Raw genomic sequence first — 129,971 nt, 5'->3', positions numbered from 1 at the left:
TCTGAGCTCTAAGCATAAGTTCTGCCATAGTCTTGGGTGGTTCTTAAGATATGAGATACATGAATTGTCCTGAATAAGTCCTACTATGTACGCAGTTATGCATACGTTATCGTCTACTTCGTCTATTTGAACCACCTCCTTGTTGAACCTTGTGGTATAATCTCTTAATGACTCCCATCTCCCCTGTTTCACCGTCAAGAGATGTGTTGCAGGCTTGCCGTAGCGTTGTCCAACAATAAAATAGCTTACAAAGTTTGTGCTGAGCTCTTTGAAACTACCTATGCTTCCCGGTGGGAGTTTATTGAACCATGCTCGGGCACTTCCTTTGAGGGTAACTGGGAATGCCCGACACATCACTTCGTCTGGTACTGTTTGGAGATGCATCAGCGACTTGTATGTTTTCAAGTGATCTAATGGATCCGTGGAGCCATTAAAAGTCTCTAGCTGGGGCATCTTAAACTTCCTTGGAAGAGGTAGCCCCATGACTCCAGTTGTAAAAGGTGAATCCGTATTCTGCACCAATTCTTCTACCGTGGCGGGAGTTTGTGCCTTGATATGCTTCATCAGCCCTTCAATTTGATTTTGCATCTTGAGCAATGTCTCTTGCTCATGAGACGGCCTTTCTAGGGGCGGTTTGCCATACTTCCTTCGATTTTGGCTTTCCTTCTCGCTGGATTCACCTTCTTCCTTGTTGTCCTCCTCTTCATGTCGATTGTGTCATAAGTTTAGGATGTTTGGCTCTGAGATTTGCTTTCGCAAATTTGTGTTCTTCTGCATTGTTGTTTGTAACCCTTGGGTTAGTATTTTGATCTGCTCCTGCATCTAAGCGAATGCTTTCGGGATCATTTGATCACCTCCTATTTTGTTTACTGCGGCGGCCTTGGCCGCTTCTGCCGCCTTGGTGGCTTTTTCTACAGCGACAACAGCCTTGGCTGCTTTTGCTGCCTTAGCCGCTTCTGCCGCTTTAGCAGCCTTAGTTGCAGCGGAGGCCTTTGTGGCGTCGTCGACACCCAATTATGGGGGGTCTGAAGCCATCGTTGTTCTGCTTGACCGGGTTTCTAACATACAAAACTATTCACCGTAAGAGCTATTTCCCACAAATGGCGCCAACTGATGAATCAGTTTTGTCTTCAGCTCGGACCTGGTCCTACAAAACGAAGCAACAACTCGAGTCACCGGTGTGGTGGCTTGTCAACCACCCTCCGATGCCTAAGTCAGTAGAGTACTCGCTATATGGTGGGAGAATTGAGATTCTCGGTTGTGAGGTTACCTTTCATTGGAGTACTACCGTTGTATTTATAGGCATTTAGATAGGATGTTGAGTCCTTGTAGGACTGTATCTCATAGATTTTGAATTACCTTTTTAAGGAATGTGGAGTCCTGCCTTAGCTAGGAGTCCATGGTCATTCTGCCTTAGCTAGGAATCCTCACCCGTCTTTAATCATGTATATCATCAGGGCTTTTGTGCTTATCTTATCGGCACATCTCCCTTATCCCTAAGGATTCAGGCTTCTAAGTGTGGTGTCTTTATTTAGGATAAGTATATTCTATGAATACTACTTGCCTTACACTAGCTTGGGACCGGAGCTGGCCTTTAGACCTCGTGCCAGCTCCGTCAGAAGGGCAGAGCTGGCGTATTCTAACCTGGTGAAAGGCAGCGTTTCCCCAGGGGGTATGAGCAAGACTAGCTTCTACTCCCCAGGTCCGTATCTCTTGCAGTGCTGGTTTCTTCAGGTATATCCTACTTATCAGGTTGGTTTCTTCAGGTCTATTCTACGTATCAATGACATTTCCCACTTGAATTTAGACTCTACTAGAAAAGTTGGGCTCTTTTTTGTGTGATGACCATAACGTGTCAATTTCATGTATGTGTGGAGGAATCTATTGTACAAATTGATAAGGTGTCCATTAAGATGATGACAACTTTGATGGTGTCCATTAAGATGATGACAACTTTGATTATATTTTTGGCAACCAAAGCAAGCTGAAAACTCCTCTTTACTCCTCCTTTTCGGGTTAAGCAGCCATTAGTCTATCCGACAAAATTAATCAAGCTCTGTTGAAATTTCGAAATGGTTGGTCGAGGAAAAGGAAACGTAAGACATTAACACTAAATTTTTGTTTTTATCTACTCATTGATTCATGATCAATAGACGTGTGAAGAATGCCCTTGATCAAAGGCTATTGCGTCCCATGTAAACCATTGCCCGCACTTTTGGAACTTAGTGCACGCCCCTAAATATTTAAGCCGAACTTACAAGTTAGTAGTAGCTTACAATATTATTCTTTGTATTCCAAATATCACCCATGTAAATTTAATTAATTTCTATGTAGGACAAGGTGTCAAGGAGACGATTTATCATTCAGCCAAATTACCAAGTGATAAGAAAATTGACAATGGAAGAATTTCTTTGAGAAGGCAACCGACAAATTCCTGCCAAGAAAATATTAAAAGGAAAATTCTTTAATGAGCTTCTGTCAATCAAAGCACATCTTGGTGCTGCCATTAACGACAAGCTCAAAGGAGAAAAAAGGGGGACTAGAAATGTTTCGCATATTTTAGTATCTTATGAAGAAAAGAGAAATGATGTATTATTGATTGTGTATAAATTGACCATATCCCTAACATGCATTTATATAGGGTACATGACTTTGTGACTAATATTTTATAATAGTACGTTAACATCCCTGATGAAGCAGTTTTTGGTCACCTCCAGAGGAGGGGTTCCTCAACCGTCCATCTGATCCTCCAGCAGATGAAACAGCTTTCAGTGTACTCAGTTTACGACCTGCAATACAGAACAGAAAAGCTATGGGCACCGGCGTGGCTGTCGCCATCACCCCTCCGATGCCTAAGTCAGTCGATCTGCTTTTAGAAGAGAGTATGGACTAAGTATGAGTTTTGTAGTATTTGCATTGCGTACCTTTGTGATATAGAGGTGTGATCTTTATATAGGCATCTTTGAGAGGAATCCCTTGGGACCGGGACTCTTAAGTCTCATCCGTTCATGGCGGGAATAGATAGGTGTCGGAGTGTCCTCCTCATCTTAGGACTCCCCTGACCCTTACCAGGCTTGAGGAGTCCCTTCACCTTTGGACTCTGCGATTGTTATCAAGGTTAAGAGTCCTTACGATGCTGGGACCTCTTGGGCTTATCCGTACTTGACGGAAATAGGATGTAGTGTCCTCCTTACCTTGGACTTCTTTGGTCCTTATCAGTTTTAGGAGTTCTCCATGGTAGATGAATCTTTGTGGTTATCCTCTAAGACTCGCGGCCTATCTCTTCTTATGAGATAAGGTTCTGGTTGTTCTATGAGTCCCATAGACTGTATGAACTTCTGCTGTGGAGTGTTTTATAAGTCTCTGACTGCAAATTTGTCATATTTGCCGAGCTCACCTGGTGAGCTGAGCTCGGTATCTTTCTATGAGCTGTGCTCGTGAGCTAGCCTCCATCCTTGGACTGGTTTAATAGAGGCTAGCTATTATAGGCTAGATTCCATGTTCTTGGGACTCTAGCTCGAGCCCTTTGGGCTGTGCTCGTGAGCTCTTTGGTTTGAGCTGACCTTTGCCCTTGGGCTGGTCCACTGAGCTCAAGTCTTCAAACTAAGCTCCATGTCGCTAGGACCCCTACATGGCCCTTCGTGTTGAGCTAGGCATCCTGGTCTGGGCTGACCTTGGGAGGTTATTTTATACTTATCAATCCCCCTTCAAACTCAAATAAGTGTATCAACTTTAGATTGAAAAAATCAAGAGAAACCAGAAGCAAGCACAGTCAATATAGAAACCAAGAGTAGCTAAGCCAAGCCAAGAGAAACTAAGAGAAACCATGAAAGGAAAAAAAATAAGAGAAACCAAGAGATTCGCTCGGACACCGGAAACTCGACCAGACGCCACAGACTCGACCATGTGGTATGATTCCCTAGCCTTCGCAATAACTTTCATCATGGGATAATAATGCAATGTACGTTCTTGCTATTTTTTCATGGATATACGTTATAGTATGTACTGTTTATGTGTATTTAATGCGTGGAAACTTTTAGTTAGGGTGGGGCTAACTTCTTAGACTACAACACGTCAACAAAATTTCCACGAAAATGGAAGAAACCAAAAAGTTTTTTATCACACGCGGCATGGCATTGGCTGGGATGTGATATATATGTCCTCTTGCCCAGAGAAGGAACCAAAATTTTCAAAGTAGTGGGCCACGTGGAAAATATTAAGTACTCCTTAAGGAGGTCCCAAAAAAAAAAAAATTTAAATACTTGCTTTCTGCCTTTCAGTACTTTTTCTTTTGTTTTCTATGTGAAAATATTTACTTGGCTGATTTTTCTTAAGGAGAGCAATATCAAAATAAATTTTTTGACTAAAGGCTGTTGAGAGTTTAGTAAAGACGAACGCTAAGCCACAAAAACATCTTTTGGTGCTTTTTAATTTTAATTTTTATACTTTTAAGAAAAACAATTCAAAATCGATCCATGATTATTTTACTCTTTGTTTTTGTCCTTCTCTCATCGCGATGAAATATAAGAATTTGACCTTTGATCAAATGTCTATATAGTCACTACACATCAAAATAAAAAAATAAAAAAAGTAAACTAAGATAGTCAAAATTAAATCAGCCTAAATTTGAGATTTTCTAATGATCTCATCTCATTCTTCAAGACACACTTAAATCATTAGGCTACTCTTGACCGTATGTAGTTCATGAACTTAGCTAATCACATAACCAACTGAGTCAATTTGTAATTAGGTTCGATGCATGTAACTATATATAATAAGTATTTTGTAGTCCCAAAAATTCGAAATAAAAAAAAAAAGAAGAAGAAAAAACCAATATCGGACCACCCACATGCAATGTGGTTGCTTTCTAGATTAAGCCAATGGCATAGAAGATACTTCATATAAATCCTGTCACATTCCCTCCGCTTTGCCTACTAAAAAGCCCAATTAGTAGTTGAATAACCGAATGATCTTTCGGAAGTCTCTAACATCTTTCATGCGCCTATCTAATAACGTGTGCAACCCGCCTTCTTGGACCACCCACCATCTCTCTCTCTCTCTCTCTCTCTCTCTCTGAAGTCATTCCCACAACCAACCCAACCCAACCGATCAAACCCCCATAACCACTCAAAAAAACCAACACCCGTCAAACCATAATTCCGACCACCACAAGAAAATATATATATATAATTTTGTTTAGGGAAAAATGTACACGTCGGATGTGTGCTACATGCACAAAGACACGTGCAAGATAGAAGAGCCATAATTCTAGAAGAGCCATAATTCCCACAAACAAACAAACAAACAAACAAACAAAAATGTAGAATTTTGTTTAGGGAAAAATCTCAGTAAAAGAAATGAAGGCAGAATAAAAAGTAGGTAGAAGAAATTGCTTGGCAATTCTCATGGACACATGGGGGAGAGGACAATATATAAGAAGGAAGCCGTGAGGAAGAGGAGTCCATTATGATGACCTTTCCCACTTGAATTTAGATTCTTACTAGAAAACTTGGGGCCTCTTTTTTGTGTGACGACCATAACGTGTCAACTTCATGCATGTGTGGAGGAATCTATTGTACAAATTGATAAGGTGTCCATTAAGATGATGACAACTTTGATGGTGTCCATTAAGATGATGACAACTTAATTTGATTATATTTTTGGCAAACCAGTGCAAGTTGAAAACTCCTCTTTTTTGGGGGGGTGACTTGAAAACTCCTCTTTACTCCTTCTTTCGGGTTAAGTGGCCATTAGTCTATCCGACAAAATTATTCAAGCTCTGTTGAAATTTCGAAATGGTTGGTCGAGGGAAAAGGAAACGTAAGACATTAATACTAAATTTTGTTTTTATCTACTCATTGATTCATGATCAATAGACGTGTGAGGGATGCCCTTAATCAAAGGCTGTTGCGTCCCATGTAAATCATTGCCCGCACTTTTGGAGCTTAGTGCGCGCACGCCCCAAAATGCTTAAGCCGAACTTACTAGCTAGTAGCAGCTTACGATATTATTCTTTGTATTCCAAATATCACTCATGTAAACTTAATTAATTTCTATGTAGGACAGGGTGTCAAGGGAGACAATTAATCATTCAGCCAAATTACCAAATGATAAGAAAATTGACAATGGAAGAATTTCTTTGAGAAGGCGACCGACAAGTTCCAGCAAAGAAAATATTAAAAGGGAAAATTCTTTAATGAGCTTGTGTCAATCAAAGCACCTCTTGGTGCTGCCACTAACGAAAAGGCCAAAGGAGAAAAAAGGGGGACCAGAAATGTTTTGCATATTTTAGTATTTTTGTGAAGAAAAGAGAAATGATGCATTATTAATTGTGTATAAACGACCATATTCCTAACATGCATTTATATAGGGTATAGGACTTTGTGACTAATATTTCCTAATTGTATGTTAATATTCCCCTTCAAACTCAATTAGGTCTACCAACTTTAGATTCAAAAAGTCAAGAGAAACCTGAAGCAAGCCAAGCCAATATAGAAACCAAGAGTAGCTAAGCCAAGTCAAGAGAAACTAGGAGAAGACATGAAAGGGAAAAAAAAAAAAAAAAAGAGAAACCAGGAGATTCGCTCGAACGCCGGAGACTTGACCATGTGAGGTGAGGAGAGAAATGATGAGGTGAAATCCGAATGAGCAAGCCAATTACATGTTAGTACGTACGAAATACCCGGCAGACGGCAACGAAGTTCAGGCCGCCCATCGAGAGCAACGGTGGAGGATTTTAACGGATATCTCGATGGAATCCAAAAGGTGAAATTGTAATTTAGATTTAGGTTTGTTTACATCCAACTATTTGTTGGATGTTTGTTTTATTTTCTTTTTCCTTTTCTTTCGCTCCCTCGATGTATCCCTTTCGAGTTTATAAAAGTTTCATTTGCCGAGAAAAAAAAAATATATATATTTCACAGAGCATACATCTTATAGCTCTCATCATATTTTATTAGATTGTGCAACTCAACATGTGCAATCAACCCAATCAAAAGAGTCACAGACCATCATTTGTTTAATTAATTAATTTTAAAGTTGTTATTTCATCCACATGTTCGGCTGTCCGAAGGACCGAAATTGTAGCTTTATCTTTCATCTTTGTAGGGGATATTGTTTTTGTTTGGTAAAAAATTCTATTAATCTCTTAAATGTTACAAAAATTAATAGGAATAAAGAATGATAACATCAAATTCCTAGCCCGAGACCCAAAGAATCTACAACGCTAGGAGTAATTCTATGCTCATCTGATACCAAATCTCCAAGTTTGACAAGAACCAAATATGAAAAGTTTATTTGGACAAAGCCGACGTCCGTTGACCTGAAAGCCGAAATAAAGAAAATTAAGACCAAAGGGGATGTGATTCCCTGGCCTTCGCAATAACTTTCACCATGGGATAATAATGCAATGTACGTTCTTGCTATATTTTGCTGTACCGGCCCCCACATACGTTATAGTATGTACTGTTTATGTGTATTTATTGCGTGGAAACTTTTAATTAGGGTGGGGCTAACTTCTTAGACTATAACACGTCAACAAAATTGACCTCCAAAATTTCCACGAAAATGGAAGAAACCATAAAGTTTTTTATCACATGCGGCATGGCATTGGCTGGGATGTGATATATATGTCCTCTTGCCCAGAGAAGGAACCAAAATTTTCAAAGTAGTGGGCCACGTGGAAAATATTAAGTAATACTTAAGGAGGTCCGGAAAAATATTTCTTTTTAAAAATACTTGCTTTCTGCCTTTCAGTACTTTTTCTTTTGTTTTCGACGTGAAAATATTTACTTGGCTGATTTTTCTTGAGGAGAGCAATATCAAAATAAATTTTTTGACTAAAGACTATGGAGAGTTTAGGAAAGACGAACACTAAGCCACAAAAACATCTTTCGGGGCTTCTGTTTTTTTATTTTGAGAAAAACAATTCAAAATCGATCCATGATTTTTTTACTCTTTGTTTTTGTCCTTCTCTCATCGTGATGAAATTTAAGAGTATGACCTTTGATCAATTGTCTATAAAGTCACTACACATCAAAATAAATAAATAAATAAAAAGGTAAACTAAGATAGTCAAAATTAAATCATACTAAATTTGAGATTTTCTAATGATCTCATTTCATTCTTCAAGACACACACTTAAATCATTAGGCTACTCTTGACCGAACGTAGTTCATGAACTTAGCTAATCACATAACCAACTGAGTCAGCTTGTAATTAGGTTCGATACACGTAACTAAATATAATAAGTATTTTGTAGTCCCAAAAATTCAAAATAAAAAAAAAGGGAAAAATTTCACTTACCTCCCCTGAGGTTTCTGATAATTACAGACACCTCCCATCAGGTTACTGAAATTGCACTTACCTCCCCTGTCAGGGTTGGCGAGTAACAGAACCTAACAGGGGAAGCAAAAATACTTATTTGCCCATGGTATTATACTAAATAAAGAAAACCGGATAAAGAAGAAGAAAGAATAAAGAAAATGTAGAAAATAAAAGAGAAAAGTGTACAGTGTTTTAGCTACCTACCCACCACGTGTAGGGTTGTGATGTGTTTCTCCAATCCTGAGGTCTGCCCCTTCGTATTACGCGCCAAGAAGAGAGAGGTAGTTCTCAGAAAAAAGGAGAGAGACAGAATGGGTGTATCGATCAAATCCTCTTCTATCACTGAAAGAGAAATCTGAAGGAAGAAAGAGATGGCTTAGGGTTTGAAACTGATCAAATCTCCTTGTTTGTCGAGTGGTACCTACGATTTGGAAGAAACAAAGAAACAGTTGTAGTGCTGTGAAGAACGGCTTGCTCTGTAATCGTTGCTTGAAGGTAAGAATTTCTCCTTTCTGAAATCAAATCCCGTATTTATCTTTGTCAATGTGAATATTTTCAAACAAATTTTTTGGTAGTTTCAGTTAGGGTTTCCAGGTTTAAAAACCAATTTGCATTTTTTCTTTTTTGGTGCGGTTTTTTGGTTTTTTGGTCGATTTTAGGGTAGTATAAGTCAGGTTTCAAAAAAAAGTTACATATTTCCAGGTCTGCCAATTCAGTAGGGTTTCGAATACCGGTTTACATTATGATTCTGTGGTTGTAAACTAATGATGCAGTAGCCAAAGTGGATGAGTACTACCTTAAGCATTTCTACTAGTAGGTATTTTCGTAAATAACTGATCGAGGAATTTGGCTTTGGGTCCACTTGAGTTCAATCGGAAACGGTCCAACGGTCAGGACACAATGTCTTTGGCTATGTGCTGTGTGTTTTTTAGCCTTCTGGGGCCGTTTGGGCCTCCAAATAGGCTTTCGAACCGTTATTGGGCTATTTTTGTTTCACTTATAACTTTTCGTAGGAAATTCCGTTTCAACCCATTCTTTTTTCAAAATTCTTGTTTTTTCCTGTATTTTATGGGTCTGTAATAATTTTAGTATGGTTACGTTATGCTTTCTGGGGTTAGAGTTGCGTCCTATATATTCGGTTGTTTGCCTCTCGGCTGAGGCAGTAGAGACTATCGTGTTTGTGATTGTCCTTGTCGCATCGTACTTCAATTTCTTATATGCTTCCCTGCATCAACTGATGTTGAACCTTATTTTTTCCATGTTTGTTATTTTCAGATATGGATGCTCTGTATTTCGACATAACTGTGTATTTTAGAGGTAATGTTTCAAGGATAAAAAATGTGAACCCTGAGAGGTATACCTATGTTGATCTGTTGGATGATGTTGCTGAAAAGAGTTTATCTACAATCCCATGTGGGAATTGTTGTGCGATCACATTGAAAAGCAAAATTCCTGAATCTAATGAAACCATAGTTGTAAGTTGTGACCTAGATGTTCTTTATATGTTTAGGTTCAACTCTCGAACTTGTCAAATTGAATTGATTGTTGATGTGGGTGAAGATGGTGGAACACTTGAGGTAGGAGGACAGGAGGGTGTTAAGAATGATGTAAGGGCCCATGATGTAATTGATCTCAGTGATGATGTAGTTGAGGGTCTTACAAGTGAAGCTCATAATGTGCAGAGAATTGAGGGTGTTAGTGATGTTGGTAAGGGTAGTAGTGTTGGCCAGTTTAAGAGTGTTAGGAAGCGTAATGATGTCACAAGGCGAGAGCATGATGACTATCTTGCAAGTTTGGACAATGATGAGGATGGTCGTCTTAGTGATCAGTCTGAACATAGTGATGAGGATTTCATTAACGATAGTGATCGGTCTGAACATAGTGATGAGGATTATAGCTTTCCCTCTGCTAATGAGGATTCTGGCAGTAGTACTGATGGATTCTCTAGTTATGAGTCTGATAATGAGGATGAGAGAGACTCTAGTGATGGGGAAGGGAAGAAAGGAAAGATTTATGTTGATATTACCAAATTTGGGCAAGAGTTTCATGTTGATGGTGAAGATGGGAAGGTCATATTGAAGGAGAATTTGTTATTTGAGAATGTTGACAAGTTTAGAGAAGCTTTGAAGGAGTACACTATCCAAAAGGGTTGTAAAATTATTAGGGTTAAGAATGAAAAGGGTAAGGTCACATGTCATTGTGCTGCCCTTGGAGAATTCATGCATCTCCTTTACCAGATGGCACCACATACAAAATTAGGACTTATCATGGAGAGCACACTTGCATATCTTCCACAAAAATTCCTGAGGCAACTTCTAAATGGATTTGTAAGAAGATGTTGAGGTGCTTGAGAGCAAATCCAAAAATGACCTTAGAATCAATGCAAGTTGAAGTGCAACATAAGTATGGAATTGAAGCATCATTTACCCAATTGTATAGGGCAAGAAGGAAGGCATTAGCAGAGATTGAAGGAAACCATGCAAAGTCATATTCATTACTTCCAGCATATGCATATGAAGTATTGAAGAGCAACCCTGGTAGTCTTGTTAAGATTAAAGGTGAAATGTTAACTCCAACCTCAACCCCGATGTTTCAGAGGTTTTTCATAGCATTTGATGCTATGATTACTGGTTTCAAATCTGGTTGCAGGCCCTTCATTGGGCTTGATGGTTGTCACCTCAAAGGGCCATATGGAGGTATATTATTGTCTACAGCAGGATTGGATGGAAATAATGGTTTGTTCCCAATTGTTGTTGCCATTGTGGAGATAGAAGGGAGTGAAAGCTGAAAGTTTTTCATTGACCATTTGCAGACAGCCTTGGATCATGGGAGTGAAGCCAAGCCTTGGACCTTCATGTTAAACATGCAAAAGGTAATCTTTGTTCTATTGTATTCAGCTATATTCAGTTTTATTCTGCTATATTCTGCTATGTATTAGTTGGATATGTAGCATTACTTTGATACATATTTTTGTGTTTTTATTCTATGTGTAGAGTATTGAACCAGTGCTTGTAGAGTTTATGTCTCAATCTGCCAATAGGTTGTGTTGAAGACACCTTTTTGCCAACTTTAAAAAGGTGCATTCTGGATTGTTGCTTAGGAAATGTTTTGGGAGGCTGCAAAAGCTTATAACCAGATTGACTTTAATCAAGCAATGGAAAGGATAAAAGACATATCAAAAGAAGCTCATAAATGGTTGTCAGATGTCCCAACTCATAAGTGGGCTAGGCATGCATTTGATGATAGAGTCAAGAATGATCACATCACAAATAATCTCACTGAGTCATTCAATAGTTGGTTAGGTCAACTGAGACATAAACCTGCCCTTTCACTTTTAGAAGGTATTAGAACTAAGGTAATGAGTAGGATCCAGAAGAGGTATGCAAAAGGGATGACATGGACTGGGTCAGTTGGATCACATGTGAAGAAGAGGTTGGCTAAAGCACAAAATGCCTCTAGGATCTGTACCTTGTTGTATTATGGTGGTGATGTGTATGAAGTGATAGATGATGGCCACACTTTTCAACTTAACATGAGTACAAGGACATGTACTTGTAGAGAGTGGCAAGTGGCTGGAATACCCTCTAGACATGCTGTTTCAGCACTTACACATAAAAAGGTCAACATTGAAGATGGTTGTGATCCAAGTTATAAACTTGAGGCATATATGCAATGTTATGGAAGCATGATACATCCAATTAGGAATCAGATGTATTGGGAACCTGATCAATTCCACAAACTGGATCCTCCACCTCTGAGGAGGATGCCTGGAAGACCAAGAAAGAATAGAATGAGGGAAGCTGATGAGGCACCTGCTGGGGCTAGTCACATGAAAAGGTCACAGACCCTTAGATGTACCAATTGCAAAGAGTTTGGGCACAATAGGAGGACATGTCAAAGGGCTCCAGTGAAGAAAAAGAAAGGTGCAATTAGCCAGGTACTAATAATGTGTTCCACTTCCTGTAACCATGTGTTATAACCCATTATAATCATATGTAAAATCAACCTCAGGGACAAGGGGATCAAGCCACACAAGGTCAGGCATCTCAAAGTGAAATTCCATCCCAGTGTGTTACACAAACTAAATCTACAGTTATGACTTTCACAGGCTCTAATGAGGTAAAAAAATAATGAGTTTTATCCATTTTTTGCCATTCATATTTGTAACCATTGTCTTTAATTTATCACTTTAACTATTGTAGCATGCTGGAAGCAGAGGAAGAGGGAGAACAAATGGTAGGGGTAGAGGAAGGGGGAGAAATACTTCAATTACACAAAATGAAGGTGGAAGAGGTTCCAACGAGGTATTCATTGTTTTGTCATTTTTTTTCATTTCAAGTCTTAACTGTTGTAATATTTCATTAATTGTTGTGTCACTTTCTCAAATGTAAAATTTCCCATTTACTATTGCAGAATGCTGGTACTAGAGGAAGAGGTAGAACAAATGCTAGGGGCAGAGGAGGGAGAACAAATGTGGGCAGAGGAAGGGGAACAAGTGGGAGCAGTGAGTATGCTCAGTTCTGAGACTTATCTGATCTATTTATGGACTTAATTACTAAGTAGACTGCCCTTATGAACTTAATTACTAGGTAAATGGTGCTATACATGGGTCTTAGTTGCAACTCACTTTTATTTTATATTTTTGTAAAGTGAGTTGCAACTGAGATGATTCTTTTGGTATAGATGCAAATGGTGCTGGTATAGATGCAAATGGTGCTAGTATAAATGTAAATCAGTGGATGCACGTGGCCTTTTTTGGGATGCACATGGCCTTTTTTTGTATGCACATGGCATTTCTTTTGGTATAGATGGTGTTGATACAATGGGTGATATGTATTAACTGGTATGTAATGGTTATTGAACAAATATGACATTTTAATATCACTACAACACGAGAGGCTTGTAGGGAGGATTTAGTTTCCTCGCTAATAAGCTGATTTCCTCGCAAAATGTATTTGCGAGGAAATTTTTTCCTGCCCGTTTTCCTCGCAAAAAGCTTGTAGCAAAAAGAATTTGCAAGGAAAAAAATTTCCTCGCTTATTCTGACCCAACTAGCGAGGAATTTTTTCCTCGCAATAGTTTTTCCTCACTAGACTAATACAATGTTTACAGAATAGGCGAGGAAATTTTTCCTCGCTAGACTAATTTTTTCCTCGCCAAATATTAGTTTAGGCGAGGAAATTTTTCCTCGCTAAAACTCTTGAAACTAAAAATAGATAGTTCTCCAGCTCATTTGCTTCCGCACGAATTCGAACCGTGGCCTCTTGTATGGAGGCATTCACTCCATCCATCACACCAACTTCCTTTCCAATTCAAACCTTTGCCTTTTTTATATATAAACCTTTTGTACATCTTTTCACCTCTCTAAATTTGTTTCTTTAAACATTTCTCTCTAATTTTAGTCCCTTCGTAGTGTTTCTTTAAACTTGTTTTTTTAAATTATTAACATTATTCGCTTTTATTGAATTTTTTTATAATTTAATGTTTTGTTATATATCTTTAATAAATATTTATACCTTTCTAAATTTGTTTATTTTATACTTCGTTTTAATTCTCTCTAAGTTTAGTAACCTTTTGTAGTGCCTAAATTAGTTTGAGCCCTTTAAATTTCTGCAAATACGATATTTTTTTTGGTGGGTTAATCTGTTCTTACTGTGTATATGCGCCCATAACAATTTTAACTCAACTACAATATTACAATAGTAATAATTTGTTATGTTTCTTTTTAAATGGGGTAAACCTTACATATTTTGAAAATAGATTAGTGATATTTTGAAAATACATTTCGCAATTATTAAGTACTTTATCTTTTGTTTAGCTTTTCATTAATTTTTTTTGTATGAATTAATAATCAGTTATCTCTACGAAAAGCAATCCATATATCCCATGCATTCTTTTTCTAAAAAGCACATCATTCATCCACAAACTTATAATCCCTATGTCCAATCCTTTTTTTGGGTTTATAACAGTCAAAAGAACAATACGATAGAATTGATGAATGCACTCTGTTACCTAGAGTGTTCTATTCCTTGGGTATTTATATACAAATACGGTTACAAGTGATAAGCTTTGCAAAAGATATTGCAAATGATAAAATATAACCATTGAAATGGCTAACATTATTAGGACTTCTTTTCTTGATCAATTGATTTGCACTGATTGGTTGACATCCCCCCGCAAGCTGATGGTCGAGGCATGACCTTCAAATTGAAACGCAGTGTCCGATGCGGGAAGATGCAAGTCCTTTTGTGTAAAAATATCGGCAATTTGATCCCTGGTGCTAATATATTGGACGGTTAAATCACCCCGAGCAACTTAAAAATCTTTGTATTCAAACAATAAATTTTAGTAGAATTTGAACATACTGACATTGTTAACAATTAATTTCAGTTGGGGAAAAGTGAATTCATATAATTCGTGTGAAACATATTTTTTATTTCATCAATTCAATGCGATTGGCGAGGAAACTATTTTTTTCCATTTATCACTTTTTTATTTTAACAAATTTGCTAATGATATTGAACTATGTAGTTGATTATCCCTTACCATCGTGATATTAAAGATACATGAACATAATTAATAATGACTTACATATAAAAAATTTAATGAGTCCTAAAAAAGGTGACAAAATATTTTTCGCCAAAAGGTTACATTTAGCAAAGAAAACAGATTTCCTCACAAAAAGGTTACATTTGGCGAGGAAATAATACAGTAATTTCCTCGCTAAATGTAACCCTTTTGCGAGGAAATTATTATTTCCTCGCTAAATGTAACTTTTTGGTGAGGAAATTAAATTTCCTCGCTAAATGTAACTTTTTAGCGACGAAATTGAATTTCCTCGTAGATTGTGTACTTTTAGTGACGAAATCTCTTTTTCTCGCCATATTTCCTCGCAATAGGCCTTCCGTGTTGTAGTGTATTATGCTACTCGTTTTTGTAAGTGTTGTGTTTGTATGAACTGTTACATGGTCAAATACTGAATGTTCCACTTGCATTACATACCCAAGTTCTCTTGCATTAGTAGAGTGACATTACAACAAAAGGCCCCTTGCATTACAAAACATAACCAGGTTCTAGTCTAGATATTTACTTCATAACTGTTCCTACTAACATTAGGATTGCAGTTATGGCTAGAATAAAGCTTGCAAGCACCAACACCATCACCATGCTAATAGTGGCTTCAATGATCAATAGCCTTGTGTTGACCCTCCCATCTGGGATTGTTGTGTCAGTTTCTTCGGCTATATCCAGGCTTGGTAGCTGGGATGTTGGTCTTGTCTGTGAAACATTATTGATCTGGTTGATTGGGTTGCACGCCCAGAAATCACAGCCCCCATTATCTGCATTTTTGCATGCGTAGTACAACCTTCCTGGATTCTTATCAGATTCTGAGATCTTCACAACAGCCCGATCTCTGCATTTGCATGTTCTATTCCTGTACCTTAGGTAGTTTTGGGTACCAACAGTGCTTGAAGTAGACATTCTTCAATTTTAGCATGTACAAAAACCAACAAATAAGTAGTTACATGTACTTATTTTTTCATAAATTTGAATATATAAACCATACATGGTGTTATACTTGTACATACCTGGAAAAGAGGAGAGAGAAGAAGGTTGTGAGTGGTGTGCTCCTCCAACTGATGGTGGAAGAAAATGGTGACAGGCATTGGTTTTTATACAGGTAATAGGTTTTGGCCCAAATTGTGGGAAGGAAACTGACAATTGGGGGGAAACTAAAAAGTGGACCAAAGTTGAGCCAGGGGTAGATTTGTCATGAAAAAATGTCTTTATACTGACCTCATCACCTTTATTGCTTTTCCGTTACGTCCAACAAACGGATGGGCTGAATTGCAGCCGACAACTAAACCAGAGGGGAGGTAAGTGCAATTTCAGTAACCTGAGGGGAGGTATTTGTAATTGTCAAAAACCTCAGGGGAGGTAAGTGAAATTTGCCCAAAAAAAAAAAGAAGAACAAAAAACAAATATCGGACCACCCACATGCAATGTGGTTGCCTTCTAGATTAAGCCAATGGCGTAGAAGATACTTCATATAAATCCTGTCACATTCCCTCCACTTTGCCTACTAAATAGCCCAATTAGTAGTTGAATAACCGAATGATCTTTCGGAAGTCTCTAACATCTTTCATGCGCCTATCTAATAACGTGTGCAACCCGCCTTCTTGGACCACCCACCCTCTCCCTCTCTCTCCCTCTCTCTCTCTCTAAAGTCATTCACACAACCAACCAACCCAGATCAAACCCACATAACCACTCAAAAAAACCAACACCCGTCAAACCATAATTCCGACCACCACAAGAAAAAAAATATGCCAAACACCGCCCAAAAAAATTATCCGGTGAAGCTTCTTATGGTGATTTTCATAATCACCACAACTTCCATGCCTATTGAGGGCATAGTCCCTCGAAAGCTCGATGATACTACTACTGTACCCACATCACCGGACGCGGGAGGAGTCAAGTGCGGTACTTGCTCTCCTTGCAACGAACCATGTTCCCAGAACCCTCCGCCGCCTCCACCACCACCATCGCTGCCACCACCGCCGCCGCCCAAGAAGCGGCCCCCACCTTCCGCTCCGTACTGCCCTCCGCCGCCTCCCTCGGGGTTCATTTACATCACCGGTCCACCGGGCAATTTATACCCGATAGACCCGTTTTTCTCTGGTGGCAAACGGAGTTTCGCCGTGGGGGTCTTACCATTGATCGGTTGTGGATTGGTGGTGGGGCTTCTTGCTTTTTGGTGAACCGACTATGGTAAAGATTCGAAGTTGCAATGAAAAAGTAAGACCTTTTTTTTTGTGAATTCTATGCAAAGTCTGAGCTTTTCAGATACTACCAAGGACAAGAGAATTCTTGCTTTGAGGAAATTTAATCCCCTGTGATGTAACTAGGCTTTATCTTAATTGTCTAATAATGAATATTTGATAATTGGAATAGCAATAACAATCATTTTCTTTCTTTTTCTTGTGCTTTGGCAAGGGTTTTATTGACCTCAGGTTAATAAAATAATATTCTGTTCTCTTTTCTTTTGGTGATTAATAGAATTCCCTTTTTTGCTACGCCTACATTTTATGGGTTTTTTTTTTCTCGATGTTTATCTAATCAATAAAGGAAGAAACCTAGGTTCTTCTAGTCTCATCACCCAATAGTTTTTTTTTGAAAAAGCATATCGGGAGGACTAATAGTGGAACTTGGGAAAAAAAGTAATTCAATGGCTCAAGAGCCTCCAAGTGATGGTCATACATGCACGTAGTCGTTGACTCCACATGAATATTTGTTTGTCGTGATTATAGCAGATCCATGTGATGGTGCCCTAGGAGCACCCAATAATATTTCCGATAAAAGGAAAATAATCAATCTACTTGGCCAATCTCAAAAAAAAAAAAATCTACTTGGCCAACCGCTTATCTCCAATTAAGTATAATGAGCGGAATGCTGAATAAATATTGAATACGGAATGCTAGCTTTTATTATCTTATATATTGTTAAACTTGAGTCTGTTATAGTTAGAAAATATATGTAATTAAGAAGCTATATACAATTAATTCCGTATTACATATGTTTATTGAATCCATAATATATGAAAGAACTGTGCTACACACACAGCAATTTGTGCACAGATTGTGCACAGATTTCATTGTGGGGCTCACCACGGGTCCCACACAAATCATTCGAGCCGTTCATTAAATGTAAAACATTTTTTCAAGGGTTTCCGTAAAAAATAAGCTCAATCCAATACATGTAAGTGTTTCATCCAACCATCTAACTTTTCATTCAGATTTCCGGATAATGAAAAGTTATATGATTGGATCGAGCACCTATAGATATCGGATTGAGATCATTTTTTACAAGGACCCTTGAAAAAATATTTTACATTTAATGAACGGCTCGGATGATTTGTATGGAACCCGTGGTGGACTCCACAATGAAATCTGTGTATAATCTGTGCACAGATTGTATGTGTGTAGACTTTCTGTATTTTTTTTTTTTTTGAAAGGCATGTAGACTTTCTGTATATGAAAGTAACATGTCACCCACCAGATACCATTTCCACTTCCCTCTCAATTAAAAATCTGGCCGTTGGGGGACCCACTCAGTTGTTGCCATGTCCTAGGCTTAGTCACACCATGTTTATGTTGTGGAAGAGACTCATTCCTTGATAGGAGCAGTCTATTCTTCCATCTAGCTTCTACTCTCTTTTTTCCCTCTCATGATTATTGTTCACAAACAGATCGTGACATGAAACGATGACACGTGTTATCTGTTACTCCCTCCGTCCCTTTTTAATGTTTAGTATTTTATTTTGGACTGTTTCTTAATAAGTGTCAATTTTGTAAAAATTCGTGGGTAAAAGTGGGTACATTTTCCATTTTGCCCCTAAAAGTAGATTCCATTTTGAAAAGTTAGTGAGTAAAAGTGTAATGATGATGCCTCCATAGAGGGTAAGTAGGAAAAGTTGATGTGAAATGTATAATGATGATATTTTTTTAATAAGTTGGAGTTTCGAAGCGAGACACTTAAAAAGAGATGGAAAGAGTAGTATTATTAATTGTGACGTTAGGAAGTGCGAGTAACTCAGGTGCAACGTGATCGATTGTGGGTGCAAATCCTACGTTGAGGAATGTGACACCAAATATTAATAAGTTGGGAAGAAGATTGGGGAATGTGACACCAAATGTTAATAAGTTGGGAAGAAGATTGGGTAGCATAAATGATTGTAATTAACTTGGAACAAAAATTATTCTACTTGTTTGTGACTCAGATTGAGATGGCCAATGTGGGTGCGAAAATCGTTTAGGTGTGAATTTTAAGATGATTGATAAAAGAGCACAACAAGGAAGTGCCGATTAATTACTTTTGTCAATTTTGTGACGTTAAGATTAGGACTAGTCTAGATCTCGATTAAAATTTGATTTTCCAAGATTTAGTTTCACTTATCCTATAAAGTTAAAAATCATAACGCGGGCTCGGGGGTTTGTTTTGAAGAGAGGCACCGAAAGGACATAAAATTTCGTTTTGCAAAAACATGATTTTCATCCTTTCTTTTTAGTCAAATTGAAATTATGTTAGAACTTAAACACAATTATTACAAGTACATAATATGGGATGTGTAACCCTTTTAGCATCGCCCAATAACTGCGGCATGATATAAGTTGGCAAAGTAGGGTAATCAAACATAGAATACAACAAGTCTGTACATTTGTTACGTACATTCTTTCGGCACATGCGTGACTAAAAAGGGCTCCTATTAGATGTAGAAGGATCCTGCGGGGTAAACCATTAGTATTAGTTTCACAATAGCAAAAAGCCAACTACCAAACAAACATAACCTTGTTAAAATGTGAAACATGTAAACTTCCAATTATGCCGCCCCCCAAGACAAAAAGAGAAAATTGAAAAAAACAGAGTCGTCGAAGGTTCCAAAAATACTACTACTCCAGTCCAGGTCCAGGCCATGTAATGTAACAACAACCTGATTCGATGTCAGAGAAAGCGTTAATGAGTACATTTTTTTGCTGGTTTCCCCACACCCCCCCCCACCCCCTCCTTTCCCGTTTTACCCTTCCCCCCTCCTCTTTTTCTTTCCAGTTTCTTCTTCTTTTTCTTCTACTTCTTCTTCTTCTCTATTCTCCCCTCCCATTCTTTCCGGTTTTAATTCTTCTTTCTTTTTTCCTCTTTCTAATTTTCAATTCTTTTCTTTATTTGTTTCCTTTCTTGTTTTCCCCCCTTCTTTTTTTTTTGGTTAACTCAAATTCTATTTTCAATTAACCACCACAATACCATATTTAAGACCAACGCTCCGCGCCCAAGCTAACATATCTTCTATACTTTCAAAAATCTATATAAAAAAAAAAAGAATATGTATAAGTACAACATTAACCAGTCTAAATATATTTTCTCTACTTTTAAAATAGGAAATTGATAATGCCAAAACAATTTGAGTCCGTGCTTGGATTGGATCCTAATTGTGCTAACTAAATTTTTTGCTCTAAGGTCTTTCAACGAGCACCTTAAGACTCTTTATTTGGTTTCACGTCTCTTTTAGGGTGTTCATTGAAAGGCCTTGCAGCCAAAAATTTATTACGACCATTTAGGATGAAATGTTCAAAAAAATAACATCTTCACACCAGTTTAAATGGATTGAAAATTGAAACACTTATTTTTTTAATTATATTTTTTAATATATATGTAGGGAAAAAAGGAAAAAAAACAGTCAGATTAATTTTGAACTATATTTTTGAATATATAAACGGTGTAAAAGAAATAAGTGTTTCAATTTTCAATTCGTTTGAACCGGTACAAAGATGTTATTTTTCTGATCATTACATCCTAGATGGTCATTGTAAATTTTTGGCTCTAATGCCTTTCAACGAGTACCCTAAGCCTCTTTATTTAGTTTAAAGCTCTTAGGGTGCCCATTGAAAGGCATTAGAGTCAAAAATTTATTACGACCATTTAGGATGAAATGATTAGAAAAATAACATCTTTGCACTGATTCAAACGGATTTTTAATGGATTTTTTAATATATATATATATATATAGGAAAAAAAGGAAAAGAAACAGTCGGATTATTTTTAAACTATTTTTTAAATATATAAACGGTGTAAAAAAAATATGTGTTTCAATTTTCAATCCGTTTGAATCGGTTCAAAGATGTTATTTTTCTAATTATTTCATTCTAAATGGTTGTAGTAAATTTTTTGGCTCTAAGGCATTTCAATGGGCACCCTAAAAGCTCTAAACTAAATAAGGAGCCTTAGGGTGCTCGTTGAAAGGCCTTGGAGCAAAAAAATTACTATGATCATTTAGGATGAAATAATTAGAAAAATAACATCTTTGAACCGATTCAAACGGATTGAAAATTGAAACTCTTATTTTTTTACACCGTTTATATATTAAAAAAATAGTTTTTACACCGTTTATATATTAAAAAAAGTGTTTTAATTTTCAATCCGTTTAAACAGGTGCAAAGAAGTTATTTTTCTAATCATTTTATCCTATATGGTCGTAATAAATTCTTGGTTCCAAAACCTTTCAATGGACACTCTAAGAAAATCCTGAAACTAAATAATGAATCATAGAATGCTCGTTGAAATGCTTTAGAGTAAAAAATTCATTATGACCGTTTACAATAAAATGATAAAAAAATATGATCTTCGTCCCGATTAAATTGAATTGAAAATTAAAACACTTAATTCTTGAATTATATTTTTTAATATAAAAAGGGTGTATTTATAGAAATTAAATAAATAAGATAAAAGTAATTAAATAAAGAAAGAAATTAAAAACGGTAAGGAGAGAGAGAGAGAGAGAGAGAGAGAGAGAGGAGGAGGAGGAGGAGGAGGAGGAGGGGGGAGGGGGGAAGGGGGTAATCCCGGAAAAGGGACGTGGGGCCGGGGGGGTGTGGTGTCAGGGGAGGGGAATAGCAATTTGCTTTTTTCTACCAGTAGAAAGGTAAAGAGAATCAACTTGGGCAAATTTCACTGATCTCCCCTGAGGTTTCTGACACCAACAGATACCTTCCCTGAGGTTTCTGAAATTTCACTCCCCTCCCCTCCTTTGGCTGACAATGCCAAAGGACCCCCCTCCGTTAATCTGCAGCTGGAACTTGGATGGAAAAGATGATGTCATTGTACACTAACTTATAATATACCCATATTACCCTCACCCTCACTCTCCTTTGTATAAATATATCCCCTCATCAATATTTTTTCAGAGGCAATTAAAATTGAGATAAGAAACCAAATCAGAGGAAAAAAAATTTTGAGGTAAGAAACCTGTGGTAAAAAAATACAGAGGCAAAAACTTTATTTCTAAAAAAACATTTCTAACATTTCTCATCTCTCTTCATTTTTCTTCCCCCTCCTAAAACCTGTGGTGCTCGAGAAACCATGGTTTCTTCAGCTTCAACTAAATCACATGCAATAGCAGCAATACCAGGTACAAGTGCATTTACAACCTAAAAGCAGTTATCAATGTGACAGGTTCAAAGGCAAACTAAACTTCTTTGCCATCATATGCAAATTCCATACATCCAAATAGCAGTCAAAAAACATAAGTTTGAAGTTTACAGTCATCCATATTACAAAAGAGGGCTAAATCACAGCATAATCAGGGCTATACAAAAAGTTGTGTCCAACACAAGATCACAAAAGTACTAAATCTATTTTGCCCTATACAAAAAAGTGGTATCTAAATATACTACCACATTAGCCCTATAGTACCATATACAAAAAGTTAGTCTTCAATATGTTCAATCAGCTCACAAAAAAGTCTCAAACTCCATGTCATCTGCAAGGCAAAGTGTGACTGAACTGTTACGAGATGAATTGAAAATAAATACATGCAATAAGCAATTGAAATGTTTGCTACTCACTTAGAAAAGAGACCACTCTGACGGGTGGCTTTGAGTGACACATTGTGAAGGTTGTGTCTGTGATGTACCCACTTGATTTCCCTAAATTCGTTCCAATAGATATATAAGCACATGAAAACTATAACTTGCAAGTGATGAAATTAAGTACACTTGGTAAAAAAATAAAAAGTACTTCTTACTTGAGGTGTGGTACTTGTGTTTCTGCCCCTCCCTCTGCTAGTGCCCCTCCCTCTTGATCCTTTGCCTCTGTTTATGCCCCTAGTTGTACCACTACCATTACCACTGTTGAAAGTATGTGTTTCCCCCATTTCATTGCCACTTGTAGAACCTCTCCCACTGTTTCCTCTACCTTTGTTGCTTGGTCCCCCTCTACCCCTAACTGGTCCTCCTTGACAAGTCCTTTTGTTATGCCCAAACTCTTTGCACCGCATGCACTTAACAGTTTGTGACCTCTTTGATTGACTTGTCTCAGCTGGAGGTTCATCAACTGCTCTTTTTCTAACTTTCCTTGGCCTACCTGCAGATCTTCTAAGGGGTGGTGGGTCTAATGGGTCACCTGGAATTATTGTCCACATTGAATGATCAAGGATTGGGTGTATCATACTCCCATGTGCTCTTAAGTACATCTCCTTAGAGTAGTATGAGTGAACAAAGTTTTCCACGTTCTTCCTATCCTTCATTATTGCAGCCATTGCATGCTTGCATGGAATCCCAGAGATCTCCCACTGTCTACACACACATTCTATCCTCCCCAAGTCAACCAAGTGTCTGACCCCATTGTCCATCACATCATACTCTGTTCCACCACAATATTCTGCCTTACACTGCCTTGCTTCCCTCCCTACTTTGATCAACAATTTTTTTACGTTTGCTGTTATCCCATGTGTCCATGCCACCCCCTTTTGATGTCTAGTTTGGATTCTAGACATGACTTTACACCTTATACCCTCTAACATGGTGAGAATTGGCTTTCCTCTAAGATTGCCAAGCCAATTATTGAATGATTCAGCCCCATTGTTAGTGATATGATCAGACTTCACCCTATCATCAAATGCATGCCTTGCCCATGAGCTGACTGGAAGTTTGACCAGATAACCATGTGCCTCTATGTTTAACTCCTTAATTGCAGCCATTGCATCATTAAATTTCCTTTGGTTGTAGGCCCTAGCAGCTATCCAAAATTATTTTCTTAGAGCAAGGCCAGGGTATTTTGCCTTGAAATTATTAAATAAGTGTCTTGCACAATTTCTGTGTGAGACCTCAGGTAATAAATGTGCAACAACCCCATCCAGTCCCTTTTGTTGATCACTCATAATGGTCCAAGGCCTATTCTGTCCACTAGCCCTAATTATGGTTTGAATGTGTTCAAGAAAAAAACCCCAACTTTGATTATTCTCACTTTCTACCACTGCCACAGCAAGAGGAAATAGCCCATTGTTACCATCTAATGCCACAGCAGAAATTAGGACACCCCCATAAGGACCCTTAAGGTGACACCCATCCACCCCTATGAAAGGCCTACATCCATTCAAGAATCCCTTTATCATACCAGCAAATGAAACAAATAGTCTCCCAAACATGGGATTTTGGGTGGGAAAAGGCCTATTATAGTCCATTTTGATCAAACTTCCAGGGTTGGTCTTCCTAACCTCTACAGCATAGGTTGGAAGAAGCTTATATTGGCCACCATGACTACCCTCAAGCTCATCCATACACTTCCTTTTTGCCCTATAAAGTTGTATCTTAGATGACTCAATGCCAAACCTACCATTCAATTTCTCTTGCATGCCATCCAAATCAAGTTGTGGGTTCTCCTTGAAATCCTTGAGAAGTTTCTTTGCTATCCAAGTAGAATTAGCATCCTCATTATGGTTAACCCTAGTACATGTGTGCTCAAGTGTGTATGTCTTAATCTGGTAGGTTATCCCATCTGGAAGTCGGGAAGCATGAATCCTCCAAGGGCACCCCTTAACATCACAATGTGCAGTTACCCTAGCCTTCTCATTTTTGTCCCTCACTATCTTAAACCCTTTCTCCACTGTGTAGTCTCTAAGCTTGGCCCTAAAGGCATCCACATCAGCAAAAATCATTTTTTCCTCTAATACAACCTCTCCCTCACAGTCCACATAAGGTTCCTTCCCATTATAACTTGTATCAAACCCAGTCCCATGCTCTGTACCCTCATCACTCCCACTAGACATGTTGCCCTCATCATCACTTGATTGGTAGTCACTAAGTCCCTCATCATCTACCCCACTAATTTCAACCATAAGTCTACCCCCATCATCTGATTCTACCTCCCCTTCCCTATCCAAATTCCAATCATCATCCTCATCATTATAACCATATACATGGCCATCTTGGGTTGTTTCTACCACCTCCACATCTTCTCCATCCACCTCACTAGGGTGCTCTACCTGACATGGATTGGGCGATTCCACTTCTACAAATAAGTTCAATGTGCTAGGAACACCATCAAGATGAAACATATCAATGAGGGATTTGTCACTGTTAATGTCAATCCTATACCAAGGAGCAGGAAGTTTACAAAAGATCGAGATTGCTAACCCTAACCCAGTGGGATAATGAGACAATAATTTCTCACTCACATCAGCAAACAAGTCAAAATAGCAATACTTATCAGGATCAATGTTACTTAGCCTAGCAACTTTTCCCTTATGGTTGATGATGAAATGAAAATAAGCAGGAGGCATGGCTGAACCAAAAACACCAAAAAAAATGCATGGATTATTATACATTCAAACTTATTTCTATGGAATTCAAGCAAGATATGTAAAGTCTAGCAACAGTACATGAACTATTCACATGCAACCATTTGTTACAAACAGAATCATAGACATTATGAACCACATAACAGCAATCAACAATATAATGTACAAAGTATATTTTCGTTTCACCAAAAAAAAAAAAAAAACAATATAATGTACAAAGGGAAAATAGAAAAGCCCCAAATTTCTGAAACCCTCTTACGGGTGTTCGGACAAATAAGCCAAAGAGGCTTATTTTTTGTCCTTATTCAAATTTTTTTTGTATCACTTGGCTTATTGTCAATTTTTGGGGGATTATTGCATCCTCACGACAATAGGAATCTAAAAAGTAAAAAATTTTAACCGAAATCCAATTTTTTTGAATAAAGACGAAAAAAAATTGAATTTCGGTCAAAAAATTTTACTTTTTAGATTCCTCTTATCGTGAGGATGCAATAATTCCCAAAAAAATTGACAATAAGGCAAGTAATACGAAAAAATTTTGAATAAGGACAAAAAATAAGCCACTTTGGCTTATTTGTCCGAACACCCTAACTTAGTCTTTGGATTGAGTGACGCACTAAGTAAAAAAAATAGAAGCCATATTTTTTATTTTCAAGAAAAAAAAACAGTCCACACCAAGACCAGGTAAAATATCAAATAACAGAAATGAAGTTGCTATAACCATCCATCTCAAGCCCGGATTCCACCACAGCCTCTGTTTTGGCAACCCAGAACCATGTAGCATAAAAATACTATCAGTTGCTGCAATAAACTAATTAATACTAATTAATACTCCATAAATTCCATAGTGATACAGTTATACTTACAAGCCGTAGAGATCAACATCAGGCATACAAAAAGTCCCCAAAAGAGCAGCACCAAATTCCTAACAATCACAAATTTCAATTTCAAGGGAAAACACAAAAGTCCCAAATATACAAAACCCTAACTTCTCAGATTTAACAAAAACAAAGCAAAATTGCAGAAAAACCTAAAATGGTCATGGTTACATGCACTAGTTACAGAAGCCATATTTGGATTAAACCACAAATGTTCACACCCTAACTAATCGGATTAACCAAAACAAATTGCAGGACAACCAAAAAAACCCTAAAAAAAGCCCCAAATTGATTTCGCGTGATGCATTGCATTACAGGACGCATTAACAAAATATCACAACAATAAACCAAAAAAAACCATGGATTACAGCCATATCAAAGGAACAAAAAAGCCCCAAATTTTGAAACCCGAACTTACTATTCAGATTTCACTACAAAACCCGAAAAAACTGTAAAAAAGAAGAAGAAGAAGAAGAAAAATCTAATAAACTTACCTACACTATTTAGGGTTTACATGATTACCTGTATTAGCTTAAAGGATGAATCGTTCTTAGAGAGTTGGAGTCCCACGATCTTCTTCTTCAAAAACGACCCACCTTCTTCAAGTGTTGGAGAAGAATCGCGAGCATCATCTTGCTATCGTCTTCTTATTTGATCTGATCGTCGTTCCTCATCGTTTCATCTTCTTCTTCTCTTTCTCTCTCTCTGTCGATGGGTTTCTCTCTCTCGCTCTCTCTCTCTCTCTATGTCGCTGTGTTGAGAGCAGAGAGTGTATCGAATGGAGAGAAAATATCTCCAAGTGTGACTTTATATACATAAGGGCAATTTCGTCTTTTCAGGCTCATTTAACTGTCAACTTAACGCCGTCTCAATTAAATTGGCGGGAAGGGGGTCCTTTGGCATTGTCAGCCAAAGGAGGGGAGGGCAGTGAAATTTCAAATACCTCAAGGGAGGTATCTGTTGGTGTCAGAAACCTCAGGGGAGGTCAGTGAAATTTGCCCAATCAACTTCGGTTACACCAAATTCCTACCAGAAAGTCTACAGTTTTCGATCGGAAAATTCCAATCGGAATCCCGACGTCTTGCTTGGCATGCTCCGGCCATCAGACGGCTGATCCGAGCCGTCCAAAAATTCTAAAAAAAAAACCCGAGTGGGCTCTTGCAAGAATAAATGGCATCCGACGTTTGTAAGTGGCCGATCCAAGCACTCCATTTTTGGCTGATCCAAACAATTCATTTTTGGCCAATCCAAATACAAAAATAGAGTGCTTGGATCGGCTACTTACACATGTCGGATGCTATTTATTCTCGCGGGAGGGCCCACTCGGTTTTTTTTTATAGAATTTTTGGACGAATCGGATCGACCGTCCGGTGGCCGGAGCGTTCCCGACAGGACGTCGGGATTTCCCGATCGGGAAGTGTAGACTTGCTCAATTCCTACCGGGGGGTCCACATGTGCACCATTTGTGATCTGTCGAAGCATAAGTCCCTGTGCAGTACTGTCTGGTGGGTGGGGTGGGGTCATGTCATGTCATGACTCATTGAATTGAAGCTCGTTTCGTGTTTGGTAGTCCAACCATACCTATCCGGTACAACTGGCTTCTCTCCTCCTTCCTTAAAACCAAGGCCACACCCAAGATATTTTTGTGCAATTTGGTCAAATTCTTGAGTGATCAGCAAATTAACCAAAAGATACTGATGATGTAAAAATTATTTTTGTTGGTACTAAAATTTCAGCGCATAAAAGTCTTGTACACTATATATGGTACAAGCCTTTTGGGCATTAGAATTTTCACACCAATAAAAATAATTTTGGCATTATCATTTCTCTTAAACGAAATTAATATTGAAGTACTATCACAATTGCCCTAGTAATTGTGCAGTTATATATGGGTTATTTGAATTTGCGAGTTTTAAGATAAAGTAGATTATTCCATTGTATGGCAAGATTAAGAAATACTCATTAATGAAGGAACTTGGGGATAGTTGCGCTCCTAATATGGACTCTATTATTTTGAACTCAAGAGTATAATTCGAATTCTATGACCTATACAGCTCGATGAATAGAATATCTTTGTAAAAAAAATCTATAACCTATACAGCTCGATGAATAGAGCATCTTTGTAAAAAGATTTAGGTCAATGTATAGGACCAGTAAGAACTTGGAAAAGGTAACTAAAAGCAAGAAGTATGGGGGATTGGGAATCAAGAGGCTTATGGAACATAATCAAACACTACTTGCTAAGTGGTGGTGGAGATTCAACAAAGAAAAACAAGCTTTATGGGTGAAGGTATTTCCGGGCTAGTATGGGCTGAGTGAGGAGTGTCCTTTACCAAGGTTGAAACCTAGTGTCCTTTACCAAGGTTGAAACCTAATCAAAAGGCATCCGTGATATGGAAAGACATTTGTGAAGTTGGAAACCAAGCTTCTAGTCTAAATGAAGTCATTCAAGGGGGATTCAGGATACATTTATCATCAGTTAATGTGCTCAAATTCTGGAAAAAATGAATGGTTGGAGGATTTTGTTTTTAAAGAAGTTTTTCCTAGATTATACAACCTTTATACGCAGAAGAATGCTTCAGTTAGGGAAGTTTATGGAATCAGAGAAGGAATCATGTGGGATCTGCAATTTAAAAGATTATTATCAATATCAGTGAGGGAGACAGCAATTGAATTCGTTGTCGCAAAGATTACATGGAGTTGTTTTAAATTCAAGCAGGGAGGATTATCTGGATTGGGAATGGAGTTTTCTCTGTAAATTCAGCTTACTCTAAGGCCCCGTTCAGTTATCAGGAAAGTACAGGAAATGATGAGAAAATCAATTTTTCCGTAACTTTTGTAGTGTTTAGTTGGCAGGAAAGTAGAGAAAAACTCGTTTTTAAGTTTTCCTGCAAGATTTACTTTCTTGCAAAAGTGATCCGGCCAAAAGCATAGGATTTTGCATTACAAGAAAAGTTTTCTCCATTGTGGGGCCAAAATAATTGGCAAGTAAGAATAAAAGTGAATGATGCCAATACTAAAAAATACGAATTAAGTTCTTAGAAATGCACTTTGAGATTTACGTGAGCAACAACAATTTCGACTACTATGGTGCTTTCTGAGATAATTGATCTGGAAAAAGATTGGTAGTTTATTTTTTTGGAAGTATTTATTTATCTTGTCTTTAGTCTTCAATTTTGTTTTATACTAACTAATTTTCAGTGAGTTTTTGCATCGGCAACTAATCAAGCACGGTTGTTTAATATTTATTTATTTAGTTATCATCTACTTATTTTTTAAACTTCGTTTGTATGGTTGATTATCAGAGAATGTCAATTTAAATGGGGAATTTGCATAACCATTCAGAATATAGCAAATTGAATATGGAATTGCAAGTCGATTTTTTAATTTCATGTTAAGGCATTGCATTAAATAAAATACATTTTTCGTATGTGTTAATTTTTGAAATATGATAGCCTATTATTTAGCTCTCAAAGTTACTTTTATTTAAAATTAGCCATGAGAATTAAAATAAAAAAGTTTCTCATAATTGTCTTTTTCCGGCAAATGAACCACTAAACTTTAGTTTTTCTGCAAAAAAAAATTGTCAAATGAACAGTCACAGGAAAATAGATTTCTTTTTCATTTATTTCACTTTACTTAACTTTTCCTGAGAATAACTTTCTGGTACAACATTCCTGACAACTGAACGAAGCCTAAGTGGGAGGATATATCTCATGATCTGGATAGGAGAAAAGAATCTATTTGGAGGAACGTCTACCCTCCAAAGACAGAGGTTTTCTTATGGCTTGTGATGCAGGGGTCCATAGCAACAAGGTCAGTCCTAGCAAGAAGAGGGATGTTATCAACAGATGAGGGATGGAGTTATGTCCGCTATGGTTGATGGCAGAGGAAACTCCTCAGCACCTGATGCTTTTATGTAGATTTTCATGGAGGGTGTGGGAAGTAATTCTAAAGTGGTGGAACATTTCTTGGGTAAGCCCTAGTTCAATCATTGGCCTTATTGATTGGTGGTTCGATAATAATTTCTCTAACCTTAAGAAATCGATTTGGGAAGCTTGCTTTTATGCTGTGATGTGGTCTATTTCGTTGGCAATGAATGATAAGGTGTTCAACAACTCTGAGCTAGAGGTTAGAGCCGCTATTTGGATCAAAGCGAAATTCGATAGTAAGCTTTATCAAGTGGAGGACTTCAAAAGGGCTTTGGATGGAATTAATCAGAAGAATTAGATACTGAGATGTACTCATTTTAGGTGTTTTTCAGTTTCTCATCCAATCTTTTATTGGATGTCCTTTTAACTTGTATTTTAATCTTTTGTTCAATGTACCCTATCGATCTTAATAAAATCTTTTTCGTTGTGCCGAGCAAAAAATAAAAAATGGGACCAGTAAGAACATGATTGGATATATTTGAGAGTATCTTGAAAGTGTGTACCAATATCATAGTTATTGTTCTTTTCTTCGACGACAATGTTTGCATAAATTTTCACCAAATACAATTTTCAAACTGCAATAGAAGACAAATTCTTTTAAGTGTATATTTTGCAAAAATCATATTTTCTATTGCTAAAATCAATACATACTCTTTTCCCAAAGTTTACAAATCAAGTACTAATCATTATATATATTTTGGGCTATATACTATATATATATATATATAGTAACCACTTGCGACTGTGGGGCTATGCACTAGTCTCCCATTATATTTTGTTTTGGTTTAGTTAAAAATAATCGTAAGTGGTTACTATAGCACAAAAAATATCTATTCTAGATCAAATAATTGGCAGCTCGGCTCAAGTTTCAAGCCAAAAAAAGCCGGGACTTTAGGAGTCATAGCAGGGCCCAAAACATTAAATCTTGAAATATGATTCTCATATTCCTTATTAAGGTTACGGTTATGCCACTTTACGGTATTGATTAAATGCTATTTTTGATTATATGGTAATGTGGGTATTAGGCACCACGCCTAGATGGCTAAGGTGCATGTGAGGGTGAAAGTCCCCACCTCCCACACGGTCGCGGGTTCGAATACCGCTTGCGGAAAGTAGTTCGGGGAACCAGATGCTGTGTGTAAATCTCCATCCTAGCTAAAGCAATCTCAAATAAGAATATAAGATAAGTATGTAGCTGATCTCTGATTCGCAATAATTATCCAGGTCAAGAGTTTAAGCCCTGATAATACGAAATTAAAATTGATTAATTTGTTGCTTGTTAGAGACCTTGTTCAAAATAAAAAATAAAAAATTTGTCCCATTCTCTTATGAATGTCTGAGTCCGGCCAGTTATAAAACCACATTTGTACATAGAGGCTTTTTTAGCATATGCCAGCAAAAATTGGATTAAAAAAAAAAAAAACTTTCTTATTTTGCATTATCTACAGAATTAAGTGAAAAATGCAAAACAAAAAGGGAAGAAACAAATCATTGAGTGCAGGGACGGAGGCAGGAATTTTTATGCGAGGTGAGACAAACTCAGACAATATCTAAAAATTAAATTTCATTTTCTATGTTTTAAAGAAATAAAGAGCGATATTGAAACATTATCGATATCATGTGTCAATGATAGGCAGTATTACGATGGAAATGTAATAATATACCAGTATTTGTGAATAACAATACGTAGTGTACCAGGATTAAATTTATTCTATATAGTTAAATTATGAATCAAATTTTACATACTTTTCATTGAATACGTGACAATAATAAAAAGTAATATAAAACCATTATATGGTTGGGCCAGACCCTATTGGACTTGAAAGTAGTAATTTTAAGGACTATAGTTCCAAAAAAGTAATTTAAAGGGCTTTAAAGTAAAAGTAAATTAGAAAGGCTACATTCAGAAATGTCACTGTTTGAGAAGAGAGGACAAAAATGCAACTGGTCTCGGTCTGTCCAGATGAATGGACAGTGTGTGTGTCAGAGAGAGAGAGAGAGAGAGAGAGAGGTGGTTCAACAACTACTATTATCCTTTTCAATACTCAAACTAAATTTGTTATTTCAAAGAGCCCCATTTTCTTATTTAACTTTGGTTATGGTACTTATGTGTAGTATTATTTAACGGTTTGCACTTTAGAACCTTTTGGGCGGAATAATTACTTGAATTCTATTATTATTTCCAAGCCTAAAGATACAACTAAAGAACTTATATATATTAATATTCCTGGGCTTGGATTATTTTTTGTCGTACCTACTAGCTACTACATGTCAAAGTCGGTGTTTATTAAAGCATAGACATCAACAAAATATTCTTCGCACCAACACCGATATATTTAGTAAGCGTGCCCGCGCCACCAACTAATTAATTCACTTTTCCAATCTCCATTTATTTAGAAGCGATCTTACTTTGGGGTTTTACGCTCCATCTCAAGCCCACTTTGATGAACGAAACTCTTTTTTTGTCCTTTTGTCTTTGTTATACATAGAACACGCGGAGAAAAATAAATCATATTAAAAATCAAGTTGATCTGCCCAATCAACATGATTTAATTTTGAAGAAATTAATTTGTCTTGAGAAAGAACATGCATGCTGATCACATGCCCAAAGAACCAAAAATTTTAAATTTATTTAGGACAAGTTTGAATCGATTCGGTAAAGATTATATAATAATGAAATGTAGATTAAATTTTTTAAAATTTGGTGTTTTAAGTTTTGGGACCACATTCACATGCAAGTCCCACTTATTAGTCGTTCAGTACTGAATATATGTGTATCTCCAAAAACCTCCAGCTGTTCCTTTGCCTTTGCCTTTTGTTTTCTGTTTCTTCGATCTTTGCGTGTGGACTCAATTTTATGTGTGGAATGAATGAAGGAAGGAAGGAAGGAAGGGAATTATATATCACACTTCCAGACTCAGCAAACAAAACAATCATGGACCACCCTTCCTTCAACAACAAATTAATTCTTCGTTTTCCCCACCCCACCCACTTGATCTATCATGGGCCTCACAAAATTTAAGGAAAGAACCATTCAAACTAATTCAGTTAGCTAGCTAGCTAGCTAGCTAGGCACAGTTAAACAAAGCTAGCCTAGCTACACCAAATATATATATATATATATATATATATATATATATATATATATATATATATATGTTTATAAGTTATGTTAATCTTTCAAGTAAATAATCAAAAATTAATCCATTATCAGAAAAATCTAAATTATAATCCCGCAAAACCTTGCGATCCAAAATGTGAAACAAGTTCTCCCAAACACTCTAGCTAGCTAGTTTATTTAATTCAAAAATTGATGATGAATACGCATGGTATCATTTTTGAATAGGTATCTTATTTCGGTTTTCTCGCTTATTTGACACCCCCAAAAAAAAAAAATGTATAATTATCGTAAAACTCTAATTTGTATATTAAATTTGCTTATTTGGATCCATAGTGCGTTACAAATGCAAATTAACACAGCCACTGTTTTAGTCCACTAATTAAATAAAAGTGGTGTTGAAATCTAACCACAAACGAGACCTTTCCCTCCGACCAAGTCAACTGAGCATAATTGTGTCTATTGTCTGGTAGTAGCTGGTACAACAATAATATTGATTTATCTTTGAAATTATTGGGCTAAAATATTTTGCTGGTGAAGTGCGTCAATGAGTGAACAACTGCCCCCACAGAGTTCTTGAAAACTACTCCAACGTCTCAAAAACGTAAAACGTGAGAAACACAAAATTTTCTCTAAATGTCAGTTCTCTTTACCAAACACGTGCGTACGCCAATCATTCAAGCTAAAAACCAAAGCAAATGAGCTTATTTTCAAGTGATATGATATCGTAGTAATGATGAGATATTTTTATAAATAACGGGTATAGGAGGGATGGTGGTGTCTTCCTCCGGTTTGTTTTTAATTTTTCGGCCATTTTTCGGGCACATTTTGATGATCACCTTCATTCATTGTATAGAGCTCGGCAAGAACTTCCCCGAGCTCTACAAAATGAACGGAGCCGATCATCAAAGTGTGCTCGAAAAATGACTAAAAAATTGAAAACGGACCAAAGGGGGACACCACCACTCCTATACCCGTTATTCATGAAAGTTTCTCTAGTAATGATATACTTAGGCCGAGTTTTCCTACGGCCTAAAAGACTCAACAGAGCTAAAAAGGCTTATTTTTCTTTCCTTCACAAAATAAAAACAAAAAACAAAAACAAAAACAAAAATAAAGTTTCTTTTAACTCGTTTAGCCCCTTTAGCTCCGTAAGAAAACTCGGCCTTATTTGTTTGAAAGAACAAATTCTAAAGACTATAGATATAAAAAGGGAAATGGTTTTTTTCTAAAAAATGCATAAAGATAAATGGGGTTCGTGAAAATTGTTTCCCATATTAGAATCGTAAAATATAGTATATAGCTTCATGAGGGTTTTTTGGTCAATCAATAGAAAGATCATTATGGCTCCCGCTATAGCCGTTGTTGGATGGCCTGGTACTCGCCTAACGGTAAGGTGTAGCATCGCGGCAGTTTGGTGTGGTGGGATCTTGGATGCAACTCTGATTGGGGTGGCCAGTGGAGCTTGGTGGTTTTCGGTAGTGGCTAATCGGCGGTGGTGGTTCTCTATTTGTTCGGTGGGGCAGCGGCGTAAAGCTTAGGGTTAAGTTTTGAATTTTCTTTGGGCTAAGCTTTATTGTTTAATCTGGGCTTTTTAGGCCTTATGGATGTTTGAGCTATATTTGGTTTTAATCTAGGCACTTTAGGCCTTAAAGTGTTGTATTGGGTTTTGTCCTTCTGGCTGTATTTTCCAACGTTTTCTTGGAATTCCTTTCCATTTCCTTAATAAAATATTACTTTTTCCGATAAAAAAAAAAGATCATTATATCATGCATGAATTACAAAATACAAACCACGAGACACTATATCAATTGTGTATCAATTGGGTGAGATTTTACGAGATAACCAAATCCATGACTCAACCACCAAGATAAATAGGCCCATCAAATTGACTACAATCACTAAAAGCTCAACCCAACTACAAGCCCCATTAGGTGCAGAAATAATCTCAATAAATACAAGAGGAAGAACACCCACATACAAGTGGAGAGACTAAAACACCTGGCCTCCTAGTGAAAAGCAAAAATTTTGACCAACTAAGCTAGCCCCAATTAGCTAGTTAGTTTCATGTTAATCACGATCAATCCTTTCTTACTCACATTTGCATGTCATGCTAATGTGAACATGCAGTGAGCGTGCCATTTTTAAATTGTATATATTATTCAATTCATAATGTTTTAGGCGATTTTTTGAACTTTGTTTAATAAAATTAAACTCTATCGAATAAGATCAATATTACTTATAAAAAACATTATAGATTAAAAGATATAGTTAATTTTTTCATAAGGCTGGAATAGTGAAAGTGCCAAACTTTATGGGACGGAGAGAATAATTCTTTGGTTAAATTTTTTGCTCCTACTTGCTCTTTGTTCGGTAAAGTCAGTATCGTAAGTTATAGTAAGTGAGGTATGAACCCCTGTCAAATGCATGAAAATATATGGTGCCTATAATTGTATTATCACTCCACTTGCATGTCCACTTACTCTTAAAAAAAGATTTTTTGTTTTTTTTGTTTTTGAAAAGAACTCTTAAAAAAAGATAGTCAACTAATTCCTATATAAAAATTGTACCGTGCCGAAGCCAAAAGCCCATGTGAAAACCTATGCATGCATATGCCTACAAATTTCATACAACTAAAGATGCAAAAAATCCTCTCAATGCATACACGTTTCACCAGTCAAGTCCAAAAACAAACTAGGGACAAAACAAAATACTCATATACTTCATCCTTATCTCTCTCCATTCTCATGTATGCTAAAGTGCTATTTGTTATCTAACTAAAGTTTTGTTTTTATCTGGTCGTTGTCTAGTACTACTTAGAATAAAAATCACACTAATTAGAACAAGAAAAATACTCTAGTTTAGTAGCTAAACAATGAGGACAAATGTGACCCTTTGGTCACCGAAAGGCATCTAAAAATTTACCTAAACTCTGATTTTTTTCTCCACCCTACCTCTTCGGCCTTTTCTCTTGAGCCCCACCAAACGACTCAAAAATAAAGACATTTTGTCATTCTTTCCCTTGCTAGGAAAGTTTTCAATACACATCTCTTTAAGGTGTGTACCATATGTATTTATTGTGTGGTTCATATTGTGTCACCTCATAAAAAATTTCTTGTTGGACTGGTCATTCATAACATTTTATTTCGTATTGTAACTTTTATACTAAAAATTCTTAACTATTCATCAATATAATTCGTAACTTTTTAGCAATAAATTGATAACATTTTAAAAATCATAATATTTTAATATGTTTTAATAAAAGTGCATATGATACATAGTCAAATAAAGAATGTATATTATAGCACTTCCCTTGTCTGCCTAACTCCACTCATCCTTTTATTTCCTCCCAGGCCAGTATCTCTCTCATACCCCTTCCCCTTCACTCAACATGACTCTAAACTCCAAACAATTCCTCTCCACCCTCTTCTTCTCCCTCTCGATACTTTTCAATTTTCCGGCGCCGGCGACACCCCAAGAATGCCCATACCCATGTTACCCGCCACCGACCGGGGCTGGAAACAACCCACAAACGCCACCTTCAACCGCCTTAACTCCGCCCTCCCAAACAGGGTTCTATTATCCACCTCCTGCAGCCTTTGTTAACCCTCCACCTAGTGGGTATTTCCCCTACTCGCCCCCTAGTACTTTCGGTATCTCCCCTCCACCCCCTGAGTCAGTTGTGCCGTGGTTTCCGTACTACTACAGGAAGCCTCCGTTTCAGTCCGTTGATCAATCATCATCAAATGCCGTTCGAAGATCAGCGATCGTGATCGTGGTGACCCATGTTCTCTGTTTTCTTATTTTCCTTTCTGTTTTGTAGAAAATGAGAAGTAGGATCTCAACTTTGGTTTGGGTGGAACTCTCCATACCCATATCCTCATTATTCTTCCAAACTTATCTTTGTGGGTCCCTTACAGAGTGTCATTAATAATCGAAACCCTTAATCTCATCAATTTCACATAGAAAAGATTGGTGGAGAAAAAAACAGTTTGATTAGACATTGGTAAGCATTCGAGCGATTGCTATGTTACTATTTTATATTAAAAAAATGGATAGGTCAAGTTTAAAAATGTACTTGCCATAAGTGCGAAGGAAAATAATAATGTCAAAACTAATTTTATTAGTGTCAAAATTATAGTATATAAAAGTTTTTTACCTTGTACGTGCATGGTATAAGCCTTTTATGTACAACGAATTTTGACTGTAACAAGAACAGCTTTGGCATTAGCAGCAGTCTAAGTGAAATACAAGTTTGTGTATCTATCGATGTTGGGTTAAATTGATTTGTTGTAAAATTGTTTTTTTTAAGAGACATACAAAATTAATGGTTTAAATTATGAGTTTGAGTTCGGTATGAGGCCTAATAAATGAAAAGTTGGAAAGTATGGAGGATTAGGATATGAAGAGAAGCTCGAACCCTTAGTAGTTAGCCGGTACAGGGAGGGGAAGGATTTGCTGCAGAGAAGGTGATCGTGGCTCCAATAGTCTGACGTACGTTTTTGTTTGGTAATGGGGATAAATAAACCTTTTTTCCTTTTAGATCTCACTTTTTATCAGAATTTTAATTTTTAAAACCATTGGGTTACATCAGCCGTTGGATGGTTATGCATGTGATGGGATATTGGGATGATTCTGGAATTTCTCAGACTACAATATAATAGAACAAAAATATGGTGATAATATTTTGTAAAGTATGCTAGAGTACCTTAATTACGAAATAGCTGTGATTTGTATTTAGTGTAAATGTTAGCAACAGTCTAGTTGGAGAAGGCAAAAACAGGGAAAGAATTAATAATGGAAAATACAAATTAGGAGGTTGGAGAAGGAAGAGGTGAGCCAACATGTCACGTGGTGTTCCAGATCATTTGAAACCCACATATCTATGTAGAGTTTATGCGCTTAGTTGTAGACCCTACTAAAATATTTGGTTGTGGAGTGGTTCGGAGCCCCACGTGACGATGCTCGTAGACTACTGAATAATTTCACCAAGTAGAGGATAATGTGAGTTTTTCTTAATCTTTTTAATTTTACTTTTTAAGTAATAGTAAATCTTTGTGTTGCTAAATTTCTTGATTTCCAGGTAATTTCTCGGCTTTTTATTTGGGCAATTTAGGCCCTCAAGTATTGTATTAGTCCCTATTGTTGTATCTTTCAACTTTTAGTTGGAATCTATTAATATGTTATTTTTACCGATAAAAAAAAGGCTGCTGATTTTGCCACTCCCTTTTTTGTTAACTCCACTCCTTTTTTTGTTAAAAAAAGAGAGTGATAAAATCATTTCAAAAAAAATAATGCACATTTATTCTTGTCGGGGTCCCATATTCTATGTTCATGTCCAAGCACTTTTGCAGTGAGAATCCGTAGAGTTGTCTTTTTGGAAAGTGATCCACAAGCAATACACTTAAACAGAAATTCTATATAGATTAAACCAGCAAGTTCTTATTTTTCTTCAACAAAAATTCTACTAACTCAGAGTGGAGTGTGTGCAACCGTAACCCACCCCTCATGTAGGTGAGTGTGTAAGTATTTGTGTGTGGGGGTAATTTTTTAAAATTATATGGGCTAACGTAATAGTGCTTGAACGATTCTAGAGCATTGTGTTGTAAAACTATCGAGTTTGGATGCGATCATCCTCTCATGTGATCTTTATGTGATGGAAAATGAGACAAACAGCGGTCTTACCTGACAATTTGAACATTTATTTTGTAAGCCTTAACATGATCATCATCCGGACAAAAAATTAGATTGTTCGAATTTCAGTGCCCACTTTAACAAATCATAGTGCATAAGAGAAATGAATGGTCAGTGTCCAACAATTCGATTTTCTTATGACAAATTCGATTCAATCAAGTCATTTTCCATGGGGAGAATTTCAAAATAGCATATATCCTTTCACACAAATCACACACAGACACTTGACCTTTTAAAATTATCAAAAAAACACCTGACCTATTTAAAAACCCATCAATTTTCCACCCGCCGTTAACTTTCCATCCAAAACAAACGGAAATGTTGAAAATGTGCATTTTGGCACGAATATTAGCAAAACAAGAGTAAGACTCATTTTGGCAAAACACAATATTATACTCATAAACAAGATTAAGGCTCGATTTGGCTTTAAAAGTCAATTAATAACTTAATTTTTGTCTTTCATTATTAAAAAAAAAGCATTTGTTAGTTTTTGGTCAAGACGAATCAATAAGTCACAAAAATTACTTTTTTTTTTGAAAGATCCACAAAAATTACTTAACTCAGTCACTTTTCACACCTATCCATGACTATTCTATGTTTTTTTTTTGTTTTTGTCTTTTTCTTTGTTTAATACAGAGTAATCTTATTTGGCTGCATAGTTATGGATATTTAATTACTAAATTAAGCTTGATTCCTTATTTAGGTTTGGATTGAAAAGTTAAGTAATTTTTGTGATTTATTGATTCGTTTTGACCCAAAACTAACAAATGTGTTTTTTTCTTTTGAATAAAGACAAAAATTAAGTTATTAATCGACTTTTAAAGCCAAATCGAGCCTTAATCTTGTTTATGAGTATAATATTGTGTTTTGCCAAAATGAGCCTTAATCTTGTTTATGAGTATAATATTGTGTTTTGCCAAAATGAGCCTTAATCTTGTTTTGCCAATATTCGTGCCAAAATGCACATTTTTCGCATTTCTGTCTGTTTTGGATGGGAAGTTAACGGCTGGTGGAAAATTGATGGGTTTTTAAATAAGTCAAATATTTTTTTGATAATTTTAAAAGATTAGGTACATGTATGTGATTTGTGTGAAAGATCAGGTGCTATTTTAAAATTGTCCATTTTCCATGTATAATGAATCTGATTTTTTATAGAGATGATAAACACATCTAGATTTACAATATAAATGGCTTGGATGAGTGTTGGACCATGGTGATCTCATTCTATGTAAAATGAGGATCACATGAGAGGACATAACTTGGGTCAAGCGTAAGGATCTTCATTCCTGTTGTGTTACGCCATAACAGGAAAACTATTAATTTATACTACCATGTTACATCGCCATATAGTGCTTAGGACAATACGAAACCACTACTCACCCCTTGCCAGGAGTACTACACATGAACAACATTATATGGTACTCCAAAAATATTGAATAACTTCCCTAGCATAATATAAGTGTCATGCAATTTTTATGATTGAAGCTCAACTCTTTCATTCAACTTGTATATTCGAGAAACTTGGCTAAGTGGTGTTTTTTTTTTTTCTTTCTTTCTTAAATGGCAAAGAAATTTTATAATCTTTAAAATTATTACAAAAATTAAAGGAAAAAGAATGATAGGCATCATATTTCTAAATCTAAGAACAATAAATTTCTAAATCTAACAATAATTCTTCGTCCACCCGATACCCAAGTCTAAGATTGGCAAAGAAGTCAATCAAGAAAATGCTCAATACGACAAAACCCACTCCTAATTGGCCTAGACTACCCAAATAAGAAAATACAGCACAATTGAAACGGGTCAGGCCCAGCCCAAATAGAGCCAAGCCCAATCCAACACCACTAATCCCTACGGACCCTACCTAATGCGGATTCCCAATGCTGCCGCACACCACAACGCCAACCACCACCCCAACAAGCAACCCACCACCACTACAAGACACCATCCGCTAGGTTGTGACCCAAAACCACCAGACACCGAGGAGACCGATGATCCACGCCGTCCAATCCCCAAACACACTCAAACCCCAAGGCCACCGAGAAACTGGCACTTCGATCCTCCTAAATGACCTGAAAATCCAAAGGCCAAGGATATCCAAGAACGACATCGATAACCGCCACCTTGTCGTCTCCCATTAAAGCACAGAGCAGATCCACTCGCAGTTCCACCAATCGAACCAAAAGCCTACCGCAAACCCCCACTTGCCGTTAAGCCAAACCGGCAACACTCAAGAGTGTTACACAGTGGGAGACCTCGCGAGAAAAGAGCTCCTCCAGTCGCCACAAGATCACGTCGTTAGGTATACCAGCATCACCCAGGAGTAGAAGCCAGAGGTCAAATGACAACGAATAAAGAACTAAATTAGGGAGCCGCAGCGGAAGCAGCATGAGCAACGGAAGAGAGAAATCTGCAGAGAAAAGGGAAGAAAAAAGAAGGGAGACGGAGAGAAAGAGAAAGGAAGAGAGAGAAGAGGAGGGATGGAGGTATGATCTACAGGGAAGTTTTAGAGAGAGAGATGAATGGGTGTTCCCCCCTTGCTAAGTGGTCTTGGCCTGAAGGGGTTTGTTCCCTTAACATCTTTGGTTCTATTTTCCTTACAAGTAATTACTGGGATCATTTCACTCACATGCGTAAGCGTGTGAAATAATTGTAGAAGAGACTATAGAAACTAATCCGAAGTGTGTGCAAGTTGATCCGATACCAAAAAAAAAATGCTTGTCCCCCATCCGAAATTGGATAGGATGGTGAGGTTTATGTTACGCGTAGCAGCAGGCGCCCTATTTTGATGATCTCCTCCATTTATATTTTAAGCTCTTGCGTGCAAACTCCTTTGGACCATTGCTACTCCTTTGGACCGTTACCAAATACTATCAAGTAGAAATATAAAAATCTCATGCTCAGTTTGTTATCACTGTATGAACAATTAGCACTAAAGGATATGGGAACAAATTCTCATTTTTCATTCATGTTCTGGAGCTTCGATTGAACTAGTATGTAGTATTTTTACATCAGATAACACAAGTAGCACATGAAATTAGAAAAACAAAATTGATTTTGATAACTGATGTGATTAAATATATTTGGAGAGTTGTTGTAGGTGAAAAATGTTTAAGAAGTTAAGTTGGATATACTAAATTCACAAAATTATTGAATATCACCCAATTATTTTTTACAATTTAATACTATACCCTTTTTAAGAAAATCGTAACTACAGTAATTGACCAATAGAGTAGAGTGGCCAAAAAAAATTTATATGTAAAGAAATGACATTCTACACTTAGATCAATAAAATTACAAATATATGTAAGAAGTAATAAAACAATATAGTTTAAACAGTGTTCTAAATGGCGGCGGCAGCCGCCTAGGCGTTTGGAGGTACCCTGCCGCCACGCCAATACACCTTGGCTTTTGATTTGGCACCCAAGGAGGTTAAGTGGTGTTCGGTGGCCGCCTAGGGAGCCTTGACGGTCTCTGCGGTCTTGGCAACCTTGGCGGGACTTGGCAGTGTCATCGGCGTCTTTGGAAGCCTTTAGCGGCCTAAAATGTATATTATTAAACTAATGGAGATCAAGTTTTGGAAGGGTATGAAGGAGAAGAGTTAAAGGAAGGAGATGAACTTTGAACTTGGCATTAAGAATCTCCGATCTAGTTTATTTCTACTTATTGTCTTATTCAACTTATTTGCTAGTTGCTACTATTTAATTTCATTTGGATTTGTACATTAAACTTTGCATTATGGTTATGTAGAACTTTGAACTTGCATTGTAGATACATAGAATATAGTTTGATTGGATAATGGTTTGTTAAAAAAAAAAAACAAAACGCCGAATTGCTTGGCGCCGCCTAGGCGGCTTGGCGCTTGGAGGTAGGTCTCCGCCCTACTAGCGCCATTTAGAACATTGAGTTTAAAAGATTAGTTGGAGTGCAGCACATAAACTCAACATTCAAATTTCGAAATATGGTAGCAAAAACAATTTTAAGGCTAATTTTTTAGGCGTTTGATAAAAACCGGACATCCATTGAGTGGTAGCTACTCTAGGCACACATCATGAGGGTAGCTCTAACGGCATCCTATGCTGATTTAACAGAGTAATATGCACTTGGCGTATAAGATTCAAATCAGAGTATCAGGTTGAGCATTGTTAGGCTGTAGGAAGCAGGGTATTAGCAGGAGTTTGTTTCCAAGATAGTTGCATTCCTGCTTCTAGGCCAATTCCTCCCATTTTGGCAGATGGAAGGAGGCAACCTTAGCATTCAATGATCTCCCCATTGTTATCATAGACAATTCTTTCTGCAACCTTCTTATAGAGAGGGCCTGAAGGGAAATGGCTGCCACGGGTTCAATGTTGATAAAGTGGGCTGCCATTGACAGTGACTGCAGAGCGCAATTGTATGTTAAGATACCACATCCGTTAAAAATGAGCATGAACATATAAGTTTAAACTTTAAACTCTTGGGCAGCAAATCCGGTACTCTACCAATCTGGTTATTCCGAACCACATTCCACATAAAACCTGATTACCAATAAGAATCACACAGCTAATATCTGAACACTAGATTAACACAAAAACCCGTTCGGTTTCCATCTGCATTACAACTGTTCTGAAAAAATTCAGTTGTTAACCTAGGCTGAGGCCTCCTAATGTACAAAAAGAATTTAAAACAGTGAAGTAATCTGCTCAAGTAGCTGTACATGTCCAATGGGAGCAAGAGCCATGTAACATACAAAAGAGCTGCCAAAAAGAAATTTACCCGAATTGAAATCGAAGCAACAGGATCTCCTGGCGTAGTATATTTGAGACTCAAACAAAGACCATCTGGATATGGATAAAACTCAATCACCGAGCAGGCACAGTGGCTGTCGCATGCTAAGCTCTGCTTTGAGATCTGGGAATTTCTGCAGATCAGGAGACATACCAAGAACTTTCTGCATGAATGGAAAAGAAATAGAGAGCATCATATACTGTTTGATGTTTCAAAGTGAAGAAAGGAGTTAACCAAAAAAGATATGAGTTAAAAAAATAAAAACCAATTCATTACAAAGTGAAAATTCGTCTAACTCTTGGCTTATCTAAGTAATGGCTTAGGCATGGCTATGACCCAGAAGAACCGAAAACATTGGAGTAAACTTAAGCTGTAAACCAAGGTCAATTTGTGAAGATAACCACTGGAGTTCGTTGATATTCTTGAGCTAACCAAAAACCAGGGATAGTGAACTAACATTGGCTTGAAATTGAGTACTCAAAAATCCCTATAATGCATGATCAACTTGTTAAACATTGAAGAGCGCATTCACAGTTCGTGAAAGCAAAACATGTCCAGGAATGAAATATAAATAAATGGCTCAGAAGCAACATTGACAATCTATTTGTAAAGAACTGGGACTCTGTTGACCTGGAAACAGAAAAGTGACTAACCATGTTGTCGACAATAAAGAGAGATTTAACACTCTCGAAAGATTTTGATCACAATGGCAAGTGAAGAATCAATCGAAGACCTTCTATAGTTACTAAACATCACCTCACCATCCAACTAACAGTTAACCATCATTTCCCTGAAGTTAGTGTCAAGCTACAAACCCCCATGGGTTGAAGGCAATAAGGCATCACAGACTGCCAAATTGATTTCAACACAGCAGTTCACAAACCAAAATGGAAGTACACTAGCTTCGCAATTGGGCTAGATTACACGTGGGACATAATTTCTCATCTGTAACCGAAATTGATAGACGGTTAAGGAAAATAAATAAAGGAAGATAAAACCCTGGGTGCCTAAGGACCCTTAGACATCCCTGTGCCCAAGGAAAGCAATGATATCCATGTATCAAAACCATAATCAAACTCACATATAACATCACCTCACTGAATAGAAAGAGTAGAGCCCTTTAAATAGGCTCTTTAAAAGAAAACAAAAAGATAAACATAACCTATATTCTTTAAAAGGATAACACCTAAAATAATTACTAAAACTACCAAGTAAAATTCTTTCCAAATTCTAAAGAGAATGATAACATAAATCAATATCCTCTAGGATCAAGTATGAATAGCTCTTGGGGTCCGTGGAGTACTCCTTCCTGTTCCCCATCAACAATGGATCGAAGAAGTGAAGAACAGAAGAACTACATGCCCAAGGGAAACAAGATTCAAAAAGTGACGAGGACTACATCAGCCTCCACAATATCAAAAGACTACTTGGGGAACACCACTATAAAATTGCTTAAAAACAGTGGAGAATGCATGAGATTCTGAGTTATCAAATGAGTCTCTAAATGGTATTACACTGCATGAGGCTAACCAACTAAATTAACCTTCTCATAATGTAAGCTGTCTTGTCTGGTGCACTTTGCTTGTAATAAATTTTACTCGTAGTGACCATCCCAAATTCAACCGCAACAAAACTTACTGGTCAGTACTTATGTCATCATCCATCAAAAGCAAGTTACATGTAGATGCACGTAACATTTGCAGTATGCCGTATTACAGTTTCTCATTTTGCTTAAAACATGGAACTTTTCAACTCTTTTCCTCTTTACCAAATTCTGGACTGACAGACATGATATGAATTTCGACATCATTTACAGCTTAATATAGGCTTACAGCTTTGCTCCTCATCATGCCAAATTGCCAATCAACACGACTATTATGCTGGCATGATAAGATTTAGAAAGACATTCTCTCTTTACAGCTATCACTAGCTATCACACAAGCACCATTATTTTATTTTTTTATAACCGAGGAACAACCCTACAACTGAGCCACAATTGGACCCGACTGCACAACCCAAACCTCGGAAGGAACTAGCGCGGCCACACCCGTCACGACCCCCCACTTACTATCAGGGTACTCACCCGGTGGAGAATCGAACCCCTGACCAAGGGGAGTACTTCCAAAGTCAGTCATTTGCCCTTACCACCTAGGCAACTCCTGGATATGATTACAGCAACGCCAACCCCAGTCTTTTGAGCTCAAACCTTCAGGCATTGAGCATACACCATTATAGTTGATAAAATTGTATGTCGTATGGCTTGAAAGAAATGCTAGGATTTCTCAGAATCTGCAGCGGGATGCTTTTCAGTCCTCAATGTGGTGATTTCTGATTTGAGAGCTTGTATGAGTTCTTGGAGGACGGTCAAGGGTAGTGCCAAGAACCAGCGGTTATTTACCCAGTGGAATTTGTCAACTAGCATTTTTTGTTCAAAATTTTTGTTGCTCTGTCTTAGGGTGCAGTGGTATCGTAAGCCTGTAGGTGTTTGTTTCCTGTTTTTTTGATTGTTGTTCTGACTTGAGTGGGGTGCTTTGTTTGTAATTCCTTCAGCAGTTAGGTGTTGTATGGGGTTGGCGTTGTAACTCTTGTTGGCTACGGGTGATTGCTCCTAGTTGGCTTGGTGTTCTTCTTTTCTGCATTTTGGTTATATTAAATTTAACTTATCCAAAAAAAAAAAAGACAACCGTTGAAACACATCTATTGTTCATAGTGGGTAACAGATCTGTATAAATACCGCAAATGTGTGTAAACGTATATGCAGATATGCTTGCATTGTTCTTTTAGTCATCGACCTAGTTATATGGACATGACCACAAAAAAATCCCACATGGTTTCAGTGTTTCCCCACGCCAAAAAAAAAGTGTATGCACACAATTAAAGGTGTGCACGTACTTCATCCATTACATTCATATAAAGATTAAACAAGAAAGTGGTTCCAAGGAACAGTAGCTCAAGAAGGATCATATTTACCAGTGCAGCAAGATGTGCTTCTTGTATTATATTTCCATCTATCTCCAACCTGGCAATAGGAAACTCTGGAAGGTGCCCAGACTGTTTCTTACCGAGCAAGTCACCAGGTCCACGCAGAAGAAGGTCCATATTTGCAAGGTAAAAGCCATCCGATGACTTTTCCAGCACCTTCAGCCGACATAGGCTACCAGCTGTAGATGCTATTAAAACACACTTAGACTTCCTTGCTCCGCGTCCAACTCGTCCTCTTAGTTGGTGTAGTTGAGCAATTCCAAATCTCTCAGCATTCATGACGACCATCATGGATGCCTCAGGAACATCAACACCAATCTCAATTACTTGAGTGGACAAAAGAATATGTGTTTCTCCCGTCCTAAACCGTCTCAATGCTTCATCTTTATCATTACTTTTCATTCTCCCATGCAACAACCCGCAGCTGTAACTTTCAAACCTACTAGACATAGCTTCAAATTCAGCTGAAGCAGCATGAAGCTGAGGCAACTGCTCAGATTGCCCAATGACTGGATACACCAAATATACTCTTCCTCCTGCTTCTACCTCGTCCGTTATCATCTGTCAAAACATCTCGGATTAGACAAGCTTCTGGGAAGGGAGAGAGGTGAAACAAAGATAAATTACTACAATTAGCACTTGGAAAATCTAAATTTTCTGCACTGGATGTTGGCACAACATATATTGAGAGGTGTTTAACACTTTAACTATAATACCTTTGTACTTTTTTCTATATAAAAAACATTTTGAGAGAGAACCCAAAGTTACTCTCTCCTCTCTTTGATCTACATCGTTTTCTCCTGTTCTTGTCCACATAAATTGCAATATAACCTAGTATTGAGCATTGACGTATTGTTGCTCACGTGTAGACACCCTAATTTGGCTTTGTAAATGCTTAAGCCCCGCCTTGGGCAAATAACCTTTGATAAAACGGGTTTTTTTGGACGCTTTGATGATGTGTTGAAAACACTATGAACTTTGTGGAACTCTTAAGGAATGATAGAACATCTTAGAACTAGGGATATGAGTGCCAAATGACACTTAAGAGTGAGTAGAACGGTGCGGACACATGTTTTAGCCTTGGTGGCTCTGACAGTCTTTGATTTGTCTACTTTCGACCCAACTTTCATAATTCAAACTTCCTTATTTTTATGGTGAACATCTCTTAGTACTTTCAAAACCCTCTTTCTTGATATATACTAAGCCTCAATCTGATTTAAAATGAGAGAAATTCGAGAGATTTTTCCAAAATGAGTTGTTTTCCAATCCACTGAGGATAAAATGGTCACATCTTTCAATGTACAAATAATTTTGGATACAAACTTCGGTTTGAAAGTAGTCTTACAAGCTTTTCAACGGTCAAACCTTGCGGCTGCAAGGTCCATTTTGCCTATTTGACACCCGCCACTTGTTTTAAGCGCTGTCACTTCATTTGGCAGCTGCTAGATCAAGTGGCGGCTGCTAGATCTTTCTGTGCAGCGAACATTCCAGAATGCAGATCAGCTTCACACGTGTTTGGATTTCAATCCAACACTTTGATCCGGTCATTTACACTTGCCCAGCACTCGTAAACCTCTTCATGATAGAGTTTGAACTTGATTTAATTCCTGTTTTTAACTGAAATTAACTCTTTTGATTTACCTCTAAGCCTCAAGGGGGATACAATGAGCAAACCTCCCATATATTCTTTCTTAAATTGATAAAACTAAACACCTATTTATGGACCCACCAACACAAAGAACAGGAACTGAATTGCATAAACTAAGTTCTACGGCATCAGAAGACTGGACATACTAAGAAGCGCTGTTGGAAGTTGCCCGTTGTCCCACGGACGTTGTTGTGGTAGGAGTGGTCCTGTGTATTCCCATGCTCGTATGTCTGACACACTTCTGTCGGTACATTCGGGAATACCTTAATTTTGAGGTTCTAAGCTATTTAATCTTTGTTGAGTATAGTGCAGTTAGATTTTCAGGTGATCTGTGCTTAAAGTTTCTCTTTTGAGCTTGGTTTCCTCTAGCTCTCGTGTAATTTGTACAAAAATAGTGGCTCAGTGGCACCTTCTAGTAGTTCTTGTATTTACCAAAGAAGAAAAGGAGGAAAATTCACTTTCTATCTAGTGGGTCCAAAAGTTTGGGGTCTCCTGCCTCATTACCCCTCCCCCTTTGCCACCTCCCACTCTGATAGGTTTCCTACAATCATGTTATCAAAAAAATGCTCTGGAAACAGAGTGTGTAACATACAATTTTTGCCTCAATTCCAAGAAATATTATCAAACCAAAGTATCCTCCCAGAAAGAACAGCTGTACATCTGATAAAAGAACGTACTCACAACTCACCTGGTAGACCCTCTCAAGGCCACGTTCATTCCCTTCAACGATGTAAGTTTCAACTGGTTGTCTACCTGGTGGTAAACCAGTTATCTGTCATTTTAAGAAACGAAAAAAAATCAATCAGTATGAAGTAACCACAGCATTACATTATGCAAATCCAAGCTGGAGTGAAGTTATCACTTTCAAACCCACAATCAGTAAGGTTCAACCATGCAGCAAAACCTTGTCATATGAATCCTTCTCTGCCCTCATTACACAATTGATGAACAAAGAAACAGGTAACTAGAAACTATCTTTTCAACCACAATCCAATACCCCTTTATGCTCAACACAAGGCGTAAAGAAAAAAAGAAAAAGGTCAGAGAAAGTCTGGAGACAAAAATTAAGCACACATGAGAAGCTTTAGCTGCGTATTGAGGCTTTCAGATCTAGGATAAGAGAAGAGTAACTTCTCAACCCTTCTCCCATAACAATATAAAAGCTAGAAAAAGGAAAAGACGAGAGACAGAGAGTCCAAAGTTCATGGAACCAAAAAAAATATTTGACGAAGGACAAATGGAAAACTAAAAGCTGTCTCTCCGCTGATAATTCCAAGAAACTTCTCTAAGCATCACAACGTAAAAACAAAAAGGCCAGATAAAGACAGAGCCCATTCTGATGAATTTTGGATACCAATTTGTTTCTATTGGTAACTAATTATTGACTGGCATGCCAAAACTTGGTTTTTCTACCCTTGCTCAAAATTTCACTCTGATTACTGAATGGTTGTTCAAACAAGGGATCTAATACTCCCTCCGTCCCAAATTCTTTGTCCGGTCCGCAAAACAGAGTGTTAAAAATAATGCAATTTTTTCAAGAAAAAATTCAAACTTTTTTCACAAATTAAAAATACTCATTGATATCTAGTAAGTTGTTGAAAAACTTTTGATTTTTTCTTGCAAAAATTGTATTATTTTTAACACTCCATTTTGAGGACCGGACAAAGAATTTGGGACGGAGTGAGCATACAACACAAATTAAGCAAAAAGCGCACTTAAACATACTTGTGTCAAGGACATGTCCCCAAACAAAGCCAGAGCAAGCGACCTTGGGATTGGAGTGGCCGACATAGCAAGAACATGAGGGGCCATACAGACATCACCATTCAAAGGGCCATCAGAATTACTCGCAGCCGTTTTAGAACTTATAGAGTTATAATATAACTGCAGGGGAAGAAGAATCAATCAGGTCATGTTAGTAGAGGGGTAAATGCACAAAGGAAATCACAAGCCCAAAAGAACAGAGCATTATTTTTGGCTAAAGTTATGAGGGAGCAATAAGCTTCAGCAAAATGAAACTTATGGGCCACCTTCAAAGCGGAATCAATAACATCCATTCACATAAACTAAGCAAGTGTTGATCCCGGATGGGAAAGTAGGGAGTAGTGCAGGATGGTTGGATGGCAGCTTGTCTACAGATAAACTGCTAACCGTCTTAGTAATCTAGAAAACGAATCACAGGTTGGATGCATTAATCTGTGACAGATATTGCTAAACCTCAACAAAATTTCTGCAGGGACGCAAAGCAGGAAAGTGACAAAAAGCTAAAAGACATCATAGATCTGCTTTTTAGGGGCGATAATGAGAAGATAGATTAGTTTAAGAGCATAGTTTCCCTTACTGTGAACAGTTAAAAAATTATATCGTGCACATGCATAAAATTCAGAGCACATAAAATCATAACACCCACCAAAACGTAGTGAAATCATATGTATATTGAATTGGCCAAGAAAATCCCAGTAAATAATTAGCATGTTAGTCTTTCAACTGTGAAATGAACACAACTCGATATTCCCATTGAAGTCAACCTAACAAGGAAGTCACAAACATTCTGGCTGCTACAAGTTGGAAATAATACTCAGGAGCAATGCAGGATTATTTAATTGACTTTATCTCCTCTGCAGCTATTATTGGCAATGCACTATAAAAAAAATTTGGTAAGTAAAACAAAAAACTGTTTAAGAGTGTAATGGATGGTCTCATTGTCAGCTTGCATCTAAATACTAATTATATTTGACTTGAAGAACATCATTCAAGCTCATCAGATTACGCTAATTGCCAATCGACAACATATCTAGAAGGTCAAGGATATCATGGGAATGACGTTATTAGGACATGCCTTTACAAGATACAAATGTGGAAAGGATTCAACCAAAACACGTATATGCATGAACTATACCTATGAATGCTATTGCTAACAAAAGATTATCATAGCATCTGTAAATATGTTATCATGTGATAGATTATCAAATCGAAGTTTTCGTGTGAAAACTGGAGGGTTTTGCTGCACCCACATGGACTTGGAACCATACCCGACAAAAATGCTGTTATCTCATTACACTTCTTTGAAAATTGCCCAACTAATAAAAAGAGATCAGGACGTTTCCCTTTCAAATACAGTCCAACCATACTCTAGAAGCCATGTGTCCTGATGTTTAAGACTCATCACTAGAGCATGTGAGAATTTCAACTTTGTAACTCACTCAAATTACGGATACATCTACAAAATATTCTCTACCTATACATATGTATCCAAGGAGCATCAATACCCAATAGAATCCAATACAGAAACAGCCGCTCCACCAAATCATCAAGCTCTGTACCAGGTTTTTTTTTGTTCTTTTTTGGGTGACCAACAAAAGAAGTAACATTATATAACGACATAAGAGATGTAAGAAAGAGAAGTGCAAAGCTAACAGCCTACCGGTTTGTTAGGTGTCAAATATTGCCAGATATATGGAAATCCAGCTCAACCCATATGCAGGGTTTGCTTGCATTTTCTCACCCAAATATGAAATTTGTGGTACTGATTATGAAATTGACAATACGCCCCACTCCAAAAATTTAACCAACCTAGAGCCCACCCACCATGCTCAGTAATATTGAATATTTCTTAGAACTTTTTACGCATCGTGCTAACTGCTAACAATCTGCTGATTATTGTCAATTTCAACAATCCGGTTGAATGAGATCTACGTCAAATCTAGGAGACAAAAATGATACGTGAGCTTCATAAAATGGGTTCGATTAACAGGTAGCAGCAGTGAGAGAGGACTTAGTAGAGCCTGTATGCTATCATCATACTAAGTTGACATTCAAGTTAACCACTTAATGGCATTCTTATGAAGTTCATTTCCAACACTTCAAGAGGACCACAAACATCATTTCTTTATTCTTTCTATTCAAAAAAATTGATAAATGACTATTTGCTTTGTATATCTATGGTTACATCCTAAAATCTCCAACTTGCTTCATAGTCTAATGCTCATTCCCGAGTTGTTTACTCAACACTATCATATCAGTCCGTCCACTAATATCTCTGCATTCTTGGAACTAAAATATCATTTCATTGTATCTCTTTTCTCGATCAAGGATGGACTACAAGCCCACAATTAGTTGGATAATTGGTCCATACTCAGAAGCAATGCTTCCTTCCCTCATCAACTGTTCCCACGAATGAAATGCATAATGGGGCTCACCATTCATGTAAGAGGAGGGAACATTGCTCCCAGATGAGTACTCTTCACCCATTGAAGAGTTTATTTCTCTCATTAATTTTGCAGCATAAACTAATTACTGATCCAAGGAATATACCCCCATGAGTTCTGGGCTGAAAAGATAATCGATCATGAAGTCTATTAACAAGGCTACCAGGAAACAAGATCTCTGTGCTCCTAGGTAAGCATCCCATTTCAAAGGTGGTTGAAATTGCCATATTTCCTCCACATTAGTGTCTATGTTCCCTCCTGTTTATTCACTTTGATCTTTATCCTTACATTTTTGCTCCAAATCCGAACAATGGCGATAATTTAGTTGGAAATATTGGAAGAATATCATCTCATGTAAGTGAAAACGAAACCACCTTGCTGTTAAACCTTCCTCTCTGGATCACCCCAAAGCGATGTTGCTCGTCTACCACTGCAATGCGTAAAGCTGAGAATTCAACTTTATCTGCTATCAAACTGTGAGTACCAATGACCAATGAGATCTCTCCGGTCTGAAGACCCTGATAATAAACAATGACAAAGATAAGAATAACATACTTCCCATAACTACAGCATATGTACATACTTTCCATAACTACAGCATACATATTGTACATGCCTCACATTCAACAAGAAAAGAAATACATGCCTCGCGAATGAGACGTGATTGTTTTGATGAGGTTGAGCCCGTTAGCAAAGCTATAGAAGGCTTACAATCGACCTGCTCCATCTTTTCAAGCAAATCAAGAAGGTGATTATAGTGCTGGACAGCAAGCAATTCAGTTGGAACCATGAAAGCCGCCTTGGAAAAAACAATCCAGTAATCAATTCATTTTTGTAGGATCTATATCTGGAGCAAGATTGAAAAGTTGCTAGAATATAACACTATGCAGAATTTATAAACGACAATCACCAACGTCCAACAATGAATCCATGTGGCCCTACCTGATATCCTGCACCAATAACCTCCATACATGCCAAAAAAGCTACCACAGTCTTCCCACACCCAACATCGCCCTGAGAAGAAACAAACTTAAGATCATTTAAAATAACAGGCACGTAGGTATTCTTCACCTTCGAGAAAACCATTCTGTTCTGTCCAGTGGCGCCCAGAAACATACATACGCACACACCCAAGCACAGAGACAAAAATTTCACGTGGTTTGGCAAATTGCCTACTCTACGGGCATCGGATTTGTATTATGGAGAGTTTACAGTCGCTTGTGAAACATGTGGAATATATCTTCAATTGGGAGAAAATGTCAACAATGATAGCTTGAGGGTATTTTGAGTAATCTTCACAAGATTAGCTCTGACCAAATATCTTCACACTTGTGAAACATGCAGAAAATTGCAAATCTTCAACACATTCAACATATTTTCAGATGACAGGAAATCTAATTTAGTTTTGTTAGAAGCACATCATTCTTCTACTTGATACTGTTTTCAACCATTCCACATATGACCCAAATAGATCTTTGATGTCCTCCAATGCGAAAAAAACTGATGTCAAAGTATGATGAAAACTTTGATCCTCCAGAAAATCTAGTCATTACAAAGATCAAATGGATAACTTGGAACTATTCATCCTGGCAATGTTAATTGCTATATCATGTGCTCAGTAAACAAAGAGATTAAAAGTTTTTGAGGTTAAGAATAAGAGGAGTTAAAAGGCAGTATTTCTTAGAACATCTTTACACAAACAACTGGAATAGGATAAACCGCAGTCGAAGATCAAAATCTACACTCTTCCTCTCATGACTTGCTTTTCTATGCTCCTATCTTCTTCCTATTATTTTCTATGTGGAGCGTAATTCACAATACAAAACCACTGTTGTTAGCATACAATTGAAATCGAAGCACAAAGTAATTAACGTAGAGGCCAAATCTTGCTGAAATGCAAATCAGATAAACCGATACTGACATTGCATCAGTTTGGTCAACCCCTCGTAAGTTGAGTTGCGGGGTTCTAATGAATTTTTTCAGTTTCACTAAAGGGAATTTACTTATTTGTTGTATAAAAAGAAAAAGTAGATTTAGGAACATAATTTGGATTTTTTGCATAACAATATCCCTATCCTCGAGTAAAATCAGATCCGTAGAGTATTCTTCAAAAGCAAAATTGTTTTGCTTCCAGATCCCACATTAGCAAAAATCAATTATAGTATCCAATCTCTTTCCAACACAAGTAATGTGCCACTAAAACCTCCTAGTTCCCCTTGAGAAGAAACAAATTGGATGGATAATGTTCTTACAAAAGCCTTTCATTCATATAATCACATGCCCCAGTGCTCTAAACATCGGAAGTACATGTTCTAGTGGTCAACCAAGGCACTTCATCAATTACTCTACATTGATATCATCTACCTACACACCATAAACGTGTAATCAATGTTAAGAAGAGAGTAAATAAAACCCAGGATAGCTAAGGCAATCAAGCAACATAAGGGACATGAGCGCAATAATCAAAATGCCTAAAAGTATCATGTTACAACAGACATCGACTGCACAGGACCAGTGTAAGAAAAGGATTGACTGCAGAGCCCCAGCTTTTAACAAAATGAGGCATATTCTACTACACTTGACAAGCCTGGGGCCTTTTCTGGTGGTGCTAAAGTGTCCTTTCCTAGTAACATCGGCCCTGTTAACAAGCAGCCGTGTCAGACGTTCCCTACTGACTTATATAGTACTTACCACACACACACATGCACAAACACACACACACACAAAAAGTCAAGTTCTAATGTTTTGGGATTTTCTATGTCAATGTGTTAGCATCATTATGTGTCCATTTCCTATTTCAATGTCCATAGTACACCACTCGAGAAAGTAGATCAGCATAAGCTTGTGTTGGAGATTGTCCCACATTGGTTAATTATCTCTTTGAAAACTAGTGCATTAGTCTAGGCGGTCTCTCCACTCATTACCAATTGGTCTTGAGATGTTTGCTTTAACATGGTATCAGAGCTAGGGTTTCGGAGAATTTATTCTCCCTTGTTTTGCCATAATGCATCGTTGTTTCTCGTGATCCAAGAGTTATGGATCGTTTTTTTACCTCTCCACATGTGAGTCGGGGTCCCGCGTGCGGGGGAGTGTTGGAGTTTGTCCGCATCGTTTCATTATCTCCTCCAAAACTAGTATATGAGCCTGGGCGGCCTCTCTACTCATTGCCAACTTGAGATGGATGCTTTAATAGCTTGCTACATTAGGATACCAATTGTTCTGTAGTAAACATATATAACCAAATATGTACTATAAGCTATATAACCCCCTCACTTATGTGTGACCACCATGACCCCGTCCCACTCTGAACATGCAAACAAAACCTACAGAATTCAACCTTATAAGGTGCAACGATGCCAAAACAAAACGACCAATAACAAACACAAGAAGGAAACAAAAAAAGTACTAGGAAATTCCAACCCAAGAAAGAACAAAAAAGACAAATTAAAACCAGATAAAAATAGAAGTTCAATTTTCTTAGCAACCCCAGTTGGTTACTGGTTAGATATAAACTACAAAATGATAAGAACCTGGTGTTAGCAGAATAAAATGTATATCCAAGACCTGCAAAAGTCGGTTCATGGGAAGTGGACGCTTGATATCCCAAATAATCTCCGAAACAGCACTTAGCTGACTGGAGGTAAGTGAATATGGAAGAGCCTTCAAAAGTTGCTTTGTTAGACTAGACCATTCCTCCGTAAATACAGCATTCAATTCAGGCTTCCTATACTTATCCAACAGTACATCCTTCTCTACTTGTGTACCAAGACCTTCAAGCATTTGAAATAAACGGCCTAACTGACAAAGGAAAATAAATTGGATAGTCAGTGATTACAAGCAGTGTACTATATGTATCCAATGCACGAAAAAGGCAGCATGGACAAGCACTAGCATCAGATTAATTTAAGGGAAACTTGAAATAAGAAACAGTTTTTTATGGTCGTCAAGTACAGGACAACTCAAACTATAGTCGCAAAAGCCAGTTGAGCAAAGAGTCTTGTATGATGTGCAATTCACATGTCGGATTCAAAAGACACCCCTCATTAGAAGGACTTATATAATGGAAAAGTAGATCAAGCAAAGATAATTTAAATGAACCACTAAAACAATCACAAAAGCGGAAAAATGCTCCCTAACCGGATATTACACTTGGAGCATTGAAGTAGTAAAGTAATTAACCATGATTTTGTAAAGTGAGTTACACATTGTCTCGGTAAAAACGTGATATCGAATTCAGAATACTCCAGGAAGGGGTAGGATGCGTGTCCCCTGCCAGCACATGAAAGGTGCTGCAAGTAACGAGTGAGCACATTGCGCGTGAAGGAGGGTGTAAAGTAAAGCCCCACAAATCCTGGTTATGAAAGTGATACACAATACAGAAGTGTGAGAGCACATTTACTTCAATAGCTAGCATTTGGGGTCGTGTTCTACCCAAGACAAAAAGGAGGGTTGTGGAGAGCAAGGGTCAAATTGTTTCTGAATATTATCGTTATAGTCAAGGTTGTTCACTTTGGAGAGGGGTTTGGATTAGGGATTGTGGGCCTCAACTAGTTTCCAATTAATGAGGCCAACACTTCATCTTTAGAAGGACCTTCTAATAAGTTGGGAGCTAAGAGGGGCAATACTTTTTTTTTTTGACAAAGATAAGCCTTTGGGTCTGGATGGGTTCACCAAGCAGTATTTCTAGATTATTAGGAGGTGGTTAAGGGTGATTGTTAAAAAATATCTTCAAAGTATACTAATAAGTGTTCTTTGACTTCGTAAAAAAAGAGGATTGTTAATCCCTGGACCATTGCTTCCTTCAAAATCAAGAGATGATTGTGAATCCGTGGACCAGTTCTTCCTTTATTAATGTCGTTCACAAAATGTACACCTTAAAAATTGGAGACTTTAGGCCACCAAGCTTGGTCCCTACTTCATACAAAACCATAGCTAAGTAATGTCTCGAATATTGACGATGGTGTTGGGCGGTACCTATTCTAAGTCTCAATGCACCTTTGCTGGAAGTTGCAATATTCAGATTCCATAGACTGATGAGGAGTTGGTGGCAAATAATGAGTTGGGGTAATGGAAGAGGTTATTTTTAAGGTGGACTTGGAGAGACCATATAACCCTGTTGATTTGGATCCTGGACTTTCTGTTAGAAAAGAAAGAACATGCAGTCAGTCAGACGAAGGAATTGGATCCAGGGATGTCCTACTTCTTCCTATTTATAAACGGAAGTGAATAAGAAGCCCGTTGCACAATACTCTTAAGGTTTCTGGGGAGTGAAGGCAAGGAAATACTTTGTCACCATTTCTATTTACCATTGTAGACAATGTGCTAAGGGGAATGTTTGGCAGGACTTTTAAGAGGGGGGATGGTGGATAGATTTGATATCTAGGGAGAGAATTGGTTTCTGTGTCACATTTACAGTTTGTCAATAATACCATCCTCCTTTCTTTTGGGATGAAGATAAATAAACAAATAAGCTTTCGGTCCATTGAAAGTTCAAGATGGCAAGGCTTGAGATTAATTTGTTGAAAGTACGTTGTTGGGGAACAATTTGCCACACAACAGATCATATGGATTGGAGGAGGTTGGGAGTTGTTCACTTCAGTCGTTACCAATGAAATAATTTGGCCTTCCTTTAAGTCTTAGTTGCACGAAGCGGGAGCGGGAGCGCGGGACTATACAAGCTCCCAAGGTTGGGAGCGGGAAAGGAACGTATACATATATGATGAAAATAATGTAGCATAGAAGATACAATTTAAAAATACAATCATTCTTTGGAGTAAAAATGTGTGCCTAGTCCACCATAAGTGTAAGAAATGGGCTAGTGTTACGATATATGAGTTCATCAAAAACTAATTAATAAAGCCAAAGTGATAAATCCTTGCTTTTCTATACAAGGATTGTACAAAAGCTCCCATCTTCATAAGGAGCGGGCTCCCAGCTCATTAGTTGGGAGCGCAGGAGCGCACTCCTAAGTTGGGAGCGGCACCATTTCAGAAGCTCCCCGCAGCTAAGCTTTAAGTGAGGATCCTAGAAATAAAAAGTTTTGGGCTTCAGATCTGGAAACAATTAGAAAGAGATTGGATGGGAGGAGAAGAAAGGCTTCATCTTTAAGGGGTAAAAATCCACTTTGGTCCAATCTATACTGTAGAATATCCTAATTTACAACCTGTACTGGTTCAGATTCTAGTGGGGAAGCTAATACGATATAGAAACTGATGAGCTGTTTTTTGCGGCTGGGCAATAGGGAAGGTAAAGCAAAGAAGGGATCATTTGGTTAGCCGGGATGTCGTTTTTCTTCCGAAATGGGGCTTATCATTCTCCATGAAAACTTATGTCAAATGATCTAGTTAGGTTCCATGCTTTCAATCGCCTTGTTGTAGGCAACAGGGAATTAATTCGTTTTGGTAGGATAGTGTTGAATATTTTGATTTAAATTCTTAGGCCCGTATACTACCAGCTTAAGCTTTTTGGACTACTGGTAACTACGTATACTAACAGCTTAAGCTTTTTGGACTACTGGTAACTTAACATGGTATCAGAGCTCAAGTTGAGAAAGGTGTACTCTTGGGTCAAGTTTCATTGTTTGCACTTGTTCCCCATTTGCATTTTGCTTCTCCTTTTCATATTTTGTTTCGCTCTATCAATGAAAATTAGCATATCCCAACTCAAAAGGCCGGGTTGTACCTAAAATAAAATGTTTAATAGCCTGATACACATAGTTGGCTTCGTTTCCTAACAGCTTAAGCTTTTGGGACTACTGTAACTTATCAGATACTCCCTCAATTCATGAATGATAGTCCACTATAAAAAATAAATAAAATAAAAACGTGCAATTTCTTGACAAAAAATAAAGTACTTTCGTGCATAATTTTTCAAATTTAGAGTGGCTAGTTCGGTTGGTGATTTGTTCACCTGCTTGTTCGCTTCTAAACAAGCGCACCTCTTTGACACGAATTGGGAACGGAGGGAGTGTTTTAGTTTTCTGTCAAGACTTTTAAAAATTATGCATGGAATTACTTTACCTCTTGATTCAAAAATTGCACGTCTTTTCGTAATATGAATATCATTTAGGAATGGAGGGAGTACATGAAAAAGCAAGACTCTTTTTGCTTGGTTGTTCCCGCAATTGTATTAGTCATATAAAGCTTAAAATGATTCTATTTCTTGGGATTTTTGCCTTGTTCGGATGGCTATTTGGAAAAAAAATTCCAACTCCAAAAACACTTTTTACCTCTACTTCCAATCAATACTCTCATTTATTTCTCTACTCATTACCTCTATCTCCAATTATTATTCCAATTTCTCTCTATCTCTCTTCACTCATTACCCCTATCTCCAATTATTACCCTAATTTCTCTCTCCACTCATTACCCCAAAAACCAAACTCAAAAATTTTCTTGAAACCCATCCGAACAAGGCATTTAGGTTTTCTTACAATTCTTAATGAGCATGAGATCATTGGATTGGTTTCCCTTTCAGCAATTCCTAAAGATGTATTATTACCAAATGCTTCAATTGGTGGACCGGTTTTGGATTCTTTATACCTCTAGTTTATTTTCTTGGAAGTCCATTCTTTATACTTCTAGCTTAAAATGAGTCCATTTGTTGATTGGATAATTCCACCTCGTCGTTAATATCTTGTCAATTGCTTTCAGGGGATCAAGCGACAAAAACACAAAACCTTTAGTAGAGCGTTTTGTGTGTGATTCTACGGGATTTTTGGCTTGAACAGAATGAAAAAAATTCTAGGAAATCACTACCTTCCCTTTTGTTTGTCTCCAATTTTTTGGTCCAATTTTCCCTGAAAGAGGCTATAGTTCTCAATGTTAGAAACACAACTTATGTTATATAGAATAGAGAACAAACATATTGATGTCCTTGTTGATCAGTTCCATGTACTATTATCTATTGTTATTTCTTGATTTTTTTGTTCGTGATTTCTTGGTTTGGGTTTTGGTGGTCTGATGATTGGGATGAGGGGTATCCGTTGGTTTTTCTCCCCTTGGTAAAGTATTGATCTCTGTTTCACTGATTCAACCATTGCAGGAGCAGCACTGCAAATATGGTGTGCCTGGCTGACGGGGAAAATCATTTGCATTCATTGGAAGAAAGAGCGATGGAAAAAAGACTGTAGAAGAGAGAGAGAGAGAGTTGGAACAAAGAATTCATTAGACAAAAGTCATGGTGGGGCAGAGAACATGACGGGAGAAGGTTGTATACCAACAAAGCTCCCCGAAGTTGTGGATATCAAAATTTTGCCGTTGGACACCATGCATCATGTTCCCATTCGAGCCACATCAGCAACAGTATAAGTCATACCTTATGCAACAGCAGCCAAAATGCACCGTACCAGGTCAGTTACTGGGAAAGAATAGTTGAGTGATTGTGGTTCATTGTCCTATGGGAGATGATTCTTCTTTTCTGATATGGCTTACTTGGGGAGAAAGGAACTGCCAGCCCTTTGACGGTTTAGAACTTTGGATAGTCCTTTGCGTGAACTTAAAAGTTTTCCCATTACTAACTTGTAAAGTTGGAATACAAGGAATGTAACCCTTCACCCGGTCAATTTCTCAATACGCTAGACCATTTTTATACAAGTGTTTTCATCCTTTTCGTATAAAGCCTTTTCTTGTATCCGGGTGGCGTTCTGTTAATGCCCTACAACTATAATCAGTGTTATTTCTCCAAAAAACAAAAAGAGGGGGGATAAAGGAAAGAAGCAAAGGGAAGGAAGCTACAAGGAAGGGATCCTAATTTCCGTACTCTCATGTGTTTTACCTATTCGTTAGTAAAAAAGGGTGCTTAATAGCATCAAGAACGCACGCGGCTAGACAGCTTTGGTATGGTAGGCTTCCATGGTGAAAGGCTTAGCTTATTAAATATCACAAATTGATGCATGAATATTGCTTGAATTAGAACTTGATGAGATTATAATGTGGTAATCTACATTTTCCATAAGAGTATTGCAACGTGTAATAAACACACCAACAACATCTATTCTAATATACTCCCTCCGTCCCACAATGTTTGGGTTTTTTTGGGATTCCAACCATTTAAGGAACATCATAATTACAAGCTACAAGTAATTCAATTTTCTAAAATACCCCTGATTTGTCATCTCATATAAAACCAAAAGAATGTTTTAAATGCGGCAAAAAATTCATCCAAGTTTTTGGCTAAAAATTCAAAAGCAAGCTTTTGAATGTTTTGGGAAATCCACACGAAACTTTGCAGTACCTGCCATGTGTACCTGCAGTTTGAATGCTTTGTTTTTAAATGTTGATTGTGTCTTGGAGGGAAAGGGCAAAATAGGAAATCAACTCACTGACACCCATTGAAAAGTTCAAATGGACAAATATTTTTGGACAACAAAAAATGGAATCATGGGCCAAGAAAATGGGACGGAGGGAGTATAAAGGGAGAGCACCACTTTGGTGTCACCCTCTAAATGAAACTGCATGAACTTTCTTTATACCAAAATGCCCCATTCAAAAACCTTTTTTTTTTTACAGTTGCATTAAACTACTGTGGGCAAAAAATGTAAGGGACAAAATAGTAAAATTCCCACCAAAACTGCCACACCCATGTCTGCCTTCCCCCTACGCAAAATAACCGTGTCAGTTTCCCCTTCCCACTACAAGTACTTGTACCATTTCAGAAACTCTACCTTTTTCTAGGATCCTTTACAGATCAAAACGTTCCCGCTGTTTCCATGATGAAATCATAATGGCCAAGAATTCCATGCAGCAATTGGACAGTTGCAAATCATTGGTGATTTTTCAAGAATATTTTGACCTTCTCAGTGATTCCCTGTTGCATCAACCATTTTGTGTTCTTTGTCATCTTCTGTGCATAACCTTGATTTTTTAAGATCTCTCACACATCTGATTTGTAAGTTCCACGGTTTAGCTTTACATGCTCCTCACTATGCGGATTTAAAGTATGATAATTGATTTTCGCACTCCACAAATTACTATTTGTACTTCAAAGTGGATTGCAAATAGTAATTTTGTGGATTGCAAAAATCAGTCTTAAATTATTTTACAATTACCTGTGCTCATGTTAGTTTGTGATTGGTTTGTGTCATTTGGATTGTGTTTGTGAGTTCCTAATTTTCCTTCTTTTACACTTCGTTGGTTTATATTTTGAAGATGGATATAAAGAAAGTAAAAAAATTCCATCTTCTGTGGTTAGATTTTTATTTCAACAACTAATCTATGTCTCTCCTTAACCTTTCCTCCTTTTATTGGGAAGGAGTCTAATTGTTGCCAGGTTAGGAATATCAGCAGCTTGCGATTTGTTGCAAATTGTATGTTAAGAACATATTTCGTACTTGGTTTCATCAAATTCCCACTCAAAACTGTAAGGACCCTATCGTTTTTTATGCTTTTACAAAATCTTTATAGAACACTATTTATGCATTACATCATGGGAAAAATCGAGGCGACATCAGCATTAGCATGGTAATGCATGAATTCTATCGACTCTACAATATGTAATTTATCACAGTACATCATATAAAAATCGCAATTACTATATAAATTAATTTGATTGGTGTGATGTTATTTAGTTGTTTATTTGTCACAACAGATTAATACAACATTATAAACGATCAAACAAAACAAGCCGAAAGTTATTGTGCACAATTTGCCAACATTCGACTTGTCCACACATTGCATGTGCCCGGCCTCTAGTTGAGAAGATAATTAGCAAAAAACATACACTCCATTAAGTCTAATTTCATTTTGGTTCAACTCTGTGATCACCAAAAACTACTCGGACTAAATGAAATTAAAGAACATGAGAACCACTGACACTGCAAGGAAAAAGAAAAATTCCAAGGCAACAGGCAGAGAATTTGTCACTGAAAGTGAGACCTCAATCTATGTATGGTGTACAATAAAGTGGAACAATAACGTAAGATTTCAGTTAACAACAATAAACAGAAGTAGAAGGCTTGACGTGAGGGAGGATACAATTACTTCAGAACCATTTTATCTTATGAGTATGGGGAATCAATGTAGACTATGAGAACAATTGTATTGCAAAATATATATATCACCTGAAGATAAAAGAACTCGTCAAATACAAGCCTTTTGCGAGCTAAGTCAGCCTCACTCAAATTTTTGGGAAGATGGATACCAAAATAAGCCTGCATTGTTAACACAATCCATTTACGTCTCTACTAAAAGAGTACCAATAATTGCCGATCCAAAAAAAAAAAGTACTAACAATTCTACAAATACATACATCACATTTATACAAGAATATCATGATGACTGGAATGCTTGTAACGACTTGCAAATGTCGTAGAAGTTAGCAGCTTATGCAGCACGGACACTTCGTCAAAGGCAGCGTACCCGTGTAGAACACTCTCCGAACAAGTAAACGTGTCCGACACTCAATTTCGCATTATTTTCAGTGGACAATCTCCTGACACGGTTGGACATTGCAAGGACACACTCCGGACACATGTCCGACACTCAATATCAAAGTGTCTGAATCTTTTTTGCTTTATTTTCAGTTGGACACTCTCCCAAATTGCTTGGACTGTGAAAGTTAGGGTTATTTTGTATTTTACCTCTTTTGTTGTTTCATTGTAAGGGTAGCGTAGTCTTTTTATCGTGTTAGGATCTGCTTAAGGTTACTAGGGTTAGCCTTTATAAACCTTGTTATACTTGTATTATTCTTAATCTTATGCAATAAAATACTTTTGTAACACTAGCCCTTTTCTTACACCTATGGTGGCTTGAACCATGTTTTTACTCTCTAAAATGATTGTACTTTTAAAGTGCATATTCTATGCTACATAATTTCCGTGATGAATGTACAAGTTCTTTTCATGCTCCCAACCTTGGGAGCCTCCAAATATAGAAGCTCCCACGCTTCCGCTCCCACTTCATGCAACTAAGAAATGGACAAAAACATAGCAACATAATTACGACATTGGGAAATAGTTTATGTGAACAAATGAAATTGAGAAATTCCAACAAGCAAACACCTTATGTCATGGGAAAATGGGTCAGCTAAAAGGGAAAATTTCAAAATGGCACCTGAACTTTTATTGCAATGTCACAAAAACACCTAAACTTCACTTTATTTCAATTAAACACCTAGACTTACAAAATCCCCAAAATGAGGCACCTGCCGTTAGCCTCCATCCATTCCATCCACCAAAAATTCAGATGTGGCACACTTCACCCGTTAAGTGGGCCCATTTCACGTGTTAGGAAGCAAATGAAATGCACACAATCACAACCCAACACTACCCTACTTCACTTTTTTTCACCTTTTAATTGTGCGCACAATCAAAACTCCACGGATCAAAAAAAAAAATCAAAACCCCACAAACCTCCAATGAAGTCCCCTTCACTAGACCAGTCGGAGAAGTTTCCACCACCACTGATGAGGTTTCTTAGGAGAAATTTTGGTGGTCGAAGCAGAGGCAAATCGCATTCCAGCCCAATGTTCAAAATCAAGGATTGTAGAAGAAATCGAACCGAATTTGGGAGAAATTGTGGATTCGGTTGATGGGAAAGCAGAAGAAATTAGGAGGGTTCAAGAAGTGGAAGCGATGATGGATCTAGCGCAGTGCAAGGGTGGGGTTTTGATTGTGTGCATGTCTTTTACTTCCTAACATGTAAAATGGGGCCAGTTAACGGGTGATGTGTGCCACATCAGCAATTTTGTTGACGGAATGGATAGAGGCTAACAGCAAGTGCCTCATTTTGGGGATTTGGTAAGTTCAGGTGTTTAATTGAAATAAAATGAAGTCTAGGTGTTTCGGTGACATTGGAGTGAAAGTTCAGGTGTCATTTTGAAATTTTCCCTAGCTAAAAAGTAATGCATGTGCTGAAGCAGTCACCAAGGGTCCGTTCCGGTGTAAAAGTCAGTGCTGCTTGACTTTGGTGGCATCATATTTCTAGAAGTGGTTGATCCCGTCTCAAGGGGAATGCTTGAAATAAGCTCTTCTGTCTCTTGGCGACTCAGAACAAATGCTTGGATCAGCTTCTATCGTTAGAACGAGAATAGCTCAAGTGGAATCTCTTTCGTTTGGGAGGGTTCCGGAATTGATAGAGTCAAGTCATATATGGCATTCAAATCGCCAAATCATTATCTTATCTTTGTCTACAGTAAGTTCGTGTGAATTCTACTACGGTAGAGGATCTACAATCATTAGCTCAGGTTCACAGGCAAGTAGTGAGGGGATTGAGTTTCACTCTTGAGAGATAGCCAGATAGTTAAGAGAGCTAATGCAAGAAAGAGAAAAAAATATGTACTTTTTTTTTTTTTTTGCTCAGCAAAAAATATATATACCTTTTTTGTGTTCACTTAGCAAGAATATCCTAGAAAGTGGTAGAAAGTGAACTTTCTTGTACAACCCTCTAAAGCATGAGAGCTTGCTTTACTTCTCCTAAGTTTGAAGTAGCCAGAGTACAAAAATCAGGTTCCTCTAGATTTATAGGCTACATCCAACCTTGAACATGAGCTCCCTTCAATGTACATCCTCTGCAACTATGTGGAATAAGCCACACACTTGGCATGTCTTTTGTCAAGCAAAACACCATCAACACACGCTCCCAAAACTACCCAAAGCCTGCTGTATTGTGGTTTTTCAAAGTAGCAGATTGGCTTCTCATTTGATCTATCTCATCTCTCTAATTAGGATCATTTTACCAGAGAAGGAACCCAAATCCATCACACTACCTCTAGCCATTACCACTGCCCCTAGCCTATTACCACTTCCACCCTGCCTCTATGAGCCAAGGCTTGAAAACACTAAAACAAAAAATTGAGAATGTCCTAAGGAAATGAGAATCCACCAGAAGCAGCAGAGCCTTCTCCATTTACTTGTTTGAAGAGATTGCAATACACTACCAAATCAAATTCCCCATTTCAGTACCAAGCAAAACTATTCCAACCTTAATTTTCATAGAAATACAAGTGAGATTCTGACATCGTAGCTGGAAAAAAATTTAAAACAAAGAGAGTTTATTTTGCATTCATATCACTTTAACAGTTGCATTTTCCTAATCAACCACTCTGCTGGCTACGAGCTTCAAAGCTATCCAGAGAACACGCAAGTAAGTTGCGAGGTTCACAATTGGTTTTGTGTTGATTCGCAACTACACTAGAGCAAATTCGAATTGGTTTCTGCACCCATCGAGTGCTAATGGCCTCGGCGTAAATGAAATCAACCTTACAAAGGACCTCTGATAGGGTTTCAAACAGCTCAAAGTAGACCAAAATATACCCAGGCATCAAATCACCAACTTGATAAAATTCACAAAAGCAACCAATTATTAACAGACTCTCCGGTTTGAAAGGCTTCTGAAACTCATTCTGTGGGCTCAAAAGCAATCAATTATAATAGCTTATGACATCACCATATTCTAAAACCAAAAGTAACTAGAAGTAGCTCAAATGGTTTATATATAAAGCTAAAGACTGATTTGACATTTGACCCACTAACAGGACACTTAGACTTAAGACCCATATGCCTTTAGGGGTGACTACTGTCCTACATCATGTCTAGTGTTGAAGAAACATATAAAGCAATGCACATTGGATAAAGCTACTATAGGGCTGATTTAAATAATGAAATATGGATCTCATTTACAAAACCCCCTTAGGCTTTATTATGACTGCGATTTTGACATTAAAAAAGCTCATAGTCTAGTGCAAGATAACCTTTACGCACCCTTAGTAGAGCCAGCAGATCAACTAACTACTATTGTAGAACACAGTTCCTTTAAAGAGTCTTCGTGAGCATCCTTAATATGTTGGCATAATCACAATCCTTTTTGTAGTATCTAGAAAGATAACAGCAAATACTCTCGCGCTAATTCCAAAGATGCTTCTAAAGCTCAGTTAACACTTCTGGTAATTTGATTATGTATCCGGTGGTGGTGTTTTTCCTTTAGGTCCAAAAGGATATCAGTCAGCACTTCAAATGAGCAATTCAATGATCAACCCAGTCAATATTCGTGGATTCTATGATTTGCTAAAAGACTTGTCCTCTTGGGTTTTGCATAAGCACCTTACAATTTTTGAGACCAACATTACCTAAACTCATTAAATATTTATTGAAGACAAAGTAACATCACATCCTTAATTAGACTGGGAGAGAAATGACGGCACGGTTGGCAAGGGTGCCGAAATTCGCTGAAAAAATTATGGTGCATTCTTTCTAATGCTAGAAGCCTAGAATGATAGAGGTGAACTACTTGTTTTACCTATCTTTTATATTCTAAAACTACTCAAGAGAAAACAGAGTGAAAGTGGTTGCTTTGTTGGAAACCCGACCGCCAACATCACACACATGCTCAGTGGTGTGTGAGTTTGATTCCAAAAGCTCCTCCTTTATTGATGTCTTTGCTTATTTATTTCAACATTCAATACTAATAGGAGCAAAGAACCCCTTAAACTAGTAGCAACCCAAATTATCTCCTACTAAATAGCAAAAGATAAAGACACACATAGACATGCATGTAACATAGAAACAAGACGACTTCCAGATGAGACATCAATTTGAAGTCTAAACAAACACAAAAGAAATCGACTCCTAACTACTGCTAAAAATCGTTCTATTACAAGAGAAAACCGATTTCATTACACTTTCAAACTGTTTTAAAGATTTTTTGTACCTTTTTACATTCTGAATGAAGGTTAGTAATTACAAATGGATGGTGAAAAGAATCTGTCTTTCTAATTCTTAATGAACCATCTAATACACAGTAGTAATGGTCAGTCAAATTTTTAGCACGCAAAGAATTTTTTATTCCTTGCTTCCATTTCTTTTCTTTTCTTTTTCCTTTTCCTTTTCCTTTTCCTTTTCCTTTTCTTTTGGTTTTGCTCAAGTTACATCATAGAAAATACACAAGTAATAGGCTGACTGGTACAAGCATGATAAGAATCACAAACAATCTTCACCCACGATGCTGAGAAGGATTTGCCAATTGAGAAGAGATAATTTATACAAGAATTTTGTTATGTTAGCCTAAAACGGAGGTCCCTTCAATTTCTTGTTTTGACAAGCAAAATGCATTGTGAAAAGGAAGAAAATAAAATAATTATGTTAAAGCATTCCCATGAATGATTAGAGGTGAATAAAGAACAGCATAAGCATAAACAAGAAAATCTCAAATGTTTGATGCGTGCTTACTCACATCGCGCAGGCATAGAAGTCCGAAATCCTGAGTGACATCTTGAGGAATAGGATCAACATTGGAAGGCAATGCTTTTAAAGCTCTGAAAAACACAAAATCGAGTAAGTACTTGATATGAACTCAGTAGAACACTTCATCAAGTCAATTTACTTAAAAGTTTAGAACCAAAAAATAAGAGTATTTTATCTCAAAGGAAACAATTGGACCCCCTCAGGCTCATATCTCAACTTACACCAATCAAACAAGGAAAACAGATGGAAGCAATAGATAGCATAAATCCATTGATATCACCAAACGGTTGCAGTAAGTGAGATGTAGAATCAGAACCATTAGATCCTGACAAAGCTAGTGCACATACAACTACAATCTTACACGTCGTATGACGTAGAAATCAGAACGAACCTTGCAATAATGTCCTTAAGAAAGTTGGGTTTGAGACCTCCTCTAGAAGGGTATATAGGGAATGGTCTCCCCTCTGCACGAGCTGATGAATCTTGTTCATCTTCAAGTACATCCATGTTATATTCTCTCATCTCATAGTGGCCATCTTTACGCATAGTCCTCACCTGTCTCCAGAATGAATCACTTAGGTACAAGCTTTGTATGAATGACGAGAGAGAGAGAGAGAGAGAGAGAGAGAGAGAGAGAGAGAGAGAGAGAGCACTTTATGAATGAAACCGTGTATAACAACTAATCAGCAAAAGTCTCAGCCAGACGAAGAAAATTGGTAATAGGTGGAGTGGAACAGGCCCCGAGGGTTCCGACCTATAACCAACCGGTAATAGGTGGAGAAGCCTCTAAATCTCATGTACTCTCTTTTCTGGGGCTGTCACGATGAGCCTCGAGCTATGTAGCACAGATACACAGACGAACACGATGGGGACACGGACACAAGACACTGCTATTTTTTAAAAATGGGGAGACAGACATGACAGAGACATTTTTTTTTTTATCGGCTTGGCAAATAATTTTTTAGCAATGCAATCCTACCTTACTAACTGATGGTGTATGCCTACACAAATATACATGTTTTACATTACACTGTTGGCCCAATACTATTAAATTTGAAAATATTTGACCCCGGAAAAGTGGAAAATACTTGCAAAAAAGCTTTTAAAATTTACAAAAACCACACACCGTGTCCCCAGCGTGTTCCAGCATTAAAAAAAAAAACAAAAGACATTGCAATTTAATAACCATGCCACGTGGCATGTCTTCGGAGTATCACATGTCCCGGGAGTGTCTAACATAGATATGGTTCTAAGACTGACAGTGCTTCATAGGCCTTGAGCAAACAGCGAACATCCAAATAGTAACATACGAAAAGAATTACTTCGCAAGAGCCTTGAGGAAAGAGTGACCAAGCATAACTTTCAAACAGAACATCGTAGTTGACTTTCTGTTGTTACTTGTCAATCAAGAGCTGGGAGAGTGGTTGGAAGAGAGGGTGAAATATGATACATACAAAACTTCCAGGTTTATCGGGAACAATGTTGCTGGCCACAGATCATTCTGATTGGGCCAAGAAATATATCTTTAGTAACATGTGCCAAGGCCCAAGGTTAAAGCAATACCACTACAGACTTGTTAATTTAGGGGGATAAAGTCAGTCCCAAGAGAACTCAGTTGACAGAGGGATTTGTCCCACATCGGTTAAATATCTCCTCCAAAACTAGTATATGAGCTTGGGCAGCCTCTCCACTCTTTGCCAATTGGTTTGGAGTTGGATGCTTTAACATGGTATCAAAGCTAGGCTTTCGGAGGCTTTTCCCCTTTGTTTGTGCCATAGTTGCACTTTGTTTCATTGTGATCCGTGTGTTTCGGATCCTTTGTTGACCTCTCCACGTGAGAATCGGGGGTCGCACGTGCGGGGGAGTATTGGGATTTGTCCCACATTGGTTAATTATCTCCTCCAAAACTAGTATATAAGCCTGGGCGGCCTCTCCACTCTTTGCCAATTGGTTTGGAGTTGGATGCTTTAACATGGTATCAGAGCTAGACATTCGGAGGCTTTTCCCCTTTGTTTGTGCCATAGTTGCACTTTGTTTCATTGTGATTCGTGTGTTCCGAATCCTTTGTTGACCTCTCCACGTGCGAGTCAGGGGTCGCACGTGCGGGGGAGTATTGGGATTTGTCCCACATCGGTTAAATATCTCCTCCAAAACTAGTATATGAGCTTGGGCAGCCTCTCCACTCTTTGCCAATTGGTTTGGAGTTGGATGCTTTAACAGTTTCTAATCACAAGAATTGGATAGAATGGGGCTTGGGTTTCACTAGCATTTTCCAGGATTACCAAAACAAAGTACGCTTTTAGATTAATTATCAAAAGAAATGAAAAGGAGTAAGCATACAACATCAGTTGAAAAACAACACCTCCCCTTTTTTTGACTTTCTAACCCAAAACAAATCACAACTCAAAAGGAGATGTTCGCCATTGTGAAGTGCAGTAAAAATTCACTCTTAGAACTAGAACTTGCAAAAACAACTCCCATCAATATGGTTAGAACAAGAAGAAAATACTAGAATCACAAGAAAAAGCTACAAGAGCAGCTGAAACGCAGAGAAGTGTACAAACTCACCTTACCACTAACACATGCAATGTCCCCCTCTTTATACTTTGACCCAATACTAATGAGAAAAGGAAGGGATGTGTAACGAGTGCCACGGAAAAATTTCTTCAAATGTACATATATTTTCTGCTTGCTTCTGCTACCAGATGCATTAAACACATGCTCGGCACTTGATTCACTGTCCACCTCACCTTCAACTACAATCTCAAGATATGAGAAAGAAAGGCCTGCTCTGACTCCCCTGCCAAGCAAAAATATGTGATCAAGGTTAAAATAGATGCTGTCAACTCACTTCCCAAGATTTTACTAAAGCTCAACAATATTACGGCCATAAGTACATTTTACGCAAGCATGAATACATCTAGAAAGTGATATAGACATGTGAAAGGAAAATAACCATTCCATGCGGATCAGAAAAGATCTACATCATTCCATGCTTATTGTCACTTGAATGTCATCTTTAATGCGAAATGAGTAAATTGTAAGGTCATGTTTGGCAACCATTTCATTTCCAAAATTCTGGTTTCCTAGTCAAAATTTTCAAAAACATGGGTTCAAAGCATGTTTCGGTGAACCATTCCATGCATGTTTTGGTAGTTATCTTCGTCCTGCAGGATTTGTTCATGGTCTGTACAAGAAAACCTTGGCCCCTGAACACTACAAGAGAGTTGGAACGAATAATAGAAGCCTCGTGTGGATACTCAGATTTTAAGTGAGTGATAAAATACTTTGGTTACATGATTCATTACAGCTTCTCTAATTCAAATGCGAAGTTCTGTCTTTGTACATGAATTATTAAGGCATGTGAGTACCATGGAATGGAATGTCTGCTAAAGAATGTTTTGGACCTGGTAGTCTCATCGGTCGACTCTACAGTCACTAAGGGAAATGTAAGCCATGATGTGGTATGTGGTGTAGATATCTGGCCTATCCAATAACCAGGAATGCTTAGTACATGGATGAAAAATGGATGGGCATCATACAACCACTTGTCAAATCACTTGTCAAATCAATATGAACATCTTGGAGATAAAATATGATTTGCTTAAATGGTACAAGGATGAATGGATAGGAATCATACAATGCTACTTTGAACGAATACTGTATTTCTCTTGGAGAGTAAATATGATCTCTTCAAGGGTATACACAAAGTGAACTTCTTCACACAAATGTGTTTTTACATGTGATCATTCTCCATTGTCGACCTGTAACCCCTATAATTATCATTCACATGAGCTTTAGCTCCTTATATATTGTTCCTTATTTTAAGAAATCAGTAATCGAGGGACGTAGATCCTACCTTATAATGTATGTTTCAGTTACTACTTACTAGTGAGAACATGATTGTGAATAATCTGCAACTCTGCACAGGGACATGTCACTTGCAACAATTACGAAAAGGTTACAATTAAATTAATCCATGTTTCCTCAGATGGAAAACTAATTTAACCCCCATACATCGATGCCTCGGGGGATTGATAATCACCGCTTTACGATGGATGATGTTCAGAGAAAAGGTAAAGAGGGAAATGTGGGGTGAGAAATCAAAAAATAAAACATGAGAACTGAAGCTTAATCTACTGCAGATACTAATCACTTTAATGTTTACACTCTCAACCCGGCCCCCATACGTGGGCAGGCTGTCCTCCGTAAATAGGCAAAACACGTGCAAGTGTTATGGTTGTAGGCTCAGCGATGAGGTCCGAACCAAGGATGATCAATTTTTGATCCGGTATTAGACTGTAAAACAAAGTCCACCGTCTATCTTTGTGTATATATAATTTAGACAAAATCACAACAAACATCTGCACTAATTGAAAAAAGGGGATTTCCTTGAGGACAAAGAGTCGTACACCCCAAAATAAAGCAAACCACAAGTTTTATCCCATAAACTCTCAAAATATCATTCAAGATTATTGAATTCCTTCGTCATCAAAGCACCCGCACCAATAACAGAACTCCAAAGTGCCCTAACCTTGTACGCCCTAAAACCAAAAGAGGCCACTCCACTAACCATACAAAACACAAATGACAAGTGAAATCCTTATAGACTACACCCATCCATTATGGCAACAACAAAGCCTCGAGATTCAATCATTACATCCTACAAGTATCAAAAACGAAGAAACTACAGCAAAATCATTTGAAAGGAGCCGTGGTCATAAAAACTGATGACTCAGAAACTGACCCCTTCAACCGGCCACACCCGCCGAGCGCCACATGTATACCAAGGACGCTCAGCTCGGACGCAACAAGTTGCTCAGCTCAAAGATAACAATTCGGTCGACCCAAGCATTCATGACATGACAGCCTTTCAAGGCTGAATCAACGGAGAGTCTTCCTCCACCCCGCAATGCCGCCATATCCCGGTGAATAAGCGGCCCTTGTTCATGGACAATGAAACGGTAAGACTCCAATAAAGGGATTCTCATCCCTTGATCCCATATACCATTAAACACTATAATAGGGCAAGGCACGCCCACTAGAAAGGTACGCACACTGTTTACACTGATACAGAGCATTCACATACAAATGTCCCATCATCTAACTTGATCGTCGGAGGGTTTGCGACCGGCAACACCACCGGTTGCTGGACTTGTTTTGCAGGAGTCCCTTGAATGACTGAGACGGGCAATAACAGAATTCAAGGAAACTTAATCACTCCACTACGATTTGATCAGGATGTTGCATCAACTAGGCTGCATCAATTTGTGCCAAAATTCAAAGTAAACTATGATGAAAACATTTGATCCAAAGGCGGAGAATCATTGTTAATTGGTGTTGTATGTGCAAAAGGGATGCGGAGTCCGTTGATCATCTCCTCATTCATTGCCCGGGGGCTTGGGAGCTTTGGACTATGGTTCTTTCTTGGTTTGCTATGCGAGGGGCCATGCTGAGGAGTGTGATGAAACTCTTAATCGCTTGGAGAGGTGCAAAAGTTGGAAAGAGGCGGAAGCAAGTTTGGTTTTTGATCCCTCTTTGTTTAATGTGGATCATTTGGCGGGAAAGAAATTTGAGATGCTTTGAAGGGGTCGAAAAGCCTTTATTTAGAATAAAAAGTTTTCCGGTGAATAGTTTGTTTAGTTGGGACAAAAGAGAATGTGATCCTTCTCTTCACCAATTTTTAGATTGGTTTGAGCTTTTCTTTTCTCTTGGAAGTGTATAGGGCCTTTTTGTCTCGTGGCCTTTTGTATACGGGCGGCATTCCCTTAATGCCTTCTTTTATATAATTATTTACTTATCAAAAAAACTGTTCTTTTTTTTTTTTCTAGGAACTTGAAATGAAAATTTTGCAGCAAAGAGAAAGGATTTAGATACTTTTAGATTAGACAATAAAACCCATGACTTCAGTTGTAAGAGGAAATCTATATTAGAAAACAGAACGGTTTCTTCACAAAATGTGCAAGCATACAAACAAGAGTAACCCCTCAGCCGTCAGATCACATATTCTGTTAACATTATAGCCGTCTGGTCAACAATATTCAGAAAAAGAAAACTTAATCAATCAGTTTTCTCTCCCTCTCTCTCTCGTCATTTTTTTGTAATATCGTATTTTAATTCTTTTGGTAACATCCCCATCACCATTTTCTCTGCACATTTTCTATCTAAAAAGGAAAATGTCTACATGTTTGAAATATCTCTCTCCTCACTAATTTTCCGCAATAGCCATCAACATAAGTACCACCCCTTCAAAATTCATAGTGCCATTGCCCTCTTCTCTACAATACTTATCAAGACAGGTAATCCTTACTGATTTAAGATGTTTTAATTACAAATATTAGGATAAATGAGCACATGATTGTGGCTTTACACACGGGTTAATTGGAAAAAAAAATATAATATAAATATGAGATTTCAGTTGGGAGTGCCTTTAGGCAGGGACAATCTGCTAGTCAGTGATAAAATAGTCTGAGAAATGAAATAGATAGGAGACGTTGCAGAGTTGGATCATGAAAATTTAAAATGTTAAAAGGGTACTTTAAAATTATGAATTCATATCTAAAAATTGGACGTAAAAAGATAGCAGATCTAAGTCAAAGGAGCAAACATTTTTTTAGGTAGCTACAATATTCATTTACTTAGCACATTTGAGTTCAGAGGAGCCTTAATATGAAGGTTTTATATGGCTTTAGTATTATGGTCTTACATGGCTTTAGACCTTAGTAGCACAAAGCGGGCGTGGGGGCAGGAGCGGGTGCTAAGGAGTGGAGGCACCTAGAAGCTCCTAAGGTTGGGAGCGCCTAAGGAGCGTACAAAGATTATATAAAAATATGTATATAAAATATCTTACTTAACCATTAGAGGTAAAGTGATACTGAAAATTTTCCCGATCTTAAAGTGTAACTATTAGAAGTTAGTCCCTCGGTCCCCATTCTTTTGTCCTTCGTCCTATCCTAACCGGATAAAAAACAAACTATAATTTTTAATTGGTAATATTGTTTATATGTAATATTGATCTTGTTTGATAGATCTCAGTGAGCTCTTTTAAACGATGTTTTCAAAATCACCTAAAGGATTATAGATTGCAAGATATAATCAATTGAAAAGCGACACGGACTCCCAAAAAGGACAAAAGAATGGGGACAGAGGGAGTACATATTCTCATTTTGCAAAACTTCTTGACTAATCTGATCCTCGTATTCTTATTTCCACGATGGCATAACTCCCTTAAAAGTAAGAGAATAACTGCCTTAATGGCCTGGTAAGCTCCCATCTTAGTTAGGAGCGAGCTCCCGTCTTGGGAGCGCCGATTCGAGCTCCCGCCTAGGGAGCGCACCCATTTTAGAAGGATCCTAGTACTAAGCTTTAGACCTTTAGGTTGTTAGGCCAAACCAAGGTTCTATAAACTGTGAGGCACACACATAGGTGCAAAGTGATGCAAAGCAACACTAAAACATCTCATCACCACTGAGGGAGGCACAACAATTGAGCCACAATTAAAGCTACTGATGTGCGCACATATTCTTAGGCACGAAGTGCATGCCTCATGGGATTTTCTATCTTTTAGCGTTTTTTGTTCAAACCTAATAAAATTCGGTGATGATGGAACAAACAGGTTCAAAAGTAACACCCACAGTTTATAGATTATCAACTACACGTCGACCTGTAGACTAGGAAATGGAATGCGATGAATTGGAAGATTGAGATTCAAGAAAGGGAGAAGATAAGGATGTGGACAGATATTTATCTAATACTCACGAATGACCATTTGCTTGTTGATGAGTTGATTACAAGGTTCTAAGAATAGGAGATGACGAGATACTTGGTTCCTAAGATCTTTATGCTTCCAAATCCAGAACTCAAAATAGTAGTTATTCATGGATGTAATATGACTCTTAGTATTTGGCCAGTTGGAATTTTAGATTTTGTGATAATGGAATTATTTGGAAACCTAAATTACAGTAAGTTATTTCAAAAGATAAATACATAAGACTAGGTCATTTGTAACTGCTGGAATACTCCTAGGCCCAGACATCCTCAATCTCTAGGCACATCCAATAAACTTGAACGAGATAGGGAATGGTTGGTGGAAATCCAGCAGTCTCAATCTGGTCAAGAAGATCCTAGATTCTAATCAAATATCCAAACTCACCTGGAAGATAAGATATTCCCAACAAAAATCAGGTACTGCCCATCAGCAATTCCAATTTGTGCATTTTGTAGATCAGCATAGGTCCGAGGAAAGTGGTGCAACAATTTCCGCAGCTACACAGAAAAAAGAAAACTGTGATCCCAATTCCAAGTTAGAAATCCAAAACCAAAACAAACTACTCGTCTGTGCCACTTTGTTCATTTTGAGAATCTAGCTTTCTAAGAAAAAACAACTGCTAAATCATCCACCTCAAAACCAATTGGCAATGAGTGGAGAGGCCGTCCAAGCTCATATACTAGTTTTTGGAGGAGATAATTAACCGATGTGTGACAATTTCCAACACTTCCCCTCATGTACGACCCTAACTCGCACGTGGAGAGGTCAACAAAGGATCCGGAACACAAAGATCACAACAAAACAAAGTGCAACTATGGCACAAACAAAGGGAAAAAGCCTCCGAAAACCTAGCTCTAATACCATGTTTAAGCATCCACCTCAAAACCAATTGGCAATGAGTGGAGGGGTAGCCCAGGCTCATATACTAATTTTTGGAGGAGATAATTAACCGATGTGTGACAATTTCCAACAACCACCATTGCACTTACAAAGTTCTAGCTTTCAAAAATTGCCCTTCAACCTTCAAAACTAGTTCAAAAGAGAAGGGCCAAGAAGGGAATTGTATAGAATTTAGTTTACTAACTTGTCAAGATAGACAAGCATTTCAGGATAGTCAAAAGTCAAAAAGTGGACAAACAAACTGCAACGGAGGTAATAGCATTCTGCAAAACATCTAAAGAACCCACCGTGTGGAAGCCAGAGTTTTCAAGCTGACCAAACTGCCTCTTGGTCAAACGAGGTATGAAACTAATAGATTTATCAAGAATCAACTCAACGAATGCAGCCTGTTCGTCAATCTCAAGCCCAACTCTAGTGGAAGATTCCTCAGCCTTTTCGTCAATCTCAAGCCCAGCTCTAGTGGAAGATTCCTCCAAAGTGAGTTGTACATCTATGTCTGTTTCAGCCTCCAAATTCAAGGGCTCAGAAGATAGTGGAAGATCGTCAGCACTTTCTTCCCTAAGAAAGGAAGGGTTCCCATCTGGAAGGCATGGATAAAGAGAAGTCCATGATTCACTTGGACTATCTGGATTGACCCACTTCGTACCCACAGAACTAGAGAGAAATTCTTTACATATCTCTGAGGATAAAAGGCCATCATCATACAATTCAATCGGTGGGGAACAACCGAAAATAATGGAAGGAAATTGTTTACATGCCAAAGAAACATCAAAATCTCCCATTCCATCTTTAAGCTTCATAACGGATTCCTTTTGGGCTCTTTCACTCTCAATCAAGTCTTGTAGACCATTGTAACCCATTAAGACCGACACCTATAAGAAAAAGCACAAACAACCATGTCAGCAGTCATAGCAAAATGTGAATGTCAGATGTCCAAAGAAACAGAGATAATGAATGCCTAAAATAAGCATACATTCATGACTCTTGCCAACAGAATAAGAACAGAGAGAGGAGCATTGATCAGACGTTCATAACAGCAAAGCATCATGTGATGACCTAGGAAGCCACTTCATTTATGTTCTCCCTTTTAGATTTTCTCACACTACAAATTTTATAACTTCTCGATCTAGCAAGAAAATATAATGCTCCAAAGTGTGTTACCATAATACTATCTAAATGCTGGAGGAGAATATGAAATACTTCCCATTCAAGAAGTCCAGCGGAAGAAAAAAAAAGTTCGAACAAATACAGCCTCAAAAAACACATGGGTAGCGATTATTAAAGTGTTCAAAAGAACTAATAAGCTACAAGAACCACACCTTGGAAGAAAATACAAAGAACACAGCTAATGCATTCACCCAATGTGAGATGACAATCAAGCTTCTAGATGGCTGATGCTCTTCAACAAAAGCACTAACACATCCTTTGCTTCCATTCCACAAATTACTTGATGATTTCACTATTTTTCCCACGAGGGAGGAAATGGAGAATGACAACCTTTTGGAGTCCTTGCGTTCTCCGGGGAAAGGAGAAGGAGAAGGCAACCTTTATGTTAAGTTAGGGTTCACTTTGTTATGTATTTGTTACTTAGGGGTATATTTGTACTTTTACTCTTGTCCATATAAATACAAAGTGTGAGAGAGAAACCTAATTTGGGTTCTCCTTTTTCCCCAAAGTTTGCATGGTATCAGAGCTCACAATCAAATTTGTTCACTGCTCTGCCTTGTCGTTCAATCACCGACAGGCCTTCACCGATGCTGTTTGACCATCCGACCTACCTTCGTTGACTTTCTTCTGGCTTCCGCCAAACCTATCCAGATCTTGCAACCAACATACGAACCTCGGACGACCAGCTCGACCTTCATCCAGTGTCCGGTGACCAGCACAACCCTCCGATGATCCTCCAACGACCTTCGTGGTTGCAGATTCTTGCTGTTTTGTGGCCTATTTGTGGTTTCCTGGCCCTATCAACCTCTGGCGACCACTGTTTGCTCTCGGAAAGGACTGGGTAAGATCTGTTTGTTCTCGGTTGGACTGGGTAAGCCTCGTTTACACTTGCTTGGTACTAGATCAGGATATTCAAGGTGTTTCAGGACCCCATCTCCTTTATTCTACACAGTTTGTCATCATCTGAGGTATTTTCTACAGTTTCGGGGTATTGTCTGGTAGTTGGTTACCTCTTTTACTTGCAGCATTTTCGTAGTCTTTTGCTACCTTCCTGTTGATATGTCGGAGGATCCCAAAAAAGCTTCCGCTGGTACAAAGAATGAGTTGGGTCGTGTTGGGACTCTGGATAACTCTTCTCTAGATATTTGCCCCATTAAGTTGGATGATTCCAACTATTTGCTTTGGTCTCACACCTTTACTTTGGCTATTACTGCATGTGGCTTGTTGAACTTCATCACAGGCCCTGTTCAAAAACCAACAACTCCTGGACCAGAACTTGAGACATGGACTTGGCAGAATGTTTTAGCCATGACTTGGCTATTTAACTCTATGATTCCAACCATTCGCCATACCTTTTTGCTTCTGGACACACTTTAATAATTTGGCTTGCTGTAGCCTAAACCTATTCTCAGAAAGGTAATGACGCTCAGGCTTTTGAGTTGAGGAAGAAACTCCACAAATTGGATCAACACAACCGATCTCTCATTGAGTATTATGCTGAATTGAATAGAGTGTGGCAAGAACTTAATTATTATCAAGGGTTTCAAGCTGTTTGTACTGCCCATGCAACTACTTTCCAACAGATGGTTGACAAAGAGCACATCTATGACGTTCTTGATGGCCTTGATGTGGAATATGACCCGATTCATGTGCAAGTGTTGGGCCATATTCCTTTTCCCAATCTAAGAGAGGCCTATGCATGCATTCAACAAGAGGAGAGTAGACAGAGTGCGATGGTCCATCCTCCAATTCCGGATCGCTCTGCCTTGATCGCCATTCCCACTCCACGGGATGGTAAGTCTACCCAAGGTTAGCTTGGTGATAAAAGTAGCTCTGTTGATAAAGAACTGTTCCGGTGTGACTATTGCAACAAAACCAGGCATACGAGGAAATTTTGTTGGAAGTTACATGGTCGTCCCTCTCATGGACGAGGAAGTAGTCAAGGTGGTGGTCCTGTGCGTTCTCATGCACATGTTTCGGAGTCTACTGTTGACATGTTGCCTGATCCTAGTGGTGCTCGTTTGCAAGCTTCTGTGCCTAATACTTCCCAAAGTGGTGGTACTCTTTCTCAGAGGGAATTACAAACTCTCAGGCACCTAATAGCTAGGCTTGATACTCCATCTTCTACAGCTTCTACTTCCACTACATCATCGTACTTAGCTCACACAGGTATCCTAGCTAGTGCATCGTTGCTTCTTCCTCTCTTCCTTGGATAATAGGTTCTGGAGCCACAAATCATATGACAGGTTGTTCATCCTTTTTTGACTCCTACTCTACGTGTTCTAGTACGGATAAGGTTAGAGTAGCTGATGGTTCCCTATTTGCTATTTCAGGAAAAGGTTTCATTCGCTACTCTCCGGCCATTTCTCTTTCGTCCGTTCTCCATGTTCCAAATTTTTCTACTAACCTTCTCTTTGTTAGTAGTCTTACCCATTCCTTGAATTGCTCCGTGAGTTTTTTCCCTACTCATTGTGTCTTTCAAGAGCGGGATACAGGGAGAATGATTGGCAGTAGTAAAGCTCATGGTGGTCTATACTTTTTGGAGTCATCACCTAGTCCATCTCTTACACCCCTGTCATTGGGTCAAGCTCTTGAAGCAGATATGGGTTCAGCTCTTCCTTTATTGCATCAGTGGCATCGTAGATTGGGTCACCCATCTTTTGGAATTTTAGAAAAACTTTTCCTTACTTTAACTAGCAATGTGGTAGGAGTCAGTTTTTTTGTGAAGCTTGTGAGCTGGCTAAACACAAACACTCTTTTTATGCTCCTGTTAATCAAAGAAGTGATTCTCCTTTTTCGATTATCCATTCTGATATTTGGGGTCCTTCTCCAGTTACTTCTATTTCTGGTTATGGTTTGTCACTTCTATTGACTGTTATTCTCATGTCACTTGGTGTATTTACTTCGGTCCAAAAATGAAGTTTTTTCATGCTTTAAATCTTTTCATCTGATGGTTCATACTCAATTTGACACCAACATTAAAATCCTTCATAGTGATAATGGAACTGAGTACCTTGATGGGCAGTTTCGAACATATCTTAGTGAGTATAGCATTCTTTTTCAAACAACTTTTGTTGGCACTCCACAGCAGAATGGGATTGCTAAACGCAAAAATTGTCACCTTGCTAAGGTAGCCCGTTCTCTCTTGTTCACCATGAATGTCCCAAAATTCTATTGGGGCGAAGCTATTCTTACTGCAGCTTATCTTATCAATCGCATGTCATCTAGTGTTCTTCAATTTAAAATTCCTCTTGAGTTTCTCCCTCGTAGTTCTTCAGTCTCTTACCTTCCACCCAAAGTTTTTGGTTGAATATGTTTTGTCCATGCTCTTAAACATCCTGGTGGCAAGTTAGATCCCAAGGCTCGTAAATGCGTTTTCCTTGGCTATTCCTCTACTCAGAAGGGATATAAATGCTATGACCCTCACTCCCGTAAACATTTTGTTTTTATGAATGTCACCATTTGGGAAACAACTTTTTACCCTCTCTCCACTGCATCTCTTCAGGGGGAGTATATGGAGGAAGAGATATTGACATCCCATAATCAGGAAGAGTCCTGGTCTTACTTCCCAATACCTTGTTATGGTGAGGGGGAGAAGGAAAACCCTAGGGAAGAACCTATATCTGAAGAAAGAGTAGAACATAACATGAGTGGCCGAAATGCTGATGACGATAGGCTTTACCCGCATAGGTTGCCTAACTTGCAAAAGTTTTCTCGACGGAAAAAGGGACAGTCTGCCTGTGCGATGCCACCTTGCCAATCACTATCACATACTTCTTCGGCTGACTCATCTGGTAATGAACCATCCCTTCTTGTTTCTAATAATCTTGATGCTCATATTGCTCTTAGAGAGTTAGAACATGTACTCAACAACCCATCTCACAGTTTGTTTCATATGATTGTTTATCCCCTTTGTATCGTGCATTTGTTTCCTCTCTCTCTCTTCCATATCTATGCCATAGAGTTGGAAGGAAGCACTCATAAAACCTAAGTCGTAATACCTAATACCTAAGTGGAAAGAAACTATGGTAGAGGAGATGACAACTTTGAAAAAGAATGGCACCTGGAAATTAGTGTTTCCTTCGGAGGGAAAGAAATCAATGGGTTGTAAATGGGTGTTCACAGTAAAACATAAAGCAGATGGAATGGTTGAGAGATACAAAGCAAGACTTGTTGCCAAGGGCTTTACTCAGACATACGGTATCAACTATGAGGAAACCTTTGCTCTGGTAGCAAAGATGAACTCTATTCAGACTTTGCTCTCTTGTGCTGCTATTTTGAATTGGCCTCTTCAACAATTTGATGAAAAAAATGCATTTCTTTCATGGTGACTTAGAAGAAGAAGTGTACATGGATATACCACTAGGTTTCTCTTCCTCTGTTACTGGAGGGAAGGTGTGTAAATTGAGAAAGGCCCTCTATGGATTAAAGCAGTCACCTAGAGCTTGGTTTCACAGATTTCTCAAAGCTATGTTGAGATTTGGATACAGGCAGAGTCATGCAGATCATACTATGTTCATCAAGGGAGGTAATGATAAGATTGTTATTTTTATTATCTATGTGGATGACATAATCATGACAGGCAATGATGTTGATGAAATACTCAGTCTTAAAGCTCGTCTTGCTCAAGAGTTCGAGATTAAAGACTTTGGATCTTTGAGATACTTTCTTGGGATGGAGGTGGCCCAATCTGATAAAGGCATATTTATCTCCCAAAGGAAGTATATTCTCAATCTTTTGAGATGCAAACCTATGGACTCTCCCATTGAGGCTAATCATCATCTTAATGGAGATGTTAGAAAGCATACAGATAAGGAAAGATCTTGTGGACCGTCTAATATACTTATCTCATACTAGACCAGATATTACATATGCTGTTGGAGTTGTCAGTCAATTTATGCATGAGCCACGTACAGGATGCAATTTACCGTATTTTGAGATATCTCAAAGCGGCTCCAGGTAAAGGAATTTTGTTCTCCAATCATGGTCACCTGAGGTTGGAAGCCTTTACTGATGCAGAATGGGCTAGTTCAATGGATGATAGGCGCTCTACTTCTGGCTATTGCACCTTTTTTTGGTGGAAATTTGGTTACTTGGCTAAGTAAGAAGCAGTCAATGGTAGCTAGATCAAGTGTAGAAGCTGAATATAAGGCTATGGCTCATGGTGTGTGAGTTTTTGTGGCTCCAACCCTTGTTGAAGTATGTGGAGATCTCTGATGGTGGTCCTATGAAGCTCTATTGTGATAACAAAGCGGCTATAAATATTGCTCATAATCCTGTGTAGCATGATAGAATGAAGCATGTAGAGATTGATCGGCATTTCATAAAAGAGAAGCTGAGCAAGGGTTTGATATGTATGTTGTTTGTAAGGTCTGAGGACCAGCTAGCTAACTGATATATTTTTAAAGGGCTTAGTAGTAAGATCTTTCACCCTATTGTGTTCAAGTTGGGCTTGATAGATATCTTTGCACCAACTTGAGGGAGAGTGTTAAGTTAGGGTTCACTTTGTTATGTATTTGTTACTTAGGGGTATATTTGTACTTTTACTCTTATCCATATAAATACAAAGTGTGAGAGAGAGGAACCTAATTTGGGTTCTCCTTTTTCCCCAAGGTTTACACTTTCCTCCACATGCATACAAGAACACAACCAACCAAGAAGCCATCAAAATTCCATCCCGTACCGGCTGGTACCAGAGCAAAAACAAAATACTTAGCACCTTGTTCCGTACCGCCCAAAATACCGCTTTGTTCCGGACTGTTCCGGCCATTTCGGCATGTTCCAGCCATTTTTCGGATTTCGTCCGATACACAAGAGGACTGCTTAAAATGGTTACTTCGAAGCCCTCAAAACTCAAAAGACAAAACAAAAAGAGAAGACCTCACCGTCTGAAATCCATTGAGATAAAATATGTATGTATACGTATATATTTATATATCACTACATCAGAGAGAGAGCGAGAGATTTTTTGAGATTTGAATCTTCTGGGTTTTGGCCTTTCTGTGGCAGTGATGGAGTTTCGTAAGGTAATGTGTTGCAGCTGTACAACACATGGCCCAAAACTCAATGCAATTTACTTTCCAGATTGTTTCACCTTATCCTCCACATTTTATCCCAATTTTTTTAGACTCAAAACAATGGATTTGGTTAACAGAAACGAAAAATTGAGTGCTTAGTCATATATATTTTACAAAAACATTTTATTAGATGAAGTTTACCTTCACATAAATATAATGAAAAGATATAAAATATTTATTGTGTTAAATCCGAAACAGTACCGAGATACAAACCAGTACCGGTACGTACCGTTCCAATAGAGAAAACGGTACGGTAACCGGTACAAGATTGATAACTTTGCATCAAAGATTTCCAAACAATCAAGAGGAGCTAGTTCTAATGAAAATAACACTATAACATTGTTGTTTAATCGATCATCAATCCAAACAATTGACTTCCTCTAGTGCTATGGAGGATTCTCATTACAGAGGTCATAACATGAACAAAATAGAATGACAGGAAATAAATATACTTTGCGAACACAAATTTGATTAGTTACGATCAACTCTGTTGGAGCTTGTCCCAAATTGGTTAAATATAACCTCCAAACCTATTATATAAGCCTGCGAGGCCTCTCCATTCATTGCCAATTAGTTTTGAGTTGGACGCTTTAACATGGTATCAGAGCTAGGTTTTCGGAGGCTTTTGAACAAGACTCTATGCATTCGTTGATGGTTGGCTCTTCCTTTGTTTGTCGTTAATAGTTGATTGTTGTCGTCGTTTGTTTACCTCACCACGTGCGAGACAGAGATCGCATGTGCGGGGGGAGTGTTGGAGCTTGTCCCAAATTGCTTAAATATAACCTCCAAACCTAGTATATCAGCCTGGACAGCCTCTCCCCTCATTGCCAATTGGTTTTGAGTTGGACACTTTAACAAACTCCTAAATGATTATTTATGCTAGGGTTACACCAATGCTGCCATCATCTCTCCTAAAACCTTTTTACCTTAGCCCTCAAAGGTTTTCAAAAGGTCATAAGATTATATAATAGACTAGTAACAAAATAGCCTAGTACGAAAATAAAACCAAATCTTGGGGAAAGGACAAAGGGAGCACAAAGATAAAATCATAAAACTAAAGGCCGTGACTTCGCACTAATGATGAATCACAACTAGAATCAAAGTTCATTACAGCTCCCAGTGACTTTGACGAGCCTTATGCTCCTACATCAAGTATGTTTGCACCTAATGCAGTAAACTAATGAGCTTCTGAAATGCTATACCACAACAAGCTGCGCATAGGGACGTATACCCCTTGTTTCTGGATATCCGGGATCTCACTGGAGAAGGGAATTTCAAGCTGGCTTGGGTTAAGATATCCGCTAACAAGGTCGCTCATCAGGTAGCAGCATTGGCAGGCTGGCAGATAAAGGGAGGCTTGCCCCTGATTGGACCTATTAGTCCTCCTACTAGCTTAGGTTCTCTGTTATTTTCTGATGTTTCTTTTTTATCCATTTTGGCATTTTTGTCTGATAAAAAATACTGTAAAAAAAAAAGATTCTGGTTCTAAAGGATAATTGGAGAAGTAAGATAGTCAGAAGAGGAAACTTAACTCCCGCAAATAGAGATTCCCAAACTGAGACATAGGATTGAAAATTTCTACCAGCTGGCTGTACAATATCATCAAGAACATAAATCTACGGAAGGCTGTACAGTGAACTAAGCGAGGCAGCACCGAGCCTTAAGGTCATTTCTTGTGTTTGGGCATGCTGAGCTTAGTAGTTGCTTTGCTAATATTGAATGGATAATAATAGTCCTTTGCATAAAACCATCTCAAGTGTTTAAGAATTACATTGATCCATGGCTAGGATGCACGGACACGGGAATTCTAAAAAACTAGGGACACAGACACGCATACAGAGGGGGACACGCCAGTGACGCCATGTGTATATTTTTTTATTTATTTATCTATATTTAAGTAACAATAGTTTGACCCCCAAAAGTTTGTAAAAAATTACAGTTTGACTCCCAAAAATTTTATTAAAAAATTACAGCTTGACTCCCAATTTTTTTTTAAAAATTACAGTTTGACCCCCACCGTGTCCCCAGACGTGTCCCCCTCAAAAATTTAAATTAAATTATTGGACAAGCCACATGCCGGGTCGGACACGTGTCCCCGTGTCCAGATACTGCGACACTAGGTGCTTCATAGTTCCACGGGAAGTAGAGTCTTATTTGGATGCCTAAAATGGCCAAAATACACAACACTCAACAAGATAATGTGAGTAATTATCAAATTGAAACCCGCTGATTTCTTTGGAACGCGAATGCTGAAGTTGTACAATGACTCGAAGCTCATAATGTCGTATAACGCAGCTTCTGTAGACCAGAAGAGAGACTGGTTCAAACAGGTCAAACTGAAACCGTAACGTCATGGTTTTAATCCAGCCCACGTTTTTATCTTAACCTATTTTGTTTTAGAAAAACAAAAGTTAATTTTATACGAAGGAATACTCCATGGCCTGGAAAAAACCATGACGCATAACAAATGAGGAAAAGATTGATAATCAGTTTTGATATTTCTTATCTTAAAAGACTACAACTAGACTAGCTGCTTTGCAAAGATAAATCTCTAAGTACAATTACTTGACTTTCTTTGATGACAATAAAATGTACATAGAAGGCCATAGATTGCACATAAGCAAAGTCAGAGAAAATTTCCTTGGTCAATCTAAAGGTGAACCCATATAGCACCAAGATACATATGCCATGCAGCATAAAAAGTAGATTGCAAACCTTATTAAGCAACTTTGAACGGTCAGTAACACTTGCTGCATCATACCTATCTGCTTCCACCAACAGCTTTTCTGCAATCTTATGCTTTGATTGAGAACATAATTTTGAAACCCTAGGGAATAGGAAATTTTTAAACCTGAAACCATCAAAACACTCAGTTTAACACTGACATCTTTGACAAGTTAATAAAATTACTAACGAACAAGTAATAATACCTCATGTTGTTACATAGAGCATTCCTATATCCTCTCTCTGCTTCAAATGTTATCACACTCCTCAAGCATTTATCACTGAAACACTGGGTGGACAAAGGTACCAAGATTAATGATTTTAGTTTCCATCAGGCTTTGGTGGTTTAACAGAAAAGCTTAGTTAAAGTTACAACGAGTGGACCCAGATACTTCAATATGCAATATACCATGACGTATGAAGATTAAAGTACTGATAACGAAATTGATGAATTTCAGTAGTGCAAAATGTGGGTGCAGTATTTCAATTTAATTTGTCATTATCTTTTATGTCAAGGGTAGCATAGTCTTTTTTCTTAGGTTTGCTGAGGGTTAACCTATATAGTTCTGTCATAGCCTTGTTTTATTTCTTTATATTGTAACATCACTAACATGGTATCAGAGCTCAAGTTGAAATTGGTCTTGGGTTCAAGCTCTCCGTTTGCATTGCTTTCGAGCCGTATCACCCATATCACAGCACATCTACGCAACTCGAAAGAACTCTGGCATTTTTCTTCCAACAAAAGGCCCTGTAGTTATCCAAAGGCTTTGGCATTTATACTATTGCTTAATGCTTACAAATTATAGACATCTAGTGATAAGTCAAATCTCTTTTAAATTATAAGACGTTTCTTTATGAGAAAATTGAACTATAAATAGGACCTGCATTTTCAAATGCAAGCTACTTGTCCAAATATTGAGGTTGCTTTTCAGTTTGAGCACTTAATTGCCTAGAAAAACTTATCTATGAGTTCACATTACAAAGACAACTACTGGTGCTAAAACTAATTAAAAAAGAAAGATGAAGTTGGACTTCATTCATAGAAGGTGTTGCTATTCCAGCCTTTTCCATTTACATTCCTAGTGTAATAGTTCTTGTTGTTTGCTCTTCTAGAGTGTTTGCCGTCCACGTTGAACATCAAGTCTCATGGATGTTCCCAATGACAATAAAATCATGTATAAACTAAGTTCAAAAACAGTGAACTCCGAAATGCTAATTCTTGAGCCCACAACAACCAGGTCATTATAATGAGTTTTTTCAAGATAACAAAAAATCTGAGTGGGGAGATATATAAAGGATACTACTTAAAACTAAAACATATATGTACCAGGATATAAGCATCAATTCTTAGTCAAATTCAACAATCCAACAGGCAAAAATGTCCATAAAACCTGGACATGGTAGAAAAATTGGACATCCACAAGAAGTACGCTTTGCCACAATATTCATGTTTACTTCCACAAATAAAAATAAGACACTGTTTCAACATGTAATTCAAGAAACTACAAATGTGGTATAGAACTTGTTCATACCATGCCACATGCTTGCACAAGTAAGACTGACATTGCCATGTGCTACAAAGTTCTTGTACGGAAGGGCGATGCCTGAAAAATATAAACATCAAACCTGCAAAATAACATTCTACAATCACATCTACAGTCAAGTAATCATATCCACAAAGAGCCTAAAAAATAAACTAAAGCACAGAGGGATGAATGTGCTAATTAATGCAAACTGGTTACGAATATATAAAATCTTTTTTTGCCCCAATAGATCATGCAACCATATATTGATTACATAAACCATATATTAAGATAAATCCTTAAAGGCTTTAATTGTGTTTCTTATGATTAATGACATGAAATCAGGTCAAATAGTAGTCTTGTACTCTAAAACACCAATGTAAATCAGAATCATGTTGAGGATATAAATAATAAAGTTGCCCCTCTCTCTAACAGCTTAAGCTTTTAGATTGGTTAACAATCTAATATGATATCAGAGGCAATAGATCCTGTGCTCAAATCTCACTGCCTACGTAATAATTAAAATTTACATGTTTTTAGATCTTTATAGAGGAGAGTCTGGCTACATGTGAGGGAGCATGTTGAGAATATAAATAATAAAGTTTTCCCTCTCTCTAACAGCTTAAGCTTTTAGATGAGTTGGTGGTTAACAATCTAATACATACCAATGAGTAGATGGGCAACGAGTATTTGAGTGTTTATACACCTTGAATAATATGAGAGCAACAATCAAATTCGACATCTTTAATCATTAGGCATTGGATTAAAGTACAAAACTGGCATCAGATCCATTTATAGGACAAAAAAAAAAAGTTGACTCCTATAGAATTTGTCTCATTGGTTTTTATTTTCTCCATTGACAAATAAAGAAGTAATTAAAACGCATAGTAAAGGCTGACAAATTATCAACAACATTCTTCTCTGTCAAATTATGATCTTGCTATGAAAGAAACAAATTATACACATTGAACTCAACTCCTTTAATAGGTTGGAGAGGGTCATGTAGAAGTTTTACTCCAAGTTCTCCAACTAATAAAAAAGAAATAGAAAGTTCTTAGTTTAACTCTCAGTTTCTTCTAAGACAAAAGTCAGAACTTGCCACACGTCAGTTAATAATCAACTCCAAAATACTAGTATATGAACTCAGGCAGTCTCTTTACTCATTGCTAATTGGTTCAAGTTGGATGCATTAACATGGTATTAAAGATAAGCTTTCAAAGGCTTCTCGATGACACCCACTTGATTGATTGCCCATTTGTTAGAGCCTTAGGTGACCTTGCTTCCTTGTGATTGGTAGGTTGTTGATCATTCCTTTATACCTCAACACGTGAATCGAGGGCCAGACGTGAAGGGAGTGATAAAACTTATCTCACATTGGTTAATATCACCTCCAAAACCGAGTACAAGAACCTAGGCAGCCCATCTACTCATCACCAATAGATTTTGAGTTGGACGCTTTAAGAACAAAAGATTTCTAAATTGTGAACTATAGTTTTGTAAACATTCTACAGGAAAAATAAAATAATCTTTTGCAATTGATTTTAAAGGGAGCAACAGAAATAGAATCAAATTCTTTTATCCAAAAAAATATTATCAGACACTTGAAAAACATGGAAAAGAAAGTGCACTTCAAAAGTGATGGATCAAAAAGCGTAGGGGCACAACATAGAACCACAAATTTTCAGAAACCCTCGAACAATCAAAATTGAGAATCCTGAATCTATCACACCCATACAAAAAAAAAAATCAAAATCAAAATAAAAGGACCTCATAGTTTCAATCCTGAATGTGAGAGGGTATCCAATCAAACGCAACGAAAAGACACATGAAGGTGTGATAACAGTGTGCTTAGCAGATCTTCAGACCAAATCTTTTGGTCATAGAAGCATAAACGACACACACACACACACACACACACAGGGACTTGGGAAGGGACTGTAAAAAGTTCCTAGAAAACATATTACACATGGAAGGGAAACCTACATATTCTACAAAACAAAATTCCTAAGAATCTTGCAATAATCATAGATAGTGTGTCGAAATCTTAGTATGGCTGGGCACCCCTATCCATCCTCCTTGGTTATCCTTGCATCACATCAAATTCTTGAAGACATCAAGAAGTGAACTTCAGCGCCTTATAACTCAAATCCAATTAGACAGAGAAAGCATCAAACCAGAGAATGATAACCAGCGTGTTCGGAGAAACTACCAAAGAAATAGGGACAGATCAGGCTTCTAACTTTGGAGTTGAAAACTACTACTCTTTTGTGGGGTGAAAAGTGAATACATTATTGTTTTGGAATTATATAATGGATTGTCAATACCAATACCAGAGTTGTCAAAAATTGCTGAAGTTACAGTTGGCCTCGTATGCCACTATGCCCCATGGAACTGTCAATGTGACCAAATGTATCATCCCAATCTTATCACGTGTATCAAACAACTTAAAGACAATGAGAACATAGTATCTTCAGACCTTATAAGTTCAACCAAAAACGTAAGAAAGGAAACAAATCAAACCTAACCCGAGATGAAAACAAAATAGAAGAATCATAACTTCTGTGTTTGGCAAAAGCCGCAAAACTACCAACCAAAAAGGGACAGGGTTTTTCAAAAGATAGGCTACTCCATGTGTCAGTTAAAGGTTTTGCACTTAGCACCATAGAGTCATCATCTTCAGGAGACCCCGCTGACCCTATATCGAGGCTGAAGCTAAAATCCCACAGCGTGGTGAGAGCACTAAAGAGTATGCTTAGCAACACCAAGCAACCATCGAGACTTCTGGTCCCAAAATAAAGTCCCCCCTATAAGACTTGAACCAAAACATTGAGCAAGAAAACAAAGTACTTACTCATCGAACCAACCAAGCCAACCACTTGGTGGTACACATAGACTGCTTTTGGATTACTAATTTTGAGGCGGGAACTACGGGAATTTGTTGGGGTACGAAGTCGTATACTTCTTCATGATTATCTTACCATGATTCGTTAAATTATTGTATTAAACCACGGGATTTATAATCCCCATCTAAATTCAGAGTTAGACATATCAAATGCATTACAAATGTAGGGGGGACGGACTCGTTTGATTGCTAGGCTAGGAAGGTGGGATTATGATGAGGGGGGACACAAGGCCCAAAACATGTATTCCATTATTCCTTAGTCCCGTGTTAGGTACATCCGGGATAAACCATTGGACCAGACAATGTGGAACTATTTTTAGTGCCCCATGCAAGGATTAACTAATACCATGGGGAGGGGTGGTGTTAAGTAGTCCACCTTCTCCAAATTATCTCCCTTCTCATCCAACAGGCAAAAGTAACCCCTATCATCTTCATCCCATCTTTTTCACACTCTAACCGAACAAAGTACACTAATCTCTGTATTCATATGGTCTCATCTACTACTCCGTGGATCCCACTAGTCCCTTCTATCCCATCCTCAACCCTATCTTTTTCCAATCCTTCCAAAGAATGATCCGATGCTCAAACGTACCCGTACGGATCTGTCACTTAACCAAATGTTTTGTTGTAGACATTTTTACAAACACGTTGAAGACAAGGGGTAAAAATTTCACCTCAGCGCCTCATAATTCCTACCCAAACAGAAAGAATAAAAAAACAAAAAGGGAAGTACCTAGGGTGGGGGAACCGACATCAAATAGAAGTCCAGAACGTAAGAAGTTTGGCTACTCCAGTCCTCCGTTATGCCCAACAAACTCACTTGCTTTTTATTAGAGAGGTGGAATCAATTCATGGGGAGATATGGAAAATCCAGAATCCGTATGTGAACCCAGTTCAGCTATGTGAACTCGCGAATGCTCTAGCACGATGAAACGGCGGCGGCGTTCGGTCGAGAGTCTGACAGGGCATTGGCTGCCGCCGGCTCAGTTTCGCTCACGGGTGTCTGAGGAACTGATCGAAACACGATGGAAGATTTTTCACATTATTACACAATAAAGAATCTCTTCGTTTATACTCCAGTAAGTCTAAATAAATTTCACTTACACCCTGTACTTGGACCAATTTCATTTTTATACACACCCCTTAACTTTGGAGGAGTTGTTCTTAGCTTTTCTTCTGAGAGTTTTTTAAGTTTTATCTCTATTCAAAAAAAAAAATTGTATTTGCTAGTTAATTTTGTGCCCAACTTTTGCACATTATTGGTTTATCTTGTCGAGACGAATCTAAAAGTAAAAAATTATGACTTGCCTTGTTTTTAGAGCTTTATCTTGTATATTTTAAAAAATATTTAGGTAAAAGCCGATTTCTCTAATCAATAAGAATCAATAAATATAAAATTTTGGCGCAAAATTAATAAACCCCAAAAAAAATTGAATAAGAACAAAAACGACTAAGGAAAAAGGTGAGAATGTTAACAATTCCCGTCAAAATAGACGAAAAAGTAAGAAATGGGAGGTCCACAGGAAATTGCCCTTCTAAAACATAGTATATGCTAAATAAGATCATTGTGCACTTGGAGTCATTTACGTCCTAATAAAGGGTCTAGAGGAGGGCGAACAAAAATTTTCAGTTTAGAAAAGACAAAAGGGGGCCAAATATAGGGTTTGTCTTTATTTTTCCAAACCAACCAAAAGATAAAGAATAGAAAAAAAATAAAGGTAAATTAATTAATTCGAGATATCCACGTACTTATTTGTTAAATGCATCGAAACATAGGCACATCCAAATTATGTGAAAAAGTTAGTACCTTCAATTGAAATTTGTTTTGCGCTTTTGGGGCACCACACATTACAGTGGAGTTCATATATATTGTCTTTTTTTTTATCGACAAAAGTAATATTTTATTAAAGGGGAGGGGAAGGGGGAATTCTAACTTGGATCCGCCATAATATATGACAGAAAAAGGACTTGGTATACGTAATGCCCTAGTGCACTAAATAATGTAATACTCCTTCCGTTCAGATTTAATTGTCTTTTTTGAGAGTTCGTGTCATTTTTCAATCGATTATATCTTGTAATTTATAATATTTTATGTAATTTTGAAAACATTGTCTTATAGTACTAATTGAGCTGATTTTTTACCGGGCTCTATAAAAAAATATTCTAAGAATAATGGGCGGTTCAAATCATTTTTATGAGACCTGAGATAGGCCCCACAAAACCCATATCTGAAAATTTGCCATATTTGAATAATTTGGGATTTATCACATTTAAATTGGTTTTCCGATATCCATGAGATATTTTTGACGAACAAGCTCAATGCATTACAATAAAACATAATATTACAAGTTCAACAAAGCTGCCCTTGCTTTCACATGAGCAGCTTGCACTACTTGCCTATCCACCTTAACAACTTTAACTACATTAAAACAAGTGCATAAGGAACAAAAATCCATAAGAGCTGTTTGCATATCCAGGAGATATTTATTTTAACGAATGGTCATTCTGAAAGTTTACTATAGTTTTGTTATAATAATGTTATGAAGCTTCTTTATGTGACCAAATCATTTTAGTGGAAAACATGTTGGATCAACGAGTTAGAATAGAATTGAAATATTTTTTAGTGGGTAGAAACTTGTAGGTCATGATTATTGTACGCTTTTATCACCACTTGAATTCAAGGATGGAGGCAGTGAGACAAATGGCGTGGCCACCACCACGACGACTTCAAAAAATACTATTATTGTATTAAAAAAATATTTTATCCCAAATTATATAGATCGGCCACCACTAAAAAAATTTCATTATTTTTTGGTTAAATAAGAAATTTTAATCCTCTAGTGTGTGTGTGTGTGTGTGTTTTTTTCTAGGAAAAGGGGCTATAAAAATAGAACAATTTCAGGACCAAGTGAAATATTATGAAACATGATGTTTAAAATTAAGAAAAATCAAACTTCACATTGTGTTTTATGCAAACTCGGTGGGAAAAGACAAAAATGAGAAAAAAATAATAAATAAAAAAAAACCTAAAAGTAAACATAAAGAAAGGAGGCAACACATCCGATTCAATGACATCGAGATTTGCAAAAAACAAAAAAACCTCCTTCAAAGTCGAGGAGAACATATACATTGAAAAGGGCATTGCTATAAGTTTGATGTCGATTCTATCATCAATGCTTTTAACGACATCGAAAAGCGTCACAATTCAAAATGTCTTACTTACTTGCGTTCTTATGAACTTAGGTCCCGTTTCAGAAATCTTCTTAAAAAATAAGCAGCTTATTTCACATTTTAAAACAAAAAAATAAAGTAAATGAAAAATAAATTTTCAATTTTTTTTTCATCGTATAAAAGATCTCATCGAGATCTTCCAAACAAGATCCATATTGCATATTTTTAGATTTCAATAAGCCCATAATTTTTGAACTTGAAATCGTCTTCTTAAAAAATAAGGACTTATTTTTAGTTCCGGAACGGAGCCTTATTAAACTTAACTTAAATTTGAGAATTTTATCCTTATTTGAATTGTTTTCGCATTTGTAAGTTTTGCGCCAAACTTTTGTAGGTTATTGATTCGTCTCGATGAGAGGAATCATAAAAATAATTTTTTCTACTTTTATCCAAGTATTTTGAGAAATAACTACTTTTTAGTACAAAAAAAAAAGTAACTTTTTGTGCTAAAAAGTGGTTATTTCTCAAAATACTTGGGTAAAAGTAAAAAAGTTTTACTTTTCCAATTCCTATCGTTGAGACAAATCAATAACCTACAAAAATTTGGCGCAAAATTAACAAATATGAAAAAAATTCAAATAAGAACAAAATTCTCAAATATAAGTTAAGTTTAAGTTAAGCTCATCAGATTGCAGCCCAGATTAAATTAAAATTACTCTTTTCTTGGTATTGTACATGCTATGACAAACATCAGAAATGCTAAAGGTACCGCAGCGGCTGCACAGCAGCCGTGCACAGACCAGTTTCATGTCCATTTCGGATCCCGCAAAGACAATTGGAGCCGCTTATTTTGTTCAAAATGCTTCGTTTAGGGTCCCTGTAAAAAATCATCTCAATCCGATATCGGGAAAAGTGTTTACGAATCATCCAACTTTGTTTCAAAATTTAGCCTCCCGAGACGGGCGCGAAATTGATCTCTGCGCGGCTGCTGTGCTGTTGTACCTATAGTAGCATCCGACAAACATTTATTTAGTAGTTGAGAATAAATTTTACACAGAGGGTCTGTGTAGAAGCAAATGTCCACCAAGCCAATCAAAACAAGCCAACTCAGAGCAAGGCGTGGGATCCTCTCTCTCGCTTAACACTTCTCCGGCAAAATCACTCCCTCAGGGCCTTCCCTCTTCGCCGCCGGCAAACTGAGCCATAACGGCGCCACCATAGTAGTCAGACCTGACCCTCTTTCTTTCCTTCTCTCTCCTCTACCACAGCTTCTCACTCGCCTGACCTGACCCTTCTTTTCTTCTCTGTCTACACACCCTCACTTTGAACCAAAAAATTACCAGAGCACCAGGAAATGCAGACTACAAATTGTGGAGTTCCAAAATTAGGATGGTAGGGTTTGTACTCCTTGGAATTCTAAAATCAAATCGAAACTGGGAATAAATAAATAAAAACTAGATCGGAAAACCCACTTTTTGGGACTCTGAAACCAAATCGAAACGGAAAAAATTAAGTTCAAACTTCGATAGGTTGCTTATACTGAAATTTGAAGATTAGTATGTCGTTTTTAACAGTAAAGTCGATGCATATTGTGGTTCATCTATTTTTTTGGGCTGCCGAAACATTCAATTATTTTTTGTTCTTGCAATGCAACGTTTGAAATTATTATTTGTTTCCGCACAGAAGCAAAACAAAAACGAGTATTCATCCGAAGACTTTGCAAAGTCCTTAAATTTGAATTGGCAATTATTTCATACAACAACAATCACAAAAACACCAATTAAAACAAAGAAGACCACAAATTTCAGATCACCCCTTGGAAATCCAAAGAAGCATCCTTAACCTGCTCATTGGCAAACACTCCCCTCTCCAAAACCCAATCCTCAATCATAGCCTGAGAATTCAAAGCCTGATCAGTAGGCACAAGATGTCCAGCCCCTAACACTACAGCATGGCTCAAACTCCCCCATTTCTGCACATACCCAGCAAGCCCACCATTCACTCTCCAAACCTTCCTCTCCGCCTCCATAAACTTATCGATCCCCTCCCACTCCATCTTCTTCACCCACGCCTCTGTCGACACCACACCATCTCTCAAATCGCAGTGCCCCTGGTAAAGCAAAACCTTACTCTCCTTCACCAGAAACTCCACCATGTACTTAACACTCTTCATCACATCCTCGTGCAACGCGGCGCCCACCACATCGCTGCATTCCTCGTAAACCATCGATTCGTTCACTCCCAACAACCTTTTCACCCCTGGATGGCTCAAAAGCTCGGTCACCATGTCAGTTTCATAGGGAATTAGCCTTCTGAAATCGTACAGTGTGGCTAGTCCAGTCATGTTTCGCAACGTACGCAAGACCCCGTTTCTTGCATCGGTTGCTGCGCTCCAATTTCCTTTCTCTGTCCGTGCAACTGCCTCATTTTGAAGTTCTTCCAACTGGTTTCTCTGTTTGTCATTTATGAATCCAGAATAATAAGCGTTCAGGGCATGAGTAGCTACTTGTGTTGATGGATCAGTCAGTCCATTCCCGATCGCAACACCTGCCAAATTTACCTGCAGTGGTGGAGTTAATATTTTCATTTTTAGTGCGAGCAAAATTCCAATTCTTGGACTCTTAGCTCTTCCCTTCTTTCCCTCTGTTTTATTGCTTTCTCTCTTTCTCCTCTCTAGATTTTTCTACTTAAATGACAAATATTCTTGTGCAGAAAATCGCCAATAGAGCCAAACCACAGCTAATAAACATAATGCATGTCTCAGTTAGTATAAATCAATACTTTTATGGAGAAATAGAACCAAATTAAGGTCTATCTAGCACACAGACAATTAATGGGGTCATGGCCTCCTTGATTTTTGAAGGTTTCGTTTTGGGGTTTCAAAACCCTAGACACGTTCCTCAATAAATTTTTTCTATCTCTCCACTCATTACTTTCAAAAATCTCCCTCAAAATCCAAAACGAACAGGTTCATTATGCTTTTGATTGTTGTAATTGATAACGTATTAACTTGAAAGTTTAGGCTTTTGAGTCCTCATTTCGCTAGGAATTTTTTCATGATGCTTTTTATCTCTTCCATTGTATTATTTGTTGAAATTATAAATTTATATATCAAAAAACAAAACAAATCCATCCATAACATTTAAGAAACATGCACTGAAAATAACTATTTGCATAATTGTGGCAAACACATGAAAGATTATGATCAAAAAGTGCTTCAGTTTTTGAATTTCTACAATTAGAACTATAGCTACAAATATTATGTTAGCAAGAACCAGGATAATGCAACCACCTAGCTCTAGCCTAGTTGGCACCCTTGCACACTTTCTACTGAGATGTAAGAGGGTGAACATTACCCTTTTTCTTATTGGTTGAAATAGTGTGGATCCCATCACAAAGTGATATTAAGCTTAAAAGTGTATTGCAGGGGTGGAACCTACGCTATTTCAACCAATAACATAGAGGATAATGTTCACCCTCTTTTAAGAATGGTGAATAAAAATTGCACTGCCGCTTCATATCAAAACAAGGGTAATGATAATTTCAAAACTTCTCCTTAGCCTTGTACATTGTTTATACACTAAAATTTGGGGCATTAACAAAAACAGATATATCATTATTATTTTCCCAAAAACTATTGGCCAAGTAATAATTGAAGATCCTCTAGGAAAAAATAAAATAATACTCTTACCCACTTGGGGCACAACATATTGAAAAACATGTGAGAAAAATAAGAATTGTTAAAGTGGGGTGACACACAATTGCCCATAAGAATCTCCACCCATTATTTACCTGTTTTGATGGGGGCAACTGGGCATTCTTCTTCAAAATATAGTACCCAATTGCCGGCACATACTTTCCAGCATAACTCTCACCAGTAAAGTAAATCGGTCGAGTTTTAAACGACGGGTCTAACCCAACGAACGACGTGACCGCGGCGAAAAGATGCTCAGCAACACCGAGTTGATCTCTCGGGATTTCTTCCGGAGTTTCAGCAATGCTAAACCCAGCTCCGATCGGATTATCCAAGAAAAGGAGACCGAATATCCGGTTCCAAGAACCGGAATTGCGTTCCAGCGCGACCCGCTGGACGTTTCCTTGCCTACGAGAAACGCGCCACGGGCCGAGCTCGTAGAAGTTGCCCAGCATGGAGGAGCAACCTGGGCCGCCTTGGAGCCAGATGAGGAGTGGGGTTTTGGAGAGAGATGAGTTGGGTTGTTGGGCTTCGTAGAAAGTGTAGAAGATGGCTGACTTGGCGGTGGGGCTGATTTTGAGGTAGCCGGATTTGGTGGGGAGAGATTCTTCGGGGAGGATAGGGGGTGATGTGGCGGCGGAGATGGGTGGTGGGTGATGGAGGAGAAGGGAGAGGAGGAGGAGAAAAGTCATAGGTAGTGTTGACTCCATTTTCTGTGGTGTGTGGATGTGAGTTTGTCATTGGTGGGATACTTTCTTAGTACCAGTAAATAGTAATGTATGTTGTGACAAGAGAATCGAATCTTTTGGGTTTTGGACTTTTCTGTAGTTTTTAAAGGTAAAAAAAAAAACCTGAGTGAAGATACAAGTGACTTCTTGTGGCTTTTTTATTTTTATTTTTTTTATCCTCCTCTTGTGGCTTGTGAAGTGAAGTAAATTTAATTAGGGGTGTTAAATTGAATCCAAATTTATTAGTAAACCCAAATCCACCTACCAAAAAATAAACTCAATCCAACACATTTATAAGTTAGGTTCAAATGGGTCTCAATCCATCTAACCTATTTATTATTGGATCTTAATTAGACATCAATTGAGTTAACTTAAATGACCGAATAAGTCATGAACATAACCCTTAAAAAAAAACCTCAAGAACGATCTCCTTCGCTCTCTCGAGTCTCGTGCGTACTTCTCCGGGCTCTCTCGCATAAACAAAACAAAAGGCCCTGTACTCTCCAAATCACCCAAATTTTCTCTGCCCTGTACTCTCCAAATCATCTAAACTCTCTCTCTCTCTCTCTCTCTCTCTCTCTCTCTTAGTTGCTTTATGTATTATCCTATCCTCTTTCGAAAAACATTTTAAAATTCCAGGTTAAAATTGAAATCATCTCACATGAACGCTGGAATCTAAAAATTGTTTCAAATTCGAAAAACAGGAATACATGCATTTACAATATTTTGCTTTTTTTGGCTCGGGTCTGGAGGAAAATTTTTCTGCTAACAAATGGAGAGAGATGGATAGAGAAACGAGATAACAATACAGGTGATTAGTTAATGTCATGTCGAGGTATTGCAAAATCGGGTCTAATTTATCGTAATCGATTAGTTAATATATATGCTGGTTGTCTTTATGACTTATTTTTGTCTTTATTCAAAAAATTATGAGTTTCGATTAAAAAATTTTACTTTTCCAATTTCTTTCATCGAGATGAATCAATAAGTCACAAAAATTTAACGCAAACAACAAATGCAAAAAAAAAATTCAAATAAAGACAAAAAAAAAAGTTATAACTTTTCAATCCAAACCCATCCAGAGAAAAAAGAAAGAAAGAGCATGGAAAAAAAAGAGATGGGAAACAACTTTCACTTTTTTTAACAGAATATCCATTCGGGTCAGTAATTTTAGTATACATGGGTAATTTGGTCATTTTAGTATATAGGAGTATTAAGGTAATTTTAGTATGAAAGGGTAATTTGGTCATTTAAATGTACAAGGGTGATATGGTCATTTCAATGTATATGGGTATTTTAGTCATTTTTAATTTTAATTGGGTTAATATGCGGGTCGGGTTTGATTTCAAATAAATGAGTTGGGTTGGGTATGGGTAATTGAACTTCTAACTAATTAGGTCTAAATAGGTCAATGACCCATTAAAGACCCAATCCACTTATAACTTACCCAATTTGACCCAAACCCGCTCATTTAACACCCCTAAATTTAATGGGAGAAAAAAAATATATGAGCGGAGATATTTCATGTGATGAGCAGAGAATCGAATTTTGGGAATTGATTTCTACACTCTCTTTTTTCTCAAATGCACTCTTTTTTTTATTTTTTTGTAATGATGTAAAATTATATGACTATCATTTTCATGTGTGAAAGAAGAAGTGCATGAAGGGTTGTTTTGTAATTCTACATGAATTAAGACCAAAAAATAAATAAAGTACATTTGAACAAAAGGAAAGTGTGAAAATCAATTTTTTGGTTTTTAGATAGACAAAAATAGGAGACCTCTTCTCGTGGGGTGGTTGGATTGCACCGTGCAGTCCGGCTAACTCCGACTCCATTTCAAGGTAATTTCATGTAGTAGAGCTCGTCTGATTATTATAGTTACGTATCAATTCAATTGGATAACAAATAATATTCAATTGAAGAACATATTATAGTTACGTATCAATTCAATTGGATAACAAATAATATTCAATTGAAGAACATTTATATCTGATACCAAATAATGTAATGAAAGCAAATAATGTAATGAAAAGCGATAATACAAAGGATCGGGAAAAGAACTAACCTTTTATTGAAGGAAAGAGACTGCAAATATTACAAGAGAGAGAGAGGGGCAGAGTGCTTGGTTTTTACAGAAAGAGAGGGCAAAACCAAAACCTACCTAAACAAAAGCAGACGCGTCCTTTATATAGAGGACTCTACAGGAAAAGAAATTATTACAAAACAACTGTACAACTGTGGAAATAATTGATGTACAATCTTTCCACCTGAAACTTACCCTTTTATTGAGTAACTTTGAAAACACTCCATTATTGAGCCTTTCACCGAAAATTAAAATGTACTCTATTATTGAGTACCATCAATAATTGAGTCTTCTTTGATTTGAAGCCTAAGCATCCATTATTGATCCTGCTTTTCTTTTCCTTTACGAGATTGGGTGGTTACAATTTCAACCATGCTATCCCAAAAGTCACCCAAAGTGGGCTCATGCTGATCCTCTTCATAAGGGTCTTGAGATTCACCAACAAGACAAGCAAAAGGATTATTGTCAGCCTCATTACTGGTGGCTGATGTCATGGAAGCGTCATCTGAAGCTTGATTTACCGATTGTAAAAATTGATCCTTCATATAATCCATTGTCTTAATAACAATTTCCTCATCAGTTAAGGATGGATTTTTGGTTCTTATTTGAGCCGAAATCTCCAAGAATGGATTCTTAATTGAGGGTTTTTCCCTCTGCTGAACCTGCTTGGCTAGCTCTTGATTTTTCAATTTTATGATTGACAGCTGCTCCTCAATTTGAAGCCCTTTCCACCATTTGTGCTGATAGAATCGTTCCAGAATTGGAAAGCCAAAATTGTCTTTGGCAACTTGGATATCCCATCTCCAAATCCATGGGATTCCGCAAGATGCTATTGCTTGAAGAAATAATTTTCCTTTTGGAATATTTGGTCCCCATAATTGAGACTGAAATTTCATAAAGGACTCCATTTCCTCTTGTAATTCCTGCGGAAGATATTCCAGTTGTGGCCCAAATTTGTTCCACCAAGATATAAACCAATTCGGAAATTCATTTTGTCCAATAGATTTTGGACATATTTTAATAAACCAAGAGTGCTTTTTCTTGGGATTTTGATAATAAAAAGCCTTGGTCCAAGCCTCAATATAATCCCAATAATTATATTGGATTGTGGAAGTTCCATGTTCATTTTTCATAGTCAAAATTCTTGACTTCTGTGGGTGAATTCCCCATCTATGAACTGGAATAACCATCTTTATTATGGCTTTGCTATAACTGATAAGCCCATTCTTTTGATCTACTTTTTCAAAAGTGTGGCTAAATTCCACTGAACCTGTCTGAATTAACATTTGCTCATAGCAAAAACGATATTTTCCTTCCGGAACTGGATATCCCATTATATCCATGTATCGGGACCTAATTCCCCAAGGATCATCTTTGAATCGTTCATCCTAAGATTCCAGGATCATAATTGTCTCAGTTATTTCTGAGGTTCTGAAGATTTCTTCAGTTTGAATGACCTCCGCCATTGAAGGTGATGATGGTGAGGCGAAATTAGCCTCTTGAAGAGATGGATATTGCAATCTCTGAGCCTTTAAGTAGGCTTCTACTACTGCCTGGGTCACTTTTGGATGACCCCTGCCACGAGAAGAATTTCCTCGACCACGACCTCTATCTGGTGGTCTGTTCATTCTGCAAAATTAAGCAGTAGATAATAATGTTAGCTCCAATTGAAGCCTGTCAATTGTCAACTGGAGAAATTCCATATCCCAGTCTTCATCATCATCAGTTCCATATTTTTGATAATGCCGCAATAATGCCTCTCTGGTATGAACCCATCGTAGAACATTACTACGAGTATGAGGCCATTTTAAAATTGTCATTTCAACATGGGAGTTGAAAACAACCCTTTGTAATTTCAGATATTGCAAAAATATTGTTCTTTGCAAAACAAAATTATTGTGATTCATCCCTGCAAAAATTCACGGGTAAGGAAATCAGGTAGAGAATTATTTTCTCCCTTAATGTATTCAATTTCAAAATCAAAGGCAGATAATTCAGACTGCCAACGAGCAAAAATTTGTTTTGAAGCAAGATTTTTAATATCCTGTTTCAACACTTGTTTAGCTGCACTGCAATCAACTCTGATTAAAAATTGTTGATTGAGTAAATCATCTTGAAATTTATTTATGCATTTAACAATAGAAAGAATTTCTTTCTTTATTGTACTATAATTGGTTTGAGCATTTTTAAACAAACCAGAAGTAAATCTTACCAATTCTTCTTTATTAGATTTGATATTATATTGTTTCAAAATACCTCCATATCCTATGTTCGAGGCATCAGTCTCTACAATTTTCTTCCAATCAGGATTAGCTATAGCTAGACAAGGCAATTGTTTTGCCTTTAATTTTATTTTTCGAACAGCCCTAGTATGCTGTTCAGACCAAGGAGGAGGATTCTTCTTAAGTCTGTCATATAATAGTGCAGAATCCTGTGCCAAATCTTTATAATAGTCTCCTATATAATTGAGACTCCCTAAAAATCTTTGCAATTGGGTTTTATCCCTAATTTCATCTGGAAATTTAGAAGCAAATTCTATACTTCTATCAATAGGTATAATTTTCCCTTGGTGAATATTGTGTCCTAAGAATCTGACCTTAGTCTGGAATAATTTCATCTTAGGAGCAGAAACAACTAGACCATTTCTCTTTATCACATCTTTAAAAATTCTAAGATGTTTAACATGTTGATCTATGTTCTCCGAAAATATTAGAACATCATCAATGTAACAAATTGCAAAATCAGAATGGGGATAAAAAATATCATTCACAATATTTTGAAATTCTGAAGGTGCATTCTTCAGACCAAAAGGCATAACATTCCATTCGAAATGACCAAATGGAACAGCAAATGCTGTCTTATATCGATCAGATTCTTGAATTTGAATCTGTCAATATCTTGATTTCAAATCAAATTTAGAAAAAATGACTGCCTTATTCAGTCGATCTAACAAGTCTTTTTTATTAGGAATGGGATACCTAATCCACATTAAAACTTCATTTAATGGTTTATAATTAATAACCAATCTAGGAACACCTTGTTCCTTTTCAGCGTTTTTATTAACGTAGAAAGCTGTGCAACTCCAAGGAGAATAGCTCTTTCTAATTAATTGCTTTTGAAATAAACTGTCAATCTCATTTTGACATAATTTCAAATATTCTTGTTTCATTTGAGAAGGTCTAGCCTTTGTAGGAATTCTTTTTTCATTAAAATCCTTCTCATATGGTAATGAAACAACATGCTGTTTTCTATCCCAAAAAGCATTTGGGATATCACTACAAATTTCCTTTTTAAAATTCTCTTCAATTTGAGAAATTTTCTCTTTTAAAAAAGTTTTTGTAAGACCTCTTCAATATTCATTATTTGAATCTCCTTTTTGAGAAAGTTTATTTGTTTATCTTTATGAGAAATTTTTCTCATTATATCATTGATTTCTTTGTAAACAGGTGGAGAGATGAATTCAAAAAATATCTCATGATCACCTATCTGAGCAGTTATTCCAGCTGTGCTGGTCTTCATGGGAAGCAACATAGATAAAAAAGGAGTTCCAAGGATTAACTCCTGTTGAAGATTCCTAATGCATAGAAAAGTTGTTTCTAAACAAACTCCCTTATTACAAATGTAAACATTATTGAGTTTGTATTTAATTATCATTTTCTCCCCACTGGCATTAGTGAGACTTTGAGAAGTTTTCTCAAAGTATTGGGTTGGAACAATCCCTTCTTGGATACAATTCATATCCGCACCACTATCAACCAAAGCAATAATATTGTTGATAGTGTATTCCTTATGGATTACCAAATTAACCTTAATATGCCATTTTTGGTAAACCACTTTGTTTATGGAATTTAAATAGGCCAAATCATCAACCTTGCTTGATTCGCCCTTATTTTCCAAGACAACCAATCTTGTCTTAATATCATAAAACTCTTGAGCAGTTTTGCTCTGGAAAGTTTTCAATGATCGAATCTCAGCTTTCAGAGTATTTATTTCACTCTTCAAATCAGGAATTGTAACAGGTTTAAAATTATCTACCTGTTCTAATCTGTCAAGAATAATTTTTAAACTATAATTTTCATGAGGAAGCTGGGGTTTTTCTTCCTCTTCTTCTTTTATTGAAGATATACAAGTTTCAATTATCCTCATCTTGAGTTGGGGATCATCAATTTGATCAATAACCTCTAAGAGGCCCTGCTGTTTCTCAGTTAGAACATTCACACTGAGACCTTTCATTTCTACTATTGCCTTCCAATAATCATCAGAAGTCGAACATTCAATACCATTGCAATTACAATCATTAGTGATTTCTTCCTCTTCTGAAGTGGAAGAGGTATCTTCATTTTCAGAGAGATCATTAATTTGATCTTCTGAATCAGAATCGCTAGAATCAATTAAAAGTTTGTAAAGGGTCTGCTTTAACCCTTCATCTAATTGAAGTTCTTCTAATTTCTTTTTGGTCTTGCATTTGTTTGCATAATGACCTATTCTGCCACATTTATAACATTTGGCAGAGACCTTTTTTTTACCCTCATTTTTCTGCTTTCTAGCATATTCTTAGGATTTTTTGAGCTTGATGGCTCATCCCTATCTTTATGTTTCTTTTTCCCATATTTTTTCTTAGAATACTTTCGAGTAGTCTTATTACTACTCTTATTCTTATGAGGTTTCGAATACTGGGGTAGATCATAACCAAATTGGTCACAAAATTGCCCTAAATCCTGTTTACCGGTTAGGTTCTGCTTTTTCAATTGATTATGCAACTTTATGTCATTACATAAAGTCAATCCTTCCTGGATAATTATGGCTATAAGCTGGCCATAAGTGTATCTATTATAATCAATAGATAGACCATTATTTTGGTCACGCAATTTCTTCCTGATTTTCTCAGCAAAGAAATAAGGTAAACCATCAACAAATTTTGACTTCCAATGCTCGCTATTAGCATCAATTCTCTGCATAACCTTAGCAAGGAACACATCTTTATACCAACGAAAATGGGTCAACGTTGGACATTTTAAATTTTGAAGTAGCTCTCTACTTCTTTCTCGTTGGTTATCCCAATGACCAACAAAATGTAAAATTATTGACTGGACAAGAGTATAAACAGCATCTTGCTTTATTGTGCCAGTCTCAGTAGTTTTTACTGCATTCAAAATTTCTTGTCTTTGGTCTGTGGTTAAAATATTATCCCACCAACCTTTAAGCATACCAGTGAATCCAACTGTGATCCAACCGGCGACTTCCTTATCCTCATTTTTATTATTAGTACAAATTGTGCTATACATCATCATTTGATGAGCAACACCAAAAATTTGATATTCAGTCATACCATCTATGTTCCATTCATAGATAGTCCTGCAACTATAAGACATCTGTTTTTGAAAACCAAACTCTTCATAAAGCATATCTTGTGGAGTAGGTCTAGGATAATAATACCTATCAGCTCCACTGTAAGGAAAATTTTTGGGATATTGAATTTTATTAATAGTCTCATGTTGAGACTGAAGAAAGGAATTTTCTAATTCTACCACATCCTGAGAAGACATCTCCTGGTCGTGGTCATCGGAGATAGCATTAAGGGTTAATCCCTTAAATCTCATTTGTAATTCTTTAAGTAAATCAGAATTTTTATTAGGGTTTGTGAGATTAAACCTAGTTATTGGTAATGGTGGCCGAATATTGGATGGTGAAATCTCATCCTCCTTGTTTCCGGTCTTAGGATTTATTAGTCTGATATCTTCTCTAGTTTGAGCTATCTGCTCTTCCATTCTGACCAATTGGTCTCCAATGGTATTAAGACAAGCATTAGTATGATTATTCTGTTTATAAACTTTTCCATTTGGATCTGTGCTTGTGGGTCTAACAAAAGCAGCAGTTTCCAAAGGTTGATCAGACTCAGAATTGCCCTCAATAGACAAAGGTATAGTTGGAGGATGAACTGCGCGAATCACAGTTCCCGTCATAGACCTCCAATTCCTATGATAATCCTGTATAACATTTATGGATCTATCACATTCAAGCCAATACCTTCCATAGAACCATTGAGTGAAAGGTATAATTTTTTGTTGGCTTTCAAGGCAATTATAAAATTCATTCTTGAATTTTTGTAATTGACCAGAATTATATTTATTGAAATACCAACTCCTAAACTCTTGATATTTTGGGAGTTGAAATTCTGCATTAATTTTCTTCCTAAGTTTAGCCCCTATTATCATTATTAAGACTAAACGCCATCTCACTAGCAGTAGGTGATTCTACTGTGTTATTTTGGTGAGTATAAACTCCATGAGGTATTTGGTTTTGGGATAATCTTATCCCAATCAAATTCTCATCCTCTACCGGATGATGTGATTCTGGAATTTCTGATGTCGAATGTCGACTGGTATTTGGTATGCTAACTCTATATGGAGTTTGATTATTTCGAGAACTCAAACTTCTCGTATAACTACTGGCCTCAGAGTTTCTAAAATTTAAGAAAACCGTGCCATCATTATCTTGAACTATTTGTTCAATTGTATTACTAATGGGTCTAGGAGGAACCGCATTAGGCATAGTCCAACTATCAGGGAAGGTAATTTCTTCCCAATTAATCAACCTATTAGTTGCAACATTTGATGTCAACATATTAGATTCTATTAGAACAGTTCTATCTGTAGGGCGCATCATTCGTACCCTGGGATTCATAGTATTCATAACTTTGTAGTAAATTCTATAAATTACAGCAATAACTTCGGATCCAGGCAAGAAATCATAACCTCTAGTCTGGATTCTACAATTCAAAGCTTCTCCTATATTTCTATCCGTAAGAGATAGAGATAAATCAGGGAAAGCATTAAAATAAACAGGACCATGACTTAAGCTGGTCTCAATTGCCCCAATAATTGAAGATCTCCAATTATTACACCTTCCATCACGCAAAGTGACTTGTAAACAGGTGTCCATTCCTAGTAGAGTTAAAGGTTTAAGAGCAATTTGCACTAAACCTATATGAACATACCTATAATTTTGCATGTGTGCAAGTAGATCAGTGCGATCCATAAGATTAATTATCTTATCATTCAATTCCAGGCTTTCTGTTCTTTCAACAGTTTTAATTGCCATGCTACTTTTTAATTCAAACATTCCATGTCTGTATATAACAGAATGACGAACTGGAGGAATTGTCCAGTGATTTAATTGCTCTTGCACATTAGCATATTCTATTAATTCAGAATTTTTAATTCTATCATTATCAGAACGAAATAGCCTTCTCATGATGAGATGGGTGTTAGTGCTTACATATTCCATATCATAACATAATCCAGCCCCTTTTTTTTTTTTTTTTAAATGAAAGGGAACATTCCTGATAGCACATCTGTCAACGATTTATCGGAGCAATAGGCCAAATCACCCTTCCCGGGTCCTCATGGCCGGACAAATCCGAACGCGACTTGGGTGACGTCCCACTACCTTGAATGTTATCTTGCATTTAAGTTTTTGAATAAAAACATTTTATTTAAAATAAAGGCTTTATCATGTTATCATGGTTTATGCTTGCACTAACACCTAAATTTAAGCCATAATGGCTCTGATACCAAATAATGTAATGAAAGCAAATAATGTAATGAAAAGGTCTTAATACAAAGGATCGGGAAAAGAACTAACCTTTTATTGAAGGAACATATTATAGTTACGTATCAATTCAATTGGATAACAAATAATATTCAATTGAAGAACATTTATATCTTTATGAGAAAAGACTTTAGCACACTAATAATTACTTTGGAGCTCTATTTTTTTCAATACATATATATATGAGTGCTCCGATCGAATATTTATTTGGTATTGTGGGACCGGAGGAAGCCTTGGCCCCACACAAAAAATAAAAAAATTATTTCTTTAATAGTTTTTTCACATACTCAAAAGAAAATATTTAGATTTTCATGCATAACCAAAATATATAAAACAAAATTTACGATCAGATCAAGTTTGTTGATGTTAGTATGAACCTACAAATTATCATGATACCACGTGTCAATCATCATAGTATCAGTATAATTTTTTAATACTTCAAAAAAGTTGTATAAACATTATACGAATCAATTTTTAATTTTAGAAATCATATTATGATTTTTCCCCTAATTCGGCCTGCTCGAGTCAAAATTTTTGCCTCAGTTAACTTTTTCCCGGGTCTTGGATGTTTTTTTTTCTCAAACTCTCGCCATATCAATGTTTTAGCTCCCAAAGTCGTCTTTTTTTTTTTGTTGCCAAATTACCTTTTTTACCCTTCCTAGCCCGGTTAATTTGCCTCGGGCCCAGGTTGACTTTTTTCAACTTTTCGTTATAGACTCGTTTTGAACCAAATAGACTTTTTCTAAGCTCATTGTACATAATTTTTCTTGGGGTTTTGATTGGCCGGTCCTTTTTCGTCATAGCCTATCCATTCAAGCCCACTACATGTCAAGCCCATACCATATAAGCCCTGTTTTAAGTAAATTACCAAAAATACCCTACCTCTTCGTCGCTCATACGCAACCATCACCAGATCCAACGCAACTCCTCCTCCTCCTCTTCCCCTTCTCACCCACCACCACTCCTACTCCTTTTCAAGCCCTAGCCGCTCACACCCCAACTCCCTCACCTTCTCCAACGACGGCAACTCCTTCCCCTTCTCCGTCGCCGTCGCCGTTGCCGTCACCGTCTCCAATCCACACTCCAACCCCATCACCTGCCCCGGCCCTGCCCGCTATACAGCGTGGTCACCGGAGTTTGCCTCACTTCGCACTTGGCCGTCGACGTGCGAGCTTGCTACGAGCTGTATAAAGGTACCTTGAAAAATTGAAGCACCTCTCTAATTGATTGATGTTTTTTTCTTAATTCTGAAATTCAATCAAATCGATTTGACCGTCAAGATAGACATATATATCAACAGTCTGTGAGTCTCTCCATTTCTGATTTGTATATTCAATCGAATCAATTTTGTTTTCTTCTGCATTTGTCTTGTTTGATTGATAATGGAATTCTATTGTGTTAATATATTAGCCACGGAAAGCAAAAGAGAATTTGGGTGTGAAAAGTGTAGTTGGAATGTGAAATATGTTTTTTATCAAAGGTGTGAATTCTTCATTTGAGTGTGAATTGTGTCTTTTCTGAACATATGAATTCTTTATTTTGATGCGAATTGTGTTTTTTTTAAAAGATGTGAATTCTAGAGGTGTGAAAAGTGTAAAGGGGTGTGAATTCTGGGAGTGTAAACTCTGCAAAAGGGTGTGAATTCTTAAAAATAGGTATGAATTCTGCAAATGGAGAAATTTTATCTTATCTCTTAAATAACCAAAAACGAATACTCCTATTTCTTCTGCAACTGCGAGTGTTTATTGCAACTTGAACATCAATAAATGGCAACTATGCTTATCGTTGCCGGCGAGCACAACTATACGGAATGGAAAGCCCTATAATGTTTTTTTGCTCGGGAAAGCCCTATAATGTTTCGGTCACGAATAAACCCCCGCACTTGTACATTTTTTCAGTTCAAACTACAACGCTTTGTTTGAATTGAGGGATTCAGAGTTTGGGCAGATTGGTCGAGCTTTGTATGGAAACTTCGCATACAATAGGTAGATTTTAAGGAGCTGTGAATTGTTAATTTGGGGGTGTGAATTCTTAATTTGAGAATGTGACTTATGTCTATTTTTGAAGGTGTGAATTTTTCATTTGGGAGTGAATTGTCTTTTTCGAAAGTGTGAATTCCTCATTTGCGTGCGAATTGTGTCTTTTTTCAAAAATATGAATTCTGATGGTGTGAATAGTGAAGGGGGTGTGATTTTTTGGGGTGTGAAATCTTGTAAAGGGGGTGTGAATTCTGCAAAGGGATGTAAATTTGGAGGTATGAATTCTTGTAAAGGGGTGTGAATTTGGGAGGTGTAAATTCTGCAAAGAGATGTAAATTCGGGGGTTGTGAATTCTTGCAAAGGTGTTTGAATTCTGCAAATATGTGTGAATTCTTGGGAGTGTGAATTCTTTTGAGATATGAATTCTTGGAGGTGTGAATTCTGTAGGGGTGTAAATTCTTCAAAGGGGTGTGAATTCTGTGGGTGCTGAAAAGTGAAAAGGGCAAAATAGTAAAAATATATTTAAAAAGGGTTTGGATGGGATAGCCCTTACAAAAGGAGGTTTGCATGGAACCCACACAAAAAAATAGGACCGGCCAGGAATTTCCCCATTTTTCTTCCCAACAAGTCCATTGTGGACTGTCCCCCTTTAAATTCAAATCTCAAACGACGCAAACCTGATTTCTCTCGCTCTTGAGAGATATGTAGGCAGTCTTTCGACCAAGCGCAATCCACCATCTCCCCTTCTGAAAAAGGTCATTTCCAAATAAGTATGAGCATGAATAAAATCCCAAAACTATATAATGACCATCTATTAATGAGCATGAGCATGAATAAAACCCCAAAACAGAGCATGAGCATGAATAAAATCCCAAAACTTTATAATGACCAGACGAGGTCCACCTTCCCCCTTTCATGTTTAAGAAGCTAAGTATCGCAATGGGCGATGTGGGGTGTCTGACACCTTCTCCACTTGTAACAGTGAATTACTAAACTCTTTCTTTTCTAACCTTCCAGATCAAATGCCTATTCATAAGTAAAACAGAGTCACTCTTTCAAAAATCGAGCCCTCGGGCTCGTGGAATTCTTTTCAAATACTTGAACTATTTTTTTGGATAATTCAAGAGGTGACCTAACACGTCTAAACTCTATGCCCGGTGGCGACTCTGAGTTATTTTTTAAAACCTCTTTATGGCCCAAACTACAGCTGGACCTAATTCTTCTCGTCCCGGAGATATTTAGGCAGCTTATTAAAAGCTCAGTCCCTTTCCTCTCCAACCCCACCCCCCCATTTTCTAGAATTTAAAGCCAATTTTTCTAAATTATTTGAACCCCTTTTACATAGAACACAAAGCTCTTCTTCAAAACTATGTTGCATCCATAGGAACCGAATTACTTCCTTTCAATCTCACATGACCACCTAAAAAAGGCCGAGCGACACGCATTGGGTAAAATCTTAGGCATGACTAGTAAAAGTTGATATGGGTGGATAAGAGTGGGAAGATAAGAGATAAATGTGGTGTATTGTAACAGCCCGAAAATTTTAATTAATAATAATAACATTTAATTAGTGTTATTAATAAGAAAATTAATTTCTTTTAAGATAAATACAAATAAGAATTTTCCTATTATAATTATCCTATTTTAATTAACCTATTTTAATTTCTTTTATTTGCATGCATGCATTATTCCGAATTTCCTTCCATCTCTCCCTCTCCTACTCAACCTCTACTTCCTCCCTAACCCTATTTTTCGTCCATATTCGGCCAAGAGTTTGAATCCCATTAAAACACAATTTTATCACCCTTCTTTAAAAATTTTCCTTTATATATACCTCATTATTCCGACCCTAGGGCATACCACGAAATTTTCCACGCCCCACCAGTCCAGAAAGAGAGAGGAATCGAAGAAAAACCGAACTCCAATCCATGGAGTCCTAGAGAGAGAAAGAAAGAGAGAGAAAAGTGGGTTTTATAGCCACGACATACCGAGACCCGAATTGACCACTCCAAACACTTTCCTCAACCCCACGCACCCCCAAGCATTGTTCAATTCGAGCCCAAGGTCCCCCGATCGCCAAAACCGAAGTTGTCTTCTCCAAAGTTTCAAAATTCGTTTTAAAATCAATTCGGCCCGAACCAAGGTAGTATAATCCCTTCCAAACACTCCTCTAAGTATATTTATTGTTTTTAAGCCTAACCCTATGCCCTAAATGGACCCATGCATCAAAACCGTGACGAAAAAGCAAAAAAACGAATTTTGGACCGTACCTTGCGGCCGCAACCTGCGGACCGCAAGAACCAGGGTCAAGTTTGCGGCAGAGGTCCCAGCCGCAAGGTCAAACCGGTCAGACCTTGCGGTTTGATCTGTTTTGTTTCGAATCAACTTCTCGACCTTCCGAACATCGTTTTCGACCCCCGAACTATTTTTCCTAGACTTTTCACACTTCAAAGATCATAACTTGTTAAGATCATATTTTTTTTTATTTAATTATCTATTTATTAAATTATTTGTTCGTTATCTATCAAAGTTTACAAACGAAAAATAATTGCGACCTTTCAAATAATATTTTTAACATCCAAACTATTTTTCCTTGATTCCTCACACCTCAAAGATGATATCTTGTTAAATTAATATTTTATTTATTTAATTTACTATTTATTTTTATTTTTATAACGTTTCCGATTATAAATTCTTTACGACCTTATAACGTTATTATAAATGCCCGAATAATTTTATTTAGACTCTCTATATTCTGAAGATGAAATTTTGTTAACAGTAACATATTTTTAATTTATAAATTATTTATTATCTATTTACTTCACTTTCAGCCACTTTATTTAAGCGTCTTTATTTAAATAAATTCCGTGACCTTCCGAACCCAACTTTTGACACTCAACTGATTGCATATGACCTGTAGGACTCTTATTAAGGTCATGATAATTATTTCTATATTTTTATTTATTTAATGTATTTAATTAGTTTTGAATTAATCTATTGTCTTAGAATTAATTAATGAAAGCCTAGAAAATTTTCCTTTTAAATTCCTTTTAAAACTCTTACTTTATTGTTGACATTGTGACCATACAAGATTAAGGGCAACGGCCCGTCCATAATAAGTTACGTGATTACATTATTTATTAATTGTTTTAATTGTTATTTATTTGTTGTATATTGCATTACTGTTTAATTGAATGCTAGATTGGACCCTAGAGACATGGGTTGGTATGCGAATAGAGTTTACTTAGACGATGCTAGGTAATGGATGAATTGGAAAGTTTTGTTTTCTTTAGAATGCCTGCAGGCGGGATTTTGAGATGTGATGAGTTGAATGTGATGGTTTGAAACTGGCAAAGTAAGCCCAGTGTTGATTGATGAATGATGATTGGCAAAGTAAGCCCAATGATGAATGATGTATTGATACTGGCAAAGTAAGCCCAGTGATGATTGTGAAGTGGTATATAAGATAAGCGAACCCTAGTTATGATTCGGGCATGATAAGCTTTCTTTTGTTGTAATGAGAGGGATACACGCTAGGTACATAACTGAAGTGCAATCCGCGACAACAAAAGAAAGTGAGCTCATGGGACAGGGCATAGCTAGCGGTTGGGGAGGAAAGATCCCGCGGAGGAGATCTTAGATTACACGACAAGTTAATGGATAGTAATAAACTGATTATATGAAACAAACTCTGTGTTACTTTTTCGCACTATTATTATCCTGTTGCATGCTAACTGTAAAGTAAGAAGGGTAGTTGGGTTGGATTATACTTCGGGGTGAACTTGTTCACTCAGGTACGGATTGCCTGGCTTCCGTGCCAGATTTTGCAGATAATCAAGAAGAGACACCAAATCCTGAAGGTGAACAGTTTTATGCTGAAGAGAACCCAGAGGTGGGAGCTGAGCCAGAATATGCTTGGGATCCGTATCAAACTTAGAAGATGGCTCTGTTATTTTGTTTAGTTTATTACCACAAAGACTATTTTCAGTATTTCTACGATAATTTGTAATAGACGAAACTTTAGGGTATTATCCGGTTTGGATTTTGAATTTTAATTCAATAAATTTTTAGAAATCAGTATTTAAAACCTCCGATTTTATTTTCAAAAATCGGGGCGTTACATGTATTCCGATCTTACCCTTGTTAAGTTTTGGAAATGTTGTAATTTGGCCATTTGTTTTTTTTTTTAAGAGGGTCGACATTGCTGTTAAATTAGAAGCCATATCGTTTGGACTGAAAACAGTTCAAATACAGGGAGTAATATTGTGACACAAGCCAAACCCTAGGATTTTCTATCTAATTATCCCCAAGACTGTGTATGAAAAACTGCCTGGGCCAAAAGTCTCGGACGACACAACTATTTCTCAGGCAGAATAAGCTATGGGAAAATGATGGCCAATGACATGTTTTGATAATTAATACCCGGCAAGAATATGTTGAGAACATTTGTTAATGCTGACAATGTCTTTGGCGGGTATTAATTATCAAAACACATCCTGGGCTGTCATTTTCTCATAAGCTATCAGCCCTAAATTTCTTTCCCATTGGAACCAGAACCACAACGGGCGAGTTCAGTCCAGTTTTTTTAAGCTCTAGTCAGTCCAGTTTTTTTAAGCTCCAGCTTGGGCCGTCAAGGGCCCCTCATGGGCTCACAATAATGATTGAAATCGTTTATTTTGTAGAGCTCGTCGAGTATGGCATTTGTGCATAAAATTAGATTAATTGAATATTGATAGGTACATAATCAAAATAGATTTATACAAGAAAAATGGGATGACCATGACAATGTGGAGTGAAAGGTTAATATTTTTAACAATACATTTCAAATGTGACAAAAGGATGATTGGACAAGTCAGGAGTGGCAGTGACTAGACAAGTCATTATGAGAAGCACATATATTGTTACTCCCTCGATTTTCAACATATATAAATAATACATTTCAATAAGAATCTCGCATATCGTATATAATACCCAAAAGAAAATTTCCAGCAGTTCAATTTACAATTCAAGTCCCCAAGATAAAAATTATACAACTTAGGCACTCCAGCCCCAAATTAACTTAGATACAACTACGACATGTTTGGAATGTTACAAGCTTCAGTCAAAAGGAAAGTTTAAGAGTAATTAGTTACAAAATCATCTTTAATCAAAAGTAAGTCTATTACAAAGATGAATTAGTAACTAATGAGGTTAGCTTTCAAAAATTTTCATGTCCAGGCACACCATTGCATGCAATCTATGGTCCGGCATTTTGTCCTAAAAAGAAAAATTAGGTTGAGCTACACTAGCCCAGTAGGAAAATTTTTACCAAACTTATGTGTAAATATGATGATAAGAGCAAACGAAAGAGAATAAGGAAATATAGCTCGATAGATGATAATCAATCAACTTGTAAATGAGCCTCTATCTAGATTGAATATATAAGTCATATGACACAAACAACTCAAACAATCCCAACTTGACTCGCTAACCCAAATTCCCACCATCGGTATTTTCCACTCCTTGCGTAACCATATAACACCACGAGGATTACCGTGTAGCCACCCCTTGCGTCACGGTGATCCCTAATGACTCGGGTTACCATATCACCACCCCTTGCCTTACGAAACCCCTCTAAGTCTCCGTATTACCACCCCTTGCGTTACGGGACTCCCTAAACCAACTTTCGACCCAATCAGCTATTTTCTCATACAATATGCAAGCTAAGACTCTCCTATGATCACATTCATAGATAAAACATCACACATTATGCCAACGTCATCACAAATGCACCATGAACGATCACAAAAATCAATAATCTATAGAATGCACTTTAACGACGTTTTAACTAAGTAATTCCTTATTCGATTCTTGCAAATGGGAAGACCAATGGAACAAGGATAGCATCGAATGGTCAAAGGAAGTCAATTAGACGAGCTTGAGATAGATTAGGAGGTGTCCAAAAGGGTTTAGATGTGATCGGGGGTCAAAACAATCGATGGAGAAACAGTAGGAGCAAAACTGAACTTAAGGTCGTGGTATCGATACGCACCAAAACCGTATCGATACAATATAAACTGCCCCAAAAGATAAGTTTATAGCATCGATACGACACTTAAGTTGTATCGATACCATGAGGTTTCGAGCAGCGATTTTGCAGATTTTCAAAGCAAGCACAACAACTAAAATCCAATGATCCAAGGCGTGATTCTACACCAAACCAGCATATTTACATATAAAGAAGCAAATAAATCCCTACCTCGAGTCAAGGAGCAAAAACCAAGAGATTCGTACCAGCCCTAACTTCGAACTCCTTGAAATCAATCGAAATCCTCTTCCCCAAGCTTAACCCACGAAATTTTGAGCTCAAATACGCGATTGGAAGGCTTGAATGAGGTTGATTCTTGAAGTTTTGGAGGAGTTTTGAGAGGGAGCAAGAGAGAGAGAGAGAAAGGGGGGGGAGCCAGGGGGGGGGGGGGACGGTGGAGAGAGATGAGGAGATGGAAAAAATGGTCCCCTTCACCACACATACACCCCTTATATACACATGTTTCTTTAAACTGCACATCCACTCCCTCAATCTCATATTCTTTCACTTCAATCTTCAAATCAAATAATGACCAATTAAACCCTATTTCTCCAATTATGCACCTAATAAATATTTTCAATAATTAAGGTTTTTCGGGTCTCTATAGTCTATCCTCCTTAAAGAAATTTCATCCCGAAATTTACAGCTTAAGCTAAGCATCAAGTAATCATGCTCATGCCTTTAAACATATAACCAAACAAAGAATTTACAATCATAAAGTTGAAATTTATAACTCACATTGGTTAATTCAGAAACAATTGCGAGTACTTCTCCCTTACTTCGTCTTCCCTTTCCCACGTCGATTCTTCCTTTCCGAGAGTACTCCAAAAAACTCGCACTAACGATATGGTCTTACCCCTCAAAACTTGCTCGCGCAAATATAGAATATGTATCGGCTCCTCCCCATAAGATGCATCAGCTTCCAACTCTAATTCAGACCACTCTAGAATGTGTGACAAATCTGGCTCATACTTTCGTAACATCGATACATGGAACACATTATGAACGCCTGATAGCCTCGGTGGCAATGCCAATCGATATGCCACTTCCCCGATCTTCTCGATAATATCAAACGGTCCGATAAAACGCAGTGAAAGCTTGCCCCTTTGTCTAAAATGAGATAGTCCCCGATGCAGCGACACCTTAAGAGACATGTGATCCCCCACTTCGAATGATAACGGTCGGCGACGACGATCGGCATAACTCTTTTGTCTACTTTGTATGGTTAACAACCGTTGGCGAATCAATTTTACTTGCTCAGTGGTTTTTCTTTGTACCTCAAGAAGACGTAGACGAATCGCTCTCATGCTCTCGGAGGTTTCTTAGATCAATTCTGGCCTAATCAACGTAGCCTTGCCCAACTTGGTCCAACAAACGGATGATCGACACAGTCTCCCATATGGTGCCATCTCGATACTAGATTGGTAACTATTGTTGAACACGAATTCGACTAACGGTAGGTGATCCTCCCAATTACCCCGAAACTCCATAATGCAAGCTCGAAGCATATCTTCTAGAATTTGGATCGTTCTTTTGGATTGCCCATCCGTTTGAGGGTGATACGCGGTACTACATAAAATATTGGTGCCAAGAGCGGCCTGCAGACTTTGCCAAAAGTGCGCGGTAAACCTTGGATCTTGGTTCGACAAGATAGAAACGGGGATCCCATGAAGACGAATAATCTCATGAATGTATAAACGGCTAAGCGTATCAATCGAATCTGTAACCTGGATTGGTAAGAAATGAGCTGACTTGGTCAATCAATCAACTATCACCCAAATGACATCATGCCCCCTCGGTGATCTCTGTAAATCGGTAACGAAATCCATTGTCATGTTCTCCCACTTCCATTCAGCGACTAACAATGGTTGTAACTCCCCCGCGGGTCGTTGATGCTCGGCTTTGACTTGTTGTCACGTTAGGCATTTAGACACGAAGATGACAACATCTCTCTTCATTCCTGGCCACCAAAATTGTCTATGCAAGTCATGATACATTTTCGTTCTCCCCGGATGCACGGCTAACGGTGAATGGTGAAATTCTCTCAAAATTTCCTCTCGACACGAAACGGGTACGAACAACTTTCCTTGGTATTGCAGACTTTGATCGGCATGTATCATCCACCCCTCTCGAGCATTTCCGCTAAGAAACTTGGTGCGAAACTCTCCTGCTTCTTCATCTTGTTGTTGAGCTTCAATTACTCGAGTCAATAAGGTTGATTGAACGGTTAAATTGCACAAAGTGACTCCATCACCGACCTCTTCAAAATGTAACGCATACGAACCTAAGTCGTTCATCGTTTTTCCACTCATAGATGGCTAAACTCGCAAGGTGTGTCAATTTTCTACTCAATGCGTATGCTACCACGTTCGCCTTTCTCGGATGATATTGAAACTCAAAATCGTAGTCTTCAAAATGTTCCATCCAACGACGTTGTCGCAAGTTGAGCTCCTTTTGAGAAAATAAATATTTTCGACTCTTGTGATTGGAAAAGATTTTGAATCTAATGACGCCAACTCTTTAATGCAAAGATGACGACCGCAAGTTCTAAGTCATAGGTAGGATAGTTTCTCTTATGAGTTTTCAATTGCCGCGATCCATATGCTACCATTCGCCCTAATTGCATCAACACGCATCCCAATCCCTCTTTCGAAGCGTCACAATACATGGAATAACCGACTTCTCGTTCAGGCATAACCAAAACAGGTGCAGTAGTTAATCTTCTCTTCAATTCCTGAAAGGCCATCTCACACACGTCACTCCAAAAGAAACAAGTTCCCTTACAAGTCAATTTAGTCAACGGAGCCGCTAGGCGAGAGAAATAGAGTACGAAACGATGGTAGTACCTGGCCAAGCCCAAGAAACTACAAATCTCAAACACATTCTTCGGTCGCTGCCAACTCATCACAAACTCTATCTTTCCTGGATCAACAGACACCCCATCCTTCGACACGACATGACCCAAAAACTTGACTTCGGACAACCAAAATTCCCATTTACTTAGCTTGGCATATAAACGGTGCTCTCTCAAAAGTTCAAGAACGATTGAAAGGTGAGATTGGTGTTCCTTTTCCGAAGGTGAGTAGATAAGGATATCATCCATAAAGACAACTACGAAGTGATCAAGATAGGCACGAAAGATACGGTTTATTAGATCCATGAAAGTTGCCAGTGCATTCGTCAATCCAAAGGTCATAACAACGAATTCATAGTGGTCATATCGAGTACGAAAAGCGGTTTTAGGAATGTCTTCCCTCCGAACTCTCAACTGATGGTAACCGGATTTCAAATCAATCTTAGAAAAACAAGTTACGCCTCGAAGTTGGTCAAACAAGTCGTCGATTCTAGGTATCGGATACTTATTCTTAACGGTGACACGGTTCAATTTACGATAATCAATACATAGACGAAGCGACCCATCTTTCTTTTGAGCAAACAAGGCCGGTGCTCTCCACGGTGACGTACTCGGACGGATAAATCCCAAACTCTTTAGTTCTTGTAATTGAGTCTTCAATTCTCTCAATTCGGCGTGTGCGAAGCTATAAGGAGGTACAGAAATGGGAGCGGTACCAGGTAGCAGATCAATGGAAAATTCGATTTCTCTCTTGGGTGGTAAACTAGGTAACTCCTTCGGAAACACGTCCGGAAAGTCGCAAACAAAAAGAGGTAACTCCCCACACACGGATACATCCTCATCTAAGGCCAAACTCGCTAATAAGGCACACACCGACTCTTGCTCCTAAAACCCACATAAATACGGCTCTATCGGTTCCCGACGCTCCCCAAAGAACTCAAAACAAGCACCCCCAAGCGGACAAATGCGGACTCGGCGCTTGAATCAATCTATAGTGGCATGAAACGTAGACAACCAATCCATTTCCAAAATAAGATCGAACCCCGACATATTTAGCACGATGAAATCAAAGGTAAAATGATGATCTCGAATGATAAGTTCACAATCTCGGCAAATACAGTCTAATGGTGATTTACCCCCTATGGGTGTCTCAACGAACAATGGAGAATTTATATTCCAATTTTCAATTCCAAAGCACAAGCAAAAGATGCAGCAATAAAAAAATGCGATGCTCCAGAATCAAAAAGTACTCTAGCAAAAGAGTTAAACAAGAGAAATAGACCCCTCACAATTGAAGTCTCCAGGGTCTGAGAAGTGAAATGAGGTGGTGGAAGTGGAATAGCAGAAGTGATAGCAAAAGCCCTCCCCTGAGTAGTCTGACCCTGAGCATGTCCACCTCGATGACCGGAACCCTGAGTAGGCGTGGATGAACTCACTCCTCTCTCAGCCTGAGATCTCTGAGCTGACGTAGTCTGACGAAAGTGAGGCTACTGCTCCCTCTGAGTACCCCGAAATGGTTGCCAACTAGAACTCTGTCCACCCCTCGGTTGCTGCACTGAACCGGACTCGCTACGAGCCCCGTCCCCACGCGGACAATTCCTAGCAAAATGGCCGGATTTCCCACAAGTGAAACATGTCCCCAAAAGCCGTGGACACTGGGCACGAATGTGCCCCGCTTGACCACACTCGTGACATACAATCGGAGGTCTATTGGAGATTCCCCGAGTCCCGAACGAAGACGATGGTGGAGGCCTAAAGTTTGACAGACCCTGCGAAGTCAACATTTGATCTCTTTGTCTCTTTCTCCCTTAACTGCCGAAACGTCCTGACGAAGAACTCATACCCCCCACTGGTTTTCTCGGTTCCCAAGCCTTAGGATTTTTGGGTGCCTCTTTCGATGTCTCGATGCTCCTCACACATTCAACAACTTCGGAAAACTTCCCTTTGCGTTGTGCCATAACAAACTTCTTCACGGTGTCGTGCAAGCCCCTTTCAAACCGCCTACATTTCCTTTCTTTAGTAGCCACTAACTCCAACGCGAAATGGGACAAAGATTGAAACTTTAAGGCATATTTCGACACGGTCATATCCCCCTGCTCTAGCTTCTCAAACTCATCTATCAATTTGTCACGGCTCGTTTCTGGAAAATATTGCTCCTCGAAGAGCACCTCAAATTCGGCCCAAGTTATGTTCTCAACATCTGGCTCATTTGCTTGAGCCGTTGTTCTTGCCGCTCTCTTTGTGACTTTTCGTGATTTTAGCACGGACTCCTACCACTCATTCACCTCCCCGGTAAGTTGAACAACCACTATATTGACTCGCAAGTCATCCTCCGTGATCTTAAAAGCCCGGAAAAGTTTTCGGATCTGAGCTAGCCAATGATCGGCCATAAGAGGGTCTTTGCTCGACCCATCGAACGTTGGTGGATTCCTACGGCTAAACTCCCTCATTGCTGATAACGCACGACTATCTGCACTTTCCCTAGGAGCTAGGTTTAGAAGGTTTGCAGCCGCAAGAGCCGCAACAAAATCTCTAGCGAAAGGATTTTGAACTACCAGTACTTCCTCTCCCTGACCATGTCCGACCCTTTCCCTCGGATTCCCACTCAGATTCTCCTTATGCTGACTGACCCTGTCCTCAATTGGCACCTCTCGGCCACAACCATGACCACAGCCATGGCCGCAACTACAACCACCCCTACTTTTGACCTCACCTGCCCTAGCACGCGTTCTCGGAGCCATTTAGCTACAAGTTATAAGAAAGAGAAAGTTCATCAATGACAGCATCATTTCATGAGGTCAAAGCCCCGAACTATCCCACACGGGTCAAAGCAACTCCACACCACTCTACTATATTGAAACGTAATGCCACATAAGTCATGTCATATAAATGCACACAAGCACATATATGCTATGCAAAAGGCGTGACATTTTGAACCCATAAGACTAGAAGTCTCCCCACGGTCTCAAAGTATTCAAACCTAGAAGCTCTGATACTAAATTGTCATGCCCTTGATTTTCAACATATATAAATAATACATTTCAATAAGAATCTCACATATCGTATATAATACCCAAAAGAGAATTTCCAGCAGTTCGATTTACAATTCAAGTCCCCAAGATAAAAATTATACAACTTAGGCACTCCAGCTCCAAACTAACTTAGATACAACTACGACATGTTTGGAATGTTACAAGCTTCAGTCAAAAGGAAAGTTTAAGAGTAATTAGTTACAAAACCATATTTAATCAAAAGTAAGTCTATTACAAAGATGAATTAGTAACTAATGAGGTTCACTTCCAAAAATCTTCATGTCCGGGCACACCATTCCATGCAATCTATGGTCCGGCATTTTGTCCTGAAATGAAAGATTAGGTTGAGCTACACTAGCCCAGTAGGAAAATCTTTACCAAACTTATATGTAAATATGATGATAAGTGCAAACGAAAGGGGATAAGGAAATACATGTCACGCCCTGGATTTTTAACATAATAATAATAATATTTCCAATAAAAATACTTCGCAACAATTCAACGTAATACCCTCAAATACTTTCCATAATTCGTCCAAGAGAACAATCAAGTTTTAAAAGTTTACATTAATGGCACTCCGGCCTCAAATTCTTAAACAATAATCCCAAGAGAGTAAGTCAAAAGAATATAATTGAAATTACGATTACATCTTCAAAAGTATTTTACAAAAGATGTCATGGTAATTTCTCTGTGTTAGCTTTCAAAAGTATGGTCAAATGCACAGCACGCACTCCATATCAATGCCCCTGAGTGGTACTTGAAAATAATAATAGGTTGAGCTACACTAGCCCAGTAGAAAAATCTTTACTCAAACTTTATGCATATGAGATGGTTTATGCACCGAAAAGAACAACAACAACAATAAGATTCTCACATGAACCGAAGCAATGAGGTATGACATGATAACCGACACCGTTCTCATACAAGAAGTTCAACAATTCTGTAGACACCCCAATCTGATTTCCTGATCGTTTTACTTCGTTTTTCGATTTCTTATTTCCCCGATGATGATTCAGGTCGAAAACAGTCTTGAGAGAATGAAATGGCTTGAGCTTGGAGTGTGGGTGATCCATCTTTAACCCTAAAAACCCTTAAAACCAAACCCTGACCTCAGTTTTAACAATCGCGCGACCTACTGGGTCTCTCATGCGATGATTTACTTGCCAGGTGGTGGTCAAAGTCAAAGTTTTGACTGTTGACCTTCGCGGTGTTGGTCAAACACTCGCGCGATGGTACTCGCCCCTCGCGCGATGGTCAACACCTGTCATTTTCACCTTTTTCCAGCTGGATTGCGTGACGGTCAGGGGGCTATAGGCTTGTGTAACCCCGTTTCGTCGACTAAACAGTGTTCTGCAGGGCTACCCTTACACCACCTCTCCCCCACTCTCCCATCACCTTTGGCACCCCACTTCTCCACCAAGTAATTGCAACCAGCCTTGTTGGCTAGTTGCATTGCCTTGTTTAGCCACCAACCAACACTTCTTTCTATAAGTACCCCCCATGATCCATTTTCCAAGGGGTTACCAAAATTTTCAAAGAAAGAGAAAGAGTCACATGCCTAAGCACTTCTTCCATTCAAAATCACTCACACATACCCACCTTCCGGTCTGCACCACCTTGTTCAAGCCACTTTCAAGACACTTAAGCAAAGGTATAATCCTTACTATTTACTGTTTTGATCCCTGAGGGGGGCTAGCAGGGTCGAGGCTGGTAATCAATACCAGTCTTGGCCCTAAAGCCAGCAAAGTTACGAGTTGCCTTGGATCGGCTCTCCCACGCGCGAGTGACCCACTTCGTCGCGCGACTGTTCTAGTCAGCACGACATGGTCCTCGTGGAGATGGGATCCTGGTCCTTCTCATTTATAAGATTTTTCTTCCCTTTTGTGAAATATATTTAAAGTAGTCTCACTGTTTGGCGTGCTAAAACTAATTAGCTTAGCTTACTTCATTTCTTTACTTGCTTAGGAATGCCCCTGGGTTGTTTCTGAATATGTCTCAGAGCCCAGGTATGTAAAGCAGCTCCTGGAAGTCCAGTCAGGACACTCGCGCGATGATCTGACTCCATCGCGCGATGGTTCCTCTATTTCCAGTTGTTGCCCTTGCATGGGCAGTTAGGCTTTTGGCCTTGGTTTCAATGTCCCCCCCCCCCCCCCCCCCCCCCCCCCCCACTATTTAGGGATTGTATTTATTCCTGTTAATCCTATTTGTAATAATTATTCGCTTCAGTACAGATAAAACTGCTTGGTTTGGCCTGGATGTGCACTGGTCTATTCCAGAGCCCAGAAGGGGGTGAAATTCAACCTGTTGGTGGGATACCAACACTCGCGCAATGGAGTGGGTTCGGCACGCGATGGTCGACTGCATGCTGGCAAAACCATGCATGCAAGTTGGCCATTGTCTGTATCAAACCCATACACGTATGCTGTTTTGGTATCCAATCTCAGTGTCTTGACTTCATCCCATTTGTTTCTCATCATTTCATCCATCCATGCTATTATCTATCCCACCCTGCAAAATGTTACAGTTTTAAATCCCGATTAACTGCTCCTCCACCCTAATTGGCTAAAAATTGATTAATAAAACAGAATCGCAAAACAAACATCTTTCGCAATTACCTAAGTAGAGACCGATCTCCGGATTGGGCGAGAGGGGTGCCATAAAACCCTTCCCCTCTCGTAACCTGGCTCCCGAACCCAGATATGGTTATGACGGACTGGTTTCTTAATTTTTTCAAATCAAACAGCGCGGCAAGTGCTTCGAAATACGGTTCCTTGGGTGTCGGACTGTAACACCGTTTATATTTGAGGTGCTTAAATGTTATACTCTAATAACCTAAAGGGGTAACGTGCATTTTCTTTTTAAGAGCTATGCATGTGTGCCGTGTGTTAGTGAGGTGTGTGTCTGAGGTATATATCAAAAAAAAAAAAAGAAGAAGAAAGAAACCCAGGAGTTCTGTATTCTCTACGTTAGAGAGAGAGAGAGAGAGAGAGAGAGAGAGAGAGAGAGAGATCAACGGAAGAAGAAGGAGAAGAGGAAAAAAGAAAGAAAGTTAGGGCTAGCCTTGAATTGAAACTTAATTAGGTAATTTGCATCTTCTTAAGTACTAAAATTCTTGTTTCCTATGCTAATGTTTCTTGTTCTGCATCTAATATGCACTGAATTGAATCCATGGGTGAGGGTTTTTGAGGTTGTAGTTGAGTGTTATTCCAAGAAATTCGTGCATCTTATGGTTATGCAAAACTGTGTTTGAACCAAGTTAATAATCTGTCATGTTTTGACGAATTTTTCTCATCGACACGCCAACCATGTTATTTTCTGGTAATTTTTCTGGAGATGTTTCTGTGTGTTTAGTTTATGCTGTAAAAATTTCATAATTTTCTGAGAAGTGTGGAAAAAAATAAAAATCATAAACCGAGCTGCTGTCAGATTCGTGTCTGTGCTGGCAGCACAGACACATGTTGGAAAAACGGACATATCTCCTAGCTCGGGTATCGGTTTTACGCACCGTTTCTTGATTCAAAAACTAGACTTGTATATCTTTCTGAATATGTTTGGGTTGTGTCGTGGCTCTTTCTAGATTATAGCAGTTTTTGAATTAAAGTTCAGGTTTTGGTACTTCTGAAATTCTGGGCAGCTTTTGGCTTGTATTCGTCATGAAATTCCTCAAGTTTAAGGATGCTGGGTGGACATGGGTTCTCATGAGTCTTAAACATTGATCAATTTGTGATGTTTTGGTATTGGAATTATTGGAAAATATTGAGTATGTGATTTTTAATGAGCTTTCGATCGCAGACTGTTCTGCTGAAAACTGTGAATTCTGCTTTAGATGTATAACTTCATTTGAGCGTATCTTGGTCATTCGTACTCCGTTTAAGACAAATTTTATATCAAAATTCATGTACCGGAGGTGTACTTTCTAATGGTGATGGTTTCATAATCTGGTTTTAACCCTATAAGAAGTTATAGGCAGAATACGACAGGCTGGTCATAGATTTCAAACCAAATGTAGGGGTTATGTGGTGTTTGAGTGTTACGCTTGTTTAGGGACACTTCCAAACCTTTGAGATAGACATGTTAGTATGCGTTAAGTTTTGTTAATCTATTGTTGGTGTTATAGAGTATTGTTAGGAGGTAGTTTTGACGTTTAAGCGTTCAATAAACTGATATGATTGACTTTATGCCATATGGCTTTATGCCTTAAACTATTGGCTGTGTGCCCGGTGATTGGCTTAATGCCAAAAGGCTTTATGCCTTAAAATTATTGGCTGTGTGCCCGGTGATTGGCTATATGCCAAAAGGCTTTTATGCCTTAAGTTATTGGCTGTGTGCCCGGTGATTGGCTTAATGCCAAAAGGCTTATGCCTTAAATTATTCGTTATGTGCCCGGTGTTACTCTTAATTTCTCGATAAACAGTTGACAAGTTGAGATTGTCTTTCAGCCGTTGGATATTACTGTTGTGTTGTATTTGGAGGATGTGGTGGTCATATCTGTTATATACATTTGACTATCTCAGTTATGTTGGAAATTTACATTCTTGTTTTTATTCATTCGGTTGTTGCTATATTTTGTTGAGCATTTCCATATCTCACACACTATGGCTTTCCGTTTTGGTCCGCCAGGTAGCAGGTTGCGTAGAGTGGGTCCACTACCAGTCATCGTGTTGAGAAGTGTTTGGGCTAGCGTTGGATGATGTGGATGAACGAGTTGGTTGTAGGTAGTAAACTAAAAAGTTGATTTATGTAAGTTATAATTAAGTCGTTGGTGGATGTATTGAAGTGTAGAATTTTTAAAGGATTGTAAAACTATATTGTTGTTTAGTTGTGTGAGATCGTGGTTGGTTGGTCGATACGTCGACTCATTTTTATGTTAAGTGATAAGTCTTCCGCTGGGTGTTTATTCTGATAGGTTGTGAGGTGTAGTTTGGTTTTATGTGTGGAATGTCACGTGGTCGCGCCGACTCGGGCCCACTTTGGGCGCCATTTGCGGTGCGGGGCGTGACACGAACCTTCAAAACCCGAGTGACGACTCTGTATTTTGCGAGTGCTTGCTTCCCTGCTCGCGCTCCCTTGATCTGGGCCCTTGCATTTTTGGAAACCGGAAATTCCAAAGGGCACAATGCCCACAAATTCCTAAGTTCTCCACTTTCATTATGTCAAGTGTTTTCGATTTCATTTCCAGGCATGTGGGACCCCGTGCATCCCATATTCGTTCCGGCATCACACCATGCGGTAGATCCATGGCTTTCTTGTGCACTTCCGGGCATTTGGGACCCCGTGCGTCCCGTTTTCGGCATCCCACCCCATAGTGGTTCTGTGGCTTTCTTTGTATCGTTCTATCATTCTAAATTGCAATTTTTCGTTCTATTAGCCTCAATATCGTAAAGCATAATCCATGTCAAGTCCATATCATTCATAAAACATGCCACAATGCTCACATAATAACGCGAATGCATAAACAAAGGAATGAGTATCATATTCATTTAGTTTTACGCATTTCTTTGTTAAAACAAGAGCTAAAAGAGTGGGGATGAACAACGAATCTTTGGAACGCGAGCAATCATGTTTAGAGATGATTAGAATATGATTGAAGAGTGTTAGAAGTGGCCGGGAGTCAATACAATCGACGAATGATCAATAGGGTTTAAAACAGTTTTCTGAGTCATTGGTGCCGGTACCTCAAAAAGTAGGTATCGGTACCATACCAATCCAGTGAGCAATCAAAGTCAAGGTATTGGTACCTAAAAAATGAGGTATCGGTACCAAAGGTACCGGTACCTAAAAAAAGTGGTATAGGTACCTAAAAAAAGTGGTATCGGTACCATTGCATTACAGTGGACGATTTGCAGAAAAATCAAAAAAGTGCATAACTTCGAATTCAACCATTTAGAGCCCGATTTTTGGCACATAACCCACTCATAAACATGTAGAAAGAGTAAGAAATTCCTACCTCGATTACCAAAGCCAAACCGCAAGAGATCGATCAAGCCCTAGAACTCCAAAGTCAAAACCGAGCAAGCAAACTCCTCCCCGAGCTATACCCAACGAGATACGGGCTCAATAACAAGAATGAATGAAGAATTGAAGGTTATTTGTCATGGGTTTTGAGTGAGGAGTGAAGTTTTGGGTGTTGGAGGAGGAGAGAGAGAGAGTGCCGAGAGGGAGAGAGAGATCGGGAGTTAGAGAGAAAGAGTGAGGGGTATAATACTCCTCTACATACACACCCACACATATATATACTACCTACACTCAAATTACACATGCACCCTCCTACAAACAATTCCATCACATTCACCCCAATTCATTTAAACTCAATAAAACCCATATTTTCCTTAATTATAATAGCAAATAAACCTTTTATTAAGTTTTCGAAAATACGGGTCCTTACAATACAGCTCGATAGATTGTAATCAATCAACTTGTAAATGAGTCTCTATCTAGATTGAATGCATAAGTCATATGATACGAACAACTCAAACAATCCCAACTTGACTCGCTAACCCAAACTCCCACCATTGGTATTTTCCACCCCTTGCATAACCGTATAACACCACGAGGATTACCGTATTGCCACCCCTTGTGTCACAGTGATCCCTAACGACTCGGGTTACTGTATCACCACCCCTTGTGTTACGAAACCCCTCTAAGTCTCCGTATTACCATCCATTGCGTTACGGGACTCCCTAAACCAACTTCCGACCCAATCAGCTATTTTCTCATACAATATGCAAGCTAAGACTCCCCCATGATCACATTCATAGATAAAACATCACACATTATGCCAACGTCATCACAAATGCACCATGAACGATCACAAATACCAATAATCTATAGAA

General features: G+C 37.9%; 6 protein-coding genes across 14 annotated transcripts; 3 read left to right on the top strand and 3 right to left on the bottom strand.

The window, feature by feature from the left end:
* The first annotated feature begins 8,297 nt into the window (after positions 1-8,297).
* LOC131300547 (uncharacterized) lies at positions 8,298-13,201 on the top strand. 3 transcript variants are annotated; one of them, XM_058326447.1, is made up of 6 exons: positions 10,668-11,197; positions 11,319-12,262; positions 12,337-12,444; positions 12,528-12,629; positions 12,739-12,884; positions 12,915-13,201. In XM_058326447.1, exons 2-5 carry the CDS (start codon positions 11,429-11,431, stop codon positions 12,847-12,849), a joined length of 1,155 nt encoding a protein of 384 aa, XP_058182430.1. In that variant the 5' UTR covers positions 10,668-11,197; positions 11,319-11,428; the 3' UTR covers positions 12,850-12,884; positions 12,915-13,201. The 3 variants fall into 3 exon arrangements, 2 of the variants coding, with proteins under 2 accessions (XP_058182430.1, XP_058182429.1); XM_058326446.1 differs by having other exon boundaries at positions 12,739-13,201; XR_009190984.1 differs by lacking the exons at positions 12,337-12,444; positions 12,528-12,629; positions 12,739-12,884; positions 12,915-13,201 and adding an exon at positions 8,298-8,820 and having other exon boundaries at positions 9,601-11,197; positions 11,319-11,435.
* Positions 13,202-16,340: 3,139 nt separating this feature from the next.
* LOC131300550 (probable pathogenesis-related protein ARB_02861) lies at positions 16,341-17,402 on the top strand. Its single transcript, XM_058326450.1, has one exon. The coding sequence runs from the start codon at positions 16,653-16,655 to the stop codon at positions 17,085-17,087; it is 435 nt and encodes a 144-aa protein (XP_058182433.1). The 5' UTR covers positions 16,341-16,652; the 3' UTR covers positions 17,088-17,402.
* Positions 17,403-22,334: 4,932 nt separating this feature from the next.
* LOC131301721 (uncharacterized) lies at positions 22,335-26,993 on the bottom strand. The gene is made up of 4 exons (XM_058328109.1): positions 26,854-26,993; positions 22,901-25,437; positions 22,722-22,802; positions 22,335-22,636 (listed from the first exon to the last, which is right to left on the bottom strand). The coding sequence occupies exon 2, from the start codon at positions 25,433-25,435 to the stop codon at positions 23,903-23,905; it is 1,533 nt and encodes a 510-aa protein (XP_058184092.1). The 5' UTR covers positions 25,436-25,437; positions 26,854-26,993; the 3' UTR covers positions 22,335-22,636; positions 22,722-22,802; positions 22,901-23,902.
* Positions 26,994-36,702: 9,709 nt separating this feature from the next.
* LOC131301428 (uncharacterized) lies at positions 36,703-37,351 on the top strand. Its single transcript, XM_058327726.1, has one exon. The coding sequence runs from the start codon at positions 36,773-36,775 to the stop codon at positions 37,202-37,204; it is 432 nt and encodes a 143-aa protein (XP_058183709.1). The 5' UTR covers positions 36,703-36,772; the 3' UTR covers positions 37,205-37,351.
* A 5,667-nt stretch (positions 37,352-43,018) lies between these two features.
* Positions 43,019-92,984, bottom strand: LOC131301729 (ATP-dependent DNA helicase homolog RECG, chloroplastic). 7 transcript variants are annotated; one of them, XR_009191413.1, is made up of 19 exons: positions 92,652-92,984; positions 89,026-89,119; positions 87,700-87,782; positions 87,485-87,620; positions 77,813-78,397; positions 77,010-77,122; positions 71,426-71,657; positions 69,249-69,412; positions 68,847-68,928; positions 63,740-63,829; positions 56,245-56,478; positions 53,623-53,694; positions 53,327-53,479; positions 53,055-53,198; positions 50,198-50,356; positions 49,161-49,244; positions 46,813-47,385; positions 43,831-44,005; positions 43,019-43,453 (listed from the first exon to the last, which is right to left on the bottom strand). XR_009191413.1 is itself a non-coding variant. In XM_058328118.1 (18 exons), the coding sequence occupies exons 2-18, from the start codon at positions 89,062-89,064 to the stop codon at positions 43,913-43,915; spliced, it is 3,036 nt and encodes a 1,011-aa protein (XP_058184101.1). In that variant the 5' UTR covers positions 89,065-89,119; positions 92,652-92,984; the 3' UTR covers positions 43,610-43,912. The 7 variants fall into 7 exon arrangements, 6 of the variants coding, with proteins under 6 accessions (XP_058184101.1, XP_058184102.1, XP_058184103.1 ...); XM_058328118.1 differs by lacking the exon at positions 43,019-43,453 and having other exon boundaries at positions 43,610-44,005; XM_058328119.1 differs by lacking the exon at positions 43,019-43,453 and having other exon boundaries at positions 43,610-44,005; positions 89,026-89,097.
* A 3,808-nt stretch (positions 92,985-96,792) lies between these two features.
* LOC131301728 (serine carboxypeptidase-like 50) lies at positions 96,793-99,533 on the bottom strand. The gene is made up of 2 exons (XM_058328117.1): positions 98,882-99,533; positions 96,793-97,649 (listed from the first exon to the last, which is right to left on the bottom strand). Exons 1-2 carry the CDS (start codon positions 99,491-99,493, stop codon positions 96,894-96,896), a joined length of 1,368 nt encoding a protein of 455 aa, XP_058184100.1. The 5' UTR covers positions 99,494-99,533; the 3' UTR covers positions 96,793-96,893.
* Positions 99,534-129,971: the final 30,438 nt, after the last annotated feature.

The sequence above is a fragment of the Rhododendron vialii genome, chromosome 9a (assembly GCF_030253575.1).
Source record: "Rhododendron vialii isolate Sample 1 chromosome 9a, ASM3025357v1".
Lineage (NCBI taxonomy): Eukaryota > Viridiplantae > Streptophyta > Magnoliopsida > Ericales > Ericaceae > Rhododendron > Rhododendron vialii.
The sequence above is the reverse complement of the archived record's forward strand: the minus strand, read 5'-3'. Positions and strand labels throughout refer to the sequence as shown.

Bases quoted from the DNA above. Each gene is read 5' to 3' on its own strand.
- LOC131301428 (XM_058327726.1), top strand. From the start codon at position 36,773: ATGACTCTAAACTCCAAACAATTCCTCTCCACCCTCTTCTTCTCCCTC.
- LOC131301729 (XM_058328118.1), bottom strand. From the start codon at position 89,064: ATGGCAATGTCAGTCTTACTTGTGCAAGCATGTGGCATG. The intron at 50,357-53,054 runs GTGGTTTCGTTT...CTTCCCCTGCAG, and splicing joins GAGGAAGGTTTAACAGCAAG to TTATATTATAACTCTATAAG. The intron at 49,245-50,197 runs GTATGTTTAAGT...TTAAAATGACAG, and splicing joins GGGACATGTCCTTGACACAA to ATAACTGGTTTACCACCAGG.
- LOC131300550 (XM_058326450.1), top strand. From the start codon at position 16,653: ATGCCAAACACCGCCCAAAAAAATTATCCGGTGAAGCTTCTTATGGTG.
- LOC131301728 (XM_058328117.1), bottom strand. From the start codon at position 99,493: ATGGAGTCAACACTACCTATGACTTTTCTCCTCCTCCTCTCCCTTCTC. The intron at 97,650-98,881 runs GTAAATAATGGG...CCACCACTGCAG, and splicing joins AGTTGCCCCCATCAAAACAG to GTAAATTTGGCAGGTGTTGC.
- LOC131301721 (XM_058328109.1), bottom strand. From the start codon at position 25,435: ATGCCTCCTGCTTATTTTCATTTCATCATCAACCATAAGGGAAAAGTT.
- LOC131300547 (XM_058326447.1), top strand. From the start codon at position 11,429: ATGTTTTGGGAGGCTGCAAAAGCTTATAACCAGATTGACTTTAATCAA. The intron at 12,445-12,527 runs GTAAAAAAATAA...TAACTATTGTAG, and splicing joins CTTTCACAGGCTCTAATGAG to CATGCTGGAAGCAGAGGAAG. The intron at 12,630-12,738 runs GTATTCATTGTT...TTACTATTGCAG, and splicing joins GTGGAAGAGGTTCCAACGAG to AATGCTGGTACTAGAGGAAG.